Source organism: Vicia villosa, linkage group LG3, assembly GCF_029867415.1.
Source record: "Vicia villosa cultivar HV-30 ecotype Madison, WI linkage group LG3, Vvil1.0, whole genome shotgun sequence".
In the NCBI taxonomy this organism is placed as follows: Eukaryota; Viridiplantae; Streptophyta; class Magnoliopsida; order Fabales; family Fabaceae; genus Vicia; species Vicia villosa.
Genome location: NC_081182.1, coordinates 217,226,906 through 217,371,084, shown reverse-complemented (window position 1 = coordinate 217,371,084; position 144,179 = coordinate 217,226,906). Strand labels below are relative to the sequence as shown.

Sequence of the window (144,179 nt, the reverse complement as noted above, 5' to 3'; positions counted from 1 at the left end):
TGCTTAAAATTGTGTTTCTATTTTCTAACTCTCAACTTAATATTGTTCTAAATTCAAATAAACTGATATTTCCTTATCATATAGGATACAGACCATGTATCTAAACTGGTTTAACAGAAACACAAACACAACAATAGATTAAACAATGAAAAACTACCAGCCTGGAAAAAAGTTGTTTAGCCTTATCATTTAGCAAAAGACATAGGTTTGCATTATAGAGAAACTATAACAAATAAATCTCTCAAACATACTCATTTGGTGTAAGCAATATAAAAACTAAATAAAATCCAAGTCATGATTGAGTATATCAACAAACAGAGTTGAAAATGGTTGTTCAGTTCTAATGACAAATATCAAAAGTGTGACAGACAAACAGTTCCATTACTTATGTGCACATACAGTAAGCAACCGAACCCCGGAAACGCTTCAAATAAAAGAACCATGTTTGGATGCCTTATGCTAATCACAATTTCAATCTACATGAAACAAATGTCAAATAATAATTAATTGATTCATTTAAATAATCTTTAATTTAATTCAATAATTTGCATACCTCGTGTTGAAATTGCAACCATCCTTGAGCTGCACCGGGTTTCAACACTTTTATTGCAAATGCAGTGAGATCTAATTCAGCCCTATAGACTGGTCCATAACCTACTTCACCAACTTCAGTGAGTTGGAAAAGTATTTTGTCCCTTCTTCTATTTCCTCAATAGTGTATCTTCGATACCTAGCCGGACCTTGTAAGAAACTGCTTAATGGTACAACACACCATGCTAATTAATCCAAACTGGCACGTTTCAATGTCAAAGTATAGAACTACAAGAAATTCGTCGATTTACATACAAATCTAATGTTCTGCATCTCTCTTAGATGATCTATGGAGCTCATCAGCCCTAACACGAACCTCGTCATTGCAACGCCATATAGACAGCTACAAAAGCATATAAAAGCAAGTGTATAAGAACAATCTCTTTGATGCTTATTGAAATTTTATTAACACAATAGACAACAATAAAATCAGGAAGCTGGAAGGGCTGTTTCTCAATACCTCTTTTCCCCTGCAAAATCAATATAAATATTATAAGATTCAAATAACTCATGAGCACATGATTATGAAATTATGTGGCCAGGCCTTATTAATTATAAAACACTGAAGAAAACAGGAATTCAGCCCGGGAATTAAGCACGGTGAAAGGTATATGAAAATATAAATCATAACTATTAGCACCTTAGTTATAAATAAATGTTCAATGAAATTACACAAAAAAAGGATAAATGACTATACGCCCATGTTATACACACAGATAAGAGAAACCATATCAAAGTTATCTTCCTAACTCTATCGATACACTCACATATAAGTAGATCATAACCCTCATAACTATTTGCATCTCTAAAGAGGAAACCTTCATCCTCAAATTAGACATAGCCTCATTCAGTTCATCAATCTTTGTTTTCATCTCATTCTATGAGAAAACACAAATGTAGATAATATTGAAACATTTAAATGTGTTTAGCTAAAACCAAAGAGTTAGTTAAAAAGCTAGGATAATGCAATGTGATAAAAATTATTAAGTCAGTACTTCGATAAATTAAAATTTTCTTATGAAATATGGAAAATGCCATTCCTTGATAATATTCTAGTACAAATAATGTTGACACAAATGTAGATAATGTTGACACAAATATAGTACTTTTAACCAATGTAAACAACTAAGCATAGTAGAGATTGCAAACTTTATACTTTTTCTATCATGAGTAAGCTACTTATACTCACCACTATCACTGTATTTCTTTCAAGATCTGTCTGAAGCTTTTCTTTTCTTCCCTTAAATCATCTTATATATTGCTTAAGTCTCTTGATGAGATCCACCACATTCTCCATTTCTTCTACAAAACAAAAAGCAAAAAACCAAACCCAAAAACAAAACCAGCTTAACTAACAACAAAAACCAGTGAATAATCAAATTAAAAATCACCAAACTAACACAACACAAACAATACACATACCTCAGTATCACGAGGAATCTCTCCTTTTTCATCTTCTCATCCAGCAAAGCATCTACTTCCTCTTCAGTAAAATCAACAATACTACCTTCAGATCCATCAGAAGAACCACCACTACTAACATCATTGACTTCCGATTTGTTGTTGAGTGCACCAAATGGAACCCTACCTCTACCCAGTCCCATCAATTTTTCACCAAATGATCTCGCCACTATTACGCAAAACACATGAATCACCTTCGACCCGACACCGTCTGAAAATTGACCTATTTATAGATATGAATTCAACACAAATCAACATTACTGACTGAGGTTTGGGAAAAGATAAACCATTGATGACAGTTGAAGTGAATCGATGGAAAGATGCATCGGAATACATCGAATATGAGATGAATAAGGAATGGGAAAAGAGAAAGCATTGATTTTTTTAGGACCCGAGGTTGATTGGAAGTGGAAAGGATGGATTTACTCAGTGATTTATTTAGGAACACAGGTTGCAAACCGCGTATTTCCTTTTTTCGGCATTGATGCATGCTCTTGTGAAGCTGAACTGACACAACAATAAATTCAATACATAAGCCCAAGAAAAATTTGAACGTGAATGGCCCATTTAATTATAAAAACTTAAATATTCTGATAATAATATTTAATAATAATTAATAATTAAATAATTTTTTTAATTATGGAAACCTTTCCTTTAATAGCTAAAATAAAAATAGTATATAGTCTAATATCTTGACACATGGCAAACTTGCCAAAGAACTCATCTAGCTTTATTATATTGTATGATATATATATATATATATATATATATATATATATATATATATATATATATATATATATATATATATGAAAATAAAAAATATATTTTTTAAAACTTTTTTTCAAAATAAAAATTTACTTTTTTCCTAAAAAGTAATATGAAAGAAATCTATTTTTTTTAAAAAGGTCTATTTTTCCTTAAAATTAATAAATAAATAAATTTTAAAATTAAAAAAATTGAAAATAAAATATTTTTGTCTGAAAATTAAAAAAATGATTTTGTTTTATTTTCCTTTTATTTATGAAATAAAAAAGTTCAAAAAATTTGATTCTAAAAGAGTTCAAAATATAAAAACAGTTTATAAAAACAAATTGATTATAAGTTAATTTATAAAAGTTTACATGATTCAAATCAAAGATACAGTGAAGCTAGAAATTGCTTTTGTGAAGTTATGATTCAAATCATAGATGTCTTAACTCGAATCAAATATATTAGAAAAAAACATGATTTTTTTTTGTTTGTGTGATTCAAATCACAACAGTCCATAACTTGAATAAAAGAAGTTTGATTTAAATCACTTGTGTCTTTAACTCGAGTTAAATACAAATAATAAATTTTGAATTTTGGTTTTGTGGATTTGATTCGAAGAAAATCTTTTGTTAACTAGAATCACATGACTCGAATCACAGAAAGCTTGATTTGAATCATGGGAGCAATTTATCTTGGTTCTTGGAACTTGATTCAAATCACTCACTCTCTTTACTCGACTCATTCTTTTTGCTTATGACTTGAATCAAATAGCATTTTTCTCTTATTTTTGTTCTAGATCTCCAACACATATATAAACCTTTTTCTCAAATCTCATTCACAATGTTGAAAAATACACACATCCACTTTATGATTTATAATTCACAACATTTTTTTCACTCAAATTTTAAAATGGTTTTGAATCTTGTTTTGAGTTTTGCAAACAAAATCTCTTACAATTCATTGTCGTTTTGATATAGATCTCATCTTAAGGTGTGAGATATGCGAGGATAATCATTATTGTGATTAATCTTTTCTTTGAAGATTTCTCGAGGATTTCAGTGGTTTGCATGTGTGTGTGTGTATAGTTGTGGTTGAGATCGAGAAGTCCAGCAAAAAGAATGAGGTTTTTCTCTCTAGAATTACTTTAATACAGTTGTGTAGAAGCCTACAGATAAAGTTGAAGTTTTTCTCATCTTCAGACAGGTAAGACTCAAGATACTATTAGGATCGAATAAAGATCGTTGTAGAATGAAGAATTGGAGCAACACTCTTGGAGATGTAAGATTTAAGACAAAGTTAAGTGTAAATTTTGCAAGAGCTCAGTGTCTATAGTGCGTACAAGACGACAAGGGTTTGGATCAAAGATTTTTATGTTTAGTATTTCTTGAATTGTGATTGTACAAAACAACTTTATATAAACTTGTCAAACTCATAATGGAAGAACAATGAATTTTCAATAAGCAACTTTTAGAGATTGGATTAGATGCAAGCGAGGACAAAAGCGCTGAACTAGTATAAATTCTGGTGCAATATTCTTTATCCACATTCTTTAGAGTTACACGTGGTTATGATTTATTGCATTAATAGCAATTTCGTTGATAGACTTAGGTTTTGTTAGATGAAGACTATAGGTAGATCTTGTTATTGATTAAATCTCAAGAATGTGATCTTATATTTCTTATTGTATTAAAATGATTTTGTTGGCGCTATTGCGTTCTTCACGCTAATTTCTCTCATCTAACTATCACTCACATATATAGAGAAGGTAATACCTGTGTCGATTTTTTGGCGAATTTCGCGCTCGGCATCGGTTCTACCGTTACTTTTGATTCCATCCCGTTGGGGATTAGGAATAATTTTGTAAAGAATAGGTTAGGCATACCTTTCTTTAGGTTCTCGTGATCTTGGGGCTAACTTGTTCCCCCTTTTGTATCTTTATATATATATATATATATATAGAGGGCATATCATATGAGAATGACTTTTTTATATGAGAATGTGAGAATGAATCTCAACCATTGGATTTTAAAATAAATGGTGGAGATTATGTGTGAATCTTTTTTTATCTTTCTTCAATCTCTTACATTAATGATGGAGGAGAGAGAAAAAAAAGATTCACACATAATCTCCACCATTTATTTTAAAATTCATTGGTTCAGATTCATTCTCGCATTCTCATATAAAAAAGTCATTCTCATATGATATGCCTCTCTCTCTCTCTATATATATATATATATATATATATATATATATATATATATATATATATATATATATATATATATATATATATATATATATATAGAGCATATCAAGTGAGAGTATTTTATAATGAGAGATGAGAGGAATAAATATCAACCATTGGATTCATCAAGAGAGAGAAGATAATAGTCACATTAATGCATTAACATTCTCTCTCTTGATGAATCCAATGGTTGATATTTATTCCTCTCACCTCTCATTATAAAATGCTCTCACTTGATATGCTCCATATATATATATATATATATATATATATATATATATATATATATATATATATATATATATATATATATATATATATATATATATATATATATATATACACACACGCCTTATTTCAAAAAAAAAGAAGATTTATTCTACACAACTCATGTAACATGACATGATTCAATAAACATATTGATTGCTTTGGTTACTTGTTTCATTTGATTTTCATTTTGTATCCTGATTAGTGATGTATATTTCGCTCAAAAGCATATATTTTTGTACGCACATTTACTATAACACAAATAACTTTTGAACTCATATTTTTGAAATAAATATTTTTTCATCAGACAATTTTTTAAAGAACGTATATTCAACCCCCCTCTTCTAGAACGTTGGATTCTCATATTCTCGATCAACACTTGATTCGAGTCAAATAGCTGAATTCAAACAAATATGATAAATACTTTGATTTCGAGAATATTCTTTTTCAAAGTTTTAGGTTTGATTATGCAAGAGTTTTACTCTAATTTTAAACCGGCTCCTCAAAAGATGGTTTGACCAATCCTTTAAAATTAATCGATTGCAAAGTCGAATATCAAAATTTTCAAAAATAAAAAGATAAATATATTTCTTCCTCATTAAATATTTTTATTTCTAGATTCCACAATCAACAAAAATAAAAATGAGATTCTCAAATAAACAAGATAAACCATGTTCCTGGATTGTGTCTTAATCTTAAACTAGTAACAGAATTGTCTTTGAGAGAACACACAAAAAGAATGAACTTGCAACCCTTTGCATTACACCCTTCAACCTTTCCCAACACAATCCCTTCACCTACACTCTTAGGCCACTGCACTTCCACAAAGCACCTTCATCATATCCTCCCTCTCATAATCAAAAACGGTTCCTACAATCAACATTTGTGTCACACAAAACTCATAAACCTGTTCTTCAAATATGGCACCATCAAAGAAGCATCTCGTGTATTTGAGAGTGTTGAACACAAACAAGATGCTCTTTACCATACCATGCTTAAAGGGTATGCAAAAAACTCAACTTTATGTGATTCTTTGAGGTTTTATAATAGGATGCAGAATGATGAAGTTAGGTTTGTAGTGTATGATTTTGCTTATTTGTTGCAACTGTGTGGGAAAAAACTGGAGCTTGGAAGGGGTAGAGAGATTCATGGACAAGTAATAGTTAATGGGTTTGAGTATAATTTGTTTTCAATGATTGGTGTTATGGATTTTTATGTGAAATGCGGGGAGATCGATGATGCGCGTAAGGTGTTTGAGAGAATGTCGGAGAAGGATTTGGTAGCTTGGACTAGTTTGGTTGCGGGATATGCGCAGACTGGTTTTCCTAGGAGAGCTTTGGATTTGTTTTATCAGATGCAGGAAGCTGGCGAAAAGGCTGATTCGGTTACGTTGGTGAGTGTTTTGCCTGCTGTTGCGGATATTAAGGATTTGAGAATTGGGAAGGCTATTCATGGTTATGGTCTCAGATTAGGATTTGAGTCGAAGGTTAGTTTTATGAATGCGCTTTTGTATATGTACTTTGAATGCGGGTGTGAGAGGATTGCGAGATTGGTTTTTGAGGGGATGAGTAGCAAGTGTGTTGTTTCGTGGAATACGATGATTGATGGTTATGCTCAAATTGGAAAGTCGGAAGAAGCCTTTGCTAGTTTTTTGAAGATGTTGGATGAAGGAGTTGAGCCTACACGAGTTGCAGTGATGGCAGCTTTGCATGCTTGTGCTGATTTATGCAATCCGGAACGAGGGAGATTTGTTCATAATTTAGTGATTCAGATGAAACTTGATTTTGAAATTTCTGTTATGAACTCTTTAATATCTATGTATTCGAAGTGTAAGAGAGTTGACGTCGCTGCCTCGCTTTTCGATAATTTGAAGAAGAAAACAAACGTCACGTGGAATGCCATGATATTGGGTTATGCACAAAACGGACGTGTGAACGAGGCTCTACGTCTGTTCTGTATGATGCAATCACAAGACATTAAACTTGACTGCTTTACCTTAGTGGCTGTAATTACCGCTCTAGCAGATTTATCAGTTAACCGCAAGGCGAAGTGGATTCACGGACTTGCAGTAAGAACTTTTATGGACAACGACGTCTTTGTTGCTACTGCTCTTGTTGACATGTACGCAAAATGCGGAGCCATCCAAACTGCGAGAAAGCTTTTTGACATGATGCAAGAGCGACATGTGATAACATGGAATGCGATGATAGATGGATACGGGACACACGGCCTTGGAAAAGAAGCTCTTGATCTCTTCAATGATATGCAGAGCGAAGCTGTTTTGCCAAATGATACGACATTTCTGTCTGTTATCTCGGCTTGTAGTCACTCGGGTTTCGTGGAAGAGGGTCTCCGTTTCTTCCAAAGCATGAAGGAAGATTATGGCTTGAAGCCTGCAATGGATCATTATAGTGCCGTTGTCGATCTTCTTGGTCGTTCTGGCAAGCTAGACGATGCTTGGAATTTCATCCAAGAGATGCCTATTAAACCAGGGATTACCGTTTTAGGTGCAATGTTAGGTGCTTGCAAAATTCATAAAAACGTTAAATTGGGCGAAAAAGCTGCCGACAAACTATTTGAGTTAGATCCAGACGAGGGTGGCTATCACGTCCTGCTCGCAAACATGTATGCATCTGCATCAATGTGGGACAAAGTGGCCAAGGTGAGAACAGCCATGGAGAAAAAGGGGCTGCAAAAAACTCCAGGCTGCAGTTTGGTTGAATTGAGAAACGAAGTTCACGCATTCTACTCAGGAAGCACGAATCATCCTCAATCGAGAAGAATCTATGCTTTTCTCGAGACTCTTGGAGATAAGATAAGGGATGCTGGTTATGTGCCGGATACCGATTCTATTCATGACGTGGAGGAAGACGTGAAGGAACAACTGCTCAATAGCCATAGTGAGAGGCTTGCCATTGCGTTCGGACTTTTGAACACAAGCCATAGTACACCAATACATGTAAGGAAGAATCTAAGAGTTTGTGGTGATTGCCATGAGGCCACTAAGTACATGTCACTTGTGACGGGAAGGGAAATTATAGTGCGTGATTTACGTAGGTTCCATCATTTTAAGAATGGAATCTGTTCCTGTGGCGATTATTGGTGAATCAATTAGAACGAGTGTGGATTAAGGATAGAAAACTAAAGAAATTCTCTTGGACTGATTTGAACATCCATGGTAGATGCCCATCTCCTATCACTGTGCAGAATCTATACATTCTATGAACCTAACGACCGAATCAGTTAAAACTTGCTCAAGGTGCTGTCTAAGTTGGACGTGATATACCAGAAGGTGGTTTCTTGGGTGCAACGGAACCTAAAACCAAAGTTAGCAGAATCGAATCGGAACATGTCTTGTTAATATTAGCCTAGACAATTATGTGATAAGGTATATGGCCTATGAAATTAATTGCAATGTTAATAGTTTCTTGAAAAGTATTACAAGATATTGTTACTTATGTATTGACTGATTAAGGTTCTCTTTCTCATTCTCATTTCAGGTTAGTAATCAGGAAGCAGTGGATATTGCTCGTTGTTTTTTGTGTAAGCTACAAGTTAATTATCATAAACTACTTATGGATTTGTTGATACATAAGTTGAGTCTGTAAAAATTATATACAGAATATGAATGTTTGATTTAACTAAATATGTAATTGAACTACCAAATGTGTATCGATCTAGGCTCCGACACCAGAGGTTGAAATATTTTCTATACACCCAGATAGAAATCATGTAAATATCAAACTACAACATATTTGATCACAAAATATATACGATATGCTAAGATTGAAAGTTAGTGCTAGGAGATAAAACAAGATATTTTAGCATAATATATATTATGATTTTTGACATAATTTTGTATTCCAACACTTCCCCTCAAGATAAAGCTTAATAAGCTTTAGCTTGTGACAAGAAAAAAATTGCTTTGCAAATAAATAAATAAAAATGGATAGAAAGGCAAGTCAGGGATGCAGATGAAATCGGAGAGAATTACTATAAAGATAGTGTTGTTAAATAGATAGAATGATCATTGGCCTATGAGAAATTGATGGCAAGCAATCAAACAATGCAAGGTCTGTCATTCTCAAAACCGCATATGGAAGCTTCAAACCAATAGTACCAGAGACTCAGAATATTTAACTTGAAAAATAGGTATGAGAACAACTTTTGCGACAAAGATGAGACGGTGCATATGGGACGAAGATGGGGCCAGTGCATCTGATATCAGAATCGTTGCGGGTGAGTGAGATCGCAAAATTGCAAGATTTTAATATCTAGATCGAGATCTTGACAACCATGCCATTTGCCAGAAAAATTGACAGACAGAGTGATGGCAGGCAGGAACTATGGCGATAGCGATGGTTGCTGGAACTGGCGCCTGCCAGAAAAGGAGGAGATCACATTTGACAAGAGAAAACCATATTACATTCTCAAACTTTTGGATTTGGAAACTCGGTAACAGAATAGCGCCTACTGCCTGGACAGGTCACGGAGGATCGAACCATGCTCTAGATAGTAGATACCATGTTGAAATCATGAGATTTCATACAAAACATTAAACACTAACCCCTATTCATAAGAATACATAGATTCAATCCTAAATAAATAGAAAAATCAAGAAAGAAATAATCATAATAATAACTAAGAGATATGGAAATTAATCCTATGACATAATCTAATATATCCCAACATTGAAATCCGATCTTTGGAAGATGTTATGAGATTTCACTTTATTTTCTAAAAATTCTAAACAATTGATTAATGTTAATCTATGTAATTTAAATAGCTCAACATGTAGTGTGCAAAATGACATAAACCATGTCAAACATGCACATCCATTTCTATTGATCACCTAGGCATCAATTCGGATAAGGTTATATCGTTGACATCATTGACAGCGTCAGGGGCGTTAGCATTTGATGAAGCCCCTCCTTCAACTGTGTTTGTAGACCTTCCAACAGAAAAAACTGAACATATGGGACTAGGAAGAGTAACATTGTCACTTCCAAGCATGTGAACAACACTCGACATTGTAGGTCTATCAGCTGCATTATCTTGTACACACAATAAGCCAATCTGTATGCACTTCGAAACTTCACTTGGCACACACGAATTTGCTATCGACGGATCCATCAATTCTAAACATTTGCTTTCACTCCAGAAGTTCCATGCCTGTAATTTCTCATGCATTCGATTTTAGTTATAAGCAACGGAAAAATGTGTACGGTTTACAAACGTAAATTACGAAACCTACATATGTGAGAAGACTTTGGCCATGCTCTGAAAGGTAGAATTTGTTGTTCCTTTTTCCACTGATGATCTCTAGCAAAAGAACACCAAAGCTGAAAACATCTGATTTAACAGAAAACACGCCTTCGATAGCATATTCTGGAGCCATGTATCCGCTGCTCAAAACCAAAAAAAGAACATTACACGCTGACAAAACAGAAGAAATCATAAAGAGTTTATACTTACTAAGTTCCTACGATTCTAATTGTATTTTCTTCATCCTGGTCTCCTCCAAATGTTCTTGCTAGTCCAAAGTCTGAGATTTTCGGATTCATTTCATGGTCTAACAGTACATTGCTAGCTTTCAAGTCTCGATGAATAACCCTGAGTCTAGAGTCTTCATGAAGATACAGAAGCCCTTTAGCAATCCCATTAATAATGTTTAATCGTCGTTTCCAGTCCAATAGTGCAGCTTTTACCATATCTGGAAGTTAAATTTAAAGCAAGGAAAATCTAGTAAACTAAATATGATTGATATCAAAAAATTATCCATAAATACATTCTATATGGTAAGAAACCGAATCCAAAAATTAAACTTTATTCTATATGCTCTGCGTTTATTCCCTTTTATTTTGTATGCAGCTTCTTTTATATATAACTGGCTTACTTTAATCATTATGCGGATTGTGCTATTTGCCCGCAATACTATTTTCTATTTCACTTACCGTATTTTGGCATTCGTAAATCTACTATTGATAACACTGACCAAAATTCTTAGCTATATTCGCGTGTAGTGCGTGATTCCTTCTATTGGCGCAAGTACGTAGCGCCCCACATTTGGCTCTTTTGCAGTGTTTTCTGTTTCCTCTATCTACACGTGCACCTTTCTCTTGGAACTTGCCTACGTGTAAATAACCGTTATAGTTAGTGGCTAATTTTGCCCCGTTTGGTTTGAAAACCATAAATTCGTTATACCGCCATATGGCATTAAATATTTGTCCAACTCTTATATATGAAAATCTGATAAGTGTAGCTCAATATGGAAGATGATATTGCTTAACTAGGTCTAATAGGAAGCATAGGTGATCTCTAGCTACCAAATTAAATAAATAAGGTTTTGACAGTCCAAAATTATGATGTCAAAAGTTACTATAAAATATTAGATCACATCTTATATTCTCAATCTCAAATAGCGTCGTATAACATTGACCCTCTAAAATGCTACGTTGATATAGCGGATAGCGGGATCGCCGCTATTGCAAAGATAACAATCGTGTACAATGTAAAGGTAAACACTCAAAAGTAGAAAAATATACAAAATTTAAGACACCATCATAGTTAATAATTAAAGAACCTAAAGTACCGAGTAATAAAACTTAAACAAATGAAAACATAACTAAAAGTAGGAAGAACATAATAGAACTTAATAAAATGAAGAACAAAAAGTAAGACAAAGTGTTCAAATCTTAGTAGCACTCACCTCTGAAAAAAGGCGTGTCCGTGTTAGACACCGACACCGACACTTGTGATTACCTTCAATTTATTCATTTGTCAAATTATTACCGGTGTCGACGTGTCAGTGTTGGTGTTGTGCTCAGTGTCTGCGTTTGTGCTTCATGAGTTTGAATTGGCATTCATACCCTTAAAAAGGATAATAGTTTAAAAAAAGCATTTGAAAAATTTTCCCCCGAAACCCTAATAGCAAAGCGATAGCGGTTTTGGGCCACAATTTCACTGCAATTAGCAGCCACCACAACCGTTATTGCTGATGGCGACTCGCACGCCAAAAGTGTCACGCCGAACCCTTTCGCCGCTACGTTTTTCTGCTGTCACATGGACTGATCTGTCTAAGAAGTATATGTCTAGCTGGACATCTTAATTCCAAACTGTGAGCTTTAATGCTTAACAAGAGGCTAGTGTGCAAACCTCACAAACCTAAAGTTTCTGAACCAAAACCTTCCCCTAAAGTTTGAGGTTCCCATAAGATACCTTAATCAATGTTGTTAGATAGCTGCGCTATAGCATAACGGATTTTACCGAATCTGCTATGAAATCCGCGAAGCTATCCCTGTTTAAAATAGGATTATTTAGATATGATTGAACTACTATAAGGTAAAATATTTCATACTTTCCCTTTTTTTTCTGCATATATCACCATGATAGTATGTAGTTATTAGTTCAGAATTTTACTTCTGTATATCATAATCATAATTTATTAGGAACCGTCTACATACCGCGTAGCTGGACATCGAGGCTTGAATTGGGTAAGTATTCATAGATAAGCAGCTTCTCCTTTTTCTCAATGCAGCAAGCCAACAATCTCACAAGGTTACGATGCTGCAATTTCGCAATCAACATTACTTCGTTCTTAAATTCCTCCACTCCTTGAACCGAAGTTTTCGAAAGCCTTTTGACCGCCATTTCCCTTCCGTCTGCTAATACTCCCTAAAACATTTTCCAAATTTCTTAGTAACAATGCTGCAATACGAAAATTCAAAAAAAAAAATGTCATGTATCTTGTATGTTATCCTAGTTTATTACCTTGTAGACACCTCCAAATCCACCTTCCCCCAATTTATATTTATCAGAAAAATTATCGGTACACTTTAGAATCGTACTCAGAGGTATCGTCGGTAGGTCAGTGTTCACATTCTCCTCATTGTTGGTCTGATCTTGAGAGAACATTGCATCAAGGATCTGCATCTCTTTTTCTTCTGAAAATATTGAAAAATTGATTGCCTCAGCTTAAATAACTATTTAAGAGTGTGTGCGAGCGAGTGTTGTAAATCCTGAGATACCGATTTCGGTTCCTACTCATGAAAAAGACGGTTTGAGTTAGAGGTTACCTTTTTTCCGTTCCAAGCGCCTGTAATAGTATATACTGAAAGCCAATAGCGCTACAGCTACCACTCCGATCACAGCAATGATTATTTTTATAGTCAACGACTTTGCTTCATCCTTTTCTGTGGCTGCATTAACAAGACACGACAAGTTAGCGTTAATCAACTACGCATTTATTGTAACACAGTAATAAATATAAGTCTTGTGATCCGATTTAGACACATAGATTCCAAATCAATGAAGTACCAGAGTAGATTTCTCGAAAACTTTTTTACTTGATCCGTCTCTGCGTAAGTATGGAGTGTATAAACTCTACAGCACGCATTCGAAACCAAAAGTCATATGATCAAAACTAACCTTTCTGAGGCGCAAGCGCGTCATGCTGTACACCATTCAGAAGGAATGGCTGAGTTTCATACATAACAACGCAACTAGGCGAAAAAATTCTCCAAACGCGTTTCTCCTCGCAACAATATTCAACCTCTTGAAGCATATTGCTCAAACAAGTTCTACATTGTTCGCAAGTAATATCTCTGCTACATTGCACCCAACCGTACCTTCTTTGAGTACCGTTTATGTTAAACATATGCGTACCAAACATTAACGGTGCTTCCGATCCCATTTCTATCAAACCATTCATCAAAATCCTAGCATCACTATCAAATTCACCAGTAGAATTCTGCGTTGCATCAAACATAGGAATCCTCGGCCATAGAGATAATTTGCCGAAGAAATTCTTATTCGAGTACCTCAGAAGACAAAAGGGACACCAAAAAATAGCAGAAACGTTATTCGGGCACACCTGTTTTATCATTTCGCTAGAATTTTCAACGCACGAGTTACAAATGGTGGCGTTTGCGTCACCACGACAGAAGTATAGTCCATAAACCTTATCGGTATGATCATGACCTGAAGTTCTGTGACCAAAACCATTGCTTTCAGCAGCATGTGATGACAGTAATGAGAGTAACTTGTTGAGGTTGGCTTGGTATTTGGGAAATGGAGGATTAGAAGATTGATCTAAACAAGCATATCTAAAATCAAGTGGTTCTGCGTAAGCAAAGTGAAAAAAACATATGAATTTGATGGTAACTAACCATAGATACAACATTCTTGAGCTGCTACAATCACTTTGTCTCTTCAATAGTTTATGCGATGTTAGTCTCATTTAGGCCTTGATTTTCGCATTAGGTAATACTCGTACTTTTACACTGTTGTTCGATAAAAATTGATATTCGACGAATATTTTTAATGCATGCTTGCATAACAATACAATGAATTTTTATTCGATGATTTACACTGTCGGTGCATTTCACTTTAACTTTTATGAGAGTTACTTTTAAGAAATGACAGACAATTTTAGTCATTTATTTAAATGAATGAACTTTGAAAATATGTTGTGAGAAATGAAATTTTATTCATTAGGCCAAAAAGTTAAATAAAGTAAAGGAAATTTTGTGGCTCATAAATACAATTTAATATGTGGAAATGCGAGCTTTATTTTATATATATATATATATATATATATATATATATATATATATATATATATATATATATATATATATATATATATATATATATATAATTTGCGAATTTAAATGTTAGATTTTATAAAAGAAATATGAAAAAAAAAAACATTTGAAGTGGTTTCACAATTTTTTTTCTTCTCTTTTTTCAACTTTGACTTCATTTAACACAAGTTTCAAAGACATTTTTCCTTCTTTTTGGCTGCATTTCTTAATATAAACAAAAACTACAACACTATGGGTGCATTTGATTTGTCAAAAAAAACAAGGGATTGAACGTGATAATATTTTTTTTTTTTACTCTATTTGATGCACAAAATAATCAAGAGATTGGATAAAACATATGATAAAGGGACCAGACAAAAAACATGAATTGTTATCCCTCATTAAATTATAAGACAACTTTTTGTCTAAAGCACAAATTATAAATTTTTATATCAAAATACAATTTTTTTTTACTCTTTCTCATTATTTAATAATTTGAATCATAAATATAATATTAATATTTTATATATTAATAAAAAATATTAAGTAAAAATTATAATATTTTTGTTGGGTGCATCAACATATCAAATTAAATAGAGTTAAAAAAGTATCTCTCCATATTTTTCTCCTCCTTATTATTAAATATTTTGATTCATAAGTATCAAAATATTTTATCATTCAATATAAAAAATTATAGTAAAAAATATATTATTTTGCCGATGCATAACCATGTTAAACAGGGTAGAGTAAAAAATTTATCTCCATTTTTTTCTCATTCTCAATATTTAATATTTTGATTCATAAATAATACTATTTTATATATCAATAAAATATATTATAGTAAAAATTATATTATTTTGTCTGGTATATAAATATATAAAATAAAATAGAGAAAAAATTGTCCAGTTCATGAACCATCAAACATAGTACAGTATAAAATATTATCTTCTGATATTCTGTACTGTTTTGTCAAGTACTTTTTAATATACAAATCAAGGGCATCCATCCTATGCAGGGGTGGCAAAACGGGCCATGGCCCGCCGGGCCGGCCAGCGCACCCGCCAAAAATGGCGGGTTGGGTTGGAATTTTAAGCCCCCCGCCCACCATACCCGCCCCGCCAAAGCCCGCCACCCGTCAAAGTTCGCCCCTCCTTCAAAACTCATTCTTTTTTAGTTAATTCTAGTAATTGTAATTCTTGATGGTTTATTATATACATTTATTTATAAATATATATAATATTTTTTTAGGTAAATTTGTTAAAAAGTTGCTTTTATAAAAAATTATTTTAAAAAATAAGTGAAAAGTTTAATTAAAAAAAGTAAAAAAAGCCTATTAATTTATTAAAAAAATATAAATAAAAATAGGCGGGTAAGCCCGCCGCCCGCCAACCCACCATCTTGGCGGGGCGTGCATGACTTTTATGTGCATTTTACTTGGCGGGCATGCCCGCCCCGCTCGTTTTTTGACGGGCATAAGGCGGGGCGGGCGGGACTGACAGTCCGTTTTGTCACCCCTAATCCTATCCTATGTATAGTTTTGTAGGAGAAAATGGTAGAAAGAAAAGTGAAAAAAAAAATTTGTTTGTTGTTAATTTGATAAGAAAGAAAATATTTTTACTTTTTAAATATTGTTTAAAATTAATAAATTGTGTTATTTTTTTATAAAATTATTTTTCTTTTTGTGTTAAGACTTTTTATCAATTGATTAAAAAAATCGCTTTGTAATTAATATTACTTTTAATTTAAAAAAAACTAAGTTTGAATTGGTTTTGTAAAAATGTTTTTTAGTTTTTAAAATTTGAAAGTAATAAATTTGTTTGTTTGGTATTCTAATTTTACAAAATTGTTTTTGAAAACTATTCTCTATTTAGGAGTTTTAAAATTTTTAAAAATTAAATAGATTTTAGAAGTTTTGGTTTTTAATTTTAAAAATTGAAAAGAAGAAAAAACAAAAAAAAAGTGATACACTTTTCATTAATAATAAATTTGAAAAATTTTACAACTTAAAAGAGTTTTTTTTTTAATCAATAAACTTAAAAGAGTTTTTAATCAATAAACTTAATAAATTGTGTTATTTTTTATAAAATTATTTTTCTTTTTGTGTTAGACTTTTTATTAATTCATTAAAAAATTGCTTTGTAATTAATATTACTTTTTTTTTTAAAAAAACTAAGTTTTAATTGGTTTTGTAAAAATGTTTTTTAGTTTCTAAAATTTGAAAGTTATAAATTTGTTTGTTTGGTAGTCTAATTTTACGAAATTATTTTTGAAAACTATTCTCTATTTAGGATTTTAAAATTTTTAAAAATTAAATAGATTTTAGAAGTTTTGGTTTTTAATTTTAAAAATGGAAAAGAAGAAAAAACAAAAAAAGTGATACACTTTTCATTAATAACAAATTTGTAATATTTTACAACTTAAAAGAGTTTTTTTTTTTTTTTAAAATTTATCAATTTTTTTTCTTCTATTCTATTTTTAAAATTGATTTTTAGAATAAATCTTAAAAAGTAAAAACTAAAAATCATTCAAACAAATTTTAAATAAAAATTTCTTAAAACCCGACTTTTAATATAAACAGAGAGAATAAACGGTTAAAAAGATAAATGCATTTTCTCTTTGTTCAGTTTCATGCAAAATAAAAATATAAATAGCTTAAAGGTAGTGCACTGTCACTGTAAATTTTTTTACACAGTCAATACATCACAATCCTTAAAAATAAATATTTTATATGTGATTTTAAAGAAAAAGTCAAACGTTTACAAAAATTAACGGTTTGGATTTCACCGACAGTGTAAAACTGCTTTACACCGTCGGTGTATTTCCATTAAATCCAAATATAAAATATATTTTCAAAATGTTACACAAAGAAATAAGAGTTTAAAGATAGTGTATTGTCAGTGTAAAACAATTTTACACATACAACCAATAAAAACTCTTACAATTGCCATGTCATTTCAGTATTTTAAATATAGAATTGAAATTTATTGTAAAGCATGTTCCTCATTGGTTTACCGTGTAAACATATTTTATAATGCATTTTCCTTTTTCTCAAGAAATAATAGGAGAATAAAATTTAAAGCATATAAAATAAAATTAATATTTCAAATCGATTACTACCTCCATTTTATTTAAAAATTTAAATGAAAAAAATGTTTTAATTTATTTGTTACGGTATAAAACTAATGCAATATTAATACTATTTTTTATTATATCTTAAATATTTAACACTCATTATTTTTCAATTTTTTATAATTATTTTTATTACCATTATTAAAAAGATAATTTATAAAATAACTTGTAATTTCTTTTTCCAATACAAAAATGGTTAATATTTGCATGTTTATAAAATTGTCAAAATAATTTATAATTTTATACAAATATATGATATATGCAAATGTATATAAATGATTAAAAGAATTAAGTATAAAATTTATTTTAGTCCATTTAAAAACAGTGATGCCAGTGATACCTAATTTAGTGATAAAGAAACTAAAATAATTTTTAAAATTAGAAAATTTGTTTCTAACAATAGTTAAAAAGGAGAATTAAGTCCTTAAATAAAAAATATCCAAAAAAAATTATTGCATAAATTATGATTTTTATTCTTTTTCATCTTTAACATTCAAAATCAAGTAAAATTAATATTAATAATTATTTTATTAAATATAAAAAAAAACTCGACAATTCTAAAATAAAATTATAACATATCTCTCTCTAATTAATACTTTTATTCTAAATATGAGATGCCTTTGAAATTAAGATGATAGGATACAAAAATAAAATAGTTAATTTTAATAAAATGAATTAATTAAAAAAAAAGAGTATAATATTATATATTATATAAATAAAATGTAGTAAACTTTCATTATATTTTAAAACATTTAAATAAATTTATTCTCATAATTTTAAGTGAAAAATGTGAAAACAGTATCTTTCAAGAAAATTATTACTATTATTATTTAATTTATAATATATAACAAAATTTAACTAAACTAATAATAATTTTGACTTGACTTTGTTCAATCTATTACTTCTACTTTCTCTTTCTTTTATATTAACTTCTCCTGCAATATCTTTGACTTGACTGGTACGATTTCACTCTATTACAGAGCGTGATGGATGACTCACCCTTAAGAAAATCTTAGGACGTGGTGAGGCCGCCCGTGTGTTATAACTCACTGAACCTTGTTTGAGATCTTTTGTGCTTCTCATGTGACTATGAGTGAATGGGTCAGGATAATTGATATTATGTGAGTATGCGCAACAATATTTGTGACAATCCACATCCCCAAGCACAAGACATGTAAAGGCGAAGTGATTAAGGAAAAACATGACAATCCATAGACCCTTAAACATGAGACTTGTTAGGGGGGAGTGATTAATGAGATAGTTTTACTCAGTGATGTTGTCACTTTCACAAATGAGGCTGAGTTAAACAAAATCGTAAGACCAAACACATTTCAGATTCCACAACCAATGGTTCATAGTGAAGGGTTTTGGATTCCTCCATCAAGCGGTCCTTATCCACTCAAACTTATTGGGAAAGACCATTTGATGTCATGCATTGTCTATGTGCATGCTTGAAAACAAATCCATTAATATTATTCTGAGCCGGCCAGAGGTCTAATAAGATAAAGTCCACTTATATAGTCTGCTCCATTGAACTCAAGATATAAATACAGTTACAAGAGGATTTCAGGTACACAATCTCTAATCTCCACTCTCAATGTGATTGTCTAGAATCATAAACTGACTTAGGCGTTGAAGTGCTAACCATGCAGGCATCCCCCTTGGTTCCACCGTACCAGAGATTAGCAACACCAATTCAAGATCAACGTCTTTGATTCAAGATGCATCACGATCGCAATCTTCGATCCATGAATCCGTATCACCAAATCACTCATGAAACTTCGTTCCACCGTAACTTACACAATATTATCCATTTCCGATTTTGGAACAGAAAAATATTCTTACAAAATCATGATGGATGTTGTCTCTAAAGTCCAAGTGGTTTTGAGTTTTCTCCTATATATTTTTGGACAAGCTACCAACTTCATCACTGTCTTATGTTTGTACTCACCTTACTTGTTGTGTTTCGTCATCAATCTAGTAGTAAGCTTAGTGTTCCCCTACGATGCCTATGTTCAGTGGTGGTATATACTAATGCAAGCTTGGATTATTTTTTGTGACGAGATGGTGAACTCTGGATCCTTTCTCATCACTAAAGCAATAATGAAGGAATTTCTTTAGGATCTGGAGATCTTCTCTACTACAAATGAGGAAGAAGTTATTTTTGGAACCATGTATGAAGGGTAAGAAAATGCATATGACCTAGTGTCATGTAAATAGTTTTGAGACTATTTATTTTGTCTGGATTAGTACGATTCTGCTCTATTAGTGAGTGTGGTAGATGACTCACCCTTGAGAAAATCTTAGGACGTGGTGAGACCGCCAATGTCTTGAACATGTATTATAAATCACTGAAACTTATTTTGTATCTTTTGTGCTTCTCACGTGACTGTAAGCGAGTGCGTCAGGATAATTGATATCATGTGAATTTGGCCTATAATATTTATGACAATCCATATCCCCAATCACAAGGCATGTAAAGGCGGAGAGATTAAGGAAAAAATGACGGTTCATAGTCTCTCATGCATGAGACCTGTAAGGGCGAAGTGATTAATGAGACAATGTTACTCAATGACGTTGTCACTTTCATATATAAGTTGAGGCTAAGTTAAATAAAATCATAAGACATGACACAATTCAAATTTCACAACCAATGGTTCGATGTAAAGGATTTTGAATTCCTTCATCAAGCGGTATTGATCCACTCAAACTTATTAGAAAAGACCATTTGATCTCATGCTTTCACTGTGTGCATGCTTGAAAACATATACATTGACATTCTTACAAAATCACGATGGATATCTTCTCTACTGCAAATTAGTAAGACATTATTTTGGAATCATGTATGGGCAAGAAAACATGCATATGGCCTATTTCCATGTAAATATTTTTAAGACTATTTATTCATTTTTTACTATTATGATTCATCTCTATTAGGGATCATGGTGGATGACTCTCCCTTGAGAAAATATTAGGACGTGGTGAGGCCGCCCATCTTTTGATCATGTGTTATAACTCACTGAAACTTATATGAGATCTTTTGTGCTTCTCATGTGACTGTGAGTGAGTGAGTCAAGATAATTGATAATACGTGGGCCCGGGCTATAATATTCGTGACAATCCACATCCCCAAACACAAGGAATGTAAAGGCGGAATGATTAAGGAAAAACATGACGGTGAATTATACCTCAAGCATGAGACCTCTAAGAGAGAAGTGAGTAATGAGAGAGTTACTCAACGAAGTTCTCACTTTCACACACACACACACACACACACACACACACACACACACACAAGTTTAGGGCATTACTTGGTGCAACGTGATCACGCTTTACTTAATGTTCATGCCGACTCAATTATAATGCAAGTTTTCCAAGCATAAAAAAGAGGGAGACTAAAGTTGCTCTTCCCTTTAGGGCTTTAGTTTTGTTTCTTATCTCAGGCATTATCATTTATCATTTATGCTTTCGTAATCGAGTCACTTCTAAGTTATATCTTTGCAAATATCTTAGAATTGAATGCAATGCTTTTTAAATGGTATTTTGCATTAAATCATGTTTGTACACGCATAAATCAAATCCTTAAGTAAAATTCAATGCAATATGGTTCAAGTCAAATTAGTCAATTATTTGGGTCAAAAAACGTATGAACGAATGAATCCTATCATACTAACTTTGGATTCAATATTACACTCAAATTTACTCTAAAAATAAATTTTAGAAGTGTGGTTTGAATCAAGGTTGGCATGATTCGAATCAAGCTTGGGCATGGTTTGAATCAAACATGAATGTGAAAATTCAGATTTTGCTTATGCCTTGTATGATTTGAATAACTGATTATACTTGATTTGAATCATGGCACAGTTTTATTCGAATCACAGGTTATTCTTGATTTGAATCATGACTTTATTTGATTCAAATCATATAAAGCTTGATTTGATTCATGGATGAGTTATCTTTTGATTCTGTTTATGTTGATTCGAATCATGGATTTCCTTACTCGAATCACATATGCAGAGTTTGATTTTAAGTTATTGATTGAAACCATTTCTCTCATTTTGACTCAAATCACACTCATTGCTTTTGACTCGAATCAAAAGGGTATTTTTACTATTTTTTATGCTAAATCTCAAGCACTTATATAAATCATTTCATCTATCCTTCACCATTAAGATGTAATCATTATTATGATAATAATCATAACTTTGAAAGTTTTTATAAAAACATGGAAACCCAATTTCAAAGAACACCTTTTCACATCTATCTTTTTCATTTAAACTCATCTTCAAACTCTTCCAAGACTAAAAAGTTTTAATTGCTTCTCAATTCTAAGAGGATATGAGATATATGGTATAAAAGGTTCATTCTTTGTTGATGGTTGTGAAGATATTGAGTTGCACAACAATATTCAGATTGTGTCGTGTTGGTGGAGTTTGGCAATCTAGCAGGAAAAAGAAATCTTTTCTCCAACTTTCTTTGGTAGGAATGTGTGGAAACCTATTGACAAAGTCAGAGTTTCTATGTTCTTCAAATAGATCAAGGTTCAAGGAATTGATAGGACTAGGTAAAGGTTGCTGTAGAATGAAGGCTTGACGAAAAGCTTGAATTTGGAAGAGTTAAGTCGAGATCAGGTGGATCTTGCAAGATTGGCGAAGCAGACACTGTATACAAGAGAGAATCAAGATAGAAGACTAGCTATTTTTATAAGTATCTTGTATTAAGTGGTTGTGTGATTTCTGTAACCAATTGTCTCATTATTATACTGAAAGATAAGTGTTTTTAATGGGAAACCATTGAAGAGTGGATTAGCCGCAAAGCAAGAATAGACATGGTGAACCACTATAAATTCGGTGTACTCTTCTCGTCCCCCCTCTCTCTTTAACTTTTTTCTATAGTTTTGCATGATTAGGTTTGTATTGATTTTATAGAATAACATGTTGTTAGGGTTTATTGGCTTATAGAAATTTCGTGATTAAAGTTTAGGTCTGTGATACATCTACTCATTTGAATATTCTCTCTTGCGATTATTATTGTATGAACTCCTGTTGTTATATTGATCTTCATTTAATCAAATTCTATTTGAGTTGTGTGTGAAAATTGAATGATGATGATTGTTGAGTTTCTTGTTTAAGAAACTTCATCTTTCTTATTTATTATGATTACTGATAATTTTAGTTAACTGTAATATCTATTTAATCATATATTATATAAAGCCGCAACTATCTTTCGCTTTAGTTTGTAATATGTGCATCTGTATAAAACTCTAATTTTGTAAAATGAAATGTGTTTGAAAATGTGGTTTTAGAGGAATAATTTATTTAAACCCCCCCCCCTTCTAGACCATTTTATTCATATATCCTCCATTAACAATTGGCCTCAAAGTTGGTCTTTTCATCAGGTTTTGCAGCCTTAAAAGTTGAGGATATGGGATAGAATGATCTAAAGGGTGTGTTCAATAGAGCTCTTATATTTTAATAGTGGAATCTATGCAATTGAATATATATCATGTTGCTTACTAGATATCAATTGATTAAATGACTTTGAGTTATGTGAAACAATCTAATATCATTATGTTAATTGTTTATATAATCGCCAATTGGAATTTCAATGTGACTTTATCTAACTAGGATTGGGCTGACAAAGTGTTAAGGTCTATGTGTAAGAATTGACACCTAGACACATGATTTAAAGTCTTTAAAAATTTCTATTATGTATGGAAAGATGATTTATGATAAAGCTTGAAGCATATTAATCTATTAAAAAAAGAAAGAGATAAGAATTGTTAGAATAAAGTATAAGCATCTCCTTGAAGACATACTCTTCTAAGGTCATCGTGAAGGAAGATGATGATAGTTTCTATTAAGATGTGGTGAGTTCGTTAATTGTTCAACAAGCACATGAGAAGATTCAAAGTAATAATTTTTTTAGTGAGCCAAATTACTTTAAAATGTTGAATCACTTATCTAAACTTGTCAACGCATAAGTTCATGCAACGAAGTAATTAATCATTAATGGATGGGAAGACATAAGCAAAGATAACCAGAACATGGGTCATTCCAGTTAATTTGATTTCTTGTTAATGAGTGTTTGAGAATTTCTCTCTAGATATGCAACATAAGACATATCCAATTAAATTTTGTTTAACTATATTATGTTTTTGCTTTAGTTTTATGTACTAACCATTACTTGTGCAACAAGTTAGATCCTATATCATCAAATTGGTATGATAGTTCCACTTTCGTTCGCCTTGTATTAGTGTACCTTTAATCACTTGTTGATATTTTTCTGTTTGGTGTATGTAGTATATGTTTGCTATGTGTGTGTGATAAATCTCATTCATTTTCATCATGACATTTATTGACATTAAAGTTCTTTTTGCATTAAAATATCTTGCAAGATAGTCGAAGCAGATGTCGTATACAACAAGAGAAGATCAAGATAGAAGACTAGCTATTTTCAGGAGTTTTTTTTGTATCAAGTGGTTGTGTAATTTTTGCAAACAATTATCATATTATTATATTGGAAGACAACATATTTTCAATGGGAAACCATTGAAGAGTGGGTTAGGCACGAAGCAAGGACAAACGTGTTAAACCACTTTGAATACAATGTACTCTCTCTCTCTCTCTCTCTCTCTCTCTCTCTCTCTCTCTCTCTCTCTCTCTCTCTCTCTCTCTCTCTCTCTCTCTCTCTCTCTCTCTCTCTCTCTCTCTCTCTCTCTCTCTCTCTCTCTCTCTCTCTCTCTCTCTCTCTCTTATTTTATGTATAGTTTTGCATGATTAGATTGTATTTCTTTCATAGAATAACATGTTGTGATGGTTTATTTTCTTATAGTGATTTCATGATTAAAGTTTAGGTCTGTGATAGATCTAGTCATTTGAATATTCTCTCTTACCATTATTACTGTATGAACTCTTGTTGTTAGATTGATCATTCGATTAATAAAATTCAATTTGAGTTATGTGTGAAAATTGAATGATTATAATTGTTGAATTGTTTGTTTAAGAAAAAGGTTAATACCTATTTTCACTCCTACCATATGGGGTTGGTTTGAAAAAACCCCTGCCAAAAAAAAAGTTGCAAGAATTCCCTTAACAATTGAAGATTCTCTCGTTTTAAACCTTGTAAAGTTTTTACTTTTAAAATCAACCTTGTCACTTGAAGGACTCTATCATTTTGAACCCTGTAAATTATATTTTTTAGTAAAACCAACCTTGCCCGTCATATTTTAGAGGGTTTAAAATGACATAATCTACAAGATTATAGGGTTTAAAATGACTGAATCTTCAAATGGCAAGGTTGGTTTTAAAAACAAAAATTTTACAAGGTTTAAAACGAGAGAATCTTCAAATGTTAGGGGAATTCTTGCAACTTTTTTTTTTTTTGGCAGGGAGATTTTTCAAACCAACCCCATATGGCAGGGTGAAAATAGGTATTAACCCTTAAGAAAATTCATCTTTCTCAATTGTGGTGATTATTGATAATCTGAGTTAACTCTAATATCCATTAAATCGTATGTTTTATAAAACCACCACTATCTTTTGCTTCTGTTTGTACTATGCACATTTGTTTGCAAAACTTGGATTTTGTTTACTTTAATGACGTGAGTCCTCCTTTTGAATTTAGGGTCACAAAGAAAACCCCTTTTTTAGATCTGAAATCCAAACTGAATGATAATCTCTTGTGCTACCTAGACAATTGAAGGGTGGTTAATATCGAGTATCATTCACCCTCGATTGATAACGAAGGAAATGTGAAGTTCAAAAAGTTTGAGTTGAAGATAATCAAGATTTAAGAGTTATGTGGATTACATTTCACTGTTTCACAACAAAAGGTATGATCAAGGTGGATACGACAATGGATATATTGACCAATGATATTTTAAAGATGTTGAAACATCCTTATCCATCTATCCATCATAATGATTTACTCATAATAAATTTATTATTTTTTGAAAACAATTAATATTGATTTATTGAAACAAAAAATGATACATACAAGGTGATCGCAAAAGGGATCCAGCCTAAAGAACTTGTAAACCAGTAAAAACTAGTAGCATGTTATTCCAAAAGTAAGCAAGCTAAATGTTTCCTTATGTTGGGTTTAGACCAACCTAGATAATACTAATCTAGGATTTCTTTAGCTATATTGATATTGTCTATATGTTTTTCAAATATTGTGCTATTCCTATACATCCACACAACATAGACCGTTTCTGTAAAAGCCATCTTCAATAACTTAGATTTTGCATTTTTTTTCCTTTACTTGTATCGAGCACCCATTGAATCTCCCTGTGCCAAGCTTTAGGTGTGTGGCTGAAGTCCATCCATGTTAGTATCGTTTGTCAAATTGGGCGGGTGTTCTCACAGTTGATAAATGTTTTCGTTTTCCCCACAGAAATTGCAAGCCTCATCATTGAGCAGTCCAAGTCTTACCAATCTGACTTTCGTCAAAAGCCTCTCATGACAAGCCATCCAAATGCCCTTGGTCTGACCAAATTTATTATTATTATATTTTAATAAAATACATTATAAGAGAAATATAACTAATTATTATTAAATCTCAACAAATTGTTTTTCTATACACGCATCCGCACGCATGTACATAAATAATTTTCATAAAATTTATAACTATTCATATTTGTCATACAATAATTTCTTAATTATAAAAATAGAAAAAATATATTTTGATTATGTTTTACTTAGTGTCTCTAAAATAATTTCAGAATTGAATCTTTCAATTTTTAGAAAATAAATGATATAGTACTTCTTCAACATATATTTTACAATAAAGAATACTTACATTTAAATATTTTATTTGATTTAACATATAATTTTAAGAAATTAAATAAATTAAATATAATAAAAAAGAGATAAAATATATATTATATAATAAGATAAATAATGAGATAAGTGAAGAAAAAAGATAAAATTAAAATTAATAAGAAAGATAAAATTAAATTTTATTAGATGTGTGTGTGTGTGTGTATATATATATATATATATATATATATATATATATATATATATATATATATATATATATATATATATATATATATATATATATATATATATATATATATATATATATATATATATATATATATATATATATATATATATATATATATATATATATATTTAATTAAATATGTCAAGTAAATGTATAAATTAAATTATTAAAAAATTATTTATTTATTTATTTATTTTTTAAGTTTAAATGTATTTATTTATTTTTATATTTTAATTTCAAAATCACATTTCAAAAATTTTGGCCCCCCAAGTTCCAATTGCTTGATTTTGTCCCCTCAAATTTATCCTCTTTTATATTTGATAGTCTTCTAATGACATGTAGATTAATTATTTTTTTGTTTTTTCTCTTTTCTTTTCTTTTTTAAATTTTCTACTTTACAATTTTATTTTTATTCTCTTTTTTATAGTTAAACTTTGACCGTAATATTAAAAAAATCTTAAATATTTCATTCAAATTAGAATATATAGACAAACATGCAATATCCATCATAAAAAATTAAAATTATATATGACTAATAAGCAGTGGCGAAGCCAGAAAATTTTTGAAGCCTGGGCAAAACTTTAAAGACAAAAAATTCACATAAACTGAAACTTAATTAATGGAACTTCGTAAGTGAGAATTAAAAAAACATAGGGAAACAAATTTAACATAAGTGAGAGTAATTACAAATTTGGCTAGGAGTAATAGGAAAAAAATAGTCTGTTACCTTTACTTAAAGCGCTTTAAGAACTTAACATAATCCACAATTTCATCTAACACGACAGCTCTATCTGTCTGAACTGAATAGAAATTCATAAAATTCTAACTAACCTAACAATAGTGAAACTAAAATCAACTTCAAATTCAAACTAACCTAGTAACAACAAAACTACCGTAACTAACAACCCTAGCTAACTGAAATTGAAAACGAGAGAACGAAAAGGGAGCTGAGACTGTAGTTACCATGAAACTGAGAACGTTGTTAATAACGTCGAAAAAATTGTTAATTTAAGAAAATCTAATTGGAAGAAGATAATTTATTTATTTTTTTAATATTTAAAGAAAAGAAGAGACATTTTTATATTTTTAGAATAATAATTAAAAGAGAGCAAACAAAATTTAATTATCAATTAAATTAATTAAATAAAAACATAATTTTAAATAACTAAATTGATTAAAATAATTAAATTGATTAAAAAGAGTTAATTAAAATTCAAACAAAATAAAGTAAGAGTATAATAAGGAATACGTGGGATCATATAAATAAACAAAAAAAAAAACAAAAACTTAAAATTTCTCTAAAACTTAAAAAAGAGTTAATTTGAAAAAGAAGAACCAAGTGGATCCTCCCCACCCCTCTTTACCATTCATCCATTTTTTTTCTTTTTTTATGTGGGCATAAAAAAGAATGTATTTTTAACTTTTTCAAAACCTTTTATTTAGAGCAAATATGTGCTTGACATATGGCAGTTATTATAATAATAATAATAATAATTAAAAAATAAAAGTAAACCGTTTGATCACTTCCACATACTAGATGAAGCCACAAGCTATGTACCGTTTATTTTCTTTCTCCTTTTTAATGTTGCCGTCAACCACTGTTGACCCACCCAAAATCAAAACTAATTTGCAACCTCTAAATTTTTTTTCTTTCTGTTTCTCTTTCTCAGCCTCTCTTGATCCACCAAAATCTAATTTTTTTTTACTTCTTCATTACATCTATTTCATCATCTTCACCATTTTAGATCTGTAGGACCGCCAACATAAATTTCGACTAAAGCCAAACCACTTCAACATGCCCTTTTGTTTCACCATCACCAACTTGCATTAGAGGTTATGGAGAATGGTGGTTGCACTAGAAAGGAAGAGCAAGAGCCTGGGCAACTGTCCAACCTCGTCGGGCCCTGACTTCGCCCATGCTAATAAGATTGCTAGACTTTGGGACTTTATGCTTAACTATGAGGGAGTTATTGACCAAAGAATTTGTTATTTTAATTAGGTAGTGCTCTATTTATTTTGTTAAAATAATTTGTCATTACGTATAAGTTGAATGAGAAGTTTAACTATTAAAAAGAGAAGAAAAATAAAATTGTAGAGAAGAAAATTTAAAAAAAGAAGAGAAAAAAAATAGTCTACATGTCATTAGGAGACTATCAAATACAATAGGGGATAAATTTGAAGGGTCAAAATCAAGCATTTGGAACTTGAGGGGTCAAAATAAAGCAATTACAAAACTTGGAGACCAAAATCAAGCAATTGAAACATAGGGGACCAATAGAGCTGTCAAATAAGCCCAATTTTTCAAAGCCCTAATTTTTTGCCCCCATTAAAACCCCACTTTATTAAGCCCCCTCTTAATGAGAAATTTTTCAGGCCCTATAGTTTTAGGCCCCTTAGTTAATATGTTATTTTTGGGCACTATTGAGGGGGTCTTATTCTATTTCAAAAATTCCATCTCTACAGTAACTTTACACTAATTCCTTTGTTTTTCAACGAGAAAACTCCACCGCACATAAAAAACTCCACCTGATTTAAATTATCCATAGAGCTTTTGAAGGATAGAAAAACACTTAGAAGGGGGGGGGTTTGAATAAGTGTAGCTTTAAAAAACTTGACAGATAAAAATAAATTGCACAGTTATTTTTATCCTGGTTCGTTGTTAACTAAACTACTCCAGTCCACCCCCGCAGAGATGATTTACCTCAACTGAGGATTTAATCCACTAATCGCACGGATTACAATGGTTCTCCACTTAGTCAGCAACTAAGTCTTCCAGAGTCTTCTGATCACACACTGATCACTCCAGGAACAACTGCTTAGATACCCTCTAAGACTTTTCTAGAGTATTCTGATCCACACGGTCACTCTAGTTACAACCTGCTTAGATAACCTCTAAGACTTCCTAGAGTATTCTGATCCACACGATCACTCTAGTTCCTTACAACTTAATGTAATCAATTCTAAGAGTATTACAAATGCTTCTTAAAAGCGATAATCACAAACTGTGATATTTCTCTTAACGTTTAAGCTTAATCTCACTAATATATTACAACAGCAATGTAGTGAGCTTTGATGAAGATGAAGATTCTGAGCTTTGAATTTGAACAGCGTTTCAGCAAGTTAATTGTTTTGCAAATCGTCAGAATTGTTAACCTTGCTTCTCATCAGAACTTCATATTTATAGGCGTTGGAGAAGATGACCGTTGAATGCATTTAATGCTTTGCGTGTTCCGTACAGCATCGCATTTAATGTTATACGCTTTTGTCAACTACCTCGAGCCCTGTTCACGCTGTGTCTACTGACGTAGCCTTTAGTAGCTTTTAACGTTCCTTTTGTCAGTCAGCGTAGCTTGCCACTTGTACTTCCTTCTGATCTGATGTTTGTGAATACATCGTTTGAATATCATCAGAGTCAAACAGCTTGGTGCATAGCATCTTCTGATCTTCTGACCTTGAAGTGCTTCTGAGCGTGATACCATCAGAACTTCAGTGCTTCTGTTCTCTTGTTCTTCTGATGCTTCCATAGACCCATGTTCTGATTCTGCTTCGACCATCTTCTGATGTCTTGCCAGACCATGTTCTGATGTTGCATGCTGAACCCTTTGAGACAAAGCTTCTGAGCGCTGAATTATGCGTACTCTTTATATATTTCCTGAAAAGGAAATTGCATTGGATTAGAGTACCATATTATCTTTAAGCAAAATTCATATTATTGTTATCATCAAAAATAAGATAATTGATCAGAACAAATCTTGTTCTAACAATCTCCCCCTTTTTGATGATGACAAAAACATATATAAATGATATGAATATGCGATCAGAAAGAACAGACGGCAAAAGACAAATTACACAACTATAGCATAAGCATATGAATATGTCTCTCCCTGAGATTAACAATCTCCCCCTGAGATAAATAATCTCCCCCTGAAATAAATACTCGAAGAACTTTAATAAAAGACTTCCCTGATTATTTCGGTAGAGACGATCACATAAGCTTTTGTCTTCAGAGAATTCATAGCTTCTGACTTCTGCTTCCATTGGACAGCTTCAGAACTAGAATTTCTTTAGATCCCTAGAACACTCACAGCTTCTGATTCCTGCTTCCATCTAGGACAGCTTCAGAACTTGAATTTCTTTGATCTTCTGAACATTCACAGCTTCTGACTTCTGCTTCCATCTAGGACAGCTTCAGAACTTGAATTTCTTTGATCTTCTGAACATTCACAGCTTCTGATTTCTGCTTCCATTTAGGACAGCTTCAGAACTTGAGTTTTCTGGATCTTTAGAACATTCACAGCTTCTGTTTTCTGCTTCCCTCGGATAGCTTCAGAGCTTGAATTTCTACCAACATCACTTCATGCTAGATTTGTATCAGAACATTGTTGAATGTACCAGAGCATCAACAGAGCATCTCTACATCCTGAAATGTTACAGAACAAAAACTAAACGACAAAAGTCAGCATGAACGAGTCAGAACATAAAATGTATATTAGAACACATGATATGTATCGGAGCCATATAGGCTGAAATAATGTATCAGAGCAAATAGAATTTTGTCAGAGCAGATAGACAAATATGGATCAAATTCTATTATCAGTGCTTCTGATTCATTCTTCTTTCTTGCTTCTGATTTCTGAAGCTTGACAGCACTCAGCTTGCTTCAGTTTCCATGAGCTTATTCTTTTTACAGAATAACACTTCTTATGGTTTTGCTTCTGGTGTTTGCTTTGAAGATTCTCTTCACTTCTTTATACCTGCAAAACACTTAAACCATATAGAACTTGTAGTTCTTGTTAGTAAATGTGTGGGAGCTTTACCCAGCAACTGATAGATTAATCAAATCATTTATCATTTATCTTCTCCCCCTTTTTGTCATAACATCAAAAAGAATATATCAAAAGATTCAGATGAATAAAATGACAAATAAAATCACTGGAATGTAAAAACAAGGAAACTTTTCATTTATAATCAAAAAAGATTACAAGAGAGGAATGCAGGAAAACGGATGCAACAAGGAAAGACAACTACATAAATCAAAAGACTAAGATCCTAGCCTACGCAAAATCCGCGCCAGAACATCATGAATCCCGTCAGTGCTTGTAGCTTGCCTTGCCATGAAGGAGCGAAACTCAGCATTGGCGACTTCTTGCGCGTCCAAACGAGAAGCCAGCATAGCTTGATTCTGATGAAGAGCTTCCAAGGTCTCCATCAGAGCTGAGGTTTCACCAGAAGAAGAGGCACCTGAATTTCTGCCAAAAGGGACAGCAATCTCAGCAGGGTAATCTTCTGGGAGATCTTCAACTTGTGCATCTTCCATTTCCTCATCTGAGTCTGACTCAGAAGTAGCCTTAGCATATTCCGGTTCAGGCAGCTCAGAAGTTCCATCTTCCAATGCTTGAAGAATAGCTGCTAGGTTTGTTGGAGGAGTAGGACCAGCAACTTCAGCAGGATACACCACTACTGGAAAGACCATGTGAGGTGCTTTTTCAGAAGGGTTCATTCTGAACCAGTTGAACAGCCACTGAAAATCTCCAGTCAGCACAGGAAACCATGGTTTCCACACCACGATGTCTCTGCAGAGATTTTCTTCTTCCAACTCATCTGCAGGTATCTTCTTCTCAAGAACACTTCTGTTCCTGATGAGATGGTGACAGCTGCTTTCACCAACTTCCAACCGAAGACCACGAATACCAGGAGCTTCAGACATGATCCTTCTCTGAGTGTCTGTAGCCCTAACCAGGAAATCCTGACGAAAGGTATCCCAAAGGTTGCTTGTAGCATACTCATCCAGATGGTTAAGATGAGCAGCACCCAGAATCTCCAACCAGCCATTTACATCAGAATGTAAAAGCTCCAGATATGATTGAGTGGTAGGGGTTGGAGGATTGACAGTGAACCTGGAGTCGGGAAGAACAACACTATAGGGATTAGGTGTTCTGGTGGGAAAAGGGTGTGAGAGAGATGAAGAAATATCTGATGGATGGGTTGAAGGAGAGGAGATACCAGATGGTGAAGAAGGTGGTTCCGAGAGGATGAAAGAGGAGGAAGAGGTGGTGGAGGTCTTTGAAGAGGGAGGTGATTGAGGGGTACCGTCAAGGGAGGTGATCCTTACTCTTTTCGGTTTGGTTTCTGGATCAGCAGTTGCCTTTCTCTTTTGTTTCCGATCATTATCTTGATTCCCAGAGCTTGACGATGGATTCATGATGAAGTTGCAGATATTGGAAACTACTAGGGTTTATGATATGAATGTAAAGAGAGAGAACGAAAAAGAAAACTGAATGCAAAGAGAGAGAAATATAAGAGGGAAAAGAAACGTTTGAAGAATATAAAAAGAAAACTGAAAGAGAGTAAATGATGAAAAGCATTTAATGTTACGTGACGTGAGGAGAGATAATAATGACAAAAGACGTGATTTGCACAGTTACCTAAGTAGACGTCCCCTCAACTGCTCGCATGCTTGTCCAGGAATAGTGAACACGTGTTTACCATCTGGATAGCCAGTTACAGCTGTTTTGCTTTTAAAGAGATTCTGAATCAACTTAGACAATGAAACGTTAGTAATAACTGAATCACAATTTCTAATTGATTTCAATCAGAGCTTCTTAAGAAAAAGATTTCATTCCAGAAGATACCCATATATAAGAACTTCTCATCTTCTAATTCTGGGCTTGTTTCTGAAGACCCATTTTGTACCGATTATATTGAATCCATCTGGTCTAGGAACAAGATCCCAAACATCATTCCTTGTAAACTGATTCAGTTCTTCTTGCATAGCAATTATCCAGTCTGGATCTTCTAGAGCATGATCAACAGAAGTTGGCTCGATCAAAGACGCAAGACCTAATTGACAGTCTGCATTGTTCTTAAGGAATGCTCTTGTTCTGATTGGATCATCCTTCTTTCCAAGAATGACATCTTCTGAATGACCAGAAGTGAGTCTGGATGATCTTCTGACAGATGGTTCTTCAGAAATGCTTAGATTCTCCAGAGAAGCTGATACTTGATCTTCTGATTCTTTGCTTCTGAGAAGCTCTGCTTCTGATGCGTTGCTTCTTGGCTCAACAACTTCTGATATATCAATATCCCAATCTGCAAAATTATCAAACTGCTTTGGTTTTTCAGAACCAAGCTTATCATCAAACCTGATATTGATTGATTCTTCTACAATCAATGTTTCAGTATTGTATACTCTGTAGCCTTTTGAGCGTTCAAAATATCCAAGAAGGAAACACTTTTGTGCTTTGGAATCAAACTTACCAAGATGATCTTTAGTGTTCAGAATAAAGCATACACATCCAAAAGGATGGAAATATGAAATGTTGGGCTTTCTATTCTTCCACAATTCATAAGGAGTCTTATTTAGAATAGGTCTGATAGAGATTCTATTCTGAATATAGCAGCAGTGTTTATTGCTTCTGCCCAGAAATGCTTAGCCATATTGGTTTCATTGATCATGGTTCTGGCCATTTCTTGCAGAGTCCTATTCTTTCGTTCTACAAATCCATTTTGCTGTGGAGTTCTAGGACAAGAGAAATCATGGGCAATACCATTTTCTTTGAAGAATTCTTCAAAGGATCTGTTCTCAAATTCACCACCATGATCACTTCTAACCTTTATGATTTTACACTCTTTTTCAGATTGAATCTGAATGCAGAAATCAAAGAACACTGAATGAGACTCATCCTTGTGTTTCAAGAATTTTACCCATGTCCAGCGGCTATAATCATCTACGATGACTAATCCATATTTCTTCCCTCTGACAGATGCTGTTTTGACTGGGCCAAACAGATCAATGTGCAAGAGTTCTAATGGCCTTGAGGTAGAAACAACATTCTTGGACTTGAATGCAGGTTTGGAGAACTTGCCCTTCTGACATGCTTCACAAAGAGCATCTGATTTGAATTTCAGATTAGGGAGTCCTCTGACAAGATCCAGTTTGTTAATCTGAGAAATCTTTCTCAAACTAGCATGACCTAATCTTCTGTGCCAGACCCACTGCTCTTCAGAAACAGACATAAGACAAGTCACCTTCTGACTCATAAGATCTTGCAGATCTGTCTTATAAATGTTGTTCTTCCTCTTGCCTGTAAATAGGATTGAGCCATCCTTCTGATTTACAGCCTTGCAAGACTCTTGATTAAAGATTATATCATAACCATTGTCACTCAATTGACTGATAGATAAGAGGTTATGTGTTAATCCTTCTACAAGAAGTACATTAGAAATGGAAGGAGAGTTACCAGACTTTATAGTTCCAGAGCCAATTATCTTGCCCTTCTGATCTCCTCCAAACTTGACTTCTCCTCCAGACTTAAGCACCAGGTCTTGGAACATAGACCTTCTTCCTGTCATGTGTCGTGAGCATCCAGAGTCCAGGTACCATGACATGTTGTGCTTTGTCCTTTTTGCAGTCAAAGATATCTGCAATAGGAATAATCTTATCCTTAGGTACCCACATCTTTTTGGGTCCTTTCTTGTTAGATTTTCTCAAGTTCTGATTGAACTTGGGTTTAACATTGTAAGCAATAGGAGGAACAGCATGATAATTTTTAATGTGAGTTTCATGATATTTCCTAGGTTGTGTCACATGCTTTTTGGTGTGTGTTATGTGAAAACTTTGAGCATGTGAAGTGTGCCTAATATCATGGGAGTGGCCATACTTGAACTGATCATACAATGGCTTGTATGTGAATTTCATTTCATCAACAGGTTCAAGTTTGTATGGGGTTTCACCCTCAAAACCAATGCCGACTCTTTTGTTTCCAGACACAGCATATATCATAGAAGCTAGCTGACTTCTGCCAATACTTCTAGATAAGAACTTCCTGAAACTTAAATCATATTCTTTCAGAATATGGTTTAGACCAGGAGTGGATTTTTCTGAATCAGAAGGAGATCCAACATTATTGGATAATTTTAAAAGTTTTTCTTTTAATTCAGAATTCTCCAACTCAAGCTTTTTTGTTTCAAATTCAAATAGCTTTTTCAGCTTTTTGTATTTGAGACTGATCTGAGACTTGAGTTCCAGAAGTTCAGTTAGACCGGAAACTAACTCATCTCTAGTAAGTTCAGAAAATACCTCTTCAGAATCTGATTCTGATGTAGATTCTGATCCGTCATCTTCTGTCGCCATCAGCGCACAGTTAGCCTGCTCATCTTCAGAGTCTGAATCATCTTCTGACTCATCCCAGGTTGCCATAAGACCTTTCTTCTTATGAAACTTCTTCTTGGGATTTTCCTTCTGAAGATTTGGACATTCATTCTTGAAGTGTCCAGGCTCATTGCATTCATAGCACATGACCTTCTTCTTGTCAAATCTTCTGTCATCAGAAGATTCTCCACGTTCAAATTTCTTTGAACTTCTGAAGCCTCTGAACTTCCTTTGCTTGGTCTTCCAGAGTTGATTTAGCCTTCTGGAGATCAAAGACAGTTCATCATCTTCTTCAGATTCTGATTTTTCAGGATCTTCTTCTCTAGCCTGAAAAGCGTTAGTGCATTTCTTGATATTGGATTTTAATGCAATAGACTTACCTTTCTTTTGAGGCTCATTTGCGTCCAGCTCTATTTCATGACTTCTCAAGGCACTGATAAGCTCTTCCAGAGAAACTTCGTTCAGATTCTTTGCAATCTTGAATGCAGTCACCATAGGACCCCATCTTCTGGGTAAGCTTCTGATGATCTTCTTTACATGATCAGCCTTGGTGTATCCCTTGTCAAGAACTCTCAATCCAGCAGTAAGAGTTTGAAATCTTGAAAACATCTTTTCAATGTCTTCATCATCCTCCATCTTGAAGGCTTCATACTTCTGGATTAAAGCTAGAGCTTTAGTCTCCTTGACTTGAGCATTTCCTTCATGAGTCATTTTCAAGGACTCATATATGTCATAGGCCGTTTCCCTGTTAGATATCTTCTCATACTCAGCATGAGAGATAGCATTCAGCAAAACAGTTCTGCATTTATGATGATTCCTGAAAAGCTTTTTCTGATCATCATTCATTTCTTGCCTTGTCAGCTTTACGCCACTGGCATTTACTGGATGTTTGTAACCATCCATCAGAAGATCCCATAGATCACCATCTAGACCAAGAAAGTAACTTTCCAGTTTATCTTTCCAGTATTCAAAGTTTTCACCATCAAATACCGGCGGTCTAGTATAACCATTGTTACCGTTGTATTGCTCAGCAGAGCCAGATGTAGATGCAGGTGTAGACTTTTCACTTTCATCAACCATCTTTTACTGAAGCGTTTTTCTCTTCCTGAATCTTTTCTAAACACGGTTAAGTGCTTGCACCTTAGAACCGGCGCTCTGATACCAATTGAAGGATAGAAAAACACTTAGAAAGGGGGGGGGGGGTTTGAATAAGTGTAGCTTTAAAAAACTTGACAGATAAAAATAAATTGCACAGTTATTTTTATCCTGGTTCGTTGTTAACTAAACTACTCCAGTCCACCCCCGCAGAGATGATTTACCTCAACTGAGGATTTAATCCACTAATCGCACGGATTACAATGGTTCTCCACTTAGTCAGCAACTAAGTCTTCCAGAGTCTTCTGATCACACACTGATCACTCCAGGAACAACTGCTTAGATACCCTCTAAGACTTTTCTAGAGTATTCTGATCCACACGATCACTCTAGTTACAACCTGCTTAGATAACCTCTAAGACTTCCTAGAGTATTCTGATCCACACGATCACTCTAGTTCCTTACAACTTAATGTAATCAATTCTAAGAGTATTACAAATGCTTCTTAAAAGCGATAATCACAAACTGTGATATTTCTCTTAACGTTTAAGCTTAATCTCACTAATATATTACAACAGCAATGTAGTGAGCTTTGATGAAGATGAAGATTCTGAGCTTTGAATTTGAACAGCGTTTCAGCAAGTTAATTGTTTTGCAAATCGTCAGAATTGTTAACCTTGCTTCTCATCAGAACTTCATATTTATAGGCGTTGGAGAAGATGACCGTTGAATGCATTTAATGCTTTGCGTGTTCCGTACAGCATCGCATTTAATGTTATACGCTTTTGTCAACTACCTCGAGCCTTGTTCACGCTGTGTCTACTGACGTAGCCTTTAGTAGCTTTTAACGTTCCTTTTGTCAGTCAGCGTAGCTTGCCACTTGTACTTCCTTCTGATCTGATGTTTGTGAATACATCGTTTGAATATCATCAGAGTCAAACAGCTTGGTGCATAGCATCTTCTGATCTTCTGACCTTGAAGTACTTCTGAGCGTGATACCATCAGAACTTCAGTGCTTCTGTTCTCTTGTTCTTCTGATGCTTCCATAGACCCATGTTCTGATTCTGCTTCGACCATCTTCTGATGTCTTGCCAGACCATGTTCTGATGTTGCATGCTGAACCCTTTGAGACAAAGCTTCTGAGCGCTGAATTATGCGTACTCTTTATATATTTCCTGAAAAGGAAATTGCATTGGATTAGAGTACCATATTATCTTTAAGCAAAATTCATATTATTGTTATCATCAAAACTAAGATAATTGATCAGAACAAATCTTGTTCTAACAGCTTTGTTATTTTCTTTCAAATGTAAATGTCATATATAAAAAGATGTTGCTTAATTAATCTTAAATAACTCAACCAGTCACAAACACACATGTAAATTGTCTCAAGTAATATATATATATATATATATATATATATATATATATATATATATATATATATATATATATATACATATATATATATATACATATATATATATATATACATATATATATATATATACATATATATATATATACATATATATATATATATATATATATATATATATATATATATATATACATATATATATATATATTCATATGTTTTCATATTTATTTCGTTCGTACATTTTAGTTTGAAAAATGTATAGGAAGTTATTAAGACATTTAAGTGTTCCTAGCAAAGTTCTATGTCCATTAGTTTAATGAATATATTGTATTATTCTGTAGGAAAAAAAAAAAGATGATTTATATAAATAGAAGTAATTCATTATAATGCACTAATTGAGCTAACTATATAGAGTATCTTTCATATAAAGAGATGAATTATATGAATAAAAGTAATTCACATAATTTATATAAAAAGTAGTTTTTTTTTAAAAAAAATTATTAACTTTTTATTTTAAAAATTTGTGAAATTAAAATATCTTTTTAAAACTATTAATTTTTTATTTGGGGCCCTTCTAAATTTTAGGGCCTTTATGTTTAGGGGCTCATTATTCTTTGATATTTTTAGACCCTCTCATTAAGTGGGCTAGGGTTCACATTTTTTGACCCCTTAAATTGACATCTCTAGGAACCAAAATCAAGTAATTGAGAAATTTGAAGGATCAAAACTGCATTTAAGCTTAATAATTAATATAAATTAATATATTAAAAATACTGATTAAAATATAATAACCAATAATTACTAAATAATTTTTCTATCATCTCATTTTAAATTATCTAAATTGATGCAAAACTATGATTGAATTGAAAATATTGCACACTCAAATTCTGTTTGAAGTACGAATACCCAAAATGACTCCAGACACTAAAACAACGACACTAATAATAATTTAAAAAAATAATAAATTAAATATAATCACAAGTGTCGTGCATGTGTCCGACCCACGGACACGCTTAGAAGGTGTCATTGCTACATAGCAAATTCTAACTCCAACAATGAATACTATATAATATTCCCTTTAAGAAATCTTATTGATTTCTTGGTAGTTTCACAATTTGGTGACATAAATTTTGTAAAATTACTATGTCATCAACTTGATTCCTAGACTCTTTATTTCAATTACCCTCAAGTCTGGGTAGAAACTGTTTGATAATATTCCTAAGTGAAATTTTGCTGCTCCAGCTTGTTTGGTTGCTGGGTATGTCAACAATAATCAACCCTTGAGATTACCATGGTGAATGCTTTGGTTGTGTGTGATTGTAGTAGAGACATTGATACCGGGGAGATGGATCCATGAGCGCGTCTGCGAGGCTGTCTATGGTAGTTTGATTATTGCAAGAGACTTTTTCGACAAAATTCCTCAGAGAAATATTGTTGCTTGGAACTGTATGATTAATGCTTATAATCAATATGAGAGGTATAGAGAGGCGCTTGATCTCGTTTTCGATATGTTTGTAGCTTGATTTTATCTTGATAAGGCTACTTTTCAGGAGAAATGGTTCATGCTTGTCTTTTGAAAAGCTACATTGCAACAAAGATTGCTCTGGCAATTACATCTTGAATGTGGTTATTGTGACAACACATTGCCAAATTTTGACTTCATTTATAACTATTGAACTTTTTGATGAGACCTTTTCTCTCTGTAAATGTTTTTACCTTATTTAATTCACAACTTTGTTCATATTCCTAGGAGCTTTTATCGCGAGGAAGTTAAAAAGGCTTCCCCGAAGCAACTCAAAATTGAGAGGGGCCTAGATTTCAGTTGTCTTTCGATGAAATGGGTATATCTCTTCCTTTGGTGATCACTTGCTTATCAGTTTTTTTAACCCAAACAACTTTACTTTATGAAATCCACTATAAGATGGTCAAATTTGCTATAAGCCATCAAATGAGACTTGTGAAAGAAAGCCAAAGATTAATGTTTTAGTTTACAAAGAACACCACCTAACTTATATAAGCTTATAGAGCATATAGCGCATTATATAAGCTAGTAGTGGATATTTAAAGTAGTTGGTGTAGAAAGACTGGTGTCAAAATTTCCACACAGCACTATCACTCTACTTTTGCTCCACTAAGCAGTGCTACTTGTTTTGGTTCAATCAGTTGACTTAACTTTTGAGGCAATTTTCTATTTTTATTTGTTTAGAATTTAAATTTTTCATTTCCCACTACATGTTGCATCTAGTATTTAAATTCATACTGAAAGAGAGGAATTATCAAACACTCTCTTGCTCCTCTCAACCAAATGAAGCCTGATTTTTTCTTGTTACATATGTCCTGTTATATATACATTCATTTCTTCATCTTAACCTTAGTGTGGTTCGGTCCAAACAGAATTGTCGCATTAGAATTAGGAAACCAAACAGACCATTTGGCTCTGCTCCAATTCAAGCAATTAATATCTAGTGATCCATATGGTATCCTAGGTTCTTGGAATAGTTCGAACCACTTTTGCAAATGGCACGGAATCACATGTAGTCCCATGCGTCAAAGAGTTACAAGGTTGACGTTGCGAGGATCCAAATTGCATGGATCCATTTCTCCATATATTGGAAATCTGTCTCATCTGAGATACCTCAATCTTGGAAACAACATTTTCTTTGGAAACATTCCACAAGAACTTGGTTGTTTGTCAAGATTAAGGTATCTAATTTTAGTCAACAACTCGTTTGTCGGAGAGTTTCCTATAAACTTGACAAAGTGCTTTGAGCTCAAAAGCGTATATTTAGCAGGAAATAATCTTATTGGCGAAATACCTAGCCAAATTGGCTCTCTTCAAAAGCTTCAAAGTTTCTACGTGGGAAGAAACAATTTATCTGGAAAAATACCTTCATCCATAAGGAATCTTACATCCCTTTCTATTTTTTCGATCAGTTTCAATAACTTGGAGGGAAATTTTCCAAATGAAATGTGCTTCCTAAAAAAGTTGAAAGCTATAGCCGTGCAGGTCAACAAATTGTCTGGTACATTTCTTTCCTGTCTTTATAATATGTCATCTCTTAAAGTGATTTCAACTGCAGCCAATGAATTTAGTGGTTCTCTTCCACCCAATTTGTTCCACACTCTCCCCAATCTCCGATATTTTGCAATCGGAGGAAATCAATTCTCAGGTCCAATCCCTACTTCCATTGCAAATGCTTCTATTTTGGCAATATTTGATATAAGTGAAAACCATTTTGTTGGACAAGTTCCAAGTCTAGGGAAGCTACAAAGTCTTTTGCAGATATATATGGCTGCAAACAATCTAGGTTACAATTCAACTAAGGATTTAGAGTTTTTAAAATCGTTGACAAACTGCAGTAAGTTGCAATCGATCACATTATTCGGAAATAATTTTGGAGGAAGTTTGCCAAGTTCTGTTGGCAATCTATCCACCACAATTAGTCAACTAAATTTAGGGAGCAATCAAATACACGGAAAAATTCCTACCGAATTAGGAAATCTAATTAACTTGAGTCTCTTGAACATGATAGATAACCTCTTGGAAGGAACAATTCCAACTACTTTTGGGAAGTTTCAAATGATGCAAAAGTTAATAATGGTTGGAAACAGATTATCAGGGAATATACCATTCTTCATAGGTAACCTCACTCAATTGTATGGTTTGGGACTAGATGAAAATATGTTAGAAGGGAACATTCCTCCAAATATTGGAAATTGTCGAAATCTACAATACCTAGGCTTTGCACAAAACAACCTTAGAGGAGTCATACCCTCGGAGATTTTAAGTATTTCGTCTTTAACAAATTTTTTAGACTTGTCTCGGAACTCATTGAGTGGTAGTTTGCCAAAAGAAGTCGGTACTCTAAAGAATATCAATTGGTTAGATGTCTCTGAGAATCATTTGTCAGGGGTCATTCCAGAAACCATTGGTGAATGCATAAGCTTAGAATATCTTAATTTGAAAGGGAACTCCTTCGAAGGAATCATATCGTCCTCATTGGCATCTCTCAAAGGTCTTGAAAAATTAGATTTGTCTCGAAATCACTTGTCTGGTCCAATTCCAAAAGTTTTGCAGAATCTTTCTATTCTCGAGTACTTCAATGTTTCTTTCAACATGTTGGAAGGCGAGGTGCCAATTGAAGGTGTCTTTCGAAATGCAAGTGGTATAGTAGTGATTGGTAACAATAAGCTTTGTGGAGGTATTTCAGAGCTACATCTACCGCCGTGCCCTGTCAAGAGTACGAAACCTGCAAAAAACCATAAGTTCGTGCTGAAGGTTGTGATTATTAGCGTGGTTGTTTGTATTCTCTTGTTAGCATTTATTCCAATTGTCTATTGGATAAGAAAAAGAAACAAGAAGCAATCTTCAGATTCACCACCAATTGACCAACTAGCTAAGATTTCATACAAAGACCTTCATCAAGGAACCGACGGGTTCTCAGATAGAAACCTCATTGGATCAGGAAGTTTTGGTTCTGTGTATAAAGGACGTCTTGTGGCAAAGGATAAAGATGTTGCGGTAAAGGTCTTGAAGCTACAAAAGAAGGAAGCTCAAAAGAGTTTTATTGCCGAATGTAATGCACTAAAAAGTATACGACATCGAAATCTTATTAAGATTCTAACATGTTGTTCTAGTATTGATTACAAAGGTCAAGAATTTAAAGCTCTAGTTTTTGATTACATGACAAATGGAAGCTTAGAAGAATGGTTGCACCCAAGGACCGGGAATGTAGAGCTTTTGAAAACACTAGATCTTCGTCAAAGGTTGAATATGATTATCGATGTTGCTTCTGCATTACATTATCTTCATCGTGAATGTGAGCAAATGATCGTTCATTGTGATCTAAAGCCAAGCAATATCCTTCTTGACGATGACATGGTTGCACATGTGAGCGATTTTGGAATAGCAAAACTTGTCTCTTCCATTGATGTTACCTCTCGCGAGGAAATTAGTACAATCGGAATAAAAGGGACAATTGGATATACTCCTCCAGGTATATTCTAAACTTTCGAATCATTCTTTTTTTCTTTTCAATAGACTTGATAAATTTATAAGTTGGATAGTATTAACATTTTTGCTATATCTTTTAGAGTATGGAATGGATTCTAAAGTTTCTACATACGGCGACATGTATAGCTTTGGGATAGTTATATTGGAAATGCTTACTGGAAAAAGACCAACAGATGAAATGTTTCGAGACGGTCAAAATATGCATAACTTTGTTGCAACTTCATTTCCTGATAATTTAGCACAAATTTTGGACAAACACATTGTTCCAAGAGATGAAGAAGCAACAATAGAAGATAGAAACACTCATCAACTTATGCTAACCGCAGAGAAGTTAGTAGTTTCACTTATTAGAATTGGACTTGCTTGTTCAATGGAATCACCAAATGAACGAATGAATATAATAGATGTTACTAGAGAGCTAAACATAATCAGAAAGGTGATGAATCTTGATTTATATATCGAATTCGATTTTCTTATTTTGATTAGAAATTATATCATTAGTTACTTTTGTTTCTATTTTAGGTTGTTTTACATTTTTAATGCTAATTTTAAAAGTGAGTTATATTAATGTTTGATTTTTTAATTTTAAAATTTCAGGACAATAGAAGCACTTAACTGGAGGTGCTTTTCAAAATGGGATAAAGCAGTGATTTGACTTATTGGAGTGAAATAGAGATAGTCATTAGAGTTGGTTAATAGTGTTTTGTATTTCGGTATGAATTGATTTACGACTGGTTTATTTGAATTCAAGTGTTTGTTTATCTACCGTCTTAAACTCCATTTGTAGAGGTTGAGATTCAAGCTCGCAATATCTCATTTATTCACTTTTATAGTAAGATTCTGACTATTAAACTCCAATTATTGAGGTTGAGATTCAAACTCGCAATATCTCATTTATTCACTTTTAATAGGAAAATTCTGACTATTAAACTATAAGAGTTCGAAAACTCATTTGGACCACACTAAACAACACTAACTCAATAACACGACATCAACAGTTCAAGTATTGATCAACTTTCACCGAAACTTGATCCTTTTTTCGCCGAAGAGCCTAGAATGTGATTAGCGTCTTTATTTTTAATTTATTATTGCAGAATCTTAAACTAACGAACAATCGCCCGCTGCACCATGATATTCGCAAAAGATCCGTCATTTGTGGTGAAGGTTCTTAGCCGAATCGTTATGGACACACCGGTGCTACGTAGCTTCTATCAATCTAACAACCAGAAGCTGGATAACCATGTGGTGGACCAGCAGGTTGAGAATGATTAAGGACATCGGAGAGAAGGAGCATATTGATAATGCCAGGTTGTCTCAGCCAAGTAGCGACCAGATCTCCGGAAGATGTAAGTCTTCCCATATTATTCTCAGCGAATCTAAAAGGCGATCCCATTCCGTTAAGGAGTGCTTCAATAGCTCTTTTCAAAGTTCCATCACCCATCACTTTGCTGTGTTTTCCCCAACCAGTTAATATGCTGCAAAATATATTAAAATTATGATTAAAACTTTAATCTTCTCATTATTCCAATCAAATATTTAGGTGAAAAAGATCCTTACTTCACAATCTTAGGCAGTTCAGAGCCTTGAAATAAAGTCCTATGCATATTGAGCAACCAATCATGAACCATAGCACAGCCACCACCACAAGACATCAGATGCAGATCCAAGCAAGAAATTGACCATTCGCCTTTCCACACATTTCGGTTTTTCCCTTCAATTGCAACCATTTGAGCTCCGCGTCTCTGTGATCAAAATCAATTTTATTGTTATGAAAAAAAAAGAGCAAATTTCTTACAAAACAAGCAAAATTTTAATACCTGACCAAAGTGCCACAACATATCTGTGAGGGCGTTATAAAACGCGCACGCAGTTGAAGAATCCATTCGCATGATTTCGTTGAATAGAGTCTGAGCAGTAAACCATACTTGTTCCCTATAACCCATCAACAGTCCATGGGTTACACCATGCACCTGGCTATCAAACAAGCGCAGCGTGTCTAACAGCTTTGCAGCATCATCATATGAATTACAGCGACTGCATCAAAATCAATCAAATTATATAGTTTGAGATTGGTTATATATAATTCAAGATAACAGAAAGAACAAATTTCAAAGTATTTTACCTGCACACATTCAAAATGGCTGAAAATGTGACAACATTTGGTTTAATGTGTAGTTCGTGCATTTTTTGGAAGAGCCAAAATATGCAGTGTAGGTCTTGTCGTCCCCTCCTAAGCTTCTTTACATGACCAGCTTTTTCAGAAGCAAGTTGCTGAAACATCTTCAAGATCCGGTCCTCCCCGGGATTATTCTGAAAAGCACCATCAATAAGCATTGCAGATGATTGTTCATTTGGATACTCGATGGCTTGCGAAGAACCATGAACTCCATACTCCAAAGCTGGCAACGGTTGACATGCATCTATTATGGAGTTGAATGTCACCACATTTGGCTTTATTCCTTTTTCAATCATTGCAATAAGCAACATAATAGAAGACTCCACTAAACCGTTTTTGCAGAGTGCGTCTACGATTGTAGTGTAAAAGACAACATCAACCTCCAATCTTGCCATTTTGAACTCTATATAAACATTCATCGCTTCCTGAAACATTTCACCTTTAGTGTACACATCGACCATCGTAGAGTAGGTTAGTGTATTGGGATATATGTTTCGAACTTTCATCTCTTCAAAGAGTCTTCTAACTTCAGCATACATACCATGCCTACCATACCCGGCCAACAGAGCATTGTATGTAACGACGTCAGTTTTAATTCCACATCCGTCCATCTCTCTGCATATACTGACAGCTTCATCAAACCTATCGAGCTTCGTATAGATGCTGACCAGTGAGTTATAGGACACTCTATCGAGACAAACAGATCGAAGCTTCATTTCTTCATATAGAAGTAGGGCATCTTCCAAGAGGTTAGCCTTTGCATAGCCATCCATAAGTGTGCTATACGTCACAATGGTTGGCCAAACGCACTTGAAAGACATCTCTTCGAATACCCTTCTAGCCAAATCAATTTGTCCGGCTTTACATAGCGTGTCCAAATACGTGTTATACGTAACCACATCGCGAACAATACGCCTACCATCCATTTCTCTCAATAACTTTTGAGCCATTTCCCACATGCCCTTCGAGGCGCAAACAGAAAGAAGTGAATTATATGTAAGACGATCCGGCATTATGCCAGCAGCTAGCATTTCATCATAATACTTAACAACTACATCAAAACTCACCTCCCCCTTCGCACCCGCATCAATTATCGAATTGTACGTAACCAAATTGGGCACAAGGCCCAAGCCACGCATAGACATGAACAAATTTACCGCATCAGGGAAGCGCCCATTTCGGCCATACGCACTAATCATGGCCGAAAACGTATACACGGTCATTCCATAACCTTCAATCCTAGATTTTCCAAACAAGTCTATAGCTCGAACAATCCTCCCTAACCTACCAAGAGTACCAATCATAGCACTGGTTAACTTACCTTTAGCAACCCTCTCATTTGACTTACTCATAATAAATTTGTAACACCTCTCAGCTAACAATAAGTGACCAGTATTACCAAAATCTTTAAGCATATAAATATAATCCTCAATTTCCCATAGCCTATGTTCATTTGAAATCAAAACATTATCTATATTAGTAACAATGTTACCAGCATTGTAGAGATAAGTAAGAACCTCATTGGCAGCTTCGCTGTGAGGCAGTGTATTACGCGCTGCCCTTGGCATTCCAGAATGTTTCTTGGCAGCATACCTGGTGGACCTCCTGCCAGAAAACTCAGGAGCCAGCTTTGATCTCCTGCCATCCAATAAAGATCTCGGCGCAGACGAATATACACCTCTTACACTACCATTGCCACTACCATGTGCAGCAGCTATATCAACATCAGCAGCAGCAGGAGCTAAAGGTGCAAACCTTGAGTTGGAATAGTTCACAGAGGAGGAAGACCAAACATTTCTACGGCGTTTATGGCTATTTTGGTGATTGAGATTATGATTTTCAGCAGGTCTAGGAGCAGGATTCGAGGAGTTGTTTGGAGTAGAAGCCATTGTAGAGAAACTATAAAGGGTATCTAAATTCAACACAAAGGTGAGAGCTTTTGGCTAAAGGGTATCTGAAAACAACAAAAAGAACAAAGCTTTCAACTTCATAACACAAGAACCAATGGATTGTGTTGGTTGAAGTGAAAAAGCTCTGGAAATGGAAAATGGATAACTGAATTCAAGAGTGAAAAGATTTGAGAATGAAGTTGGTGTGAAGTGAAGTGTTGAGAATGAAGGTGAATTTATAGGGAAAATATTGAGAATATGCATTGAATCTTTGTACTAGTTTCCTTTCATGGCTTTGAATGCTTTTCTCTGTTTTCCACTTCAACCAAAATATTTAAGATATGTTTTTTTCTATAATATAAATTATTATAAAAAATTTCAAATTACGGAAAAAAAGAACGGATATATAGTTATATTGATTTTTGCATGGAAACCGTTAGAAAATATTGTAGAAATAATCATTATGATTCGATCATATCGACTAAAAATTATACATTAATACGGAAAAAAAGAACGGATATATTATTATATTGATTTTCGCATGGAAACCGTTAGAAAATATCATAGAAATAATCATTATGATTCGATCATATCAACTAAAAAATATACATTAATACGGAAAAAAAAAAAGAACGGATATATAATTATATTGATTTTAGCATGGAAACCGTTAGAAAATATTATAGAAATAATCATTATGATTCGATCATATCGACTAAAAAATAGTTTTATATACATTAATACGGAAAAAAAATCAGATATATAACTAAATTCATTTTTGCATGGAAACCGTTAGAAAATATTACAAAAATAATCATTATGGCTCAATCTTATCGACTAGAAAATATTTTTATATATGTTAATACATGGAATAAGTTTTACACGAATATATAATTGTATATCTTGATTTTTCTAGTAGAAAAACATATTTTAAAAATTAATATTTGGACGAGATAAGATGATGACATGTGATTCCGTGAATTGTTTTTAACGCGTGATTATAATATATGATTGTTAAATGAAAAATTAGTTCTACCACTAATAGACAGTGGAATTAGAATTTATGGATAAAAAAGGCATATTTCCTAAAAAATGTATACAACTGAATCATACAGTTACAAGCCACTGATTCAACAGCAGGGTACTACAATGATCTATTATGCGGTTAAATGTTTGATCCAAACAATGCATTTTTCTTGAAATATTTTCATATGATGAATCAAGATGCAATGTGAGTAAGTAACAATGGCGTCTATAATTTTACCAGTAATCCCCGCAAGAACATCTTCCATTCTTAAAATGATGAAACCTTTGTAAATCGCGCACTATAATTTCCCTTCCCGTCACGAGCGAAATGTATTTGGTAGCCTCATGGCAATCACCACAAACTCTTAGATTCTTCCTGATGTGTATTGTTGTGCCGGCTCTTGTATTCAAAAGCCCGAAGGCAATTGCAAGCCTTTCGCTATGGCTACTAAGCAATTGCTCCTTCACGTCTTCTTCCACGTCGTGAATTGAATTGGTATCAGGCACGTAACCAGCAGCCCTGATCTCGTCTCCAAGAGTCTCGAGAAAAGCGTAGATTCTTTTCGATTGAGGATGATTTGTACTTCCTGAGTAGAATGCGTGAACTTCGTTTCTCCATTCGACCAAACTGCAGCCGGGAGTTTTGTGGAGACCCTTTTTCTCCATGGCTGTTCTTACTTTAGCAACTTTGTCCCACATTGAAGCAGAGGCATACATGTTTGCAACCAGCATATAATAACCACCCTCATCTGGATCCAACTCGAATAACATATCTGCGGCTTTTTCGCCCAATTCGACGTTTTTATGGATTTTGCAAGCACCTAGCATTGCACCTAAAACGGTAATCCCTGGCTTAATAGGCATCTCGTGAATAAAATTCCAAGCATCGTCTAGCTTTCCGGCACGACCGAGAAGATCAACCATGGCACCATAGTGATCCATCGAAGGCTCGAAGCCGTAATGCTCCTTCATGGTTCTGAAATAGTAGAGACCCTCTTCAACAAAACCTGAGTGACTACATGCTGAAATAACAGACAGAAATGTTGTATTATTCGGCTTAATGGAAGCTTCCTTCTGCATGTCATCAAAGAGATCAAGAGCTGCTTTGCCAAGTCCGTGTGTGCCATATCCATCGATCATTGCATTCCATGTTATAACATGTCGCTCTTGCATCGTGTCGAAAAGCTCTCTTGCAGTTTCGATGGCTCCACATTTTGCGTACATGTCAACAAGAGCAGTGGCAGCAAATACATTCTTGTCGATATTTGTTCTTATCGCAAGTCCATGAATCCACTTAGCCTGGCGGGTAACCGATAAGTCTGCTATAGCAGTGATCACGCTCACAAATGTAAAGGAGTCGGGTTTAATGCCTTCAGATTGCATCTTACGGAACAAATTCAAAGCTTCATTTACACAACCGTTCTGCGCGTAACCTAATATCATGGCATTCCATGTGACGTTTGTTTTCCCTTTCAAATTATCAAATACCGACGCTGCAATGTCAACTCTCTTACACTTCGAATACATAGATATCAAAGAATTCATAACCGAGACATTCGAACTAAGTTTCATCTGATCCAACAATCTATGAACAAATCTCCCTCTTTCAAGATCACCTAAATTAGAACAAGCATGTAAAGCACCCATCATACTAACATTCGTAGGCTCCACCTTTTCGTCCAACATCTTCAAAAAAGTCGCAAACGCCTCTTCAGACTCTCCGTTTTGCGCAAGACCGTCAATCACAGTATTCCACGAAACAACATTCTTGCTACTCATCCTCCGAAAAACCAATCTCCCAGTCTCAACCGATCCACACTTAAAGTACATATCCAAAAGCGCCGCCGAAAAATTAACCATCGACTCAAATCCCGATCTAATAGCAAAACCATGAATTGACCTTCCGATTCTCAAACCCTTAATATCCGCCACAGCCGGCAAAACACTAACCAAAGTAATCGAATCCGGCTTCTGACCATCTTCCCGCATATCCGAAACCAACCACAAAGCCTTCCTAGCAAACCCATTCTGCGCATACCCCGCAACAACCGTATTCCACGAAACCAAATCCTTACACGGCATTCTATCAAACATCTTACGCGCATCATCAATCTTCCTACACTTAGCATACAAATTCACAACAGAAGTCATAGCAAACAAATTCGACTCAAACCCATTAACAATCAACATCCCATGAATCTCCCTACCCTTTTTATAATCCAAATCCTCCCCACACAATTGCAACAAGTAAGTAAAATCATAAACAACAGGCTTCACCTCATCAACTTTCATCCTATTGTAAAACCTCAAAGAATCACATAAAGTTGAGTTTTTTGCATACCCTTTAAGCATGGTATGGTAAAGAACATCCAACTTCTGTTCCACAGGCTCAAACACACGGGATGCTTCATTCATGCTACCGAATTTGCAGAACAAGCTTACGAGCTTTGTTTGAAACAAGTGTTCGTTGTAGAAACCGTTTTTGATGATGAGGGGGAGGATTTGGTGAAGCTCTTTGATGGAAGTGCAGAGTTCTAGGAGGATAGCTGATGGGTGTGTGTAGACATGGGTTGGGATGTAGATTCTTTGGTATAGAGGGGTTGTTTTGGGGATGGTGGGAAGTGGTGGAGGAGTGTGGACTGATACGAGGTTTGAGTTCATTGTTGTTCAATCTGTTGAACACAGATTCATTCGGATTGTGCCATGTTCTTTGGTTTCATGCTTTTTTTTGTTTCAAACATTGTACCCATACATATCTTCCTAAATATTTTCAAATAAAAATATCAACAAAAAAAAAAAAAAATCTTTAAGGGAATCAAAATTTGAAATTTTTACCCAAATAATTCACTTTTCATTTATTTTCAATCTATCCCAATTTTAAAAAAAAATGGGACCAAGTGTCAGTTTCAGATGAATTGGCTATTCCACTATAAAAAAAAGGACCAAGTGTCAGTTCTGAATAAATTGAATTTGCGATTTGATATAGTTTAACTAATTTAATTGGCGCTAGTGTGTTATGTTTTAAGTAGAGATGCCAGTTAAATTGACGTTTGTATAAAATGCTAAAGGGTAGTGTCAAATCAATTGACTACAGTGTGTTGAATTTTTTTGTTATTGTAAATTGAGGTGTTTTCTAACATCCACTCCACACTGTCTTTTTTTTTAACTTCAATAGTTATATGATGATTGTTAGAGGAAATGAGCATGTATTTTATTTGAGAACGAAGTTTTCGATGAAAATGCTTTTTTGAAACATTTAAACTTATGATTATCTTGAAAGGAGTTTGAACTGTTGGCTAGATGGAGAGATTGCAGATGGAGAAAGAATTAGATGTATTGAGATGGTTGTTTTGTATATCTCAATTGCATATGACAATAATGTTATGATGTCTCCATCATATGATATTGTTTTGCTTGTTGTAATATCTTAGACATATGTCTATGTCAAGTGTTTTTTATTTGTTGTTTGTTTTGTTGTTTTAAGCGAGTTTATGTCTTTGCGTTATTGGGAAATGTTTATGTTTTAGGGGTGTCTCCCTATCTTGAGACAGGGGGCGGTTGTAGCCACTGACTAACCCTCTTGTGACGAGCTGAGGTAGCTAGGGTGGGTCGCTCGAACCTCATCCTTCCTTGATTTGCTTGGTTTTCAGCCATATCCTAGAAAAAAACATAGAAAACTATGACACAGGAAAGAGTTCGGATATGCATCTTCGAACACTTGAAACAGCCAAGTTCAAATATGCATCTCTGGAAAAAGCTTTGTTTTGCTTCATTGGCAAAAGCTTCGTCCTGCAACTGCCCTAGCATGCAAACACATCCAAACTTATCCAAATCGTATAAACAGAGTCTCCAAACATGTACACTAATCTATTTGAGCAATCTAATGCATTAAAGCTAACCTATTTGAGCTTATACATTAATCAAAAATCAAAATGAGCTAAATGAGAAACTTACTCTTAAATGTGTTGGTGAAGATGTAGAGTGCTCTGAAGTTGAATGCAGTAGGTAGAAGAAGTTGGGAATGGTAAGAAACATGTGAATGTAGCTTCAAAAATTAATTTTGAATGTATACTAGATATGGATTGAGAGGTAGAGAGAAACTTTTGTTTTTCTAAAAAAAAAAAGAAGAAGGAAAAGAGGTAAGGTATGACGCGACCTTTAAATATGTTCATCTAGTTCGGAGATACATCTCCGAACTAGCTTTTTCTATTTAAAAAAAATATGTTCGAAGATGCATCTCTTAATTTATTTATTTTTAAATGGAATTTTGTGCGTCTATGCACCTCCGAGTTTATTTTCAAAAAAATAAAATTTGATGCGTCTAGAGATGCAAATCTAAAAATATGAGACATTTTTAAAATCTCGCAAAGGACCTAAAATAATGAATGAGGGTGAGATGAAAAATTATCTTATTTAATACAAATTTTAAAAGATTAAGGCTCAAATCTTTATAAGATCCACCAGCCTATACAAATTCTCATTATAATATTGTGTTTTTTAAATCTATATAAAGACTAAAATTTTTGTCAGAGAAAATAATATGGTACTTTAATTTCTGCATAGTGGTACTCTTTATATGGTGATTAATGACAGAGTTCTTCTACAGTTCTTAGAGATATGTTTGACAGAGAAATTACTTTTGATGAGATCATGCTAAACTTCATCGTTTTGAAAATGCAGTTAACCAAATAGCATGCAAAAATATTTCCATGACTCCTATTCTGTTATGATACCATGGGGAATGAGAGATAATAAACAAAGTCATTACAAGCTGGAATTGCTTTCACTAGTTGAAAACCATAGTGACAGTACTTGGTTCGTCAATCGATTGAACATGCTAATAATACCAACAAGTTTCAGCTGTGTGACAACAAGTGGAAAGTTTCAACCAAAGAGATTGAGGAAACAAGTCTTACTGTGTTTTTCAAACTAGTCATCTTAAGGTTGCGTTTGATTTGTAAAATAAGAAGTATTGCACAAAATAGTACTAGACTGTACAAAATAATATAAGACAACTTTTGCATTGTATTGTAATTATGGGTGGCAAACGGACATGTCCGCTCCGTTTAGGTCCGGCCTGCAAAAAAATGAGTGCGGTGTGGGGCGGGCCTGTAAACATCGCAATTTTTAAGCCTAAAAATTACAAATTTGTATGTTAATGGTCATGCTCGCAAAAAAACATGGGAGACATATTACAGGGTACGAGCATAAAACCTTGGTCCGACCCGCAAAAAAAGCGCGGGCAAAACAGGCATGTCCAGCGGACCGAACCTGTTTTAACACTCCTAACAATGATGGTCGATGTTCTGGACGATTTAATAGAGAGATTAAAAATATTATTTTGATTTTTTTAATAATTTATGTTTGGGACGAAAAATTGTCTCATGATTTAATGAGGGACAAGAATTCATATTTTTGTCATGTCCCTTTGTCATATATTTTCTCCGGCCCCATAAGTTTTTACATCAATCATACATATATTGTCAACTTGTGGGCCGGAGAGAACTTACACAAATTTAGGCCTTAAGCCCAACAAGATTCTTTTAAATTTTGAATTAAATCATCTCAAAAAATATTAAATAAAAAATTTAATTAAATAAATTTATTTATTAAATAAAAATATTAAATAATAAATTACTATCTTAGTCATCATTATCAACTCATTAAAAATATTTTTTTCCTAATCATCACTATCATACGTTTGTAAAATTGGAGGGGGCCAACAAAATTTTTAAAAAAGTAAAGTTGAGAGATCAAAATACTATTTTTTAAAATGGAAGGATTGAAAGTTAAAATTCTTCAAATTAAAAGATTAAAAATGCATTTAAGTCATTTATTTAATTAACATCACCATAAAACTTATTTTATGCTTCTATGCATATTGGGTCAGGTCTGACCACCATAAAGACCATAACAACCCCATATAATTTTTTTATTGCCAAGACTCTATATTTTGTTTTTACATATTTTTATTTAATTTTATTCTTTTTTATGTCACTTTTTTTGCTTTCACGTTATTTTCACTTTGGATCTTCTCCTTCTTTTTTCTCTTTTTCCCTCTCAATTCTCTCTATCTCTCTCTTAATTTCATTCTCTCTCTTGATTATATATTATTTTTTTAATGATGAGTGAGAGTGAAATTAAGAGAGAGAGATAGAGAGGATGGAGAGAAAAGGAGAGAAAAATGAAGGAGAGGATCCAAGTCCCATTATTTCTTACAAATCTATGTCATTACATAATTACTTAAAATTATCAATTTTAAAAATATTTAACATTAAAAAATAGCAGTTTAAATACAAAAATTACAAAAAAAATTATATTTCATTAATTAATCATTACATAAATTATAAATTATCTGCGACGGTTTAGGGAAACCGTCGTTAATTAAAATTGAGAGTAGTTTTTTTGCAACCATCACAATTAATGTATTACAAAGTTCAATTTTTCTTGTAGTATATTAACAAGGTAATAGGCGTGTTTCAATCTGCTTTTGTGAAAGGAAGATAAATACTTGATTGTATTATCGCAAAAAAATGTATTCTTGCAAAAAAAATAGGTAGGAATTTGATGTTTGCCTTATTAAAATGAGATAAATACTCCCTCAATGACTCGGAGGACCCTTGAAGGATGTTGAACAAGTTCATGTTTGATACACTTATGTGCTTGCTTGACGAGAACTGGTGGATTAATTATTTCACCAAATCATGGCAACTAGTAACTGACAAACGTGGTAACATTATACCTCCTCAATACGACATACTTAGAGGTGCTAGTGAGTAACTTGTACTTCAAGAGTCGCTGGAGACAATGATAGCTATCTAAGTATTGATGAAGGCGACATGATCTTAGTCACTAGAGACAATGATAGCTATCTAAGTATTGATGAAGGCAGCATGCTCTTTAAGGTCATTCATCCTATCAAACTTTGTCAGTGAGGGGGTTTTTTGACACCCCCACACACATACACATAAAAATTTGTTAGAAAGAAGCTAGGGGTCGAGGACTTCGATTTCCTCAAGGAGTCCGACCTCGTGATGTCGATTTTAAAGGTTGACGACGTTGTTTTCCAACGTTTGATTGTGACAGCGCAATTCTTCCAGAACCATTGCATTTCTACTATGACACAGTGGTTGTTGTCGAAATTGCTATCGATTAATGTGATACCTCGTGTTTGTATCATCTTAAGGACGACAATTAAGACGATCTTTGACGGGAATGTAGGTATGACCTATGTTAATTTTACCATGGCTCTGCGTGGGTGCCAATTGTATTTGCTAAAGTACAATAGTTGAGAGAGAGAGAGAGAGAGAGAGAGAGAGAGAGAGAGAGAGAGAGAACCTGCTTACTTGGGGGAAAGATCTTGTATTTTCATTGAAATTTGTGGACGCCCTTCTAAATTTAGAAATTGGGGTATTTATAGAAGACTCATAGGGCATAGACTAAAAAGGAATTTATTCCAACTCCATGATCTGAAACATGGAAGTATAGAAGAACTCATTCTCTCTCACCTTGCAAACCATGTGTGATAAATGAGACCATTCATGGATTTTAGTTTGGGGAGACACAAGCCCCACTATTGTGCTCTTTGGGGAAACATGCTCTGTAACATCCCGATTTTTATTAATATTTTTATTAATTATATTAGTAATTATATTATTTGGTGTTTTTAATAATTACTTATTTATTTAGTTATTATGTGATATAATAATTATTTAAGTATTTAATTATGTGAGTGTTTGTATTTGACTCAATTGAGTTATTAGAGAGATATAACTAAATGGGCCTAAGTGATAGAAACATAATGGATGGATTGGTGGGTTAAGCCCAATTGACATAAGTGAGATAGTAAGAGAAGGTTAGGGTTTTAGAGGTTACTATTTTTCATTTGGGGGAAAAAATAGGAAGAAGAGAAAAGAGGCAAAAGGGAAGAGAACAATGGTGGAAGAGAAAAGCTAGAAGAAACCTCATTTTTGCAGCAAGTTTCAGCATTGAGTCACCTTAGCAAAATGGATGTATCTCTCAATCCAACCGTTGGATCGTCGCGTGGTTTTGACACAACGTTTCTGACTCATAGAGGTAAGTTCTGACCGGAGCGATTTTGATTTTGAGGATTTTAAGTTCGTCTGATAAGCTGATTTCCGAACTGGTTTTTAGGTGTGTCTCCAAATTATGTTTGAAGGATTTATTTTGGAGAAAAGCTTAGAGCTATGGTGAAAGAGTTCATATTTGCCAAGGTAAGGGTGGGGTTCTTTCATGCTAAAGGGTTGTATGATAGTATGTTATAGTGGGTTTAATTCTATACTTTGATATCCATATTCTTCTATGTTGCAATTTTGGGTATTTGATGATTTGTTGGAATGTGATGATATAAATGTGATAAGTTGTGTGCAATTGATAATCTATGTGTATTAGATTGTTATGTTTGTTGTGAGTAAACCATTGATAGTGAAATAATGGGTTTTGTTATAGAATTGGAAAATAATGGAATAGAAATATAATAGTTGAATTGAAATTAATATAGTTTAATTATTAATTGGATAGTTAAATTATTAGTTAAATTGATTCCAATAAGTCTATGTGATTGGAATATACTTGGACTTGGACCAATTATTCGGTTTATCGGTAAATTACGGTATTTTGAGAAATTGTTTGTAATTGTGTTTTGGCTTGAATATGTATGTTGAGAAATATATATTGTCATGCCAATGATGTTGTTTTGATATTGATTCTTTATGGTTAGTTGGTTAGCATTAATTCTAATGACTAATTGCTTGATGTTGAAAATGTGTGTTCATGTATAATTGACAAAAATGAGAATTAACATGAGATAGTATGATTACTAGTGTTAATTGGATTGTGTGAATCGTAATTGATTAATTGGCCTCTCATATGTGAATGATGTGTGTGTGTTGTGAATGTTGTGTACAATTGGTGGATAATTCATAGAGTTGAATTATTGTGATATGTGGAAAGTTAAGATGGTAGAGATGATCTTAATTGCATATATTTGTGAGATTGTACATACATTCATATCATAGTGTGCCTTGAAACATAGGTGGAATTGCTTTGAAACACAAGCGTGGCTTGGATTCTAGAGTGAATCGGAAAGCGGTAAACTATATGTTTACATTTGGTGGCTTTGGTCTTGTCCGGATCTGAAGCGTGGCTAGATTCTATATGAATCGGAAGCGGTGGAACTTTGGGTCCATATTGGGTACCACATGCATAGAGTCACATGTCTTGCATTGAGTTACATTGGAGTTATGTGATGTTTGAATATATGTAATTATGTGATTAGGTGATTGTTATGTGTGCATGAGATGTGATAATTAAATTTGGTGATGTTTGATACATGATTTTGGTGATATATGTAAATGAAACGTATATGATGCGAATGCAAATATATATATATATATATATATATATATATATATATATATATATGTATTAATGATATATGTATATATATGTGGAATATATGAACCATGTTTTGCCATTGTTGATAGTTGTATTAATTTACGTTGTGATTATGAAGTATATGTTATTATGTGCTTGAATGACATACTTGTAAACTTGAATACATTGTTATAGTTGATAGTTAACATTATTGTTGTGATGCAAATTGCTTATATTGAGAAGTGGTGAATTGTGTATGATTTTATCTTTGCTATATGTATTATCATACTTTCCTTTATAATGTTTGACATCTCACCCCTTCTGCTGATGTTTCCCCTACCATGGGAAATGGGCAGGTACTCAAGTATAACTGTGGAAGTTTGTAGATTCATCGTGTCTGGTTGGTGTGTCGCTCTGATACGTAGCACTCGGGGGTTGTCTATATTGTTATTTCTATGTTGTTCATGTTTTAGTTGTTGAGTTCCAAATTGGATAATGAGAAGTACTATGATGTTTGAAGTTGTTTCCAATTAAATAAGATGATTTGTTTATAAATTCGAATGTTATGATTCCGCTGCATATTAAAATGAAGTTGGTTTGTCTAAGAGCTGTTATAAGTTGTTTTGTGCTTCTCTGAGATTAAAGTGCTATGTATCTGTTTATGAGTTGTTTATAGGAAGTAAATGTGATATCCCAAATGCTTGTTGATAGTTTTTAAAATACTCTGATTTCTCGCATGATATTTTTGGGTAGAATTTGGGGTGTTACATTAGTGGTATCAGAGCAGGTCGGTCCGTCCGGCCAAGTTGTCGAGTCAGTTGAGTTGTGTGATAGTTGAATGCTGTCAGTGTTTTATTCCTTAGTACGCGACATGTGTGTGAAACACTGTTGTTACTTGTTCGTTTTGTTGCAGGGTTAGTTTAAGCGAAGTAGGGGAGAAGCTGTGCTTCTCGGATATGTTTCAGTTGTAAGTTATTGGTGTAATATATTGCTTAAGGAGACAGAACAATCAATGTAGAAGTTTGTTGGTTCCGAATTCGAAGGTAACATGGATTTAAGATTTTGTTTGTTTAACAAGTCGGATCATCTTGGAATAAGGATAATTGTTATAAGATGGAATTTAGGAAGTTGCCATATTCAGCATTATTAGTGGACTGTGAAGTTATCAATTTAAGTAACCGTTGCGTAGGATGTTGACTTAAGAATAATGATTAAGCGACGGATTACGGTAGACCTTGTCAAGGGATCCTTGGCAAGAGATTGGAAAAGTTGTCGAAGGTGTTGGAACGTTCAAGTCGGAGTTAGAAATGTGAAGGGACGAGTATGATTCCAAGAATAAAAAGTGTTGATAGTGGTGTAAAGGAATTATGTTCTAATGTTATCACAAGGTGTGTGTTAGCATGTTCAGATGATTTTGGGAGTTAATGAAGTATGGTATTTTTGGTGACGTAAAGGATTCTATTGCAGTTAAGTAACGATGGTTTACGCTACCATTATGGTTGTCGGCTATCTATTGACAAATTGAGGAACTGATCACCCTTAATCTCTTGTTGATAGTAGACGGAATCGTATTGGAATGAGATAGACTTGTCTTACCAGCTTGATAATATTGGAAGTGAATAAGTCTGTGCAAGATGGTGCGATGTTGTTTAGGTTGTTTGCAACTTTGGATGTTCATGAGGAAATAACGATTGGGGGATTATCGATAGTTGGCGCATTTGCATAAGTGTTTCCTGAAGATGTAAGTGATTTACCGTCAGAAAGAAAAGTTGAGTTTTCGATCGATTTAGTTCCTGGAACTAGTCTTGTATCGAGGGCTCCATATAGGATGTCTGCTTATGATGTTGAAAGAGTTAAAGAGTCAACTTGAAGATTTGTTTGAGGAGAGGTTGATTCGTTCGAGTGTGTCGTCTAGAGGTGCATCTGTTTTTGTTGGTTAAGAAGAAGGAAGGTTTTGCAAGGCTTTGTGTTGAAGCAAAAAGGACAAGTTGTAGCTTATGCTTCAAGGCAACTTAAGATTCATGAGAGGAATTATCTGACGCAAGATTTAGAGTTGGCCGCCGTTGTTTTTGTTTTGAAACTTTGAAGGCACTACTTGTTTGGATCGAGATTCGAGGTATATAGTGAACACAAGAGTTTGAAGTAGTTGTTTGATCAGCATGAGTTGATAATGAGGAAAAGAATATGGTTGTAATTCTTGAAGGACTATGATTTTGGTTTGAATAACCATCCGGGAAAAGCGAACTTTGTAGCAAATGAATTGAGTAGGAAATAATTGCATATGTCTATGTTGATGATTCAAGAATTGGAATTGTTGGAATAATTTTGAGATTTGAGTTTGGTATGTTGAAGCTTACTTGTGGTATTCTTGATGAGATTAGAGAAGGTCAGAAATCAGATTTGAAATTGGTTGACAAGATGACATTGATTGATCGAGGATAAGGTGATAATTTTCGGATTGATGAGAACGGTGTCATGAGATGTCGTGATTGAATTTGTATTCCTGATGTTTCGGATTTGAAAAAGAGAATTTTTGGGATGAAGGGCATCAAAGTGGTTGAGTAATTATCCTGGTGCTACTAAGATGTATCAAGACTTGAGAAAGTTATTTTGGTGGCGCGATATAAAGAAGGATATTGCGGAATTTGTGCATTCGTGTTTGACTTGTCAGAAGTCAAAGATTGAACATCAGAAACCGTCTGGTTTGATGCAATCGTTGTCCATTCTTAAGTGGAAGTGGGATAGCATTTCTATGAATTTTGTTTTGGGTTTTTCGAGGACATCGATTAATTGTGAGGCAATTTGGGTCATTGTAGATGGATTGACGAATTTTGCTCACTCTATTCCGATAAGCAGGAATTATCCGATGGAGAGACTTGCAAAGTTGTATTTTGAAAAGAATGTGAGTTGGCATGGTATTTCGTCGAGTGTTGTTTCTGATAGAGATCCGAAGTTTGCTTCTAGATTTTGGAAAGTTTTATAGAGTACTTTGATTATTAAGTTGTGTTTGAGTTCTGTTTATCATCCGCAAGCTGATGGTCAAACGGAGAAGACGATTCAGTAGCTTAAGGATCTTTTGAGAGCTTGTATTTTGAAACTTTGTATGGTCGAAGGTGTGGAATGCCTTTGTGTTCGTGTGAGTCTGGAGAGAGTAAGTGTATTTTTGGTGATGAGATGGTTGTGTCGATTGTATTTTCGAGGACGAAAATATTCTAAGTGGGGGAGAGTTGTAACATCCCGATTTTTATTAATATTTTTATTAATTATATTAGTAATTATATTATTTGGTGTTTTTAATAATTACTTATTTATTTAGTTATTATGTGATATAATAATTATTTAAGTATTTAATTATGTGAGTGTTTGTATTTGACTCAATTGAGTTATTAGAGAGATATAACTAAATGGGCCTAAGTGATAGAAACATAATGGATGGATTGGTGGGTTAAGCCCAATTGACATAAGTGAGATAGTAAGAGAAGGTTAGGGTTTTAGAGGTTACTATTTTTCATTTGGGGGAAAAAATAGGAAGAAGAGAAAAGAGGCAAAAGGGAAGAGAACAATGGTGGAAGAGAAAAGCTAGAAGAAACCTCATTTTTGCAGCAAGTTTCAGCATTGAGTCACCTTAGCAAAATGGATGTATCTCTCAATCCAACCGTTGGATCGTCGCGTGGTTTTGACACAACGTTTCTGACTCATAGAGGTAAGTTCTGACCGGAGCGATTTTGATTTTGAGGATTTTAAGTTCGTCTGATAAGCTGATTTCCGAACTGGTTTTTAGGTGTGTCTCCAAATTATGTTTGAAGGATTTATTTTGGAGAAAAGCTTAGAGCTATGGTGAAAGAGTTCATATTTGCCAAGGTAAGGGTGGGGTTCTTTCATGCTAAAGGGTTGTATGATAGTATGTTATAGTGGGTTTAATTCTATACTTTGATATCCATATTCTTCTATGTTGCAATTTTGGGTATTTGATGATTTGTTGGAATGTGATGATATAAATGTGATAAGTTGTGTGCAATTGATAATCTATGTGTATTAGATTGTTATGTTTGTTGTGAGTAAACCATTGATAGTGAAATAATGGGTTTTGTTATAGAATTGGAAAATAATGGAATAGAAATATAATAGTTGAATTGAAATTAATATAGTTTAATTATTAATTGGATAGTTAAATTATTAGTTGAATTGATTCCAATAAGTCTATGTGATTGGAATATACTTGGACTTGGACCAATTATTCGGTTTATCGGTAAATTACGGTATTTTGAGAAATTGTTTGTAATTGTGTTTTGGCTTGAATATGTATGTTGAGAAATATATATTGGCATGCCAATGATGTTGTTTTGATATTGATTCTTTATGGTTAGTTGGTTAGCATTAATTCTAATGACTAATTGCTTGATGTTGAAAATGTGTGTTCATGTATAATTGACAAAAATGAGAATTAACATGAGATAGTATGATTACTAGTGTTAATTGGATTGTGTGAATCGTAATTGATTAATTGGCCTCTCATATGTGAATGATGTGTGTGTGTTGTGAATGTTGTGTACAATTGGTGGATAATTCATAGAGTTGAATTATTGTGATATGTGGAAAGTTAAGATGGTAGAGATGATCTTAATTGCATATATTTGTGAGATTGTACATACATTCATATCATAGTGTGCCTTGAAACATAGGTGGAATTGCTTTGAAACACAAGCGTGGCTTGGATTCTAGAGTGAATCGGAAAGCGGTAAACTATATGTTTACATTTGGTGGCTTTGGTCTTGTCCGGATCTGAAGCGTGGCTAGATTCTATATGAATCGGAAGCGGTGGAACTTTGGGTCCATATTGGGTACCACATGCATAGAGTCACATGTCTTGCATTGAGTTACATTGGAGTTATGTGATGTTTGAATATATGTAATTATGTGATTAGGTGATTGTTATGTGTGCATGAGATGTGATAATTAAATTTGGTGATGTTTGATACATGATTTTGGTGATATATGTAAATGAAACGTATATGATGCGAATGCAAATATATATATATATATATATATATATATATATATATATATATATATATATATATATATATATATATATGTATGTATGTATTAATGATATATGTATATATGAGGAATATATGAACCATGTTTTGCCATTGTTGATAGTTGTATTAATTTACGTTGTGATTATGAAGTATATGTTATTATGTGCTTGAATGACATACTTGTAAACTTGAATACATTGTTATAGTTGATAGTTAACATTATTGTTGTGATGCAAATTGCTTATATTGAGAAGTGGTGAATTGTGTATGATTTTATCTTTGCTATATGTATTATCATACTTTCCTTTATAATGTTTGATATCTCACCCCTTCTGCTGATGTTTCCCCTACCATGGGAAATGGGCAGGTACTCAAGTATAACTGTGGAAGTTTGTAGATTCATCGTGTCTGGTTGGTGTGTCGCTCTGATACGTAGCACTCGGGGGTTGTCTATATTGTTATTTCTATGTTGTTCATGTTTTAGTTGTTGAGTTCCAAATTGGATAATGAGAAGTACTATGATGTTTGAAGTTGTTTCCGATTAAATAAGATGATTTGTTTATAAATTCGAATGTTATGATTGCGCTGCATATTAAAATGAAGTTGGTTTGTCTAAGAGCTGTTATAAGTTGTTTTGTGCTTCTCTGAGATTAAAGTGCTATGTATCTGTTTATGAGTTGTTTATAGGAAGTAAATGTGATATTTCAAATGCTTGTTGATAGTTTTTAAAATACTCTGATTTCTCGCATGATATTTTTGTGTAGAATTTGGGGTGTTACATGCTCTACTTAGGGCACCCGTCCAACATTCTCACACTTAATTCGAGTTTTTTCCTGTGAATTCTCCCTTTTTAAGCCCAATAAAATTATCATTGTCTAATTTTTATTCAATTTAGTTCTTTTTACGTCACTTTTTGTTTTCACGTTATTTTCTGCAAATGTATGTCATCGTAAAATTACTTAAATTTATAAATTTTAAATATTTTATAATTAAAATTTTTTAATTTTAATACAATAATTAAAAAATCATTTTCTTAACATTGTTTTCTTAAAATGAGTTACTAAAAATTGACATTGTGATGTAAAATTCATACGAAACAAATATTTCTTCTTAACCAATTAATTAAATTTACTGTTTTTTGTTTTTTATAGTCATATAATTTCAAGAGTAAATCACCAATCTAGGAAATAACCATTTGACAAGTATGACTCCACTACATACTTAAGGATACTTAGGCCGGTTTGTTTCAATTTTAAAAAAGATAGATTTTTTCTTTGTACTTTTAAAACTATATTTTATAAAACCTTTTTTTAAAATATTACTAGTTTTTTATAGTCATTTTTTTAAAATGAAATACTAATTTTGACATCCTATGACATAAACATATATTATTGAAGACCAAAACTTAATCAAAATCGTAATTGTTTTTAAAAAGTTGTATTTCAAAAATGATTTTTATGAAAATCTATTTGAAATAGCTTTAAAATTAAGTGATTTTTTAAAATTTTGATATCCAATTTTTTTTCATAAATAAATGAAATACCGAAAATTACATTTTAAGAATAACTATTCAAATTAAATTTTCATTGAAACTTTTATAAAAAAATATTTTGTAAAATATTTTTACACAAAATTATATAACACTATAAAAATCAATTTAAAAAAAATATTCAAAACAAACATACCCTTAATCTTAATTCACCTGCACAATCTCGAATTGCAAGTCTCAATCATATTTGTAGGCATGAGGATTAAGCATATTTTAATTTTATTATATTTATAGGCATTGTTACGTATGTATGTAATTTATAATTAAAATTTAATTATAATAAAAAATAAATTTGTTGATTCATATTGTAGATTATTTTAAATGAAAATGAAAATAATTATAATAAAAAAAATATAAGCTTTCTTAATAAAAAAACACACACTATACATTTATATATTTCATAACTAAAAAGGGTATTGATATTTAAAAAAATATATTTGACACTAATTAATATAACAAAACATGAACCGTATAATTGTCTTATTTATAAAAAAGTACTCGATAAATATTTTGATTGGTACAATAAAAAATACGTGAAAAATATTTATCATTTATAAGTAGGAAAAAAACTTAGAAAAAAATATTTCTCACTAATATGAATAATCTATATAAAATATTTTATGACAAAATAATAAATTTCTCTCTTCTTTGTTGTTAATTAAAGAAAGATGATTTACCATCAATTTTAACCTAGAATTTACTTCATGTTCTCTATGTCAATTTGAATGTCAATATCATTTTATTTTTAGTCCAAAAGATAATAATCATTGATACACAAAAGTAGAGAGAGGTATTTGTCATTAATTATTATAAAATATATATACTATCAATAAAACTTACACATATATGTCATTAATCTTTAATAAATAAAGAACAAATATTTGAAAGAGAAATCAATTCTTGTTTTTGATAAGTTAATGTTGATTGTTGATAATTTAGTGAAACATAATCAAAACAAATCATTATTATATTATGACTATAATTATTTCATTCAAATACGTTAAAAGTATATAACTATTATATGAAGAATTTTGTTTATTATTTAAGTTGTTTAAAATTTATATTAAACTTATTTAATCAACCAATTTTATTTTTCATTTAATATTTTCCAAACCTGTGCATGGTTGTAAAAAATATATTAGTTAAAAATATATATATATACCACACGTTTTATATCATTAAAAATCTTAGTATTTCAAGTCCCATCTTTTTTTTTTACAAACACAATATATTTGAATCTTACCAAAACACTTCTAGCAAACAAATCAAATATTATTTTTTTTAAATCAAAATATATTTTATATAAAAGAAAGAAATATCAAAGTCCAAATCATATTTTGCTAGTAAAAAAAAGTCTAAATCATACAATTAATATGAATTAATATCAATAAGAAAAATAACATTGATTAAGGAAGCAATCAAAACATAAGATAACAATCAAAACATGATTAATACTAATATTTTTATTTGAATGATAAATATAAATATATAAATTGAAAGAGAGAAAAGTGAGTATAAGAAATACTCACTCTCAATCAAAAATACATAATTTGACATCAAAAAAGTAAATACCAAGACATAATTTAAACTATAGAGTAGCAATCAAACTAACAAGAACTTTGTTATATGGAAATAAAATATAAATACTAATTTAAAGCTTAAGTGACAAATCAAGTTCAGAAGATTCAGAATTGGATGGTTCTTCTTCAACATTGGACTTTGATCGATCATTAATTTCATCTTTGATAGAAGTAGAAGCCACATTGATTTCATCTTTGATAGAAGTAGAAGCCACATTGATTTTCTTTTCTATGTTTGAGTTTGAACTTGTAGCCACATTTGTAGAAGAATCTCCAAATTTCAAAAGAGCACTAAATTTATCCTTTGCACCACCATCTTCAATTTTTATATTACTTGCACCCCCAATACCTAGGGTTCCAATTCCACTATTCCCACCTCCCATATTTCTCAATGACACAAGAGAAGGGTTTAACATATCTTGGAAACTCAAAGCACCATTGCTATAACCAAAACTATGTGGGGTTGTCCTAGGGCTAAAATAAGGTGGTTTTTGAATGGTTGAATCCATTCTAACCCCAAGTCTATAGTTACAATTATAAGGTGTAAAAAGATTACTAGAATAGCTAAAATAAGGGCTATAGTGAGATTGCCCTAAACCTAAAGCACCACCATCGTACCTTTGTTTACGCTGTTTTTCTAAAGCGCGTTCTGCCTTATGAGCATTCTGATGTCCTCCTAATGCTTGAGAAGTCGAAAATTTTCTCTTGCAAAAGGAGCATGAGAAAGACCTCAGATCAGAACTCTTCTCTTCGCTATTGTTCTCATCTTTCTGCTCAATGTCATTATTAGGTAAACATGACGATGAACCAACTTGTATAAGATTAAAAAAATCATGCTCTTGTACCTTTAACCCTGGAACGGAATCGTCTTTCGATAGCTTCACAAAATCGATTAAATTGTTGGAATTAGAATTCGAGGATCGATCTTGTTCAACCTCCATGTTGACCACAGTTTTTGAGCGGGAAGAATCACCTTGATCTTGTGAAGTGATAGAGATGCTAGAGGACTCGGATGTCATGGCTACAAATAATTAAGTCGAAGAAGAATGAAGTTTGATTTGATGAAAAGAGAAGCTTATAAGAAGGGTTATTTATTTAAAAAATATTTGAGTTAATGCCAATAATATCTTTATAGATAAGGAAAGAGATATCATATGAATATTATTTGCAGTTATTATTTGAATTATAATAAATATAATAGCTAAAGGATTGAAAATTTGAAATGATGTGAGCTATGATATTGCATTGCAACGATTGATTTGTGTGTGAAAATCTTTAACTTCCTTAAATGATTGATTAATTATTTAGTTAGACTAATCTTCCAAAAGAAGCATATAAGATGATTGGTGTTAGTGCATCATAGTTTTTATGTAGTTCAAATATGAATTCAAACTGAGAAACAAAATTGGAAATTTTGAAATAATTTCGGATTTAATTAATTTTGGCTTCATCAATGGATGATATGTTTATATTTCTCTTTAAAACAGGTTGGCTTGATAAGTTCAAACGTTATAATTAATTAATGAATATTATTACTATAATAATAATAATGTACATGTTCAAACATTGTCCATCTTTTTGGAACAAAATTCAAATCTTATTTATGGCTTTTAGTTTTTGTGTGGAGAAATAACATGAATTTGTATCATTCATAAGCAATAATATTCAACTTTCAAGTAAGTAACATTTTGTACTATTTTATAATTATAATTATGTCAATTATTATTTTATTTTAATAATTATATTATATTTCAAAAATATAAATAGTATTTTTATTTTAAATTTTATTAATTTTTTAATATAATATCCTCATATCCTTGATCGAAACGAAAAATTTGAATTCGCTATTGAGAGATGAGTTCAACTTTAGTTCTCGCTAGAATATTTAGTGTAATTAAATAATAGTTTGATGTTTTAATTTCATTTGGTATAGTTTTAATTCTTTAATTTAAGATAGTTGTAAAATAGGTGTCAATTTAATTAATAATACTTTTTCTTCTCCCCCAATTTGATAAAAAAAAATATTACAAATGATCTTGAAAGTTGAAAATATAAATTGATAAAATATTTAAAGGTAATCAAATATTTTCATAGAAATGAAAATATTTTCATTTAAATTTTAAATCTCCTATGTTATTTTCTTATTTTTAGATATTTTACAAATAGTAATATACTTTCATTTGCAATATTTTATTTAATTATTCAATATATCAATTAGGTTAAAGGATCATAAATAGCAAAATAAAATAAGCATATTTATATATTTAAAATTTGATATATATATATATATATATATATATATATATATATATATATATATATATATATATATATATATATATATATATATATATAAAATTTAATAAAATAAAATAAGTATATTTATATCTATTCATTTAATTATTAAATATATCAATTAGGTTAAAGGATCATAAATAGAAACATAAAATAAGCATTTTATTTTTAAAAAATTGATATAAATATTAAAGTTATATTTATAAAATTATAAAGGTGTAAGTTAAAGACCTACAACTTTTTAGTTTAGGCAAATTAATAAATTTGATGCTTACTAATTCGAAGTTTTAACTAAAGGTTAATTTTATAGATTTGTTTATGGATGAAATATTATATTTCCTATTTTCTTAATTTTTATAAAATTGTCGACTCTATTCCAAGGATAGTATATAGAGTATGGTGGTGGAGTAATTCAAAAGATTTTGTTGAATTAAATAGATTTAGATTGTTGGTACATGATTCACTTTCTAACAATGATATTTCTTTCTTGTCAAGAAAAAAAAAACAATGAAATAGTTTGGTTTTACAAAAGAACAAAATGTTAATTATAAAAAAAAAGTCCAATAAATTTTAGAATTTATAGTATCTAGTTAATAGGTAAAGAGTTTATAAGTTTTGTGAAAAATGAAAACTATCAATAATAACTATTTTATTTAACTAAGCTATCATATTAAAATACCTACTTAAAACCTTAAATAATTCTATTTATGGAATGATTTAAAAAATATTCAACATTATAATCTCACCTAACTTTGATCTATGTTCTCATTGATTCTTTTCAAAACGTATCAGAACATATTTTAAAATAATAGTCTAATATTTATATTTAAAAATGTTATCATTTTAACATTTGAATGCTTTTAAATTTGTATTATGATATAAACCATTGATAATATTTTCTTTTATTATTAGTTTAAAAGTTAACATTGAAAAATTATAAAAAGAAATAAATTAAATATCAACATTTTAAAGGTGTTAATTTTTCAAATAATATAATAAGACTTTTGATAGTTTTTTAATTTTAAATTTTTAATATATAGTGTAAATTTAAACTAATGTGAAAAACAAGAACTTAATCAATTGTTAGATTTAATTAAAAATTTGATTAAACTGTTATATTAAAACACTTATTTAGCATCTAATAGGTAACACTCTGTACGTATATGTCTAGAATAACATGTAACGATGGTATAAATGGTACATAGAAACATATATAAGTTGGAAAACACAAGAATTTAAAATCATATACAATTAAACTCTTGTTCAAAATTTATACAAACAACTCGTCTACAACCATGCACAACGGAAAGATAAGATATGATGGGTCTTTCTGCCATCTGCTCGTCCACCATCTTCAAAAAAGATCATCTAGTAATTCTCCGCTTCTAATCTGTGCCTGGAAAATGATAATAGGATTGGAATGATATTACTAAATCTCAGTGAGTTCTCCTATCTTATGGGTTTATTCGGTTCTACAAAGTGCATGCTATCAAACGGATCCGCCGTTGATCTGGGGTTTCTCATGGTTTGGTACAAACACACACAAAACGGTAGCATATCCATTGGAAGTCCCTTGACTAACCAATGAGATGACATAACACACAGTCAAGCACATGTCAAACAAGTATGCAATTTCTAATACAACCATGTCACCGTGACTGTACCAGCCCACCGGCGAGGACCTAATGATATTGTCTACGTGGCATCACTAGGGGTGAGTAATCGAGTGATCTTACTGACATGGTATCACAACCCCACCGTACCAACATCTGATGTTTTTCTGCTAGAGGAAATGTTTTTCTTAGTACACGATGAGTAAACTCCAAATAATTCCCATCGAGCACTAGCATTTCCCCGGTAACACGATGAATATATGTAACACCCCTTTCTAAACCCCCGCGAAAATTAATAAGTTTATTCAGAGTACATGAAAATAAGGGTGCCACAATTCAAAGATTAATTAAACATCGTTCAGTTATGTCATGCATTCACTGAGGCATTCATCATCAATTAAAAACATTTCATGTTAACACAGCGGAAATCAAATCATACGGATTAAGTTTAACATCTATAAAACTTATCCTTCAAAACATCAAAACATAACCAGAGTTATAAACCATAAACTCTAAACTTCGCATCCCCAGTGTTACAAATATCAGAGCATGACACCTGACGCTAACTAAATAACTGACCCATGAGCTAATCCTCACCGAGTCGAACAACCTCTATCCTCAATCTAAAAATGACAACATGTAAGGGCGAGTCTCATCATAATTAACAAATGTTATAATGTTATAAAGCGATAACACATCATAGTCGCATCATTCACCCAATTGTTTCATAAACAGACATTCAGACAAGTTTCATCATCATAAACAACCAACCAACACATCATCAATATTTATAACACTGAAATACAACCAATCATGTTATAAAAAGTATGCATATGTATGAACTGACACTATGCATGTGGTACCAACATCATCAAATGGGAATAACCCATGACGGATCCAACATCATCAAGATACGGCCCTGCCAGCACAGATTCCACACAATGGGAATCATGCCCTTTACTGATCCAACACATCATCATGGATACAACATCATCAATGAACATGAATGAATGCAAACATACATGAACATACTTATACCATCGTCAAGTCTAATGAGTAACATCATCAAATACTCATTTCATCATAATCATCATCATCATCAAGCAAGTTTACATTGTTAACAATCACTCAATTAACATCCCGTCATTCTTATACAACACGCAAATCATCACATGATTATCGTTTCACATAGCATATATCAACATATCTCATCACATATATGTGCAATACATCTTCAATAAACGATTAACTCATAATTTAAAATCATTAAATTACACTGGCTTTCTGCAAAACAGTTCGCGGCGCCAACCCCTAGGTACATGGTTCGATTCCTGCGGGAGGCAAAAACAATATTTCCTGGGCAGCCGATAAGCGGACCTAGGGGGGATTATTGATTAAGCCGGTAACATGCTCGGTTGGCCGACACGGTTGATGCGTGCAGCGGATATCGGGGTGTTACACCTCCTATTTCCTTGTTTTATGAAAACATAACATAATTTAGTAATGGACTCCTTCACATTAACACCCCCACATTACTAACTCCACCAATGGCCCAACAACTAACATTTTATTATTTCCAATTAATTTCAATAAAACGCTAATTTCGAATAATTAATTTAAAACTTAAATAAATTAGTTAAATAAGAATTTTCGGGATGTTACAGTATACACCAGATAATTCTCATCGAATATCCACATATCTTACACCGATCAATGAGTATACACCAGATCATTCTCATTGAGAGCGGTGATATGTCCAACTATTCCTTCCCATTAATGAGTATACACCAGATCATTCCCGTGTGGAGGAGGACAATGCAATTTCACACAAATCTCACTTTATTTGTAGGATTCCCTACAACACTGCCAAAGTAATTATGGAGAGAATAACCTCCTTTTTCGATGGACTTGTCAAAACCAGTCAAATCACACACACTTTGTAAACCCCTAAAATCTTAATATATCTTCAAAGAAACATTAATCACACAAATATAATCTCCTAAAAAATCACACATCTCAAAAGATGGGATTTAGATCTACAGGAAAATAGAAAAAGAATGAGGTGGAAGATGAAAGAATGTTGCAAAACATTCAAAGCATATTCAAAATCTTTTTGAAAATGAGAGAATAAGTGTGTTGTAAAAGGTTTTTAGTGAAAATGCTTTTATATGTAATGGAGATCTAGCCAAAAATGAATGAAAAATAGTGTTTGGTTCGAGTCATAAGCAAGAGGTATGATTTGAGTCAAATGGTTAAGTGATAAATCAAGAGTTGAAAAACTGAAAAAACTAACTCTGATTCGAGTCACATTTTATGTGATTCGAATCAAAGATTCGATTCATGTGAATGTGTGATACGAATCAAGCTTATAGAACCAATTTACAAAGTAAAGTTATCTCAATATGATTAAAATCAAGTTATCTATGATACAAATCAAGCTATCTGTGATTTGAATCAAGCGGGTGTGATTCGAATCATGGATGTTGTGATTTGAATCATGGCTACTTGAAAAAAATTCCTAAAATTCGTTGTTGCTCTGATTCGAATCATGAAGTGTATGATGCGAATCACACTTCTAGAATCTTAATTTTTGCAAAATCAAAAGTATTATTGAGATTCTAACATTGTCATGACTGAACCATTCTCAAATCATTCTTGATTAAAAAACTCAACAAATTGATTTGAAGCATATTACTTACACTATAAGCAAACAGTTTGATTTATGCACGCGTAAAATCAAATTTAAAAATCAACCCTAAGATACACAATCGGTGAAGAAATTCTATAACAATATAAATAAAAATAAAATTTAAAAGACCAACAATCAAAAACATAAACCCTTAGGAGGCATGCAATGCAACTTTATTATCATTTTCTCTTGTGAAGGACAACCAATCATTCTATATTTTATTTTTAGAGTACATGTGTATCTTCTATCTAGAATCAGCAATGCTATGTTTACACTGATATCACTACATCGTATGTTACACCTTAGCCCATTTTCAACCATTTCCTATGTCCCACAAAAATCAATGTAAAAAAAAAATTATTAAATAAAACAAAAAGTATAGTTAAGTGTATACATATACGGTGTATATGTAACTTTTGGTGTAGGTTTAGCATTTCTCATCTAGAATTGTACCTTTAGTTGTTACTAACTATGTTGGTGTTTTTTGGTAAAAAAAAAATTGTGTTGGTGTTTGAGCTTTAGGTGTTGGTGGGAGAATAATCAATGAGTGTTGATGCCTTTGACACTTTCACTTACCATTTGCCTTAATTTTCAATTACCTATAATAAAAAAAACTTGGTAAGATAAACATGACATTTTTATATTAGCTACAACTGTTCGATTCAGGGATTAGTTCTGACATCAAGTAATTTTAGGTCCAACTCCCTTTCAATTGTAGTTGCGAGAAATTAAACCGCAGTCCTCTCTATTAAATCCAGCGTCAATCACCATAAAACAACAAACAATTGATACAGAAAACCACGCTTTGTCAACTAACATGTGTTAAACCAACGATACATATGTTTATTGGCATCAATATGTATAATAATTAATTTATTGGTTATATACTATTACCGCCTAAAGTTGTTAAAACTTTATGAATTTAAAATTTTGACATGTATTGTAAATTGAGTTAGATTTTTAGTTGAGGAAATCCAAACTTGTACTCTTGAGAAAGATGAAAACACCTTTTTTTTAATAAATGGAGACATTATCAACTTATTGTTCACTGCTTTCTGGGCTTTCTGGATATGCAGTAAGTTCATTTAAAAATCGCATTCCAAGAAATAATGAGATTCATAAAGTCGTGAAAACTAACCAAGAGAATTGAAACACGAAGCCGGCCAAAATAGAGCAAAACAACGGTAGCAAGAGCAACCTTGCTGGTAAACAGCGAGAGCAACAATTTTGTGAGAGGCGCGTACTGGTAGACAGCGAGAGCAACAGTTTTATTAGAGCATTTTTTGTGACTTAGGGTTTAGTTGTCAATTGCATATACAAAGATGGAGAAGAGTTGGGCCGATGCAAAATTTAAACTATATAATGGACTAAATAACAGATTAAGTGAGTAACTATAGGTTTCAATTCAGTTGACTGGTTTGGAGAATCAAAAATACTAAAACTAAGAATCAAACCAAACCGCTTTGACTTTCATCGGTTTGGTTCAGTTTTTGAAACCCTACAGAAAAAACCATTTTATTCAATTTAGAAAACCATTTTGATAAACAATATCTTAAATAACACAGCACAATGAAACCATCTTGTAATCAAGCTTTATCAAGAAATTTAATCCTGAACTATCAAAGTTGATGTAACCTACAACAACATCCATTTTTAAATCCTAAAAGGTGCATGAAACTAACATTACTAATAAGAAAAAACTACATTTGCTACACAAGATCATCGATATACCAGATAACTATACCAGATATCGAAAAAAAGGGTTTTCCACTTTAATCTATTACCCTTCCTCCTCATCATAATCTTCCTCCTCCTCATCTAGTCTATTACCAAGATTCGCCGCAAGCTGTAACGTATCGATCGCCATCTTGTCGACATCAGCAAGAGACCAACCTGGAATTTCTTCATGTTGCATATCCATTACTGCAGCAGGTTCAGGCAATGAGGCCTGTGGAGTAGCCGTGCTTATATTGTCTTTGTCCTCGTTTTCTTGTATATTGGCATTCAAATCGATGTTTCGGAACGATCGAGTGCTTTCCTCGTGAGGTGAAATGTTTTCCTTTGATAACTCCTTTGGTTCTGGACCGATATCGATTGCCATGTTTGTATTAGAGGCTTCTTTGCTACTTTGTTGAATAGAGGTGCAAGGTTCAGACTCAACCTGCTGATGTAAGGTCTCTTTCTCTGCGGTGCGTGCTCCTCGGCCACGGCCTCTTCCTCTACCTCTCCCTCTTCCCCTACCAGTACCGCCGGTGTGGCCCAACTCTAGCTGTAATCAAATAAAAACATTTTCTTTATCAAAACTGTTTGAAGAAAACAATAGCCTCTACGAAAAACGGCTCGGTTTTATTGTAATAGAAATAACTCAATCCAAACACGCATAGTAATACTTTTACCATCGTTTAAAGAATAATACTAATTTAGTTGACCATAGTCGAGGTTTTTCATGAAAGGGAAATTACCATCTTACTCCGCTTAGTCTCTTCATCACTGTCATTGCAATCGTCTGCAGCAGGTTTCCTGGAAAAACGAAGCATTTTTTAACGTTGCTAATTGTTTACATGCATAGATAAATTAGACAAGATAAAGAAAAAGATATTGGACTTCAAACCTTCTCTTGGGAAGAGTGCGGTCATCGGCTCCAGTCTCAGGATGGCCATGGCCGTGCCCATAGTCAGGAACCCTGCTGACGATGTCTCTCAAAAAGTCGAAGACGTTGTAGCTTTGTACACAATGTTTCCTGAAGTTTGTGTTCGCCACTGGTTAGAATATACTCGAAATATATTAAAGACACATAAAGGTTAAATCAAGTAATGACAATTTCGGAACTTCAAATCTTAATCGTTAATCAAACTTCAGCAAAAGTAAAATCGGTTTGTGCATGGACACGAGGTTTTGTAAAGATAATTTTAAATTTTAGAATATTATATGACTTACAAATGCAATGCATTCATGGTCTTTGCTCCTCTCTGTAGAGTTATTTCATAGGTGCGGTCGCAAAGATCTTGTAGGAATAATTCCAGAGCTTTTGCTGTAGAGAAATTCAAGAGCATGGTCAACAACATATGAGAGAAAAGACGCGACAAATGGCTAATGGTTAACTAAGAAGTAAAAGAAACTCACAAACTAAAACAGGAACTGCCAGTGCTATCTTTCCAACATCCTCGTCCGCTTGCATTATCTTCTTTATCCGAGCCTGCAATTTAACGTTTCCATCAGATAAAGCATTCTCCTAATAGATCTCTTCGGATAAAGACTATTTGGAAATTCCCTACTCAAGTGGTATCAATCGGCAGACAATAGCGGAATGCTACGCTATAACAAAACTGAAGAGTTTGCATGTGCATCAAACATGAGCTATTTTAAAAAGAGAAAAACTGATCGGTAAATAACACTCGAATGTTCACACGGTAACACACAACCCTTTCGATATGTAAGCTATGATTTCCCTCCATTCCCTTTTCAATTTGCAAAGCAACCTATCATTTCATAATATATAATCGAGATCGAAAAAATTCATCTCTCCGCTAATTGCCTGCAAAGCTATCCTCGCTCAAAGTCACATCCATGGTTTTAAATTGCAGTCCGCAACCGCATTTGCAGCCGAAATATTATTGATGCAGTAGTCTCCACAACCACATCAGACCGCAATTGCAGTGTGATTTAAAATCAGGCATCCGAGATTGTGAACCGCATCAGACAATTTCACCCATGTTTTTTCTAGTATTTTCATCAAAACTCAATTTACTCATGATGTAATTAAAAATTGTCCAATAAAAATTTATGCCGAAACGGCCGCAATGCGCGTCGCAGAAACCGCAATCCCACACATAACTCTTAACCTAACCTAAATTATTATCAAGCACAAACAAATAAATTATATCAATTATACCAAATTCCAATAACACCCATCATTCCATTATACCTAATTCACACCCCCAACAACCCAGAAACCCTCAATTATCATCAAACCTAAATAACCAAAAGCTCAATTTTTTCAACAAAAAAAAATTACCCAGATGCAAAAACACAAGGGAAATACGAAAAAATTCAAACTTTAACCCTAAAAAAGCCGAAAAAAACAACTTACAGCAGGAAAACGGGTATCGAGCTTCTTCTTCATGGCATCAAAATGGGACCAGGGACAAAGTAGAATGAAAAATGGGGGGTTTGAATAAGAAGGAAACGATTTGGAAGAGAAAACTGAAATGAAAGGAAGGGAAGAATGTGTGTGTGTGTGGTGTGATGTGAGATCCGAAGGTGGTGTCAGGTGTGCGACAGAAACCAACGAGGTTTCGATTTGCCGGAATATCCGTACGTACGAGTTTGACGAAGGAATTTAATTTATTTAATAAATAAATAAATAAATACATAAATTGTAAAATTGTGATATTGAGAAATTGAGAATGATGACGAAAATGTAGTTTAAAGTTTATAAGGTTGTGAGGGAATAACCAATAGATGAACGACACGTGGCTAGTGTGTTTTAATGAAATTCTACTTTTGACCTTGAGGCCAATTTGGATATATTAAGAGTAGCGAAATAAAACGGATATTCGATTTTATTGTTGGTATATTCTTTTGAGGTTAATATAGGGTTTGCATGTTGAGGCATTTGTCTCCCAATCAATATAAGGTTTCTGTGAATTTTTATCAAAATCAACCAGGCAACAATTGTTGACAAATTTCATTTGCATGTTGAGTGATTTGTTTCCCAATCAATATAAGGTTTTTGTGAATTTTTATCAAAATCAACCAGACAACAATTGTTGACAAATTTCATGCAAAGAAAGGAATAGCCAATAGATATGGATAATAGAATAAGAGTGATGTGCCTTATTAAAAAAGGGGGGAAGGGGAAAAATACACCTCATAAAGTAACTTGTCTTTGCAATCGGTAGAGATTTAATACTCACCTATAAAATTGTCAGCAAAGTAATCAAACAATAAACGATAAATGACAGTTATGCTAAAACCTTAAGAGGGTATCCCTTATGGATCTTCATTCTCCATTCTCCTCCACAAATTAGGGAGGAAGTCTCCTCGCCTTCGTAGATTTCTTCTAGAAGTGTAATTCTTGGGCTAATCCTTTTGGCTTTCCCATCTGGAGCGTGGATCCTCTTTAACTTGAGGCTTTCTACATAACACTTCATGGAGATGTCCTAATCTCATTTCTATAACTCATATTTATCCATCGGGGAGGAGATACTTCATGCATAACACTTGAAGGTGTCGGGTACCACCCTTCGAGTTATATTGTTGGTTTCCTTGCGGGGGAGGTCGTCTTTCTGCTCTTCGAGTAAGGGTATGGGTCAAGAAGACTTATCCTCGGACCAGTTTACGCCCTTTCAGTTGATTAGCGGTGGACGGATGGATTTGATTTACCGTCGAATTCACTGGTTTCCTCTGCTTTTTAGGTCATAATGGTTGTGCCAGCAGATAATCAGACACTTACCTCCACTTCAGCGCCGTCTTCGGCCACTCCTCCGGTCGTGCGGGAAGTTACGGTGGAAGATTGGGTGACCAATGAGGTGCTTGACTCGGAGTTCCATTTCGCCACAGACAGTTCGGACGTCTATACTGATATCAGCGGGGTCGTAGGTGACGAATTAGCAGAGAATGACTAGGTCGTTTCCGTTCAGGGCATAGTTGAGCGGGTGTGCAGTACTTACCCACCAGACCTGATTCTCATGTACGAAATAGTCTTCAGGAAAATGGGGTTCCGGGTACCGTTCACGGACTTCCAAATCTTCGTTTTTAACCACTTGGAGCTTGCGCCCAACCAACTCTATCCGAATTCAATCGCCTTTCTTCGGGCTTTCGAGTTGACGTCCCAATACTTGGAGATTAGGGCTACGGTTTTGCTGCTCTTCCATTGCTTTCATGTGCAGCGTAAGACGGCCCACAGGCGGTTCGGATGGGTTTCTTTAAAGCAGGCGAATAAGCTCTTCAAACCTTTTTCGGATTCGATTAAACACTTCAAGACAAGTTACTATCTTCTTCGGCCTTAGTCGTGGGCGGCTCGGGACTCAGTTCTCCGTGCCGATGTTGGACACTCGCGGTAGTCCCATTTTGAACGACATCGGAAATCCGAGGATGGCGAGGAAGCGGATGTTCCGGTTCCAATAGCTGTGGGACCATTTTAAGTATACTACTGACCAGTTCATCAGCAAGGCCGGGGAGCTGGATGACGAAGATCGGGCAAGTTTTAAGAAATTGTCCGACTTTGTGTAGAGCTTTTTCCCAATCCAAAAGGTGGATTGGACTAGGAGACCTGTGTTCGATGCTGACGGGGAGCCGGAGTTAGGGCCTCGTTATATAAGTTGTAAAGAGTTGGCCGAATGCGAATCAGCCGATGAGGCCATGATTCTCTTGGGTGCCCATTTTATTTTTACAATTTTTCGTGTAAGTGTACGCCCGTTTGAATATCTTACTGACCAACCCTTTGTTTGTTTATTTTGTAGGATCAATGGCGAGCAGGTAGGATCGTGTTTGGAAGCATGCCCAGGCAAAGGCGAAAGCGGCAAAGAGGGCACCGCTAGTCGTCTGGCCCATGTCCAATCAGCTCTGGGGACTGGTTCCGAGACCTCATCGTCTTCCCCAGCGGGTGCTCGGTCTCTTTTTTTGGCTGTAGATTAACAACCTCTATATGTGCCCGTCAATGTCCAAGCTTCTCCATCCGACTTGCAAGCTGACCTGACCAGAAGAAGCGTCGTCGGACTATGTTCGTGGACAACGTAGACCTTACTCAGGACGACTCTCCTGACCAGTATCGCTTGCTTTCTTGCTTTCTCCAGCGAAATTTCTTTGAAGGCGGGCCCTCCCCCTCCATTCACCGGACTGAATCCCTTCATATTGAGGGGATGGATGCGGTGCTCAAACAAAGGATACTGGCCCAGGACACTGCTGCTGTGATGCGAGTCACCGAGCTGGCGATTATGTACTCCGTTGATGCCCCTCATTCCGCCGACATGCTGAAGAAGGTCGAGGATGATTATAAGTATAAGTTGGCCGTTCTAGAGGAGGATCAAAAAAAGGCGTTGTCCTCCAGAGATGAGGAGCTGACAAGGACGAATGCTCAATTGGGGACCAATGCCCGAGCCCTGGCCGAGAAAGAAGCTGTTTTGAGATACCTGAGCTTGCAGCATGCCCTGCTCGTCTGGACTCTGTATGGGGTACTGCAGTCGTTGACTGTTAAGGAGGTTGCTCTTCGCCGATCCCTTGCTCTTACCGAGGATGAGACAGACAAGGAGAAGGCTCTCTTGACCCGAGCGGACCTTATTAGCTACATCCGCGTCCTGGGGGATGACTGCCTTGCCACTAGTCAGGAAATATATGACTCGACCATAGCTTAGTTGAAGATCAATAATCCGGGGGTTGAGTTGATAACCGAGGGTATCGGGCCTCTCCATCAGATTGAAGGTGGGTGAATCGTGTCTCCGGACTTTGGTGACGGTAGCGGGGAAGACGGGTTCAGCGTCAGGGACGATCAAATCATGCCCGTGGACGAGACTGCCTGATTCTGGTGTTTTGTTAATTTGTTGTTATGTTTCTGGCCTGCGTGCCGATGCATTTTGAATTTAATTTTGATGGGGGGGAGTATGCCCCCCTTTTGGTAATGTACTTAACAATTTACCGTCTCGGCCGTGATGGCTTGGCGACGGGCACAATCGTGGGGTCTTTGGCCCCTTTTAATTTCAGCTACACTTCCGTTTATGATTTGGTGCATGATTTATGCTATTTTGTTTATGTTTTTGCTCGTAGTTGACTAGGACAGGGAGTTTGCTCGGTTGGTTATAGGATTGTCAAGTGTGGGGAGCTTGGACGATTTGTCGGGGTCATGTGCTTGGCTGGATTGAGTCTCAGACTCTGTTGTTTTGGGGTCCAAATCTTACAGCGTGAACGGTCCCTTCGCGAGCAGGGTGTTCTACCGTCGTGGTACGGTTATGACGGGGGATGCTCGATTTACCTGTCCCCCAAAGGATCAAGTGCCTGCTCGATTAAAAGAGCAAACTCTTGTCTTTTCGTTTCAATAAGAGGTGCTAAGCTTGTACCCAACCACACATGTGATTGTGAGGGCTCCCCGTAAGAGTGTGTTCGGCTCTAGTTGTAATATTGCTTGAGCTTTTTAGCATTCCATGGTCGAGCAAGCTCTTCTCCCTGTAAATTTTCTAAGTAATATGCCCCATTTCCCTTTTTTGCTGGGACGCGATAGGGGCCTTCCCAATTCGCGGCTAGTTTGCCTTCTCGAGAATCTTTGTGATTCCTCTTTAGTACTAAACTGCCTACCTCGAACTCTCGTTTAACGACTTTCATGTCATATCTTAAAGCTATCTTCTGCTTGAGTGATGCTTTGTGGAGGGCAGCGCCTGTCTGGACTTCTTCGACTAGGTCGAGCTCTTCTCTGACAGCTTCGCCATTCATTTCTTCGTCCAAAGGTTCCTCTGTTTGCCTAGTTGGCTCGTTTATCTCAATAGATATCATGACTTCAGTTCCGTATGTTAGTCGAAAAGGAGTTTCTCCCGTAGTTGAATGGGGCGTGATTCGGTAGGCCCAGAGGACGCTGTGTAGCTATTCAACCCACTTCTTTTGATTTCTTCGAGTCTTCTTTTGAGGTGCATCAAGATTACTCTATTCACAGCCTTTGCCTGGCCGTTAGTCTGAGGATGTTCGACGGAAGCAAAATGTTGTATCGTCCCTAGCTTCGTGACGAACTCTTGGAAGTTTTTATCGGTAAACTAGGTTCCGTTATTGGTGATGATAACCAGAGGTACACCAAACCGAGCAAGTATGTTTCTTTTGTAGAAACGGAGTACGTTTTACGGGTTATTTTGGCCAGCGCTTCTGCCTCGATCCACTTGGTGAAGTAATCGACGATCGTTATAAGGTACTTGTTTTGATTAGAGCCAGTGACGAAGGGACCGAAAAGGTCCATACCCCACCAAGCGGATGGCCAAGGCGATGATAAGGATTTGAGTTCGTTCGGAGGAGCCAGGTTCATATCCCCGAAACGTTGGCATTTATCGCACTTTTTCACGTGTTCTTTGGCGTCTTGCTGCATGGTGGGCCAGTAATACCCTGTTCGTAAGGCCTTCCGGGCGAGTGATCTTCCTCCTAGGTGCTGGGCATTTATCTTTCATGTATCTCCCGCAGGACATGGGGAATTTTGCTTTCGTTGAAACATTTGAGGAGGTGAATGAAGAACCCCCTTCGATACAGCTGGCCTTCGACCAGCACGTAAGAGCAGACTCTCCTCCTGACGACGACGACTTCCTTGGGGTCGTTCGGTAGGAGTTCGTTTGCTAAGTAGTTGTATATCAGAGTCATCCAACAAATGGTGTCCCCGATTGCATTTACGTCCAAGACTGTAGTCGGTACCTCGATATTGGTTCGGGGTAAGACTTCTAAGATTACGAATTTGTTCCTGCCTTTCTTCTTGTTGAAGTATAATAATAATAATAATAATAATAATAATAATAATAATAATAATAATTATTATTATTATTATTTTTATATTAAGGTGTATTTTATTCTAAATGCAAATTAAACTATTAATTTTTTAAAAAAAAGTTCATTTATAAAAAAATGCAGTCTTCCCGCGTTATACCTATCGGAATTGAATTTTTCATCAAGCTTCGGGTTCCTCAGCAACGACCTCGTCGTCTCAGTCCTCCGTAAACGCAACAACACCGCCCTCTAAACCTCTCAACGTCACTCTCTCTACGCCTCCTCAGATCAGCATTTACCGATTCAGACGCAACTCCTTCGCTCACAACTATAATTAATCGGTAACAATTTCGCATTTCCTTGATCTTCATTGCCGCAATCTGTTTTCAATCGGTGGAAGAAAATCATCACGATAATGACATTGACATTCACATTCACATTCATTGAAACTTTGAACTAGCCTTTGTTTTACTAGACTAGAGATTGCGATAAAATGCTGTTGTTTATCTTTAAATTAGTCTTGTATCTTTAGTAGTAGCTAGCTATGAAGCAACACAAAGACACCAGACACGACACTCACACGTAAACATAACCACAAGGTGAAAATTTGAAAAGTTGAATTGATTGATTGGAATTATACCTTTTGTCAGAAGCGTCGGTGTTACCGAGATAGCTAGTTGTAACTAGGGCTGTTCATAGTACAATTGGATTAAAAAACCGAACCGAACCATAGGAAAATGTCATTCGAACTGTTTCAATTTATTCAGAATTGAATCTGATGAATGGTTTGATATATCGATTCGGAATTCCAAATCGTATCGAACCGTTAGAAAATATTTTTTTACTAAACCAAATCATCTGTTAAAGAACCGAACCGCTATACTATATTTTTCGAATTTTTTAAAAAAGTCAAAAACTTGTTTAGTATTTTTTTCGTTTTCAGTTTCGGTTCAGTTTATTTGCCATATGATTCTGTTCTAAAATTGTTTGTACAACATGATTTGATTATTTTAACTTTGGTTGGTTTGCTTCACAGTTTTCTTAACAGTCCTACTTGTAATCATCCTCAGATGTATTGTGAATTTAATTACCAAGCATTTTTATTTCTTGTGATTAAAATCTGATTAACTTAGCCAAGTGTTAAAAAAAAATCTCAGATTTATAGAAATATCCTTATTAATCATTGCTTATTAGCTATTGTCATATAATACATGTAGATTTTAATGAATTTGAGAATGATGCATATTGTGTTAATTTGGGATATAATTGAAATAAAACATACTTTCTTTTAGGATATTTTTCTTTTGCTAATGTAACAATGACACTTAATATGAGATGGAATGGGAGAAGTGTGAGATTGAGGGAGCATATACTTGTAAACCTGATAGAACAAAGGAATGATAAGCTGAATAAAGACCACACAGTATGAGTAATTGGTTTAAATTAGGCATTTGTTTTTTTCTCTAAAAAAACTATATGTATAATTGTCAGTTGGTTTGTTCAGAATCTCTGTAGCATCGACACCTCTGAAAAAAGACGTGGCTGTGTCAGAAACCGACACTTGTGATTATGTTTAAATCATTCACATTTTCAAATTATTATCGGTGTTCACGTGTCAGTGTCAGTGTCGTGTTTCTGGTATTCATGTTTCATTGTTCAGAGTGATAACACCTTCACCAGAAATAAATAAATAATCAATATTATCTTGATTGCTTACTATTTAGTACTCTACTAGACAAATATGCATCCATTATGTCAAGTTATATATTAATACGCAGGTGTGTGGATTAAAATGGAATTGGCATCACAAGAAAATGTTAAGTGTCCGTGATTTCAGTGAGAAATGCAGATCACAGTCATGTACCATAATGATTTCAGTCCTTCATCTAAATCAGGTATGCTGCAACTTATAGCTTAAGCTCTAGCATGGGGGTCCAATGTGAAGTTTTAAAGCATATATGTAATGTAAGGCATGCTATTATCAATACCCTATAGTATAATGCTTAGGTTTGTAGAAAAACTTTCATAGAAAATTGAAATATCCATAGAAATCTCCATTCTACAGTGTGTAGAAAAACATTCACAAACAACCAATAATAAACAACACTACAAACAAAAAAAGAAAGCCAAAACCAACGCCTTTTGGAGAAGCATTTCCGGAATCTTTTGGAGATGCATTTCCGGACTTTCTTAAAGGTAAAATAGAGGTGTCTTACTTACAACGTCTTTGGTGGTGTGATTTTAGGTGCGTTCGGAGATATATTTCGAGACGCTAGGGGAAGTTGTGACTTTTCGCGGTGGTGTGGAAACACAGATAAGGGTGAAAAGAGCAATCCTCTCCAAATATTTAGGCTAGCCCGTGGGACAATCCTAAAAAGTTTATTACTCGAAATCCCAAAGTTATTCAAAAGAGAATAGGTTCGTGGTAGAATAAATGTTACTCTCATAATGATTATCCCTTTTGGTTGAAAAAATTTAACATTTTAGTAATATGCAGGTTTGTTGATTAGAATAGAATACATTAGAAGATGTCAACCGTCCATGACTTTAGGACAATTGCAAATCATCATGATTTCAGAGACCTTCATCTATTATCAGGTATGTTGCAACTCAAATGTTATCTTTGATTTGATTTTTCTAATAAATGATCATCCATACAACAATCATCTGCATCAACAGGTAGATTTCATAAATGTAAGTAATAGCAACGAAATTGCATACATCTTTCATAGCACATTGAAATATCCATTGTACTGTTTATAGAGAAACATCCACACAACACAACAACCAATAATAAACAACACCACACTCAAATGCCACACACAAATGAAAGAAATAACATCCTTAAATATATAGTAGATGATTCAATTCAAGGAAATAATTTATTAAGCACACAATAGAAGGAATGAAGAGAGAAAGTGCATCTTCATGTGAGCTGCACCATTGAGAATATAAACCTGTTGGATACAGAAAACTATCAAAATTGAGTATCATACAAATAACACCAGAGAAGCATAAAATTGTTAGAGGAAAGAGTACCTTAAAGTTTTAGACATTGAGCTGAGTAGGAATTGGGCGCAACTCATAGTCATGAAATCTTGTTCCTACTTTCTGACGAATTAGTACAAGCGGAATATGATTGATAATCCAATGGCACGGTCCATTTTTCTCGAGATCAATGCTATCAACTAATTCAACTGGCATATCAGCAAATCCAAGGAATTGAAGGTTTTTCAAGTGCTGAAGGTCTCGCGGAACCACCTTCAGTTGAGGGTTATTGTTAAATCTGAAGTGTTCAAGACAAAGTAAAGCCCCTTCGTCTATAGATACCGAACTTAGTCTATTTAATCTAGTTAGATCCAACTCCTTCAGCTTATGAAACCCTCCTTTCTGAAAGTGCAATCTTTCACCAGAAAATGCATCATCCCACAAATTCAGCCTCAACAAATTCGGCAAATTCTTCAAAGAGTCTAGTGGATCATCTTCGAAGTTAGACAAACCGAGTCTTAGCTTCACAAGATACTGGAGATTCGGGATCCATTTAGGCAACTTTGTTAGTTTGCATTTCAAATTGAGTACTCTAAGATAGGGTGGAGCTGATGCAAGATCCAAGTCAAGGATTTCTTCCTTAGCCATAGCACCGATATTAAGAGATTCAAGGTGATCCATCTCTTGTATTGCTTCACATAATGCGTTTCCGTATTCTCCCCGAACATGCTTTATGCCTAACTTTCTTAACTGTTTCAACTTTTTGAGCTCTTGGATAAGGTCGTTTCCACCGTGATCCGCTTCCAAAAAGTAAAGTTTTTGTAAAGATTTCAAGCTTCCGATACCCTTTTGCATTTTCACTCCTATTGTAAAGTTCAACATAGAATAGTGCCCTTCGTATTTTCTATAATAAGCCGGAAGAAGCCTTAGCTTTGTGAGCTTGTTTATCTCTTTTGGTAACTCATGCACAGGAGTTTGCCTTAGATCCAAGGTTTCTAAGTTGACTAGCATACCGATGGATTTGGGAAGAACGGTAACTTTTGTCTGACTCAGGTTCAAGTATCTTAGATGGAAAAGATTCCCTAAGTTATCAGGAATAGAATTCAACGAAGATTTCTCAAAATCAAGCACTTTCAATAGCTTGAACTTGGAAAATGCTCTGTCCATGAAATGTTCATTCAGCTCTCCTTTGTCAAAAACAAAAATAGCACGAATTCCCGTGTTACTCGAGCTTCTCAACACATTGTTAGCATTTGCTGCTATAGAGAAGCGCCTAGTTATTCCAACTGTGACATGTTCATCATCTTGCATCAAATGACAAAAGCTTAAATCTTTCATTTTTTTGATAATCACTTCGCGCAATACATCATGGACTTGACAACTTTTCACTTTCCCATCAAAACCCACTTTGGAAACTTGAACCAAACTTCTATGTATCAACTGTGTCATGTGCTCTTCAGCAACTTCCTCCAATGGTCTATTCTCCTCATCCTTTACAAACCCTTCAGCCATCCATTGTCGAGTAAGTCTTTTGCGATTGATGATGTAGTCCTCAGGATATATACCAAAATACAACATGCATGATTTCAAGTGGTAAGGCAAATCATCATAACTAAGAGACAAAATCTTCACTAAACTAGATAAATGGGCATTGCGCTCTAACTCCATTCTCAGATTTTTACTCACCTTCTCCCATTCAAAAATGGTTTTAGATTTTGTTGACAACAGACCCCCAATGGCCACAATTGCCAGTGGTAGACCTCCACATTTTTGAACAATTTCACCGGACACACCCTCAAGTTCCGCTGGACACTTTTTTCCAGGCTCATATCTAAATGCCTTGTTGCAAAAAAGTTCCCATGCTTTCTTTGGTGACAAAGGTTGTAGCTTGTGAACATGAACACGAAAAGATTTCTTAAAATATTCAGCAACATCCATCATTCTAGTGGTCACAATGATTCTACTTCCTTTGTTATTACTAATTAAGGCATGTTCAATCTCATCAGAAAATTTTTCTTTCCAAACATCGTCAAAAAAAACTAAGTACCTCTTTGCTTCAAGGTATTGCCTTACTTGAAATACCAATGTTTTGTAATCCATCTTTTGCAGACCCTTTGGAATAGACTCATTGCTGTCCTTACAAAATTTCTCTACCATATCAATAAACAACTCCCTCGCCGTATAAGATTGAGAAACTGTGATGAAAGATCTACAATCGAAGTGCTTTTTTACGAGCTGGTTGTTAAAAACATAGTTAGAAAGAGTTGTCTTTCCGAGTCCTCCCATGCCAACCACCGAAACCAGCATGAGTTCATTGGTTCCTTCCACCAAACATCTCACCAATTCATCTCTTGATGACTCAAATCCCACAACTTGAGTCTCTTCAATAAAAAGCGAAGCCATTCGAGGATCACCAAAACTTTCAATGTGAGTAGTCCCTCTTTCAGCCTTAAACTCATACCTCAAACTTCTCTCTTTGATTCCACCAATTGATAATTTGATATCTTTCATCTCAGCAGCAATTTGATGTCTCCACTTCATGGTTTTAATCATCTGAATTACCATTTTGAGCGAGGCCATGCATCCAGAACTCGAATGTTCGACCGTTTGTGACAAATACATGCTATAGTAATCAATGACATCTTCTACGCGAAAAGATGCTTCTCTTACCTGCTTCACCCAAGTTTTGACTCCTTCATTAGATCCCCCTCCTCCTCCTCCACCATCATCAGAAGCCTTTTTGTCTGCATCCTTGAGGAAAGCCTGAATGCTCTCAAGTTCAACTTTGATGTCATCAAAGTCTTTGTGTACTCCTGTCAGCAAAGTTCCTTCTTCTAATGCAAGTTTGTAGAGTTGCTCTAAAACAAATGACACTGTAGTTTCTGCCATTTTTAATTCCTGTTACTTTTGGACAAACTAGCTCTTGCAAACAACTTCATCTATTTTTAATCTCTTTTGCTTTTGGTCCTTTGCCTTTTCTATACGCCAGATTTGATTCTTGAGTAAAGCTGAGTTTATCAGAAACTGCTTTTTTATTGTTCTGTGGGGACATACAATTATTCTAAATTTTCTTTTCTATTGTGTTTCCTTTAAATTTTACATAGTTAGTTAATAAAATAATAAGTGATAAATATTAACATATTATTAAAAAATTAATAAACATTATTAGTATTTTAATAATTTAAGATATGGAAATATTAGAAGATAGATATTTTATAAATGAAACCGAGAGAGTGGAACTTTCTGCAGGACAAGTGGATGTTTATGACTTTATGACTATATAATAATAAATGTAGTTGTGGGATGTTGTACCTAAAAATAAATACTTCTGTTTGACAATAATGAAATGTCTTAGTATTTTAGAATATTATTTGCTTAATCTAAGTGATTTCTTATTATTTGTGCCAATAATCAAAGAATCAACCAGGAAGTGTTGGAGCAGAATCTAAACTAAACTTAAAAAACAGGAGACTCACGCATGTTTTAATTTGGGTTTGTATCCTTTACCATTTTTTCCCTCTAGTCTTGGTAATATAATATTATAATATACTCCTTTTAATATTCTCCCTCAGCTTGAGCATATATATTAATAGAGAAATGATTGGTTTACACTCAATTTGACACTTACACCGTATAATATACTGTATATATATACTCTTTATTTTTTAAATAATATTTTATCTTACTTTGAAATGTGTGCAAGGCTAAATCAATGGTATGCATACGGTGTAGATTGCATATGGTGTAGAAACCAGTGTCAACAAAGCATCCCTCATATTAATAATGTCCAACTTGTCACAAATGAAATCACTATGCACCACATTCAATGCGTTTGTAAACAAATCTGTAAGTTGATCTCCTGTCCTAACATAGGAAGTGGATATGAGATTTTCTTGAATCTTCTCTTTGATAAAGTGACGATTTACTTCAATGGTTTTTGTTCTTTCATGAAAGATCAGATTTGATGTAATATGTTGGCAGCTTGGATATCACAACACAATTTCATAGAACAATTATTCTTAAATCTCATCTCATCCAAGATTTGTCTTATCCATATTAGTTCACAAGTAGTTTGAGTCATATCCCTGTATTCTGCTTTTGCACTTGATCTTGCTTCTACATTTTGTTTCTTACTTTTCAAGATATCAAATTATTTCTGAAGAATACACAATATCTCGTGGTAGATTTCCGATCCACTAGACATCCTGCCCAATTTGAATCAGAAAAAGCCTCCACTTGCATATGCCCATGATCTTGGTACACAATTCCCTTTCTTGGAATTTTCTTCAGATATTTAACAATGCGAATTAGTGTTTTCCGGTGAGTATCTGGGGGTGAAGACATAAATTGACTCACAACACTTGCATGAAAAGCAATATTAGCTCTCGTAACAGTTGAGTAATTCAATTTTTCCACCAATCTTCTATAGAACATTATGGTGAAAGTTGACTCATGTAGCCGACTCCATTTAGTGGAATAAAGCTTGATTGTTGTTGTTGTTGAAGAAGTTGTTTAATTCAAATGAGCTCACGCGTTGCTATAACCATAGCTCTATATTCAACCTATGCACTAGAACTTGCAACCACATTTTTCTTCTTGTTCTTCCATGATATAAGATTTTCTTCAATTGACACACAATACCCTAAAGTAGAACGCCTATAAATAAGTGAACCTACCCAATCTACATCGCAAAATCCGACTAATTGAGTGCTTCTTTTATCTTCATACAGCACTGAATGATCGTTATGAGGAGATTGCATCTCCTTGTCCCGCGTTTCTTTTAATGTACCTCAGAATTCGAATTAGTGCATCTCAATGATCGTTATGAGAAGATTGCATGAATTGACTTACCCCTCCAACCGTAAAAGAAATATCCGGCCTTATAATAGTAAGGTAAATGAGTTTTCCAACCCGTCTTCGGTATCTTTCAGAATTAGAATAAGGCTCATTTGGTTGGGTAACAATTTCAGATTTGGATCCTTAGGATTGTCAATTGGTCTACAGTCCAATATACTAGTTTCTTTTGAGTATATATAATGCATAATTTCTTTGCGAAAAGATAATCCCATTCATTGACTGTGCAACTTCAGTGCCAAAAAAATATTTCATTCTTCCTAGATCCTTGGTCTTAAAACAGGCATTTCTTTTTGTTGTCGCAGTGACTATATTTATGATTATTATTATATATGGTTTTGTTGAATTAATAAGCCTCATTTACCAAAAAAAATGAATCACTGTTGTCTTAATTGCTTACTATTGAGTACTCTACTAGACAGATATGCATTCATTATAATATATATGCTGCAACTAATTCATCAATGTAATACATTATGTAAATAGTAGTAACGAAATTGCATACATCTTTCATAACAAATTGAAACATCCATTGTACTGCTTATAGAAAAGCATCCATACAACAACCAATAGTAAACAACACCACACACAAATGACAGAAAACAGAAAATGAAAACAGAAGCATTGGTCTATTAATAGAGTACACATTCCTTGAATATATAGTAGACGATTCAATTCAAGGAAATAATTTATTAAGCACACCGTAGAAGGAACGAAGAGACAAAGTGCATCTTCATGTGAGCTGCAACATGGAGAATATGAAGCTGTTCACATGGGCACAGAAAACTGTCAAAACTGAGTATGATACAAATAGAAACACGCAAATTGGTCTCGTGACCTTAATTTTTCAATGCTGAATAAACAATCTTGTTACATTATTTATGAAAGAGTTAATCGAACTTAGAAAGCTTAAGACATCAGTAAACATACCTTGACAGTTCAGACATTATTTATAGTTGGAATAGGATACAACTCATAGTCGTGGAATCTTGATCCTATTTTCTGTCGAATGAGTACTAGAGGAATATGCCTGATTATCCAATGAAATTCTCCCCCTCTGCGTGGATTAATGCTGTCAACCAATTCAGATGGCATATCAGCAAATCCAAGGAATTGAAGGTTTTCCAAGTATTGAAGGTCTTGAGGGACCACCCTCAATTGAGGGTTGTTGTTAAATCTGAAATGCTGAAGACTGCGTAATGCTCCATTCTCTATAGTGATAGAAGTTAGATTATTCAATCTAGTGAGATCAAGCTCCTTCAGCTTAGGAAACCCTCCAACTTGAAAATGCAAATTATCACCAGAAAATGCATCATCCCACAAGTTCAACCTCAACAAATTTGGCAAATTCTTTAAAGAGTCTAGTGGATCATCTTCAAAGTTAGATAAGCCAAGCCTTAGTTTCACAAGATACTTAAGATTTGGAATCCAATCAGGCAACTTTGTTAATCTACCTTTCAAGTTGAGAACTTTAAGTTTAGGTGGAGTTGATATAGAATCCAAGTCAAGGATTTCCTCCTCAGCTATAACAGTAATGTTTAGAGATTCGAGGTGCTTCATCTCTTGTATTGTAGCACATAATGCACTTCCATATTCTCTCCGCACACGCCTTATGCCTAACTTTCTTAACTGTCTCAACTTTTTGAGCTCTTGGATAAGGTCTATTCCACCATGATCTGCTTCCAAAAAGTAAAGTTTTTGTAAAGATATCAAGCATCCAATACCTTGTTGCATTTGCACACCAGTTGTAAAGTTCAACATAGAATGCCCTTCATATTTTCTATAATAAACTGGAAGAAGCCTTAGCTTTGTGAGCTTGTTTATCTCTTCTGGTAACTCATGCACTTGAGTTTGCCTTAGATCCAAGGTTTCTAAGTTGACTAGCTTACCGATGGATCTGGGAAGAACCATAACTTTTGTATGGCTCAGGTTCAAGTACCTTAGATGGAAAAGATTCCCCAAGTTGTCAGGAATAGAATTCAACATAGAACTCTCAAAATCAAGCACTTTCAAAAGCTTGAACTTGGCGGATAATCCATCCATGAGCTGTTTAGGAGATTCATCTTTGTCAAAGACAAATATAGCGCGAATTCCTGAGTTGCTAGTGTTTGTCAAGTCATTCTTGGAGATAACTGCTATAGAAAAGCGTCTAGTTATTCCAAGAGAGACTTGTTCATCATCTTTATGGCATAAATGACAAAAACCTAAATCTTTCATTTTTCTGATGATCACTTCGTGCAATAAATGATGGACTTTGCAACTCTTGACTTTTCCATCGAAACCGACTGTGGAAACATTAACTAAACTTCTTTGTATCAACTCCGTCAGGTACTCTTCAGCAGCTTCCTCCAAAGTTCTTCCCTCCTCATGCCTAACAAACCCTTCGGCCATCCATTGTCTAGTAAGTCTCTTCCTATTGATTGTGTAGTCCTGAGGATATATACCGAAGTATAGCATACATGATTTCAAATGGTAAGGCAAGTCATCATAACTCAGCAATAAAATCTTTACTAGACTAGCCAGATGCACACTGCGATCTAACTCCATTCTCAGATTTTGACTCACATTCATCCACTCGAACATGGTTTTAGCTTTTGTTGACAAAAGACCACCAATGGCCACAATTGCTAGTGGTAGCCCTCCACACTTTTGAACAATTTCTCTGGACATCTCCTCAAGTTCTGTTGGACACTCCCCTCTAAACGCCTTGTTGCAAAACAGCTCCCATGCTTTGTTTGGAGGCAAAGGTTGTAGCTCATGAACATGAACAGGAAAAGATCTCTTAGAATACTCTGCTACATGCATTTTTCTAGTGGTCACAAGGATTCTACTTCCTCTGTTATTATTAATTAAGGCATGTTCAATATCATCAGAAAAATCATCTTTCCAGACATCATCAAATATAACCAAGTACCTTTTTGACTCAAGGTATTGTCTCACATGAGTACTCAAAGTTTCATCATCCATCTTCTGCAGACCCCTTGGAATCGGCTCATTGCTGTCCTTGTAAAAATTCTTTATCATTTCTGTCAACAACTCTCTGATAGTGTACGATTGAGAAACTGTGATGAAAGCTCTACAATCGAAGTCCCCTCTCACTAGCTCATTATCAAAAACAAGCTTAGCGAGAGTGGTTTTCCCGAGTCCTCCCATGCCAACCACAGAAACCAACATGAGCTCATCGTTTCCCCCCACCAAGCGACTAACCAATTCATCTCTTGGGATCTCAAACCCTACAACTTGAGTCTCTTCAATGAAATTAGGAGCCATTCGAGGGTCTCCAATTCTAGGAGCTTTAGCCCCTCTAGATCCTCTTTCAGACCGAAAATTAAAATTTCTCCTTCTTTCTTGGATTTTACCAAGTGATAACTTAATCTCCTGAATCTCAGAAGCAATTTGGATGTGTGGATTCGAACCAGGAAACATTTGGATTGCTGATCTTAATCCAGATTGGTTGACTCTTTCTGCCTCATACAAGATGTAGTTATCAATGACATCTTGTATACGAAAAGATACTTCTCTCAGCTGCTTCACCCAAGTTTTAACTCCATCTTCGGAATACCTTGTGTCTGCATCCTTGAGGAAGGCATGGATGCTGTCAAGTTCATCTTTGATGTCCTTGAAGTCGCTTTCAACCCTTCTCACCAAAGTTCTTTCTTCTACTACAGATTGAAAAGTTTCATTTAATAAAAATTGGCCAAGTTGTTGCAAAACAAACGGCACTACAGTTTCTGCCATATCATTTCTCAGTTTTCACCAAAAGGCTATAGCTCTTTCAAGAATTTTTCTTGGCACTCCAAGTAAGTTCAAGTGAAGTGCTTTGTTTTGGTGCTTAGATTAACTGTAAAATAGCTGTGATTTATAGGAAGACATAGACTAATGAATAGTTACATGCATGACTATATTTCTCTACTGTTATGTGGGGACGAATACAATTCTTTTTGTTGGCTGCATACAGAAAAAGTTGGTATTCTAGTTACTTCTGAATGTTATTGGTGACTGTGAGATACCAGTGGGGTAGAGTACTTAATAATTGAAGCTTGTGACTATTAGAACAAATAAATCAACTAGTACAATGTGCTCTATTTCATTATAATGTGCATCATATTTCTATTTTTCTCTATTCTTAAGTTCAAGTGAAGTGCTTTATTGTGGGAAGACTTTGACTAGTGAATAGTTACATGACAATTATTTTCTACTGTCACGTGGAGACAAAAGTACATTTGTTTTTGTCGGGTCTATTTACTCCTTAAAGGAAAAGTGGGTATAGACATTGTAGGTACTCCTGAATGTTGCTGTGAGACACATGAAACATTAATAATTGAATGTTGATGTGACTTGTGAGACACGTGAAACACGCTAGTGGAAAACATTTTTAAAAAAATCCAATATAAATAGATAAAATGTATTAGGATCATGATAACGAGTACCGCAAAGGCATTTTTTAAGGATTCTAAATATAAAAAATATTCTATAAATAAATAAAATATTTTAATTTACAATACATTTTGAATACAAGTAGTTATTTTTTTTTTTGGAAGAATAAGAATTATATATAAATTCCAAAAAACAGCTATTTACACATGCGACCCATAGCGTCCAGCAACACTACTACAAAGCAAAACCTAAACCCAACTCATAGAAGGAAAGGAGCAATCCTTCCTCTAAGGTTTGATTTCCTCCATATTCTATGAACAATATTATCTATAACCTCACTAGGTATGTTCCTATATCTATCATTTTTTTCTATCATTTGCACTATACACAATCTCATTCCTATACATCCAACAAGCATAAATGGTTTTGGCAAAGGCAGTCATTAGCAGCTTCTGCTTCCAGCTCTTGCACTTGCATTTGTGCACCATCCAATCCAACTCTTGATCCCATCTTTGGGAGACATCATCCAGCTGCATCCATCTTAGCACTCCCTTCCAAATGTCACATGTTATACAGCAATCGAATAGCAAATGATTCAAATCTTCATCACCTGCACACAACACACATTTTGCAGTATCCAGAATTCCAAACTTCATAAGTCTGGCTTTTGTAGCTAAGCTCTGGGCCTAGCTTCATTATCGTACAACAAACTCTGCCAAGCCACAGGTTGAGTGTTCCTTAGCAAACCATTGTAAATCCTCTTTTTTCTAAAATTCCCAGCAGGTATCATGTCCTTCCATGCCTGCATATCCACAACAGTTTCTCTTTGTTTGAGAATAGCTTTCAGCATCCATGAGCATGTGGGCCGAATTTGCACTTCCATGACCTGCTCTGTCTTCATGTAGTAGGTGTGAATCCACCTTACCCACAGGCTGTCCCTTTTTCTACACAGATCCCAAAGAAGTTTGCTCAGGCATGCCTTATTCCATCTCTCCAAATCAACCACATTTAGACCTCCTTGCTTCTTTGGCTCACATATCTTGTTCCAAGCAATAGAGGCTCTTCTAGAGTTCTCATCCTTACCTGACCATAAGAAATTCCTGCATAAACTTTCCAGCCTTTTAGTGATACTTTTAGGAAAGGGTATACACTGGAGCCAATAGTTAACAGTGCTGAAAATCACACTGTTAATCAGTTGAACCTTGCCAGAGTAACTCAACATCTAAGTTGACCAATGTCTGATCCTTTTGCCAATTTTCTCCACCAGATACACACAATACTTATTTGACAGCCTTTTGCTTTCCAATGGAATGCCAAGATACTGAACATGCAATCTTCCTATACCAAATCCTGTTATAGCAGCCATTCTTCTTTCCTGTTCCCTATCCATACCTCCACAAAAAGCTTGCACTTGGCAGGATTTACCACCAGCCCAGTTGACTTGGAAAATCCTTGGAACTTCCCTATTACAAGTTGCATAGAGATTTCATCTACTCTAGAGAACAGGAGGAGATCATCAGCAAAACTCATGTCAATCATCCCTATTTTCTCACACTTACTATGAAATTTGAAATTAGGGTTCAACTTCAACTCACTTAATTTCCTATGTAAGTATTCCTTTACCACAACAAAAAGGAGAGGTGATATGGGATCACATTGCCTCAGCCCTTTTTCTGCTTTCATGCTACTAGAAATAGTCCCATTTATGTTGAATTGATAGCTTACAGTAGTTACAGCTAGCATGGTCCACTCAATAAATCTTCTAGGAAACCCAACTTCAACCATAATTTTCTTCAAAGCTTGCCAATCCACATAGTCATAAGCCTTTTGCACATCCATTTGCATCATACAACCTGTCATACCTACTTTTCTGCTATACCCCTTGACTAATTCATAAGCCAACAGAATGTGATCATGTATATCCAGCCCAGGAACAAAGGCAACCTGGTTTCTGCTGATAATACTAGGCAGAATACCACTGATTCGCTTAGCCATCACCTTAGCTATAATCTTGTACACTATAGTGCAACAAGCTATAAGCCTATATTCTTTGATACTCTTAGCATCAACATGTTTCGGAATCAGAGTTATAAGAGTTTGATTCCACTTCTTATCCAACACACCCTTCTCAAAGAAGTCTTTCACCACTTGTATGACATCATCCTTAATTATGTGCCAAGAATTTTTAAAAAACTTGGAATTGTAACCATCCACTCCAGGAGCTTTAAGATCACCAATGCTCTTTAGAGCACTCTCAATTTCAGTCTCAGCAACATCCTTAATCAACTCAATCCTTTGGTTATTAGCCAGTTGCTTGCCTTTTCTCAAAACCTGGATGTCCACTGCCTCCAGCCTTTTCTGAGCAATCCCCATAAGCTTCTCATAGAATTGAAGAACTTCCTTTGTGATATCCTCATGCTATGTGATCACAGTCCCATCTTCCTTACAAAGCTTATGAATCCTCATATTACTCTGCTTACTCTTTAGAGATGCATGAAAGTAGGCATTGTTGCCATCACCTAATCTGATCCAATTTACTTTTGCCCTTTGTCTCATAATCTGTTCCTCTGTTGCTAGCAGATCAAGGAGTCTTTCAGTCTTTTGCTTCTCATCCCTTATCAAGTACTCATTCATTTTATCATTTACAATGTATTTCTGAACCTCTTCCAACTTTTCTCTAGCCTTGTCAATCTGTCCCTTGATTCCACCAAAGGGCCTACTCATATTTATTCCACAGGATATTTTGTTGATTTCCTCTAATCCCTCTATTCCAGTTTCTTTGCACTTGCTCATTATACTCATCCACATCAGTCACCTTATTTAGAAATTTGAAAATTCCTTTTCTTCTTTGATGTTCCCCATTCTTAAGGCACAACATAGCATGATCAGAGATACAATGCTTTAACACATGAAGCTCCCAATTCAGATTTTGCTGAAACCAATCTCTATTAGCAATAGCCCTATCTATACAGGAGTATATAGTGCCAGTTACATGTTTACTACACCAAGTGTATCTGTCTCCTTTCCTATCCATCTCAGACAGCCTACAATGAACCATCATGTTACTCAAGTCAATATAATCTCCTTCCTGCACATCTTTACCTCCAATCCTATCAGTAGTACTTAACACATTGTTATAATCACCCAACAAACACCAAGGCCCCTACTGATTAGAACTAATTCTCTCTATGTCTTTCCATAACTGTCTTTTCCTATCCAACTTATTAGATGCATAAATTGCAGTTAACCAATGTTTGAATTTACCCGCCAAGTCATAAATCCCACAATGAATCATCTGATCAGAGCTGCCACTACTTTTAATGTCTACTTTGTTCCTACCCCACAGGATCCACACTCTCTCCCATTAATATGATTACTATAGTTATCAAGGAAGTTCCACTTATCCCCTAACACCTTTCTAATTTTCTTAGTGTTGTTGTGTTTAACTCTGGTTTCAACAAGTATAGCAATATCAGGTTTTAGTTTAGAGATACGGGAGCTAATCTCTCTATTCCTGGCCCCTTTATTCAGCCCCCTAACATTCCAAGAAACAATCATGTCACACCCAGGGGTGTGTTTTTAGGGTCATTCAAAACACCTAAAGTTTTAAACACATTAGAGCAGAACAGATTGGTACCTGGGCATTCATGCATACATTTTTTGCCATCTTCTTTCTTCCTTCTAACCTCAGTCCAGTTCTCTTTTCCCTGGTCAATTGGTTCATCACTTTCTCTAGTAGCCTTCATTGTTCCATCCTTTCCTTCTTCAGGCTCTTGTTGACTAGATGCTCCCTTCTCATCACTCTTTTTGAGTTTTGGTTGCCATGTCTTCACTGTAACCTTCCTCTCATTGGAACAGACATGCCCCACCCCCTGGCATCTTTCACAGTACTATGGCTTCCACTCATACTCAACTTTCTGTTTTCTTACCTTTCCATCGCGGTCCTTGATGGTTACCTCTTCACACAGCTTTTGTGTAACATCAACCTCTACCAACAACTGAGCATAGCTTACTCTAAGCTTCCCTGCTGTGCACTCATCCGTAAACAAATGATTACCCACTGCACTCCCAATCTTTCCCAAACTCTGAACTCCCCATAGAGGTAATGGCAAGCTCGGTAGCTTAATCCAAATCGGAATCGACCGTAGCATATCCTTCTCCATAGAGAAATCACGACGCCACTCCATTACAATCATAGGCTTGTTTTGGATTGTGTAGGGTCTTCTCATCATTACTTCATCCCTGACGTCACCTGTCCTGTCGTTACCTGTCATGAATACAAGTAGTTTTAAGAAAACATATCTTTTATTTCTTAGAAAAATCAATTATTTCCATTTTCATTACATTGAATACTAGTCTTTAATAAACAAAACATACATTTTTAAACTCTTAACAAGTGCTCCGGGCACTCGTTAGTATTTTCTAATGTATTATATCATAATTTTTATGATTACAAAGACTTTGGTAAAACTGATCAAATGCAAGAAAAAAAAAGTTTTTGTGAATATCCAATAAACTCTTCAAGAATTCAAAATTTTGCAATATATTTTTAAAAGTATGAAATATTTGACTTGATTTTTACAATTTCACCTATTTTTATTCAAGAAATATTTTGGTAAAATCATCAAAAGTGTAGGGATGTCAAGTTGAATGAATTTTAGAGGGTATGAGGTTGAATTCTCGAAACACACTAGTCGAGTGGAGTACTTGATAATTAAAGTGAGCTGGTAGAGTACATAATAATTGAAGATTGAAGGTTGGTGTGACTAAGAGATGTGAAATACATGGAGTTGATTGGATACATATAAACTAGGGTCGGCTCAATAATTTTGGAGACTTAACACAATTTTTTAAAATTTTATTGTTTATTATTATACACTTACAAATATATAATTAATAAAGTTTATATAAATTTGTGTTATGCGTAAACATAATTTAGAAGTTTTATTGAATTTTTTAGGGATTTAAAATAATTAAAAAGGATTTTCTGTCAAAAAAAATTAATTAAAAAGGATTTAAATATAATTATTTATAGGACATAATTTAGATACAATTTTTTAAATGTAATTCTTACTATTTTTCAATAAAAATATGATAAATATATAATTTTTTTCTGAATGTTGTTGGTGCTTAATAATTGAATATTAGTGGTGACTGTGAGATTCCACTGAGGTGGAGTACTTAATAATTGAAGCTTGTGACTATTAGACATATGAAACACACTAATTGGACTGGAGTACTTGGTGTAGGAGTGGACAACGGGCTCGGTTGACGAGTTCGGTTCCAAAAGAATTATATATCCAACCTAAACCGTGGTTGAATATATATGACCTATTTCCATCCAAATTCTTAATCGGTTTGGCTGGTTATTACGGACAGGCTGAGCTTCTCATGTTAATGTTTGAAAATCTTTATTTAATAAAATCTAGTATTACTAGTATGTGTGTTTAGAATCCTATAATTTCTCCTCTTATAACATATATTTAATTTAACAACAAATTGTAACATATATTTAAGTCATAAGATTGCACATATAGAACTCACTAAGAAATTATCATCTTCAACAAGCTTACATTCATTTAAACAATCAACAAGTTGTTACACTCAGAATCTTGGTACATTACAAACTCAAGAAACATTGACAGTTATTATTATAAACATCTAAACTTAGAATTTTTATAGAAAAATCATGCAGCAAACATGTTGCAAAAAACAGAAGCATCTAGTTGAAACAAAAACACAAGTATTGTTCATCAATGATTAAAATAAAACCAAAACTTACTGTTACACTAATCGATTCAACACAAGTCTTTGCTAGTTCATTTCTCCAACTCCTCTAAAAGAAACAACTTTGTTTTAACAAAACCATTAGATAAAAAAAAAATACAAATAACATAAAAATCACAACAATAAAAAAGTTTAGTTGAAGAAACATTGTTGAAATTTAGAATGTCTTTAGAATTTATTCCGCTTCACTGTAAACACAAGGAAATTATTAAGTAGTCTAGTGGCTCGAATTCAACTTTAAAAAAGAAAAAGTAGGTTGTCGCGGATTCACACCCGTGTCCCTGTATTTAATGTCTCTGCACAACTATCATCTGAGTTGGTTTAAGGGAACAAGAAAAATAAATTTTAATTTTCTTTATTCCATTAAACCAACTCAATTGGGAGCTGTGCAGAGACATTAAATGGATACTCCCTCCGTCTCATAATAAGTGTCTTATTTGAGCTTTGCGCGGTTTTTAAGAAAATGATTAGATGTGTTGATTTTAATGAAAAAGTTAATATCATTTATTAAAGTACCCTTATTTATTATAGGTAGTGGAGTTGTTGAAAAACGTGAAAGTTAATATATAGGGGTATAGTAGTGGAAAAAAAATAATAAATGTTGCATTAGTATTTTAAAGAGACATTTATTTTGAGACAAAGAAAAAGTGCAAATGAGACACTTATTATAAGACGGAGGGAGTATATTATAATAAAATAGAGGACGTTGTAGTAGTTAATTTTTTTGTTTTTCCGTCTATATTCATTATAATGTGCATCATGCCATCATGTTTCCATTTTTCTCTATTCTTAAGTTCGAGTTAAGTGCTTTGTTGTGGTGCTTAGTTTAACTGTAAAATAGCTTCGTGGGAAGACTTTGACTAGTGAATAGTTACATGACAATTATTTGCTACTGTCATGTGGAGACAAAAGTACATTTCTTTTTGTCGGGTCTATTTACTCCTTAATGGAAAAGTGGGTACTCCTGAATGTTACAGTGAGACACATGAAACAAACATTAGTGGGGTGAAGGACTTAATAATTGAATGTTGATGTGACTTGTGAGACACGTGAAACACGGAGACTTATCTTGCCAACTCTCATTTTATACATAGTACTAATAAGGGACCCGTGCTCCCGCTGGGTAATTGAATTATGATATTTTGTAAATAACTAAAAGAATATATATAGTAGTTTAGAATCTTCAAATAATAATAATGAAAAAACAAAATATTTGTTAATGTGATAACACATAAATGAGTCTTAATGTCATAATATTTAGATAGTATCAAATACAAATGTAAAATATTAGATATAAATGTAAAATTTAAAATAATTTACTTTTTTAAAAAAATGAATAGTAATCTAATAGATTTAATTATATTAAATAATGACGAAGAAGAAAAAATATTATTGTGAGATGGAGAAATTAATATTTAAAAATAAAGATTTTGTCTCTTAAATTAAAATAATGATTGATTAAACTAAAATAAATATTGTCTTGTTAGTGACCCGTGAAATAAATACATTTTTAATATTCTTAAAAATAAAAAAAAATACATTATACTATCATGCGATTGATATAGTATAAAAAAATTTAAATACAAATAAATTTGAAAAAAAAATCAAATTTAACAAATATAAATATAAAATTTTAGATATAAATGCAAAGTATTGAAAAGCACCTCCAAAACTCTCTTTTATTGATAAATTTTAACAATATCTTTATTATGGGATGCTTTTACTTGTGGATCCGTCCATTAATTTTAATTGAAATTTTAATTTATTCATATGCATTGATAGTCGAGGATCCAACGTCGGAATCATCTTCTCTATATGCTACTGTAAGGGTATGTTTGGTAGAGTAGAAGTAGGAAAGAGAGAAATAGGTGAGAGAGAAGTTGAAGAGAGATTGGTAATTTCTCTTGTTTGGGAAGAAGAGAAATTGGAAAGAGAGATTAAAAAAGAGTAGGTCCCACAACTTTTGCATTTATCTTCAAATATGAAGAGAAAGTAAGAAAAGACAAATTAATAGAAAGAAATGACTATTTTGTCCATTAAATTATAAATATATATTTTAAAATATTATTGATCATAAGGGCAATATAGTACTTTTAAAAATATACAACACTTCTCTCTTCTCCATTTCTTCTCTCTTTCTCTTAAAACAAACAATACCTCAAATCTATTTTATTTCTCATATATTTCTCTCTTCTTACACTCTCTCTTATTTATTTCTCTCTTCACAACTTCTCTTTTATGCCAAACACACCCTAAGAAAAACAGTTTAATTTTATTTCATCTTTTATCAGGTTAGAGCATTAATGGACAACCTTGTAATCATAAAAATCACTGCCAACATCTCTTCAATTTTAAATGGTAGCTCTCTTATCTAACCAATATATTGCAAAGAAGCAAGTAGATAGTACTCCCTCTGGTCCCATTTATAAGAAAAAATTCCCTTTTTAGATACATTGAATAGATAATGTATTTGGACAACATATTGTCCGGATACATTATTTATTCAATGTATCTAAAAAGAGAATCTTTTCTTATAAATGGGACCGGAGGTAGTAATAAAATAGCACACTTTTTATTGTCATAGTTTTCCATTTATGATTTGATGGCAACAAATTTATTTTCATCATCATATTATTAAAGGGCATTAAAAATTGAAAAAATGTTAAATTATTGACTTGATCAAATCAGAATATAAAGAAGGTTTATACATGTTCTTAAATTCTCGCTACACTGTAAACAAAGCAACCATACAAAAAAGGCCCAGAGTTAATGAGTTAACTGCCATAGCATGAAGAATAAATTAAAGAATATACAGATTTTTGGACTGAATTTTTTTTCATATTAGTTATTATTAGTTATTCTTGTTTCTAACTTTATTTCTTAAACTTCCTTTTTATTGCGTTAATTCCATTTTTTCTTATGCAGTTGCTAACTGCACCCCCCGAATAGTGATGTTGTTACTATTGTTAATGATATTGTAATTGTATAATATGGTAACCTCCAATTTAACTATTGATCAAAATAATGCATCCCTTTAATTGTGTATAAGTATAACTGCATGATAGAATTCATGATATAAATTTTTTGCGCAGTACAATTCATGAGATACGAAGGCCACTTGCTGATCCATATTAAACTATCCTCCTATTGGTTAATAACTTGCTTCAGAATATAACACTTTTGAAGAAGGTAATAAATATCAAGGAGACTTCCAATAACCACTACTCTCGCTTAATTTTCCCGTGATATGTCGGCCGATCATTTTCATTCTCTGCGTCATGGTAACCATTTTCTTTATTATCTATATTATCATCATCAATCGAGTCTTTAGTCCCACTATTTTCAACCCGAGATTCATCCGAAATGGAACATCTCTGTATATTTTCTTCTTGAACCGAAAAATAGAAATTAAGCTCCAGAATTGAATATAATCATACACATACCAGAAAGTAAGAATTAATCAAAAGAAAGTTTCTTATGTCAAATACATTCTTGTACTCCTCTAACAAAGTGGTAATATTTGCTTGAGCGTTATTTGCAGCAGCAAGAAGTTGTGCTGAACTATCACCACTATCGTTAATTCATCATCCAGCTCACATTCTATGGCTAATAGAAGCCGTAAGAGCAAGGGTGCCATGCAAGCAGCAACAACAGAAGTCTTCATCCTATTCTCATTAGAATGAGAAGCAATTGTGTGCATCATCTTCAAAATTCTATAAAAGTAGAGATGATAATAATTAGATGAAGGAAAAAATAAAGTTTGCATGAAGATGGAAGCTTGAGAAAGGTCTCCAATATAGCACTACACATTGCATTAATCCTAGCTTCCTTACGGTTCTGATTTTCTGTTTTACATCATCATTACTCCCACCTTGAAATAGCTTCTCCCTGTCATTTTGCAACTTATATGTGCGTGAATGAAGAAAGAAACTTTAAAACTAATCTTAATAATTAAAACTAATCTTAATAATTAAAATATAAGATAAGTTCTTAACTAATTTACCTTTCTGTTTGTTTTTAACATCAGGAAATGAAGTAGAAGCGACGGTTTTAGGCTCGTCTATTTCAATGTCCTCTGAACCAAAATAAAGAATGTTTTTGAGGTTTCCATTTGAGAAAATAAAGGAAAAAATGAAGAGGCGTTTCAGTAGAAAACCTATATCGACCTGTACTTTTTAATCGGCCACAACCACTGTTGGACGTCAATCTGGAAAGGAGGGATTGAAAAAATGTCTTCCAAATGACCGAAATTGGAAATTTGAATTTTATGCAAAACTGGTTGAGTAATTGTTCCACCTTTCAATCCTTTGACAATACCACATAGAATCCCCCATTTTGTTGTCTGCAGAAAAATAGTTAGGCTTACTAAACTGTTTTTCTATGGATGGGAACTTTAATGTCCAGAAAGTGACAAATTAGAGAAATGTAGGTTCATACCCCAACCAATGTACCAAACATTTGGTTGAGTCTCCATAACAAATGTAACTGCAATTGATTGAAGTATTCCCTATGATTTGAAGTGTAACTGCAAATGTAACACAAAATTTAACTCATTTACTACCAAAAACAACATAGAGGAAGATACTAATAAATTAACGGATTGTGTATATAAAAGTATACCTAAAAATAACAACCAGTACAAAAGTCATTGTAGGGAGAATATTGTTAATAGCACATAAGTATGTTGGAGAAGTGAATTTCAACCCAGCATAATACAGATTCTGATCAATCACAGGACTAAAACATTATGAAAAAACCTTATCTTAGAACATTTATGGAATAGTTAAAGACGTAATTTAGATGAAGTGACTATTGGACAAGTACTAACCCGAGGAGTCCCAAGACGAACATTTACATGAACATAAGAAATGATATCCTAAGCCTTACCTTCCTGCCAATGACAAGTAAGAAAGTGTGATCATAAAATAGTTCAAACATTTAGCTAGTGAATTTACAAACATTTAGCTATACGAAAGAAGAATCACCATTGTATGTGCCCCAGACAGTGCTGAAATATCCTTGTCATTCAAGCCCATGCGATCGGGCGACAGCACGGAGATGTGACTCACCTATAAATAGCATTGACGTGTTTATACGCTTTCATATAACATTGAGTCTATATGAATCAAATATGGAAAATATGACACCTATTCTATACAGTAAGAAACAAATATATCGAATCGTATTGGCATCCAATTACTTAAATAATATCTACATATCGAGATAAATACAAACCAATGCACAAAACTTCCAAGGAGTGAGCAAAATAATATAAGCATTCATTATAACTGGCTTGTATCAATGTTATAAACCATTCTAAATTACATATTGGCCCGGAAGCTTTACGGCCGGTATTGACGTGAAGCAACAACTCTGAAAATAGTAAAGAATTTCAAAAGATACATTACCATGAAATCTTACTTAGAACGCAAAGAAAAGTTGTAATTCAAATTCATACTCATTTTTGCGAGCAAGTTACATTTCGTAATTATAGGAGAAGGGTTGCTAGAATAAAACTCAGAATGCTCGGAATGGATGCAAGATATACAGAGGAACTTGAAGAAGCCAAAGACCAGCTAGAAAAAGGCGTTGAAGAACTTATGTGGCGGTTGAAACTTGAGAAGCATTGAGATCTGATGTACATCCCCGACAAAATGCGACAAGAACAAAAGTGCATCTGTCAAATTATCTATAATCGAGAGAGGAAAATAAGTAAAATCTAGAACCTATCTTCAAACTAAACAAACAATTAATAATATATAATCAGTAAATGCTTACACTTACAATTTAATTTAGATGAAGCTTCAGCATAAGCTAATTTCATCTGCACTATATAATTGTGAATAGACAGTTAAGTAAACTTGAACAGACACGGCAAGTAAACCTGAACAGACAGGGCATGGAAGGAAAAAAAGGATTATACTTGTAACATGTAGCTTGCAGTTGGATCGTCAGCATCCACTTGAAGTTTAGAGTAGAAAGAAAACTGGATAGTCTTGGACAGAAACCTAAAAGGAAACTAAAAGAAAACTATAAGAAATAATGAAATCAAATGGTTAAAAAATGTGCAAATCAGAAAGGTAAATGTAGGTTCATGAAATCAAATAATGAAACTAAAAGGTAATCTTGATAAAGATATAGTTCATGAAACCAGAACAATATAAGTGCAAATCTGAAGTGATGCTACAACCAAATCTCTGACCCGACAAATACATATGCTGAATCGCATCAGCAATCGCTTCCCCATCCTCAAAACTCACAGATCTAAAATCTTGCAAGAATTTGGCTACCATCCGTTGTCTCAGTTCCCGTGAACATCTTCAACGTCCATTGTCTTCTGCAAAATAGGGAGATTTGCATAGTTATGAAATATGAAATGTAAAAAATGAAGAACAATCAGAGGAACCATTAGGAAAAAAGATAGAGGTGAAGTGAACAAAACACAGAACACGAAAATGGAAATCGTGTGCTATTGGTTTAAACATACCATTGTCTCAGCGGTATGAGGCACCGAGAAGAATGAGGAACCCGCTAGGGTTTGTAAGGAGAATAGAAAGGGGATTGAGGATGTTGATATGAGGAAAATCGATTAGAGAGAATGGAGAGGTGGAGGTTTTAGGGTTTCAGTGAACAGAGAGAGAGAGAGAGAGAGAGAGAGAGAGAGAGAGAGAGAGAGAGAGGAGAAGACGATAGAGAGAGAAAAGTGATTTGGGAGGAGGGAAAAGTGATTTTAATCTGACCAATGGGAAGCGAGCATTTGGCATGGAATGGGACATCATAGTACATAATATTTATGTAGTTACAAAAAGATCCCAAGTAGCATGAGCAAATGAATTTCTTAATGCATAGGAATGAAAGGGCTTAATGGGTAGATTGGGCACAAATAGTAAGAAAAATGATTTAATTAGAATGTTACAATTTTGCCCTTTTGTTAGTGTAAATTAATTTTGATGAAAGGGCAAAATAGGGAGATTGGTCAATTTAATAGTAATGGTAAGATAGTAGATAGTAGACTGTCAAAATGGATCGAAGTCCATGAGCTGGTCCATAGGCCCAAAAATAGTTAGAATTTGGATCTTATTTTTTCGATCCCATTTACATCCGGACCTTTTAAAGCCCAACCCTAAAAAGCCCTAAAAAATATGCGCTGGCCCGTATGGGCCATGAGTAGTCCGTCAGTCCGAAAAAAATTAAATTTTTGATATAACTAAAATTATCCTTTCCTAATTCATAAAGGTATGCTATAAACAATTTGCGTATTATGTATTTTAATTTTTTTTGGTATTATAAATGTATAAATATCAAACAAAATTTGATGGTTTGACTTAATTTCAAACTAAAGGTTTTCATCCTAATATAATTATGTAAATAGTATAGAAAAGACACCATGAAGTATTTTAATTAAAAATAAGATTGAAATGAGATTTAAAAAGTTATGATGTAATTTTTTTATGGTAGGATAGAGTTACTACAAATCATATATATAACAATTTACAATAAAATAATATCCCATCAATCTAACTATAATTGTTATAAAATTTTATAACAGTTTGTTGTTATGATTGTTATAAAATTATAACTGTCATGAATATTTATATATCTTAAAATTTGTTGGAACAGATTATTTAATTTTGTGTGCTACATTGGATAATTTCTGATGTATTTTGAATAGTTGAAATTAAGTTAATATGTTGTTTTACATTTTAATTGTAACTTATATAGATTATTTAGAAATCTTAATTTTAGATATGAAAATTAATATATATATATATATATATATATATATATATATATATATATATATATATATATATATATATATTAGTATATGTTATTAGAAAAATAAGGAGAAAATTTTGTTCTTAGAAGTAGGCCTGTTTAGGGTCGAGTAGTCCGCAGTCCAGACAGGGTTGGGCCTGAGTAGTAAAAATGAAGTCTATTTAAAAATAGGCTTTTTGGGTCCGGCCCTAAAAAGCCCGAGGCCCGCATGGCCGGCCCGTTTATGGCCGAGTAGTCCATTTTGACAGTTCTACACGTCACCCCTTAAGCAGGTGTTTTTATCAAATCATCCATGTAAAATATCGGATTTTAAAAAATTTCGATATTGTACCGGAAATTTCATATAAATATAAAATAGGGAATATCATGCATAACTTAGATGTGATAAGATAAATTCTCTGAAACACGATAGTGAAAAACATCTTTAAACAATCCAACATAAATACATAAAATGTATGCATTTATATATTGGAATTTTCATGATTACCAAGAGACTTTGGTAAAATTAATCAAATGCAAAAAAATAAGTGTTTGTTTGTGAATATCCACTAAACTCTCTAAGAATTCAAATTTTGCAATATATTTTTAAAAGTATGAAATATTTGATTTTATTTCTTCAATTTCACTTATTTTTATTCAACAAGTATTTTGGTGGATGTCAAGTGGAATGAATTTTAGGGGTGTTACGTTGAATTCTTGAAACACACCGGTGGAGTGAAGTACTTGATAATTGATGTGAGGTAGAGTACTTAATAATTGAAGGATGGTAGGGAAGTTCCCTCCCTAAAGTTAGAGGAGCTCAACCCAACCGAGACAAACATGTGAAACACACTCGTGGATTGGCATATAAACTAGGTCGGCTCAATAAATTTGAAGACTTGACACAAAGATTTATTTTTTTAAAATTTCAATATTTTATTATAAAATTATATTGTTTATTGTTATAAAATTACATATGTTAAAAATATAGTTAATAAAATTTATATGAATTTGTATTATGTGTAAACATAATTTAGAAGTTTTATTGAATTTTTTAGGGATTTAAAATAATTAAAATATGATTTAAATATAATTATTTATAGGATAAAACTTAAATACAATTTCTTAAACGTGATTCTTATTATTTTTCAACAAAAATATGATAAGTTTTTAATTTTCTTCTATACATACATAATTTCCTCCTATTTTTACTCTCTAAATGATTCTTAACTACACTTATCATATTTTCATTTAAATTTATGTATTAATTTAAGAGTAGTGCTATTTAGTACGAAGGAATTTGGAGAAGAAATGCAAGAATGAATATGTGTCACTATTTTAGTGGAGAATTTTAAATTAATTTTAAATTTAACTTCCTTTTTAATAGGGATCATGGGGTTGTGGTGATAATGGATGGTTGAAATTTATTCTTACATTTCTTGTTTTTCAATCTTCTTATTAATAAGCATTTTCCTTAATTTAAATATTCTCAAATTATATTTAAATTTATGCTAGATCTAATAAACAGAACCACAAAAGATGGACAAGAAGTATGGACCATGTGATTTTCCGCCATGTTCACATAACGTCATAACCTATATGCAATAAAAGTTTGGTGTTTATAATAACATTTGATTTAAGTGACAATCTGAAGTTATTTTAAAAAAAATTAAAACTATTTTTTATTCTCATTTTAAAAATAGATCTTTTTCTTTTACAAATGAGATATTTTTTAATTTCTAACAATCTCCTTTTTTTTTTTTTATAATAATAATTTTTTGTTTGATGCAAATAATATTGGCCAGTAGAAACAATGCACCATATTTGCGTTGATCTTGGCTATAACTTCGGCCTTTACCACTTGAAAGCGACTATGGATGATGCGGGTGATGATGCACGAGTTGTCTATCATAGAGTATATGCAATAAGGACATACTTTTTGATTTTGGTTGACATAGACATAATCGTGGACAAAAGTGTGATCGATGTCGATGTTGTCTACATTAAATAATTCATGGACTTGAAAAATATTCACGAGTACAATTGGGGAGCATCTTGTTGACGCAGTCGGAAGCCCTAGGGAATAGCATGCGCTAAACCTAAAACAAAACACGGGGTTGCAAGCGCAAAACCCGTCAAATAAGCTCTGGAATCCACCAGATAAAGAAAACTTTAAATTTTATTATAATGAAAGATAATCCTTATGGTCACGCCAAAGTTCTTTAAATACAAAAAAACAAAAAAAAAACCCTAATGCGCTTGAAGACACCCAAATGGACTTTTAATCCAAAACAGAAATAAAACTAAAAATTGCTTAAACATTAAAACTAAAATTGATTAAATATTAAAATATTTTCCGACGCGCGATTTCTTCTTTGATATGCGCAACTAGCCTTCCTACATCACTTGTTTTGCTTACCTCTACTCCAAATTAGCTGAAAGTAGTTTATGGTAGACGAGACAGATGACAAGAAGTAACTGTCTATTTTAAGTAAATTATTTACACCTTCATTGATATAAATTTTATAGTACTTTTGCTACACACATACTGATATTTCAGAACCATTTTCAAGCATGGATCATCCAACATTTTTCAGATATCTTTAACTGTGAGTGTGTTAAAGACTACACTGAGGATTTTCCACGTGTGTGCTCGGTTATCCCACTCAGAGGTAATCCGACGACTGGACCGTACAGACTTGGTCTTGACGGTATCCTGGAGGATGATATTTGTTTCACATCGTACTGTGAACATCGTCAGACATGACATTCAGAGATGATATCCTAGTACATTGGATGACTGACTTGTGGCTCTCGACTTATGTACCTGTATCTACCTGAGTGAGTACTGTTGCAATTTAAGTATCTGCAATGTATTCCTAGGGACTCCATAGTTGCTGCTTCTGCCACTACCATTCGCAGAGATATTGATGCGATATTTATGGACTACCATGAGTATTTGGTGCCAGAAGATGTATGTAGTGTGCCAGCTCCTCGTCCATGGAGTACGATATACGGTTACATCTAATAGTTTTAGAGTGTTTCATCCTTACATGACACTAGAGTCAGAAGGAAACCACCCAAAGGCTAGTTTATCAAGAGTTACTAGAAGAGGAACAGGAAAGGACGGACCATACCACAAATGTATTATCATTGTATTGTTACTATTGGGAAAAAGGTCATAGCTAGAGGAGAGTTTTAAGAAGGCACTTCTGAAAGGGTCACTCTACAAACAATCTTAGCAGAGACACATAATGAATTGTAGATTAGAAGGCAGATGAGGAACAAAGACGTTAGATATACCTAGCAGTTGTATTTTTATTTGTATTTTGATGTAAATATTTTGAAAATTTATATAATTAGTTGTATTTTATGAATGACTGATGTATAGTTTACGAATGGGTTATGACAATTCAATCTTAGTTATGACTAATATATGTGTATGATTTATTGTCTGAGTAGTGTATGATTTTTAAGTGATATGAAATTCGGACCCACTTCATTGTTATGAAATAAACACTTAGTCAATGCGTAAAATTTGATCCTGAAACTTGTCTACTATCTAACATATATTAAAAGATTGACCAAACTTCCTAAATTGTCCTTTCCTCAAAATAAATTTACACTACAAAATGGACAATTTGGTAACTAACAAAATAACCCTTCACCTTTTTACCTTTTGCACCAAGTGTTCCACTCTCATTGGTCCACCAACTTTCTACAACATAATACACTACCTCATTTTCTCTCTCCTTATAAAGTACAATTTCAATTGAAAATATAATATAGTTGCATATTTATGATTATTATTCATTTATAATTGAATCATTTATTTTAAATTTACATATTTTTAAATATATTTTATACAATATTAAATAAATTTACATGATATTAGGTTGTAGTTTACGGGTCACTATCAACATAATACATATTTTATTTATTTTTTCAAATGTTAAAATTTTTTTTATTCTTTTTCCGTCTCATGGATCAATTTTTTTCTTTGCTTAATTATTTAATAATTAAGTAATTCATTTTAAATTTATTTGTATAATGTATTTTTTTAATTTTAAAAACATAATACACTACCTGATTCTCTTTCTCTTTATAAAGTACAATTTCAATTGAAAATATAATATAGTTGCATATTTATGATTATTATTCATTTATAATTGAATCGTTCATTTTAAATTTACATGTTTTTAAATATATATGATATAATATTAAATAAATTTACTTGATACTATGTTGTAGTTTACGGGTCACTATCAACATAATACATATTTTATTTATTTTTTCAAATATTAAAATTCTTTTTATTCTCTTTCTGTCTCATGGATCAATTTTTTCTTTGTATAATTATTTAATAATTAAGTAATTCATTTTAGATTTCTTTGTATAATGTATTTTTTTTAATTTAATTAGCATGTATTTATCTCACGGGTCATTAACAAGAAAATATTTATTTTAGTTAATCAATCATTATTTTAATTCAAAAGACAAAATCTTTATTTTTAAATATTAATTTTTTCTCCATCTCACACTACAAGAATTTTTTTTTTGCGACATATAGGTTGCGACATAATTTTAAAAAAATCGGAAACATTGTACGACGGTTGTAGGCCCAACTGCCCTTAAAAGAAAATTGCGACAGTTCAACAACGGTCGCCCCCAAATATATTTATGGTTATTATTTGAAGATTCTAAATTACTACATTTTTTTTTTAGTTATTTACACAATATCATAATTAAATTACCCATCCTCAAAATATATGTTGTTGAAATTAATTTTTTTAATGGTTAATTTCTATTTTAAATATACAATTTGGTCAAACTTTTTATTTCATATTTTTTTCATATAATTCAAAAAATACTACACCATCGCACGGGTCTCTGACTAGTTCGGATATTAAAATTCAAATTCACCCAATTGTTATGAAATAAAGACCCACAATGCGTGAAATCCAAATTCACCCCTTTCTTAACATACAAACAAAACATTTAGGCAGTATTGTTCTAGGGGTTTGTCTGAAGATTATCATCTGAATTCCAATATGGTATATTTGAATATTGTAATTCGAACACATTAAATGTCAAAAGTCCATGACTTTAGGAAAATTGCAAATCATCCTAATTTCAGAGTCATTCATCAATTATCAGTTATGTTGCAACTCATATATCATCTTAGATTTGATTTTTCTAATAAATGATTATTCATACAACAATCATCTGCAACATGTAGATTTCATCAATGCAAGTAATAGCAACGAAATTGCATACATCTTTCATAACAAATTGAAACATCCATTGTACTGTTTATAGAAAAGCATCCACACAACAACCAAAAATAAACAACACTACATACAAATGACTGAAAACAGAATAAGAACACAGAAGCAATGGTCTATTAATAGAGTACACATTCCTTGAATATATATTAGATGATTCAATTCAAGGAAGTAATTTATTAAGCACACCGTAGAAGGAATGAAGAGACAAACTGCATCTTCATGTAGCAGCAACATGGAGTATACGAACCTGTTCGCATGGAGACAGAAAACTATCAAAATTGAGTATGACACAAGTAACACAAGAGAACCATAGAATTGCTAGAAAAAATAGTATACCTTAATGTTTTAGGTATTGAGTTGAGTAGGAATCGGGCGCAACTCATAGTCATGAAATTTTTCTCCTACTTTCTGACGAATTAGTACAAGCGGAATATGATTGATAATCCAGTGGCTTGGTCCATCTTTCTCTAGATCAATGCTATCGACTAATTCAACCGGCATATCAGCAAATCCAAGGAATTGAAGGTTTTTCAAGTGCTGAAGGTCTTGCGGTACCACCTTCAATTGAGGATTGTTATTGAATCTGAAGTGTTCGAGACAAAGTAAAGCTTCTTCGTCTATAGATACTGAACTTAGTTTGCTTAATCTAGTCAGATCCAACTCCTTCAGCTTATGAAACCCTCCTTTCTGAAAATGCAATCTTTCGCCAGAAAACGCATCATCCCACAAATTCAGCCTCAACAAATTCGGCAAATTCTTCAAAGAGTCTAGTGGATCGTCTACGAAGTTAGATAAACCAAGTCTTAACTTCACAAGATACTTGAGATTTGGAATCCATTTAGGCAACTTTGTTAGCTTGCATTTCAAATTGAGCACTCTAAGATAGGTTGGAGCTGATGCAAGATCCAAGTCAAGGATTTCATCCCTAGCTATAGCACCTATATTCAGAGATTCAAGGTCATCCATCTCTTGTATTGCCTCACATAATGCGCTTCCGTATTCTCCCCGAACATGCTTTATGCCTAACTTTCTTAACTGTTTCAAACTTTTGAGCTCTTGGATAAGGTCGTTTCCACCATGATCCGCTTCCAGGAAGTAAAGCTTTTGCAAAGATTTCAAGCTTCCGATACCTTTTTGCATTTTCACTCCTATTGTAAAGTTCAACATAGCATAATGCCCTTCGTATTTTCTATAATAAGCCGGAAGAAGCCTTAGCTTTGTGAGCTTGTTTATCTCTTTCGGTAACTCATGTACGGGAGTTTGCCTTAGATCCAAGGTTTCTAAGTTGACTAGCATACCGATGGATTTGGGAAGAACGGTAACTTTTGTATGACTCAAGTTCAAGTACCTTAGATGGAAAAGATTCCCCAAGTTGTCAGGAATAGAATTCAACATAGAACTCTCGAAATCAAGCACTTTCAATAGCTTGAACTTGGCGGATAATCCATCCATGAGCTGCTTAGGAGATTCACCTTTGTCGAAAACAAATATAGCGCGAATTCCAGAGTTGCAAGTGTTTGTCAAGTCATTGTTGGAGATAGCTGCTATAGAAAAGCGTCTAGTTATTCCAAGAGTGACTTGTTCGTCATCTTTATGGCATAAATGACAGAAGCTTAAATCTTTCATTTTTCTAATGATCACTTCGCGCAACAAATCATGGACTTGGCAACTTTTGACTTTTCCGTCAAAACCAAGTTTGGTAACATTAACCAAACTTCTTTGTATCAACTCTGTCAGGCACTCTTCAGCAGCTTCCTCCAAAGTTCTTCCCTCCTCATGCCTAACAAACCCTTCGGCCATCCATTGTCTCGTAAGTCTCTTCCTATTGATTATGTAGTCCTCAGGATATATACCGAAGTATAACATACACGATTTCAAATGGTAAGGCAAGTCGTCATAACTAAGCGATAAAATCTTCACTAGACTAGTCAGATGCACATTGCGATCTAACTCCATTCTCAGATTTCGACTCACCTTCATCCACTCGAACACGGTTTTAGCTTTTGTTGACAAAAGGCCACCGATCGCCACAATTGCTAGTGGTAGCCCTCCGCATTTCTGAACGATTTCTCTGGACATCTCCTCAAGTTCTGTTGGACACTCCCCTCTAAACGCCTTGTTGCAAAACAGCTCCCATGCTTTGTTTGTAGGCAAAGGTTGTAGCTCATGAACATGAACAGGAAAAGATTTCCTAAAATATTCAGCTACATGCATCTTTCTAGTTGTCACAATGATTCTACTTCCTTTGTTGTTACTAATCAAGGCATGCTCAATCTCATCAGAAAAATTATCTTTCCAAACATCATCAAATAAAACCAAGTACCTTTTCGACTCAAGGTATTGTCTCACTTGATTAATCAACGTTTCGTCGTCCATCTTCTGCAGACCCCTTGGAATCGGCTCATTGCTGTCCTTGCAAAACTTCTTTATCATTTCCGTCAACAGCTCTCTGATAGTGTACGTTTGAGAAACCGTGATGAAAGATCTACAATCGAAGTTCCTTTTCACTAGCGGGTTATCAAAAACATGCTTCGCGAGAGTAGTTTTCCCGAGTCCTCCCATGCCAACCGCAGAAACCAACATGAGCTCATTGTTTTCCTCCAGTAAGCATCTGAGCAATTCATCTCGCGCGGACTCAAATCCTACAACTTGAGTCTCTTCAATGAAATACGGAGCCATTCGAGGGTCACCAATTCTAGGAGCTTTAGTCCCTCTATGGCTTCCCGCTTCATTGTCAGACCGAAACTCAAACCTCGTACTTCTTTCTTTGATTCTACCAAGCAATAACTTGATGTCTTGAATCTCAGAAACAATCAGATGATCTGGATTCATGGTTGTATTCAAACCCGGAATCATTTGGAGTGCAGATCTGAATATAGAAACACTGGCCCTCTGTGCCAAAAACATGTTGTAGTAATCAATGACATCTTCTATGCGAAAAGACGCTTCTCGCACCTGCTTCACCCAAGTTTTGACTCCATACGATCCCTCTCCTCCTCCTCTTCCTCCTCCTCCTCCACCGTCATCGGCCGCCTTTTTGTCTGCATCCTTGAGGAAAGCATGGATGGTCTCAAGTTCATCTTTGATGTCATTGAAGTCTCTTTCAATCCCTGCTACCGAACTTCTTTCTTCTACTGCATATTTGCAACTCTCTTTTATTACAAATTGGCCTAGTTCTTGCAAAGCAAATAACACTGCAGTTTCTGCCATATCATTTCAATGTTTTCATCAATCAGATTAGCTTTTTTGCATGAATTTTTTTGAGCAATCCAATTAAGTTGAAGTAAAGAGCATTGTTTTTGGTAAAAATAGTTGTGATTAGTGGAAGGAAGTTGACTAATGAATAGTTTAGTCTACTTGACACCATTTTTCTATTGTACTGTGGGGACAGATACAACTCTTTTCAATTTTGGCTGCTATGTTTTTGTTTTTTATATATTGCTTGCAGAGAAAATGTAGTTATAGTTGGTAGTTGTGAATGTAATTTGTTTAATCTTTGAAATTTGGGGTATGCACCAACCAAGGACTGAGTATTCCATGTGGTTTCTGAATTTGTATTGTTTTTAAATGAGAAAAAGCTACATGGTCATGTTACCTAGAAATTGTTCAGAAGCTAAGAAGATAGAAAAAGACCAAAAGCAACAATGTATCATCCACTCTCTTACGAACACGATCAATGGCAATATGGGAAAGAGAATTCATGGTCTTTTTTCAAATATAATCAAGTATAATTCCTTTGACTTGTTTTTACGCATTTCGACTATCTATGGTCTTAAGCTTGGCGGTAGTTTCATGGTGGAGAGAAGGGATATCAGATGAGTAAGATAGTTTCAATAAGAGCATAAGCGTGTAGTTGAACGTTTAGCCCAATAACACTTCCGACACTCCTTGAACTTCCGAACATTTACATTCTCCTTTCTAATTTCACACATATTAATTTACAAATGTTTAAGATACAAGCTAGCATGAGTCAATCTAACAACTTACTTGGCAATTTTGCTAAACTCATGGTCAATCTAACCATTTACTTGGCAATTACACATTCAACAATATTTGACTTTAAAGTTACTTCTCCACACTTTTGCCAAACTCATGGTCAATCTAACCATTTTCTTAGCAATTACACATACAACAATATCAGGAAGCATTGCATTTGGTTCATTTCATTGACATGCTCAAATGTTGCATTTGTAGCAATACAATAATACATACAAGTACAGTTTATTCTAACAATATCAAAGATGATACAACACAACACTAGAACAAACTTCTTACTGAAGTAAAAAAAAGTTTAGAACATCAGAAGAGAAAGAGTTCCTCCTCATCCAGAGAAGGGGAAGCAAAACCTATGGCTCCTAGCAGCAATTTATATACCCTTTAGTGCTTAAAAAACCAACAAAAACATGTGCCATGGCTTTAGGCCAACACACTAGGGCAATGATTAAAAATAGGAAGGAAAAAAACTTGAGTTCATTTAACACAAGGTGTATCCTCCCATATAACCACAGTGAGCCATTAATATCGAGACGAGCTTCCCCATTCGTTTTGGAAAAAAAAAAGGAAAAAGATGATGTGTCAGTGTCGATATCGTGTTTCCTATGTCTGTGTTTCATAGAGTATAGTTGTCTTTTTCTTTCACTGGTCCCTTCTCACAAACAGTATTTGTGAATTAGGATGATGCAGAAGATGAAGATTTTTCAATGGTTCTGAGTCGTCGCCGTTTGAGCCCGAGTTGAACCTTATCTGTGTATAAAGCTAACATTAGTTGTCTTAATCTTTTATGATGTAGATTGTTTTCGTGTCTTTCTCTCGTAATAGAAGTAGGAAAAACAAGAATAATTATTCACATGACAAACCTCATATTTCTTGAGTAGTGATGCCAACAATGTGGCAACAACTTGGATAACAAATTTCTTCCCAACGCAAGAACGTGTACCGGATCCAAAAGGAAGAAACGCTGCATTTTCACGTGGATCGTTTAGTACAATTGAGCTGATTCCATAATCAAGTTGTTCTTCAGAACCTAGAAGAAACATCAATTTTAGAAGATTAGCGATGGATGGGGAACAACTATCAATATCAGAAATCTTTCGATCGTCAAGGTTAAATTATTACAAATATCGAGGTTACTTATAAGATACGAAACGAAACCTGTCAGCTATGTAACCAGGTTCGTACCTGATCCTTTGGTAACGTTTGACAGAAACCGGTACGGATTAAAATCACTTGCGTCTTTCCCCCAATTGAAGTCGTCCTTCTGTACTAATTGAACCGGAACAACGAGTACAGCTCCAGCAGGTACGGTTACACCAGTTGCAAATTTCAAGTCTAAACACAGGGATGAACATTAACGAACATGAAGTTAAACTTCCACATTTCGAGGATATAAATATAATCATTGCATATATTACATAATAATCTATATTATACTCGCTGCGGTGAAGAGTAAGGAATATCTCACCTTGTTTCATAGAACACCTCTGAAGCATGGGACCAGTAGGGAGAAGACGTGCAGATTCATAAATTGTAGCCAATAGCAAATGCATCCTATAAACATCTTCATGCTCATATTTTGAAGGGTTTCTCCCAACCATGCTAATCTCCGAATAAACCTGCAGAAGCATTTGAAAATAAGCAATAGGGAATCGTATGAGATTCAGCATAGGACTCAAAACCCAAGGTTTTGTTCACTGGAGAATAAACAAAAAAAAAAAAGATCGACAGTGAAATTTAATTAAGAATCGGATAAGTAAAGATAGAATAAACAAATTGCTACCTTATCCTGTATTTCCAGATGCTTGATAAGATTAGTCAATACATAGGCGATTAAAGCCGCTGTAGTTTGAGATCCATGAAGCATCATACGCATGATGTTACCGTAAGATTCTTCCTTAGAATTTTGCTGATCTTTTGCTGATTTAGTCAATACATTTTGATCGATATGGTCTAAACTCTCGCAACTCTTTCTGCAATCAAGAATGTCTTCACTTAAGCATCTTAACTTTTTACATGCGCGTCGATACCTCCAAAATCCTCGTTTCCAAAACGGAGTAACATTATAGGAAGCCCAAAAACAAGCATCTTTAGCAATCATCATAAGCAGTTCTTCATATATTGCAGCCTTCGGCCATGTCAAGAAACCGTCTCCAAAGAACGTGGCTGCCATTAATGTGAAAGCCATATGCTGAGAAACCAATCCACAACTAATGTTTCCTCTGACTCTGATGTTTTCTATTCGATCTATGATAAACTCTGCAACCTTCAGAGGATTCAGATCAGCCGTTTTCATCAATCTTTCGTTCAATTCTGTTGCTAATAACTCCCTTCTCTTTTGAACCTAAAGAGAATTTAAATCAAATTCCAAGCAGCTATAGTCAGAACTCGAACACGTTACATGAAAAAAAAAATTGACAGTTAAGAACCTTTTCGTAGGAAGGGGAAAAAAGGCTTGATTGGCCAAAGGCTAAATGAAATGCTTTTCCAGTAAAAGGCAACTTATCCTCGGCTTTTACGAGCATCTCTTGAATTAGCACTGGATCTTTAACTGATACTAGAAGCTTAGTAGGACCTAACCACAGCTTAACAATTGGTCCATACTTCTCGTGGGATTTCGATAACACATCTGGAAATCAAAAGGTCAGGTATGCAATTAGTTTATTCAAAGATAAAATTCTTCATACAATTGATCTCAGTCTAACGCGGTAGGGACTTCGGTGGGTGACTGTCCAAAGAAAATGCAGATTTTATTATTATAACTCAAAATACTAAACTAGAATCTAAGCTATTGATCTTGATTGAAAGACCACCGATGTCCCGGCCGTGTGAATGCGGGGAATCCCCAGCCCTCTATGTTTTCGGGTGAAGCTTATTGCTTTTTCAATGAGGGCAACTCATTGTATGTTTGGTTTCGTGTTTCAAACACCTAGAATTGATTCTACAAAGTGCTAGGATTTGTAGCTTAAGTTTAAACGTGATTTTCACACTAAAATGAATTGTTCAACCCACTTTTGGATAAGTTTATCAAAATATAAAACATTCTTCATCTTCAACTTACTTTTAGCCCGAATCAATTTTTCATAATCAATTTTCTTCATCGCAGAACTAATCACACAACTTCTTCTATGTTTTCATCTCTATTCTAAGCTTGATTTCTCTCATACTTTGTTTTCACTCAATTATCTGCTAACTGTTTCTACTAACATCATCTCAACTATCAACTTCCCGGATTCATGCATCCTCAACCGGTTCAGTTGAGAAAGTGATTCAATCTATCGTAATAATTTCGAATATTTTTAAAACTTAGACTATGTTTGGATATACTAAAATTAACGGAGAGGAATAGAGCGGAGCAGAATTGACAAGTTTTTCCATCCGTCCAAATCGAATGGAAAAGTATTATGGCAGCAAGTGACGGAATGAAATGAAATCCATACCACTTCAATTCTGCTTTGCTCCATCCGATTTTAAATGATCCAAACAATAAAATATCAATTCATTCTATCTTATATCTGATTCCATCAATCCAAACAAAGCCTTAAGTTATATAACTTATATTGGAATATGATTTTGAATCCATTAAAGAAACTCCTAAAATAACAACTATAAGTCAATATCAACAACCAAAAAAACACAACATAACAAAAGAAAAACAAAGATAATCATGAATCACCAGTGAAATTTTCTTTGGAAAGAAGCTTGGAGTGTCCAAAAAACGATGAAGCGGGAGGTCCAGGTACAGTTCTAGCTTTATACAACAAAGCAAAAACATTGAAGAGTCTTCTAAGCAAAAGAAAAGTGATAACAAGAAGAAAAATCCATAGAAAAGCATTGAACTCTCTTGCTGCAAAGTCTCTGAGAAGCTGAGAACGAGTAAAGAGAAGAGTGTTGTTGTTACAAGAAGATGAAGATCTGATCTTGGAGTTCAGAAGAACAATTCCTATAAAAGTGTTTGGAACAGAAAAAGAAGATGAATCAGTGAAACATGATGATGATGATGATGAGTCCTTCATTTTAGAGAGAGAGAGAGAGAGAGAGAGAGAGAGAGAGAGAGAGAGAGAGAGAGAGAGACAACGTTGTTGTTTGTTTTTGGAATGTGGTGACGGTGTCGTTTTGTTACAGTTATTGTGTTGTGAGTGAGATGAGAAAATTGTTTTTTTTTGTTGTTGTCTTAATTATGTGAGTTTAGTTAATTTGACTTGATGGATGCTTAACCAATTGATTAATTTTTGGATTTAGATTTTGAGGTTTTAGTAACTAAAAGTGTTCTTAAGAATTTTAGTATGATTTTAGTATTTTGAGAGTGACAAATTCAATTTTATAATTATTGATCATAAAAAGATAAGATGATTACATGATATATGACAAAATTTTAGCAGATAAGATTGTTTTCCGCCAATCATCATGCATTTCTCATTTGTTGGTTTCATTTAATCTTTTTTCTTTTTTTTTTTTAATAAGCAATTGATTGAAGATATCACACTAGGGGTGCAACCCTTACAACAAAGAAGAAATTACAGAGAAATGAAACAAGATAGAGGTAACTTGTACCAATCGTAGAAACTAGACCGGGACAACATGTTGCTACACGCTAACCATCTCCACGAGAAGAACATAACATTATTGTACACCATCTCAAAACTAAAAGAGACATTATCAAAAACGATTACATTTCTCATGAGCCAAATTTCTTCATTTGATGATATTGTTGATATTTTGTTGTTATGACCTCCTTTATCATCATCAAAACTTATTAAACTTTTTAAGCACATAGAATTGTTAGTGCGTGAGACACTTTTAGTGGGGAGAGAATAAGGAAATAAAGATTATATTATTGAATTGTACAAATAATGATACAGACTATGACTATTTATATACAACCCTAATTAGGTTTGCGCTTACACAACTTGGATTATATTTGATATTATTAGATTATATTATATTTGATATTATATCAATAATATATTAATTCCAATAATATCCCAACATACCTCTTATAATCCAAGTTGTCGAACAACTCTAAAAATAGTCAATCTGAATTATTCCTAATTTCTTTATCAAATTTAGGAATCTGTCGATCTTCAATTATTTGGTGAAAATGTCAGTCAAATGTGCTTCACTCGAGCAATGTCTAACTTCAAATTCACCTCGATTTATCTTTTTCCTCAGGAAGTGAAATCTAGCTTTGATATGCTTACTCTTTCCATGCAGAACTGGATTATTCGCCAGGTGGTTGACTTGTTGTTAATTTGCAACACAAGAGGTTTCTTCACTACGACCCACATTTTTTCAAGTACTGATCTGATCCAAATTGCTTGACATGCATTTTAAGATCCTGCTATATATTCAGCTTCACACGATGATAATGCCACCACAGGTTATTTCTTCGAACACCATGAAATTGGGGCACCAAATACTTGAAAGAAATATCCAGTTGTGCTTCTTCGATCTTCCTTATCTCCATACCAATCACCATCTGAAAAATAAGTAACTATTTCTTCTTTGCCTTTAGAGTCTCGTCGAAATAGAATTCCATAGTCTATCAATCCTTTTAGGTATCTTAGAATTCTTTTTGCAGCCTTCATGTGTGACACTCTTGGTTCACTCATGTATCTACTCACTAATTCGACTGCGAAACTTATATCAGGTCGACTGTTGCACACATATCTCATAGATCCGATAATTTTCTTGAACAAAGTTACATCGATTTTGTCTTCCTCTCCATGCTTCTCCAACTTCAAGTTTGGTTCAACAGGCGAGGATGCAGGATTCAAATCATCCATCTGAATCTCTTGAGTATCTGTTTTACATACTTCCTTTGATACAGCACCATACCTTGCTTTGACATTTGAAATTACATGCATAGGAAATAAGGAAATTTTCCCAGATTCGACATTTCAAATTCCTTCATCATCAGCTCTTTGAACTTTGACAAGTTCTCCAAGAAATTTCTAGTTACCAATAAGTCATCGACATATAAGCAGATGATTATTATATTTTGTGCCACAACCTGAACATAGACACCATACTCAAATTTGCATTTGACAAGCTGATTGACTCTGATATTCAAACATTGTATTCACAAATCTGAGATCAGAAGCAAGTACTAGATGACAGGCTATTAAGTCTAATCTCTAACTGACAAAAGGAACGTTAGAAGCTACAAACGGCAAAGTCAGTAAAAGCAGGAAAAAAGCATGGCTCGAGGTAGTTGACAAAAGTGTGAAACATTAAATGCAAAGTTGTACTATTCACGCAATGCATTAAATGCAACCCAACGGTCATCTTCTCAAACGCCTATAAATATGGAAGTTCTGATCAGAAGCAGCCAACCAACTATTGTGAAATATACTGAAACGTTGTTCAAATCAAAACTCACGAACTTCATCTTCAACCTCACAAACTCTTGTAATATTTAGTGAGTGTTAAGCTTAGAACTTAAGAGAAATATCATTGTTGTGATTATAGCTTGATAAGAAGCAATTCATACTCTTGTAATCTTTATTTTACATTGATTGTAAAAGGTTCCTAGAGTGATCAATTAGATCAGTAGACTCTAGAAGACTTAGAGGTTATCTAAGTGGTGATTTCCTAAAGTGATCAGGTTGTGATCAGTATACTCTAGAAGACTTAGAGGTTATCTAAGTGGAAAACCAGTGTAATCAGATTGATTAGTGGATTAAATCCTCAGTTGAGGTAAATCACTCTAAGGGGGTGGACTGGAGTAGTTTCGTTAACAACGAACCAGGATAAAAATAATTGTGTTCATTGTTTTTATCTTAAGAGTTTTTAAAGTCACACTTATTCAAACCCCCCTTTCTAAGTGTTTTTCTATCCTTCAATTGGTATCAAAGCCTGGTTCTAGGTGTAAGCACTTAACCGTGTTAGATAAAAGATTCAGGGAGAAAAACACAAAGTCAATATGGTTGAAACATCTGCATCAACTGCTACACCTGTTTCTAATGATCAAAACAACAACGGAAATGGTTTCAATGGATATTCTAGACCACAAGTATTTGATGGTGAAAACTTTGAATACTGGAAAGATAGACTTGAAAGTTACTTTCTTGGTCAAGAGTGTGACTTATGGGATCTAGTCTTGGATGGTTACAGACATCTAGTAAATGCTCGTGGAGTAAAGATGTAAAGACAAGAAATGAGTGATGATCAAAAGAAGCTATTCAAAAATCATCACAAGTCAAGGACTATTCTGCTGAATGCTATTTCTCATGCTGAATATGAGAAAATAACAAACAGAGAAACTGCTCATGACATCTTTGAATCCTTGAAGATGACTCATGAAGGCAATGCCCAAGTCAAGGAGACCAAAGCTCTTGCTTTAATCCAGAAGTATGAAGCTTTCAAGATGGAGGAAGATGAAAACATTGAAGCAATGTTCTCAAGATTCCAGACTCTGACTGCTGGATTAAGAGTGCTTGACAAAGGATATACAAAGGCTGATGATGTCAATAAAATCATCAGAAGCTTGCCCATAAGATGGGGCCCAATGGTGACTCCATTCAAGATAAAACTAATGTCCTATGTCTACTATCCAATTAAAGATCTCAAACTCTCGCTCTGTTGACCTTAACCTTTATTAGTTCTAAAATCTCAAACTCTCGCTCTGTTGGTTTTATAACTTTATCAAATTAAATTAGACACAAAACCATAAATGAGTGATTTTTAATAAAACATATTTAAGCCAATTTATTTTGGATCCCTACGGTTAAATTACTTTACATACCGACATCTAAGTAAATTAGCCAGACATATTGATACGATTAAACATGCATAAATCGGTTCGGTTCATAATAAAAGGCATATTAAATGGCATACTGTTGCACCCCAAAATTTGCCCACTTATTTATTCCCCAATTGGCCTCACCTTACATTCATGTGCATACCTCATCTAGGCCATTCATCCATTACATTCATTCATATCATTGTTACTGTTCAACAAAATTGATGAAACCGAACTTCTGCATGGGAGATATCTTGGTTCAAAAGAGAAGGTTTGGAGTATAATTACATGGCCTCATTTCCATTGAAGTTCTCCTAAGATCAGGGTTTCATTCCCTCCAAGTCAAAGCTCCGGTTAAAAGATACAGATCTTAAATTCATCGGGGCTTTCAAATTAGGGTTTTTGACCAAAGTCAACCCTGTTGAATTTTTGGTCAAAATTTAATTAGAAGATGATTTTAAAATGTGAAATGTGGTTGTCCTGTTCATTGGAGCTTCTTTGGTTGAAAACTGATTGAGAGATTGAATCGGAAATGGAATAGTCGGGAAATTCATCTGAGATCAGAAAAATCAGAAAATGTTGACTTTTTGGTCAAAATCTGGGTCAATATTCAAATGTTGAATTTTGATCGAAAAATCGGTCAAAGAAAATTTAAAGAAATAAATAAAATCAAGAATAACCAAAGTTTCCAAAAATGGAAAGTTAGTTGAAGTGTGAAAGTTTCCATAAGAGGAAAGTTCTAGACTTAGAAAATATTTTACGTTTTTAGAATGGTTGACCAGCTCACTTCAGGTCAATTTTACAGAAACAAAGAGGCTCCAATTCGAGACAAGGCCAACATCAAAAACGTTCATCTCATGGCCCTATGCAAGTTTGTAGTTGGAATTATTTTCAAAAAAGGCTTGGATCAAAAGTTACAAGAGCTGGAAGTTTGAGAATCATCATTCAAGCAAGTCAGGATGCCAAGCAAAATTCTGGGCAGCACGCATGCATTTCTACAAACATGTGACGTGCAATATTGGAATCTAGTCTAAGATCATTACAAGCATCCATCAAGTACAAACTTGGTATGTACCTACTCTTTGCCATGACATCTACACGATGAAACAAGAATCAAGCCATTTGGATGAATATTGAATCAATCATGAAGCTTCAAAGTCACACCCTCACACTGGTCAAAGGTGGGCACCTGGCTGGACAGAATTCCAGGTCACGCGCGTGCATTCTATCAAACACATGGCGTGTCAACTTTGAGATCAATTCTAAATCCCTACAAGTCTCCATATGGATCAATCTTGATGTTAAATCATTCTTTGCCATGCTCTATATACAATGAGACAAGAGTTGGATCATTTGGACAATTATTGATCAAGATGGAGAGGCTCAAAGTCATGCACACACACATCGTATATGGGTTGGCCAGAACATGTCATGCGCGCGAGCACTCATGCAGTGGTGTATCATCATATTCCAAGTCATTTTGTGAGAGCTCCAAGCATCATTTCAAAACACTTCCAACACCATTCTTGCACCATTACATGCCCGTTTTACAATGAGCCCAAAAGTGAATCAAATAGTGAACCACAGCTTGAGATATAGATGACCAAAGTGAGCATTATGAACATGATGAGTTTGGGCCAGGCGTGGGGCATGGAAATTCTACAGCAGGTGCATATCCATCATGTCACGTTATTAGTTACTACTACTTGCCATGCAGTGATCTGAAAACACGAAAGCACACAAAAACCATGCTACAAATACACTACACTTGCTCATTAAGTCTTAAAGGGAAAAGCTATGCTACATCATCCCCACCATAACACAGTACAACCACACTATATAAACTCTCACCTCACTCTTTCAAGGAGGACACGCTTCATTTTCTTTTTCCAGTTTCAAATCTCATCTCTCTCTCACCCTTCTCTCCATCCTCCAACCGCACTCTTCTCTTTTTTTCCAACAACCTCCGGCCACCATAACTGAATAACTCCGGCCACCACCAAATCTCAACCACCGTAACAAACCCTCAACAACCAAACTGAATTCTCTTTGTCACTCATCATCAACCTCCATAACTAGAGTTTGAAGCTTCTCGTCCACTAAGGATCAACATCTTTCCATAGGTAAGATCTCTAAGTCCCACTCAGCATTGTAGTAAGATGTGCTAGGTTCATTTGCATCTGGCGCGCTCCTCACACCAAGGAGGCTGGAGCATTAGGCTCACATGTTTTCAGTGTTGTGTGTTGCATTTTGTATGTTCAGATTTGTTTGTTTGAATTTGGAATATGAATCAATTTTTCTTTAAGTTTAATTGCTACATTCAGGTCCTGCGCGTGTAAACAAGTTGATTGATAATGGTAGATGTGGTTTTGGGGAAGGTTTTGATAGTTTAGGGTTTCAAGAATCACATCGGTTCGATGTTTAGAACGAGTTTTAGAGGAAACTAATGGCGGATTTGAAATCAGCTCACGAAACCGAGCTGAACGATGGTCGCGCTTTTCATTTCTGAGCGTCTGACTCATAGTTCCGGCGAAGTTGTCTCGGAGAAGACGACCGGAATAGTATTTCCGGCGTCTGAGTTTTTGGCTTTTACTTATCTTTAGTTTGCATACGTGGCACACTGGTACTGGTTCTTGCTCCCATTTTTGTGCTAATCTTGGCCCCATTATAATCATTGGCAATGGCGTTGTCTTATTGTGATTGGTCCGAGCTCTATTTTATTTTTTAGCCACTTAAGTGAGACTAACCAATTGATGTTGGTTCTCACTATTTTTGCATGTCACGTATTAACATTTTAGAAGCCATAGTGTTACCTGATAATAACACACATGCTGGATTAATAAAAATGAAATAAATGGTTCAATGAGGTGAGGATTTGGGCCATGTTTTCGTTTGGGCCTTAGCGCCACTGATATTTGCGCCCCCTGTAATAGGCCCATGCACCTTCAATAAAGAGAACAGTTCATTGCAGTCTGGAGGGAGTATGGTACGTCTACGCGTTCCAGGGCGTTTGATCATGTGTTGGTGTGGATCAGTGGTGATAAAGAGAGGGTGCATCATGCTCAGGCCTAGGGCGTACGCACTGAATCTGGAAATAGTTTATTAGGAAAAAAAATAATGTCTCACGCCTGGCTCGAACCCAGGTCTGTTAGTGTCTTCACTTGAATAAAATAAATATACAATTAGGAATAAATGGAAAGAAGTCAGACACTCAAACCAACCTGGTCCCACCTGCGTACACAGTGGCCAATCAGAGCGAGAGAGATAAACAAATTTCGTTGACCACCCAATAATAGGCAAGCACGTGCGTGACCATGCCCACCCTTCGTCTTCCTCCTCTCGTACTCCTATTTGCTACGGATTTGCTTCAAGACAGCCTCAAATTAGCCACGATTTTATGGTAGCAAACCTGCAAAAACATTAAAGCTGCAAAATGCAAACAATTCTCGAGCAAGAAGAGCCCAGATCCCTTAATTAGATCGAGGTGATCTCAATGGTGGGGTATTTTCAATCGGGAACGGCTTGGATTATTGAAACCGAATCAAAATAATTTCTTGCCCTAGCCATGGTGTCTCCCTTGTTCTATCTTCGAGCTTCAGTTTAATGGTCCCAAACTTCCTTAAACATCATCACGAACTCATTCAACGCATTAGGTTTGATGGAAAACGCATTAAAATACAAAAACAAAAGTCAAGCATGTATGAGACAATATGAACATACTATTCCCTTCTATGCATTATGGGACTTTCTTAAGGGTTTATAACCAACTTGTATTACCTTCTGAAGAGGTTGCAACGACTTTTTGCTCATGAAAAAGGCTTGTAACGAAAGAACTTGAATGTCACTTTTTTGATATTTTTCTCTCTTGGAAACCCTAGCTTCCTCTTGCCAATTTTTTGTCCCTTGTATGTGAGAATAGTCAGCATATATATAGGCCTTGAATTAGGTTTAGAAATTGAATAGAGAGATCCTTTAATTGGTGGAAAAATATTGAGAAATTATTTGATTCCATATTGCACCAATCACTTCTATTTTTGACTCTCCTATTATTTTGCACATATCTTCTTAAATCATGGCTTTTAGATCAAATTTAATCAAGGAAAAAAAACTGATTTTACTTATATTATTTGTTGATGATTTATTCAATTTTATTTGAAATTAAATGATTAAAATCAAATATAAACAAAATAATATCATGAAAATAATAATATATGGTCAATGGACTCCCTTTGGGCTTAAGATTTCGTAGATAGCCTAATAGTTATGGCCTAATACTTAAAAATACCAAAACCCCTCACTTAGGTCTTCATGCGTTTTCTCAAATTTTGGCCAAGTTTAAGAGTGCATATCTCCCTCAATTTTTGTCATATGATCATGTTCTAGGACTTTTTAGAAAGCCCAAGATGTCCTCTAAATAACCCTTTTGGTTTCATCTCAATTGAGTTTTCCATTTGCAAGTTATGAGCTTTGACCCAAAAGATGTTTTTGTTGACCTTTTTGGAGGACCTCTAATCTTTTGACCCATATATCTCAAATGAAGCATTTTTAGCCTTGGCATATGAGAAACAAAGTTGTAGAGAATTCAATTTCCTTCAAAATGAGCTTTGGATGGAAATTTTTTGATGTTCCATGTGAAAGTTATGACTGGTCAAAGTTCAGTTGACTTTTAGTCCAAAAACCCTAATTTAGAAACCTCAAGTTTTGTTGATTTCTGATCTTTCCTTGATGAATCATGATCAATACTTGATCACATGATGAATGATACTTAAAGGTGAGAATATTGACAAAAAATCAGGAACTTTGACTGTGATTTGACCATGGTTTGACTTTTAGGTCAACTAGTCGATTATTGATCGTTTAGGTCATTGAGTGAGCAATCTTTGAATCAGGGCTTGAAACTTGGCATGAGGGCACTTTGAATCATATGAGAGATCATGGAATCCACTTGGGATATCAAACTTTCAAATTCCTTGATTAAATCAGAAATCCTAATTTAGAAGCTGTTGTATAGGAGAGGGACTGCATGCTCCCTTCTTGTGTGTCTTTGAGCATTTGAAGATCAGATGGACTGAAGTATGAATAAATATGTTGGGAAAATTTCGGGGTATGACATTTGCCCCTGTTCAATCTTCTTATACCTGAGGATGTAGATTGGCTTGTGTGCCTGTCGGAATCTGAAGGTAGAAGAGGATTGAACACTAGAATACCTAGGAATTTGCCCTGGCTGAAGCAGGGACTTTTACCGGAGACGGGCTTGAAGATGCCATCTGATATGGATAAATAAGAATGTCAGAATAAGTCGTACTTTAGACTATATCCGAGCTTGAAGCATTGAAGGGCGTTTGTCGGAGATGGGCTTGAAGATGCCATCAGATGTTTGGAAGAGTTGTTTGTATAAACCAGATGCTTTTCGGACTGGATCATATGCGTTGATTGTACCTGAAGGATAGATGAAGTAATGTCTTACAGAAGACTACCTAGAAAGGTTCCTGAATAGATAGATCATTGACTAAGGTAAAAGAGATTAGGCTTTAAACAAAGCTCGGGAAAAAGCGTCTTGTAGAAGATTAACTGAGAAAACTCCTTGAAAGGGCAGTAGATGTCTTAGAACATGTTGGATAAATATGTTGAAGAAGATTACCTAGAAAGGTTGAGATATGTCTTAAACCAGATTAACCTAGAAAGGTATGACATGCCTTAAACAAGACTGGCCTAGAAAGACTCCTAGAAAGGATATGATACGTCTTTAACAAGACTACCTAGAAAGGCTCCTAGAAATGATGAAACATCTTAGAAAAGATTACCTAGACAGGTTCCTAGAAAGGATATGAATCATCTTAGAAAAGATTACCTAGAAAGGTTCCTAGAAAGGATATGAATCATCTTAGAAAAGATTACCTAGAAAGGTTGTGATATGCCTTAAACAAGACCGACCTAGAAAGGCTCCTAGAAAGGATATGAAGTTCTTTGATTGCTTCTGAATTATCTTTGAAGAAAGACCCGGAATGAAGTGTCATAATTGTATTTATCTTGAATGAATGTTGAAATTGAATCGTTAATACGACTGTATTTGCACCGCACTTGGAAGATAATAAAGATTAGTTTTATGCAATATCATGATGCATGTATTGAGATTCTCGAAATAAACGAGAGTACTGTATGTTATGCATGTATTTATGAATGATGCAGGGATGGACTATATAGTCGGAGTATATTGATAATTTTTGTATAGCAGTTGCTGGTTGAGAAAATAAATCTCTGTGTGCTGTTGGAGATAATGACAAGAGAATTCCTGTCTTTCGTTCGATGATATCCAGCTGGGGATTTTTGATCTTCGCTTGGGGATGAGAGTGACTTGAGTGATATGATCCTAATGCATCCTGGGGACAAGAGAGATAAGTATACTATCCGACCAGACTTCTGAGTGTCCTCTTTGATAGCGAGTTTGAATAAAACATGCTAGAGAAGAAGATTATATCGGAGAGCCGGCAGTATCAGAGGTATGAACTCTGTTGGGGAACCAAGTCTCTGTTGGGAAGAAATCGCTTGAAGATAACGTGCTATGTGGGGATATATTATGAAAACTGCTCTGTGGGGAAGATTCTCCAAGATTTCAACTTTCCATTGCCCCATGTCTTTAAGTATTTGCTGCTGGAAAACACTTTTAACCATATATAGTCTTTCGCTTGCGGGGATATACCTACCTCTAGGATCAATAGCTTGGTATGATCGATACTTGAATTTGGAATTAGAACTTCAAAGAAAAGACAGATACTGACATCATCTGATTCTAGTAGCTAAATAGCATTTGTTGAGATTTGTGACTGATGTGACATGCCCCTAGTGATGGACTAACTTCTCTGGTTTTTCAGTGCCTCTGAGAGGTTCTATGAATCATGACTAGTTTTCCCCTAGTAGATGGGATAATAATATGTCGTGCCCCTTGTGTAAACAAGCTTTTAGCTGATCGAGTCATGCATACGAGACGTCTCTGCAAATTTATTTGTCGGGAGGACTTTTAGTCAGTAATTATGCCCCATGCAAATTCTTCCTGATGCCAAACATTTGAAATTACGTAGACAAAATTGTTTTATAATGACACTCATTAAAATGCAATGCATATGTCTGCCTTGGAGTTTAAAAACGATTTTAGTAAAACAAAATATGTAAGAAAGTGATATTTGTAAAAACATGATATCAACTCAGGATTTTTGGTAAACTTTAAGGAGTCATGATACCCTTTTTTTGACAATACGCTTTCGAACTAACCATGCTTCAGTTAGGACTTTCAAGGGTTGTAACGTGGCTTGGTTCGCGGTTTAAGAAACAAAGGATAAAGGCTCAAAGTTTATTTGTACCCATCCCAATCTTCGTGATGATCTTTGATCTTATGCTCAGTTAACTTTGCATTTAAGTTCTAGCAGGTCTTGAAGTCGTAATGTTGACATTTGATGATGGTTGAAGCACCGAAAGTTTATTTGAAAAGGCGGTCATCTCATCTTTTTTTTTAAAATTTTTTTTTTTGTGCCGAGGATTTGTAGCGACCTCTTTTTGACTTTGATTTTGTTATCCCTAACTTTTGTCTGAACTGTTTATTTTGAGATTACAGTCAGCGGGATATTTTTGATAAGTCTCCTTCATAGGTTTTGACTTAACAGTATTTTTCTTTCCTTTTGACGGATGTTGACTGCCTGACTCAGTGGTTACGGGAATCCATCATTACTTATGTAAATGACATACTGACATAACCGAGTTTAATTGAGTAACTACCCTGCCCCAGGTTATGATCAAGGTTTCAATTTGCACATGAAAGAAACTTCTACTCCTTAGGCTCAAAGGGGTTGACTAGGGATTAACATCCTTATATCTCCACTGTTTAGGAATTGAAACAATGCCTGTACATCGTCAGCATAGTCTGTTCAAAAGCATACTATATGAGGTTGCGGTATCATTTTCGTCATCCTCCCTCAAAAGGCTTGCAGCTTTAGCGAGAGTTAAATATCTTAAAGAAAACCAAATAAAAACAAAGTTTAATATAGCAATGGGAAGAGAAATAAATCAAGACAAACATATGCAATGCATTAATGATTATGATAAAATAAATAGAGTCTGACATAAGACGAATGTTTAAACAAACAGGAAAGAAATTGCGAATGCGAATAAATTAATGATCTAAATAGCCATCCTTTAGACTTTGTATGGCTCCTCTGTGTCGCTACCGCGAAAAATGGGAATCAGAGTCGCCACCAATATATTTATCCCATCGCGGGAAAGGAATATCAGAAACCTAACTCGGAATAAGAACAAGGTCTTTCGACCAGAGAACAGGGCACGGGAGTCGGTTACGCAAGGGGAAGGTGCTAGCACCCCTCACGCCCATCGTACTCGATGGTATCCACCTATGTTTGTTTCTATCTAAAGGGTGTATCTATGTCTAAACCTAAATGCAAATGCATGCAAAAGAAATACGGGGAAAAGAAGGAATTATTTACAAGTGTGCTCGCTTAGGCCCCGCGACCCAATGCCTACGTATCCCTTACAAGGAATCAGAGCTACCGTAGTTCGGCTCCATAGTTTCCATTTGTTTTGTGTTTTTTAGTTGAACAGCGGTTAAGGTCACAATCCACGATGCTCGACCTTTGGAGACTTATACGCCTATTTTGGAAAGGACTTAACTTGTTCTTAGGTGCCTAACAAGGCAAAAGAAAACAATGATTTGGTTTGTGTCTTTTATTGTAATTCCACGATGGCAAAACCCACTACAAGGCTTCGCATCGCTTCCTTACTTTGTTTTAAGTCTGAGCCCTTATTAAGCATTTTTTATGTTTTTTGGTTGGGTATTTTTTAAGGGAATTTATTTGTGATTTAGATCATACCAAAAAAAGAGTTTTTTTTTGAATATTTAGAGAATGCACATCGAGGTCTACACCACAATCGTTTCTCTAAATAGCGGTTAAGAAATACACCGAGGCCTACGCCTCAATCATTTCTCTTCCGCTGAGTAGGAAAGAACATACATCGGGGCCTACGCCACAATCATTTCTTTCCTACTACGAAAAGAAAAAAGTAACGGTATGATCCTTATCAGTATTTATTAAGTGTTTTAATGTTGAAAAGAAAAAGAAAGAACAAGGGGAACTAACCTATCCTCTAATCTAATTGTCATTTACAAGTCTAAATCTACATCTAATGTTAACATACTAATGAGATATATTCTAAGAGGAGCATACAAATGGTATCAACAAAATAGGCCCAAAATATGGCCAATAACAAGTAACAAAAATCACATGACAATTACACAAAAATGACATGGAAATAGTACAAAAGCAATTCAAGCATTAGTGCGAAATTAAACTAAAAAATACTACTATTTTTATGGCGTTTTTATGAAGGAGAAATCAATTAAAAGTCAAAATTAAACTATCCTAAAACCTAATTAAGAAGCTAATATTTTTTATTGCATTTTTATGTCAACTATTACCTAAAAAGTCTAACAAAAATTATGATTCTAACTATTGTTATTACCTAAAAATCTAATGAGAAGATTATGATTTTACATGTTTTTTGTTACCTAAAAAGAATAGTAAAAAAAACTAAGTAAGAAGACCTAAAATCTATCAATTAAGCATGAGCTCAGGGGGTGAAAATTGAAAATAATGGTGAGGTTAGAAACAGGGTCCATCTATAACTGGCCCAATGGTGATTTTTGTATAGCTTTTGTATCAAACAGAGGTGCATTGGGCTCAAGGGGTATGGGTCTAGCAATTCGTACACAGCCCAGAGTTGTTGATCCAACTATCAGATTTCCTATTTTATATAAAAAAAGGAATTTAATTAAATAAATTTATGGATGAAAGAGGGATTTAGGGTTTTACTCATATGACGCATCAGCTTCCTTGAAGACTCATCTTCCTCACTCTCCTTCAACAGCGGCGACGGCGAGTTCTCTCCGGCGAGATTCCAAGGCGCCATTCGTGGATGACACTACGAATCAACGACGTCTCCTCTCCTCATCAGTTCCTTCGCTTTGCTCACTTTCATCTTCTTCGTGAATTCGCGACGGCGGCGGAGTCTCCTCCCTCTCCGGCAACGCTTCCGTGAACGGCCTCTCTTCCGCCTCTCTGACTTCGTCTCTTATCTCACCTCTCCAACTCGAGTTTCATTCTCCGATCAGACTCTATCTCAGATTTGTTTCGTTTTCACATCGATCGGTAAACGCATTCAATCATTCTCTTCTTCTTCGTTTTTTCTTCTCCTTTTCTATTCAAATTTCCTCTTCTTTTTTCACTTTCTCTTTTCTGCAGAATCTACGGAGATGATGAAGATGTGCGATGAAGAATCATGAGGTTACAGTGATGAAGATGAAGAACGGTGTGAGGCACTCTTGAAGCTCGTTGAAGAAGTTGAAGATTGGAGGGGTGAGTTTAAAGATGAATCGATGAAGAATTGTGTGGTACTACACAGAAGGTGATGATTTTGCAGTGAATTGAAGAATGAAAGAATTGGAGGTGATGAAGATTGGAGAAAAGATTGAAGAATTGATGGTTATGAAGATGTGAAGAAGATGAGTGGAATGAAAATGAGAATGAAGATGGAAGAGAGACCCTCAACAAATGGTGGAGGTCCTGATTTTATAGCAATGAAGGTTAGTTTTAGCAGTTATGAATTCTGTTTTGGTTGTTAGAAATTTAGTTAGGTGGTTAGGAGTTTGAGAATCGGTTAGAGGGTTGGTTGCACTTCTGTTCTGACAGTTGTTGAAAATCTGTTAAGTTAGTTAAGGGATGAGATGGAGTTAGTTATATGGTTAATAAAACTTTTAAGGGTTAGTTAAAGATATGCTGGTAGTTAAAAGTTAGAAGGAGAGGTTAGTTAGAATCTGTTAAAAACTGTTAGGATTGAGGTTAAAGATTGGAAGCTGCTATGGGCATTCTATTTCAGTTTTTCTGTTATATGTTACAACTAGTGATAGGAACTCAACAGTTAGAAAATGTGAGGGAGTTTATTAAATGGAGCAAAACTGTTAGTGAGCTGTTAGTGATGTAAATGCAGTTTAGAATGATGAGTTGATTTTGGGAAGATGTAACTATTAAGGAAGGTCTGTTAATCGTTGATAAAATTGAAGGTCAGTGTGATATGGGTAACGTCGGTCTTGCAATGTATGTGTTTTAATCGTGAATGAATCGAATGTGTATTGACTGAAACATAGGTTTGTTTTGACTCACGTAACCTGGCCGCGTCGTATGACTTTGGGACTGAATCTGAACTGGTTTAGAACTGAATGGGTGACTGTTTTATGGTATATGCAGGGCTGTTATGGAAAGCATAATATGTGCAGAATTTTGCTGGATTCTTTGTGGTTCAATTAGCAGGGCAGTGTGTTGAAACCCCGTCAATTTCTTGATCTTGTCTCAGTTCTGACTTAAATCGGTTCTTGCAGTGATCTTTTGCAGGGCTGCAGCAAGTGTATGTGAATGTTGACATGTATGCTTGATATATTTGATTTGTTTTGGAATGATGATGTATGGACTGTTTTAGTGTAGATTTTTATGCCCTGTACTGCAAGTTGACCTTTTTCTCTTTTGTAATTATGATGGGTCTGTTTTTGAATCCTTATGCTGAGATGTTGATGTGTAGGTATGTATGAATGTTGGTTATATTTGGAACTGTCATGGGCTGATTTTTGTTGTTGCTGTTTGATTAATGTACAGGTTGGGAATTGGAGACAACATGATATGATAACTTGAAGATGACATGAAGATCAGATGGAATAAAGACTAATACAGAGTGGGTCTTAGGGCCAGATTAGATTCAAAGTCAAACTTGGTGTCAACGGTCAACCGCTGATTTTTCTTGTAGTTTCACTTTTTATAGTTTCTTGCACTTGTAATGAACAAAGTTTCAATAAAATGGTGAGGGAAATTGTAATGGAACTTTGAATATGATGGCCTTTGAATGTATTTGCAAGATGTCTTGTAACATAGTGAACATGTCTCTTGTAATGACTTTCTCCCTTGGAATTTGAATTTCATGTCCATGAACTCTTTCATTTTGAATTTCCAAATATCTCCTTCACTTTTGTGATTTGAATTTAAAACCTTTTTTCCATATGCTTTACTCAATTTTCAAAACCTCTTCAATTTGCTACTTGACCAAGCATCATAAGGTAGAAATCCAAGATAATCCATTATGGACTTTGGTCATAAAGTCAATCCTTCCATGGTTGACTTTGACCAAAAGTCAAAATTTCATCAAATGTCTTCAAAAATTCAAATTGGCCCAATACAGTCCCCAAATAAACAAATCCACACTCTTTTAATGAAGCCTTGGACAAATAGCTTGTATTCCAAGTAATCAGATGAACCACACTTTGAATTGGAGAATAAACCAGATGAAACCCTAACAATAAGATGATCATAGGCACAACCTTGAAAATCCGCCAGTTGACACAAGCACAGTGAAATGAACCTCAATCCATGATCAGTTGAAAACCTCAATAGAAACAAGCTTGTACAAGGTATGACCTTCAAACCATGTGAAACATCGGCTCTATCTATGACCTCGATCCCCTGCCAAGTTTATTGATTAAAGATGCATGTTATGTAAAATGATCTAATGGGAACATGCATATGAATGAGAAGCTTAAGCCAGTTAGAAATAAATATGTGGGCAAATTTTGGGGTGCAACAGCTGCCCCTATTTAATCGTCTTAAACCTGAAGGTGAGATTGGCGTTAGCCTTTCGAACGTTCGAGGTAGAAGAAGATTAAATACCAAAGTACCAGAAAATTTGCGCTCAGAGTAACGGATGGATGACATTTTTCTTCTTTTTTTTTGGACGCCTCCACTTAACAAGCTTCAGCAAGTAACAATATGATATTCCCGTAGGATTTCCTCGAAGGAAAAAATTGGTGATGCCTATTTGCAACAGGCAAGTGCAAGAGATTGGTTTGCCAGGACCCTTTAGGGGAGTGTATGACAAACGTCCACAACTCGAGGGTTGGGACACTTATGACTCGTAAGTCGGGAACTAATGACTCTACGATCGGAAAGCAAAGGATTCACAACACGAGGGTTGAAAACTGATGACTCGAGGGTCGGAAAGCAAAGGATTCACAACACGAGGGTTGGAAAACTGACGACTCGAAGGTCGGACAACGCGAGGGTTGGAAAATCGATGACTCGAGGGTCGGAAAACAAAGGATTCACAACACAAGGGTTGGAAAACTGATGACTCGAAGGTCGGAAAGCAAAGAATTCACAACACGAGGGTTGGAAACTGATGACTCGAGGGTCGGAAAGCAAAGGATTCACAACACGAGGGTTGGAAAACTGACGACTCGAAGGTCGGACAACGCGAGGGTTGGAAAATCGATGACTCGAGGGTCGGAAAACAAAGGATTCACAACACAAGGGTTGGAAAACTGATGACTCGAAGGTCGGAAAGCAAAGAATTCACAACACGAGGGTTGGAAAACTCACTGGATCTGAAGGGGTATGCCGATAACCACCGGACTTGAACGGGGAGAACTAATCAAAATTAGACCTGACCTAAGGATGCCCATAACCACGGGACTTGAAAGGGATGCCAATAATCATTGGACTTGACCGAAGAAGACCAGCAGTGGCTAGACTCTATTGGGGATTTTGTCAAGCACTGGGTTTGCGAGGAAACATTGATGCTCGCGAAGCATAAGAACTACATGGATCCCACAGGCTGAAAGGCGGGGTGCAATTCTACAAGAGTGGCAATCGTTCGAATTGCCACACACCAAGTATGGTTCATCCAAACGATTGAACTCAGCAAAAGGGAAATAACCACAGAGACAATGATCTTGACGGAGAATGACATCGTATCCAATCCACCCTGGAGAGAGAAGGTGAGACTTCTTCTGGGAATATATTACTTCGTGCTTTTGGAGCACGCGCAAACTGGCTTATGCATTGATGCATGTTTGACTTTTTTTCTTTAGCGTAATGCTCCATTTTCATGGAAATGCTACGCATTTTTGTAGATGTGATGTGAATGCAATGAAACTATATGCAAAGTTCCAAATAAAGGCATTAGTGTGATGGAGAAGCAAAATCACTGGGGTCCCTTCAGGGAATATTCCATTATCTTTTCAATCGAATATCATTTTTGACCTCGGGCGAGATAAACACCAGGGAGAATTCCCTTAGAGTTGAAAACTCTGTGGGGATGCCAATCTTTCAAGATACCCCTTCTGGTTATTGACTTGCGAAGCAAAGCGTAACTTCTGACTTCTCACCTTGTGCCATTCCTTGGAGAATTTTTCAACTTGGGGCGATTCCCTCTTTCCACCATGGTGGGGATTAGAAATCCAGATAAGGAACCACGGTTTGGAGAAGCGGAACAACTCCTAGGAGAAATAAACTCCTATGCTCGGGGAATGGAACTAACTCGTTGGGGAAGAGCATTGTGATACCTATCAACTCCATGATGGTCAACTACACTTTACAAGTGAATGACGGTTCCCAAAAGATTGTGCCCCAGGCTGCCTGACCTACGAAGAGATTTGGTTTACGAAGACATTTGCCTCGAAAGGATCACTACACCACAACTACTTGAGATAATTCTGCCCTAGCATATTCAAGCGTTTGAAATATTCTTTCTCTTGATCCACGGATCCTTGAAGAGACTTGTCGAATCTCAACGTAACTGCCCCAGATTGAGTGAGTTTGAGAGATTCCTCAACATCACTACTTCAGATTGATTGAAATCAAGAGAGAGATTCCTCGACTTGATTAACCCTGATTGGTCGAATTTGAGATGTCAAACCTTGATTTGCTTGCCCCAGATAGGCTAAACTCACGAGAGAGATTCCTCTTCGTGACTGCCCCTGATTATGTACATTTTATCGGAATACTCAAGTTTACTTCCCTTGAAGTCAACCAAACTATGGAAGCAACTTTATCATGCTCGATGGAGTCTTCAAACTATTCCCCCCCAGGGTAGTTAAACAACATGCATCTACTCAACAGAGTATTTAGGCTTCTTCCCTCAGGGTAATCAATCAAAAGAAGGTATCAACTGATTTGCTCAATGGAGCGTTCAACTCTTTCCCCTCAGGGTAACCAAGCAAGAACAGTATCAAACTGATCAGGCTCAACGGAGTTCTCAGGCACTTGTCCCTTAATGATCAAGCAACGAGGGCATCAAACTGCACATACTCAATGGAGTATTCAGACAACTTGCTTTGATAATCATTCTCGGAAATGATCGATTTTTACTCTACGGAGTTCTCAAGTCTCTTTTACTTTGACATGATCAAGCTCTTCATGGATTCTCATTATAGAAACTTCCTTGATGTTTAAGCAAATGTTTTGTATGCAAAATAATGTTGATTATAAGAATGATAATTCTAATGCAAAGCCTATGCTAGTCTTGAAGTTTAAAATTTTTTTATGCAATGAGGTGGCCACTTCTTGTGAATGAAATGCAAAGCGGGCATACAATACCAACATAAATATGTGTTACGCTTCATTGGGAGTCAGTTAAATGTTATCTCATTGGAGTGCGTCTTCGAAATAAACCCTACTTCAATTAGGACTTTTAAGGGTTGTAACTTGGCCGGGTTCACGGTTTTCAAAAACAAAGGATTTTTAGGCTCAAAATTATTTGGTGCCCACCCCCTTCGTGATGTTCTCCACTCCTAAGTCCAGTTAACTCAATTGTGAGTGTTCATCCCTCACAAGGAATTTTGAAACGGTTGAGGAATCAATGAGGTTATTCAGACATGGCAGTCGCTCACCTTTTATTCTTCTGATTCATTGTCACACGACCTTGTTTTTGCTTTATTTTCACCATCATTTTTCTTTTTATTGCTATATTTTGCATCATTTTCTTTCTTTTCATATTATTATTATTTTTTTTTCATATTTTTTTGCTCTCTTTTTTTTTTAACAAGTCGTGTGACCTCGCATTGTCTTTGATTCGTTGGAAGTGATTACGACCGCCTCATTCCATGATTGATGAAGAATTACCATTGTGGTATCGTCATCTTTTGTCCTCTTGGTAGGTGAGAGATAACCATTGCGGTTTTGACTCTCCTCAACCTTTTGAAGGATAACCATTGTTGTATCCTCAGATGCATATCATTTATGAGTTTTGAACACTTGATCAAGTTAAATGAACACTAACCTGCCCCAGGGTTAAAATTAAGGGTTTTTTCTGAACAGAAAAGAAACTCCTACTTCAAGGCTCAAAGGGGTTAACGAGGGTCTATCTCCCTTATATCTCCGGTGTTTGGGGATTTGAAACAATGCCTGTACATCCTCAGCAGGGTTCTATTCAAAAACACACAATTAGGGATTTTGCATTTTATATCATCATCATTCTCCCTCCGCTCGTTGCCTAAGCAAGAGATTGGTAAAAGTTGGTATCGTAATGCCAACAACTTTTTTTTTGAGTGAAAATGAATGGATTACTTCAAGACAAACATAAACAATGCATTATGATTTTCATTCGAAAATTAACAAGTTTTTACATACTAGCAATGCTTAAACAAACAAAGAAAGATTACAAATGAAAATGCAATAGAGAACTAAGTGAATGCCATTGTTAAGGAGACTTGACTCCGTATGGACTTATTGCTCTTGAATGTTTTCTGCAGCTTTGATACCTCATTGAGACTTCCATTTGTGCATAAACCTCTTGGAGTGAATGAGATTGCTCTAGAATCGTCGAGGACTTGAATTCTGCCTTTGAATGTCCTACCACTTTCAGTCGAATGGCTAGGTGCCCCAGCATGGTTGCCTCTTAGCATTATCATATGTTCCTTCCACACACTTTAGATTACTTCCCAGAAGAATATTCCAACAAAGGCGTACAAGAGTGGCGCATTTTTCCTTAGTTTAGGGATTCGAGCAATGCAAATGATGCAATACTCAAGATAGACAATGTCTTGCTTATCCCTCGGTCGGGAGCCCCAAACGTAGATGTTAGAACGGTAATCACCATCATGATTGAAAGAATATTGCATATCATCGAACTCAAGAGAGCTATATGTGGTGAGTAACACCCAAAATACCAACTGAAATACCAACAATCAGGGATGTAACTGAGCACAAGGCACTGAAATTACATCGGTTTATTTCTCATATTCTTTCTTTCTCTATTGACGAGCAAAGGCCACTGAGAAGAAAATTCTGGGAAGTAATGACTCATGATACGAAGCAACAACTTGAGAACAAGAAATGCCTCTGTAGAACACTCTTGATTATCACATGGCAAAAGATTCTGACAAATTTGCATAAAACTTTGTGGTGCTTTAGGGATTCGAGCAATGCGAATGGTGCAGTGCTCAAGACCAAAATACGTCTTGCTTATCCCTCGGTCGGGAGCCCCAAGCAATTTCCATATATGTACAAGTGATGATTACCAGTTTGGCTTGCATGTCCAAACTATCCAGAGAGAGAATAAATGACCTTTTCAGCTTTTGGCATCAAGCACTAGGCACAATCCAACAAAGTCACAATCTTTCATGGCGTCCAACCTTGTCTTCAAGAGGTGGAATCTTTTTTTTTATTTCAATGATCGGAAATAGGAATCTCAACAGCATTTCAGACATTCTGATTCATAAGATCTCCTCTCGGAGTGAGGTTAACATTTGTATTAAGCCTCGGAAGAACCTATCTGAACTCTTCTTGTCTAAGAGAAACACCTGAACAATCTCCATACATTGATTGACGTTAATCCCCATTTCTATTCACATATCAGTCAGAGAACCTCACAGAGTTGTTCCATTATTAACTTTTGAGCACGTAGCAGTGAGAAGTCAATTTGTTGTTGCAGTCAAAACTTGAATGGAAAGGGCCCTCATAAGCTTCTGAGAGAACTATGAAATGCATGATAGTATGAATGCATGTTTCATTTCTAAGGGATCTCAAAGTCTTTTCATCAACTTTTGTTTCTATTTTATTCTCCTTTTTTTTTATATAGTATCTTTTCTTTTCTTTTTTCATCTTTTTTTGTTTTTTCTACTTTTTCTGTTTCCTCTTTTTTTTTGAAAATAGACTTTAGAATCCCCCACAAATGAAGAGGATAAAGTAATGATGTTATGCAATGCAAAAGCATGGGATCAAGGTCCATATAATCCGAGCAACCACTATACAATCCTCTGAATAACTGATATAGGTCAGATGTCACGAGATCAAAGGTCCGACATATGTATCATAGAACCAAAGGAACAATAGTCACCACCAGAACTGAATAGTCACCAACGGTACCTGTCATGTATATCCCTCCCCACTCACAGGTGAATCTAGGCCAGGGTAGCTCAAAATGGCAACCAGCGTTATCAGTCCTCCTAAGGTACCACCATTGTTGCATCTACATGCCAACAATGATACCCCATTTGGACCTCGACTGGGCGTGGGTCTCATGATCGCACTAGACAAGACCTGACATCTCATCGGCGTCATGACTATCCACTCTATCCTAGGTATCCTATGTGTCAACTCTAGCCTGGGTATTGGGCCTTTTACCTCATAGAACATCCCACCCAACCTGCAAACAGAGAAAATATGTGGCCCCCACGGGGACCCATAATATAGTCCAGAATGCGAGAAAGTAAATATGACATGCAAGCAGAAAATAAACATGATATGCAAACATATATATACAGGATGTAAACATATATACAGAGAAATAAAAACACCCAAAGAAAAGAAACAAACAAAGGCTAGGATCTACTCGCTAAGAATGGACTAGCACAGGTCTATCAACTTCCCCAGCAGAGTCGCCAGCTGGCGCTACCGCGAAAAATGGGAATCAGAGTCGCCACCAATATATTTATCCCATCACGGGAAAGGAATATCAGAAACCTAACTCGGAATAAGAACAAGGTCTTTCGACCAGAGAACAGGGCACGGGAGTCGGTTACGCAAGGGGAAGGTGCTAGCACCCCTCACGCCCATCGTACTCGATGGTATCCACCTATGTTTGTTTCTATCTAAAGGGTGTATCTATGTCTAAACCTAAATGC

General features: G+C 34.4%; 12 protein-coding genes and 4 long non-coding RNA genes across 26 annotated transcripts; 4 read left to right on the top strand and 12 right to left on the bottom strand.

Annotated features, from left to right (window-relative positions):
• Window positions 1-226: 226 nt before the first annotated feature.
• Window positions 227-2,580, bottom strand: LOC131593599 (uncharacterized). 4 transcript variants are annotated; one of them, XR_009281024.1, is made up of 5 exons: window positions 2,014-2,580; window positions 1,781-1,893; window positions 847-1,061; window positions 554-751; window positions 227-476 (listed from the first exon to the last, which is right to left on the bottom strand). It is a non-coding gene; the product is annotated as an uncharacterized LOC131593599 (long non-coding RNA). The 4 variants fall into 4 exon arrangements; XR_009281025.1 differs by having other exon boundaries at window positions 847-934; XR_009281022.1 differs by having other exon boundaries at window positions 554-1,061.
• A 3,412-nt stretch (window positions 2,581-5,992) lies between these two features.
• On the top strand, window positions 5,993-10,002 carry LOC131593598 (pentatricopeptide repeat-containing protein At1g11290, chloroplastic-like). The gene is made up of 2 exons (XM_058866166.1): window positions 5,993-8,705; window positions 8,818-10,002. The coding sequence occupies exon 1, from the start codon at window positions 6,057-6,059 to the stop codon at window positions 8,421-8,423; it is 2,367 nt and encodes a 788-aa protein (XP_058722149.1). The 5' UTR covers window positions 5,993-6,056; the 3' UTR covers window positions 8,424-8,705; window positions 8,818-10,002.
• Window positions 10,003-10,111: 109 nt separating this feature from the next.
• On the bottom strand, window positions 10,112-14,550 carry LOC131659952 (cysteine-rich receptor-like protein kinase 44). The gene is made up of 7 exons (XM_058929061.1): window positions 13,745-14,550; window positions 13,393-13,515; window positions 13,088-13,260; window positions 12,781-12,991; window positions 10,793-11,030; window positions 10,572-10,722; window positions 10,112-10,489 (listed from the first exon to the last, which is right to left on the bottom strand). Exons 1-7 carry the CDS (start codon window positions 14,496-14,498, stop codon window positions 10,166-10,168), a joined length of 1,974 nt encoding a protein of 657 aa, XP_058785044.1. The 5' UTR covers window positions 14,499-14,550; the 3' UTR covers window positions 10,112-10,165.
• Window positions 14,551-40,936: 26,386 nt separating this feature from the next.
• On the top strand, window positions 40,937-44,399 carry LOC131593595 (probable LRR receptor-like serine/threonine-protein kinase At3g47570). Its single transcript, XM_058866162.1, has 3 exons — window positions 40,937-43,668; window positions 43,766-44,121; window positions 44,283-44,399. The coding sequence occupies exons 1-3, from the start codon at window positions 40,977-40,979 to the stop codon at window positions 44,298-44,300; spliced, it is 3,066 nt and encodes a 1,021-aa protein (XP_058722145.1). The 5' UTR covers window positions 40,937-40,976; the 3' UTR covers window positions 44,301-44,399.
• On the bottom strand, window positions 44,365-49,153 carry LOC131593596 (pentatricopeptide repeat-containing protein GUN1, chloroplastic-like). Its single transcript, XM_058866163.1, has 5 exons — window positions 49,015-49,153; window positions 45,808-47,815; window positions 45,503-45,719; window positions 45,243-45,427; window positions 44,365-45,160 (listed from the first exon to the last, which is right to left on the bottom strand). Exons 2-5 carry the CDS (start codon window positions 47,748-47,750, stop codon window positions 44,902-44,904), a joined length of 2,604 nt encoding a protein of 867 aa, XP_058722146.1. The 5' UTR covers window positions 47,751-47,815; window positions 49,015-49,153; the 3' UTR covers window positions 44,365-44,901.
• Window positions 48,535-51,544, bottom strand: LOC131593597 (pentatricopeptide repeat-containing protein At1g11290, chloroplastic-like). The gene has a single exon (XM_058866165.1). It carries the CDS (start codon window positions 51,435-51,437, stop codon window positions 49,011-49,013), a length of 2,427 nt encoding a protein of 808 aa, XP_058722148.1. The 5' UTR covers window positions 51,438-51,544; the 3' UTR covers window positions 48,535-49,010.
• Window positions 51,545-56,699: 5,155 nt separating this feature from the next.
• Window positions 56,700-58,995, top strand: LOC131657403 (uncharacterized). Its single transcript, XR_009300641.1, has 3 exons — window positions 56,700-56,852; window positions 56,931-57,010; window positions 58,529-58,995. It is a non-coding gene; the product is annotated as an uncharacterized LOC131657403 (long non-coding RNA).
• A 2,727-nt stretch (window positions 58,996-61,722) lies between these two features.
• On the top strand, window positions 61,723-63,743 carry LOC131657402 (uncharacterized). The gene is made up of 3 exons (XR_009300640.1): window positions 61,723-61,875; window positions 61,954-62,033; window positions 63,582-63,743. It is a non-coding gene; the product is annotated as an uncharacterized LOC131657402 (long non-coding RNA).
• Window positions 63,744-66,414: 2,671 nt separating this feature from the next.
• On the bottom strand, window positions 66,415-67,362 carry LOC131659951 (uncharacterized). Its single transcript, XM_058929060.1, has one exon. It carries the CDS (start codon window positions 67,360-67,362, stop codon window positions 66,415-66,417), a length of 948 nt encoding a protein of 315 aa, XP_058785043.1.
• A 7,148-nt stretch (window positions 67,363-74,510) lies between these two features.
• On the bottom strand, window positions 74,511-77,309 carry LOC131657401 (uncharacterized). The gene is made up of 6 exons (XM_058926810.1): window positions 77,031-77,309; window positions 76,064-76,136; window positions 75,878-75,971; window positions 75,552-75,680; window positions 75,403-75,460; window positions 74,511-75,209 (listed from the first exon to the last, which is right to left on the bottom strand). The coding sequence occupies exons 1-6, from the start codon at window positions 77,061-77,063 to the stop codon at window positions 74,721-74,723; spliced, it is 876 nt and encodes a 291-aa protein (XP_058782793.1). The 5' UTR covers window positions 77,064-77,309; the 3' UTR covers window positions 74,511-74,720.
• A 7,752-nt stretch (window positions 77,310-85,061) lies between these two features.
• On the bottom strand, window positions 85,062-88,398 carry LOC131593590 (disease resistance protein RPM1-like). Its single transcript, XM_058866159.1, has 2 exons — window positions 85,427-88,398; window positions 85,062-85,344 (listed from the first exon to the last, which is right to left on the bottom strand). Exon 1 carries the CDS (start codon window positions 88,262-88,264, stop codon window positions 85,436-85,438), a length of 2,829 nt encoding a protein of 942 aa, XP_058722142.1. The 5' UTR covers window positions 88,265-88,398; the 3' UTR covers window positions 85,062-85,344; window positions 85,427-85,435.
• Window positions 88,399-90,712: 2,314 nt separating this feature from the next.
• Window positions 90,713-98,830, bottom strand: LOC131593589 (disease resistance protein RPM1-like). The gene is made up of 3 exons (XM_058866158.1): window positions 98,244-98,830; window positions 91,160-93,891; window positions 90,713-90,993 (listed from the first exon to the last, which is right to left on the bottom strand). Exons 1-2 carry the CDS (start codon window positions 98,350-98,352, stop codon window positions 91,169-91,171), a joined length of 2,832 nt encoding a protein of 943 aa, XP_058722141.1. The 5' UTR covers window positions 98,353-98,830; the 3' UTR covers window positions 90,713-90,993; window positions 91,160-91,168.
• Window positions 98,831-103,754: 4,924 nt separating this feature from the next.
• Window positions 103,755-105,462, bottom strand: LOC131593594 (uncharacterized). 3 transcript variants are annotated; one of them, XR_009281019.1, is made up of 8 exons: window positions 105,379-105,462; window positions 105,222-105,284; window positions 105,014-105,130; window positions 104,831-104,918; window positions 104,560-104,735; window positions 104,397-104,468; window positions 104,227-104,281; window positions 103,755-104,106 (listed from the first exon to the last, which is right to left on the bottom strand). It is a non-coding gene; the product is annotated as an uncharacterized LOC131593594 (long non-coding RNA). The 3 variants fall into 3 exon arrangements; XR_009281020.1 differs by having other exon boundaries at window positions 105,014-105,114; XR_009281021.1 differs by lacking the exon at window positions 104,227-104,281.
• A 6-nt stretch (window positions 105,463-105,468) lies between these two features.
• Window positions 105,469-107,064, bottom strand: LOC131593592 (uncharacterized). Of its 6 annotated transcripts, XM_058866161.1 has the most exons (5): window positions 106,881-107,064; window positions 106,545-106,730; window positions 106,317-106,412; window positions 106,178-106,217; window positions 105,469-106,082 (listed from the first exon to the last, which is right to left on the bottom strand). In XM_058866161.1, exons 2-5 carry the CDS (start codon window positions 106,638-106,640, stop codon window positions 105,970-105,972), a joined length of 345 nt encoding a protein of 114 aa, XP_058722144.1. In that variant the 5' UTR covers window positions 106,641-106,730; window positions 106,881-107,064; the 3' UTR covers window positions 105,469-105,969. The 6 variants fall into 6 exon arrangements, 1 of the variants encoding a protein (XP_058722144.1); XR_009281014.1 differs by having other exon boundaries at window positions 106,178-106,222; window positions 106,317-106,730; XR_009281016.1 differs by having other exon boundaries at window positions 105,469-106,070; window positions 106,178-106,222; window positions 106,317-106,730.
• Window positions 107,065-113,400: 6,336 nt separating this feature from the next.
• On the bottom strand, window positions 113,401-116,804 carry LOC131593588 (disease resistance protein RPM1-like). The gene is made up of 2 exons (XM_058866157.1): window positions 113,776-116,804; window positions 113,401-113,686 (listed from the first exon to the last, which is right to left on the bottom strand). Exon 1 carries the CDS (start codon window positions 116,647-116,649, stop codon window positions 113,785-113,787), a length of 2,865 nt encoding a protein of 954 aa, XP_058722140.1. The 5' UTR covers window positions 116,650-116,804; the 3' UTR covers window positions 113,401-113,686; window positions 113,776-113,784.
• Window positions 116,805-117,576: 772 nt separating this feature from the next.
• On the bottom strand, window positions 117,577-121,518 carry LOC131593591 (cytochrome P450 81F1-like). The gene is made up of 7 exons (XM_058866160.1): window positions 121,109-121,518; window positions 119,862-120,061; window positions 119,216-119,776; window positions 118,901-119,051; window positions 118,618-118,767; window positions 118,296-118,462; window positions 117,577-118,182 (listed from the first exon to the last, which is right to left on the bottom strand). The coding sequence occupies exons 1-7, from the start codon at window positions 121,446-121,448 to the stop codon at window positions 118,075-118,077; spliced, it is 1,677 nt and encodes a 558-aa protein (XP_058722143.1). The 5' UTR covers window positions 121,449-121,518; the 3' UTR covers window positions 117,577-118,074.
• Between the last annotated feature and the right edge of the window lie 22,661 nt (window positions 121,519-144,179).

Excerpts from the sequence above, each read along its gene's own strand:
- LOC131593596 (XM_058866163.1), bottom strand. The coding sequence starts at position 47,750 with ATGGCTTCTACTCCAAACAACTCCTCGAATCCTGCTCCTAGACCTGCT. Across the intron at positions 45,428-45,502 it reads TGTTGTGGCACTTTGGTCAG|AGACGCGGAGCTCAAATGGT; the intron begins GTATTAAAATTT and ends TTTTGATCACAG. Across the intron at positions 45,161-45,242 it reads GAACTGCCTAAGATTGTGAA|CATATTAACTGGTTGGGGAA; the intron begins GTAAGGATCTTT and ends TATATTTTGCAG.
- LOC131593589 (XM_058866158.1), bottom strand. The coding sequence starts at position 98,352 with ATGAAGGCTACTAGAGAAAGTGATGAACCAATTGACCAGGGAAAAGAG. Across the intron at positions 93,892-98,243 it reads ATGTATGCATGAATGCCCAG|TAGAAGAAAGAACTTTGGTG; the intron begins GTACCAATCTGT and ends TTCAATCTGTAG.
- LOC131593595 (XM_058866162.1), top strand. The coding sequence starts at position 40,977 with ATGAAGCCTGATTTTTTCTTGTTACATATGTCCTGTTATATATACATT. Across the intron at positions 43,669-43,765 it reads AATTGGATATACTCCTCCAG|AGTATGGAATGGATTCTAAA; the intron begins GTATATTCTAAA and ends TATATCTTTTAG.
- LOC131593592 (XM_058866161.1), bottom strand. The coding sequence starts at position 106,640 with ATGGGGAAGCGATTGCTGATGCGATTCAGCATATGTATTTGTCGGGTC. Across the intron at positions 106,413-106,544 it reads TTTGCACTTATATTGTTCTG|TTTCCTTTTAGGTTTCTGTC; the intron begins GTTTCATGAACT and ends GTTTTCTTTTAG. Across the intron at positions 106,083-106,177 it reads AGCTTCATCTAAATTAAATT|ATAATTTGACAGATGCACTT; the intron begins GTAAGTGTAAGC and ends TCTCGATTATAG.
- LOC131659952 (XM_058929061.1), bottom strand. The coding sequence starts at position 14,498 with ATGTTGTATCTATGGTTAGTTACCATCAAATTCATATGTTTTTTTCAC. Across the intron at positions 12,992-13,087 it reads GATTTGGAGGTGTCTACAAG|GGAGTATTAGCAGACGGAAG; the intron begins GTAATAAACTAG and ends AAAATGTTTTAG. Across the intron at positions 10,490-10,571 it reads GCCAAAGTCTTCTCACATAT|GCATGGAACTTCTGGAGTGA; the intron begins GTAGGTTTCGTA and ends GAGAAATTACAG.
- LOC131593588 (XM_058866157.1), bottom strand. The coding sequence starts at position 116,649 with ATGGCAGAAACTGCAGTGTTATTTGCTTTGCAAGAACTAGGCCAATTT.
- LOC131593598 (XM_058866166.1), top strand. The coding sequence starts at position 6,057 with ATGAACTTGCAACCCTTTGCATTACACCCTTCAACCTTTCCCAACACA.
- LOC131593590 (XM_058866159.1), bottom strand. The coding sequence starts at position 88,264 with ATGGCAGAAACTACAGTGTCATTTGTTTTAGAGCAACTCTACAAACTT.
- LOC131593591 (XM_058866160.1), bottom strand. The coding sequence starts at position 121,448 with ATGAAGGACTCATCATCATCATCATCATGTTTCACTGATTCATCTTCT. Across the intron at positions 119,777-119,861 it reads TTTCCCCTTCCTACGAAAAG|GTTCAAAAGAGAAGGGAGTT; the intron begins GTTCTTAACTGT and ends AATTCTCTTTAG. Across the intron at positions 118,768-118,900 it reads GAGGTGTTCTATGAAACAAG|ACTTGAAATTTGCAACTGGT; the intron begins GTGAGATATTCC and ends CCCTGTGTTTAG.
- LOC131593597 (XM_058866165.1), bottom strand. The coding sequence starts at position 51,437 with ATGAACTCAAACCTCGTATCAGTCCACACTCCTCCACCACTTCCCACC.
- LOC131659951 (XM_058929060.1), bottom strand. The coding sequence starts at position 67,362 with ATGACATCCGAGTCCTCTAGCATCTCTATCACTTCACAAGATCAAGGT.
- LOC131657401 (XM_058926810.1), bottom strand. The coding sequence starts at position 77,063 with ATGAAGAAGAAGCTCGATACCCGTTTTCCTGCT. Across the intron at positions 76,137-77,030 it reads TCGATACCCGTTTTCCTGCT|GCTCGGATAAAGAAGATAAT; the intron begins GTAAGTTGTTTT and ends GTTAAATTGCAG. Across the intron at positions 75,210-75,402 it reads AGACTAAGCGGAGTAAGATG|CTAGAGTTGGGCCACACCGG; the intron begins GTAATTTCCCTT and ends ATTTGATTACAG.